This window comes from Lolium perenne, chromosome 6, assembly GCF_019359855.2.
Source record: "Lolium perenne isolate Kyuss_39 chromosome 6, Kyuss_2.0, whole genome shotgun sequence".
Classification (NCBI taxonomy): Eukaryota; Viridiplantae; Streptophyta; class Magnoliopsida; order Poales; family Poaceae; genus Lolium; species Lolium perenne.
Window position 1 is genome coordinate 185,333,337 of NC_067249.2, and position 144,179 is coordinate 185,477,515.

Sequence of the window (144,179 nt, forward strand, 5' to 3'; positions counted from 1 at the left end):
ACTTATCGAAGATACTACGATACACCCCCTATACTTGTGGGTCATCACTGACGTTTGACCCTGAATCCATCGAGCCAGCTACCTCCAAGGCAGGGGAAGAGCCAAGTCCTAACACAGTCCATGGTCCACTCCAGCGTCTCAAGGCTTTGCTCTCCTCCTCAGTTGAGACCCTGGTTGAGAATCCAGAAGAAGTCAAGGGCATCCTCGAAGATATCCAGCCCCATCTCCCTGTGACACTGCAAGTGAAGCTTTGGCCAGCTGTGACGCTGTCGGTCTTCAAGTCAAGGGTGCAGTCAGCTCGTCAAAGAATCAATCTTCGCCACGCCCAGCTTCCATTGAGGGCCGACATTGCAGACAAGTGTCAACGGCTCAACGAGAAAAAGGCTGCTTTAGACGCCAAAACTGACACTTCTGCCAATAATGCCGAGCTCGAGACCCTGCGTAAGGAACTGGAGAACCTTGAAGAGAGGGTCAGAGTGACCAAGCAGCTTATTCAAGACAAGGAAGCCCTTATTGCCCGCTCTCAAGAGGAAGCAAAGGGTCTCACAGCCGATCTGAAGACCGATCTGGCTGAAATCCGTGCCCTGAGCAGTCAGTTGGTGACAGGCAAAGATGAGGACGACGAGGCTGAGATCGCCGAGGTGGATCGTATCCGTGCCGACGCTCTTCACGCCCTCAACGCGTTTCTTCAGTAGAGCCTTTCTGTGTAAAATGTCAAATGTTTTGCTGAACTTGTACTTCTAAAGTCGATGACTATGCATCGGCTTTTTATTCTGAAGTCGATGTCGCATAATTTTTTTTAATTTTTTTTTACTGGCCGATTTTTCTATCGGCCCCTCGCATTTCACTGCCCACGTATCGCCCATGTTCCTTTGATTATGTGCCCCCCCGAGCCGAATCTGTCAGGTTACTGCAGATATCGGCTCTGCAGTTATCCAAAGAACTAGCCCTGAACATCGGCTCTGCAGACATGACCAATGCCGATCTCTTTGAGCTCACAAGCCGATGTAAACCCGTACCCTAGCTTTCCGTCACCTGTTGGATCGACGCTGAACACAAGCAAAACGTATGGCAAGGATAATATGGGCCGATTGCTGGAATCGGCCCCCATCTTGATTGCATCGCTCAAAAGAGGTTTACATCTTGTTCGTGCTTCACTATGACTACGTGACATGCTTGAGACAAGATCATTACTTTTCATTTTTTGGGGCCGATCACAAGGATCGGCCTTCCCATGTACGTTCATAGACTTTGTTCTTGTTACACGGTCTGGCCAGTGGATAAGACCAGCCTCACCACGTTTTTTGACACGTCGATGTACTCGCAGTCGTCCAAAGTGATGCCTGAGAGTGGCTCTTGGCCTTCCGTCTCCCAAACGTTCATGCCAGCCGTTGAAATCTCGGCTGTATCGTCTGCATGGACGACTTCTACTTCATCTCCATCCCACTGTATTAAGCATTGGTGCATCGTAGATGGAATGCAACAGTTGGCGTGGATCCAATCTCTCCCTAGCAGGACAGCGTAAGTGCTCTTGCTGTCGACAATGAAGAACGTCGTAGGGATGGTTTTCCTCCCTACGGTCAGATCCACATTCAGAACACCTTGTGCATCAGATGCTTGGCCGTTGAAATCGCTCAGTGTCACATTGGTCTTGATCAGATCCGAGCTAGAGCGTCCCAACCGACGTAGCATGGAGTATGGCATGATGTTGACTGCCGCTCCGGTGTCCACCAGCATCCTATTGACAGGCTGCCCATTGATATAACCTCGTAAGTACAGGGCCTTCAGGTGTCTGTAACTTCTTTCACGTGGCTTCTCAAAGATAACCGGCCGTGGGCCGCAGTCAAGTTGTGCCACAGGTGCTTCGTCTAATCCTGGAGCACAAAACTCCGCTGGAAGGATGAACACCATGTTTGTACTAGCCGATGTCTCATCATCGGCTTTCCTTTGCTTGGGGCGCCACTCCATCTTTTGTGGTCGACCCTCTTCGTCTAGGGTTCGTTGAATTTTCGCGGCCAGATCGGGCCGCGCCTTCCTTAGCGTGTGCAGGTATAACCTTTTGGCTTCCTCCAAGCCACGCAGTCGCTGAACCCTACGCTTTTGGGAACGGCTGAGTCCGTCAGGGCACCACCTTGGCCGGTGGTACTTGTCCTCTTCTTCTTCATAGTCATCTTCCAACTCCTCGAGGTCTTCTTCCCGAGAGGACTCAGTTCGCTTGTTCCTAGATGGGAGAGGCCCAAGACGTTTGAACACTGACACGTCTGTTGCACCCTTCTTCTTCTGTCTACATTCTGGGCAGTTGCCGATTGTAGGCAATCGGCTCATTCCTGAATCCCAGCAGTGTTTGAAGAAAGGACAGTCCCAGTGCTTGTCCACGTCGTCTTGTTCTCTTGACCTTTCCTTGGCACGGCGCTCGTATCTCTCCTCATCGCGATCATGCCAACGATGTCTCCTGGCGTCCCTGCTAGCTAGACGATCCCTTTCATCGTCGCTGTTGTACCGCCGGCGTTGGTCGTACTAACTCACGTATTTGTTGAGGAGATGATCAGAGAGAGGTCGTTGATATCGCACAATCTTCACTTCTCCCTCTGTGATGTAGCGTTTGCCATCGTGCCGGAGCCGATCGCGTGGAGCGGCTTCCTCTTTGTCCTTGCTACGAGAGCGGCTGCCCTCGTCTTTGTCCTTACCAGAGTGGTGCCCAGGCTCAACCATGTTAATGCTCAACGAGAAACCTGGCTGGCACCCTTCGGGGTAAGCGTACTCCACCGTGTTAACGGCGGGGAAGGGGTGTGTGTCGACTTTCATGGCGTACTGGTTGAAAATTAGACGTCCTTGTTCTATCGCCATATCCTTGATAGGTGATGCGAGACCCACCACCGCCAACTCAACTGCTTCTTTTTCAGTCAAACGAGCCGAATAACATCGGTTCCTTACGGTCCTGAAGCGTTGGATGTACTCTGACACTGTTTCCCCGCGCTTCTGTCGTACTTGGGCTAGATCGGCAATGCCAGCCTCGGAAGCTTCTAAGTGATACTGCATGTGGAATTGCTCCTCCAACTGCTTCCAAGTCCGGATCGAATCTGGTGGCAGTGATGTGTACCACCCAAAAGCCGATCCTGTGAGGGACTGTGCAAAGAACCTCACGCGTAGTGCATCTGCAGCTGAGATCGTGCCCAGCTGCGCCAAATATCGGCTTATATGCTCGATAGAGCTGGAGCCATCCGACCCACTAAACTTGGAGAATTCAGGGAGCCGATACTTGGGTGGCAGTGGGATCAAATCGTAGTCGTTGGGGTACGGCTTGGAATAGCCGATTGCCCTCCTTTTCGGCACCATGCCGAATTGGTCTCTCAAGATCGTGCTGATCTGATCCGCGGTGCTAGCTGCAGGAGTGGAGCTCTGAAGATTCGCTGGCGTGGCATATTTAGCCAGCCACGCTTGCTTCTCAAGATCTGAGCTAGCTGCAGGAGTTGGGCTCTGGACGTTCGTCGGAGTGGCATACTTAGCTAGCCACGTCTGCTTCTCAAGATCTGATCCAGAGGCTCCTCCTGCTGTTCCGGAAGTCCCTGCTGTTGCAGCCTGGTTCGTGAGTGCCCAGTTACTGCTGTCTGGCACGTATGTGCACGTGTATCCGTGAGGGTCTCCTTAGGCGCCTCATACAAGAACTGGTAATTGCTAGGATCGCCACCGATCTTGTAGACGACGAATGCCGGTGTACTCGGCACCTCTGGTGCTGCCAGCGCGAACGGCAGCGGTGGTTGGCTCTGGAGTGGTAGCTCTCCTTGGTGAGTCCCTAGAGCAGGTCCTGACGGAGAGTACTGATGCCTCAAAATTTCATGGAGCACCCGAAGGGCGACACGCTCCAAAGTGTTCACCAGGCTCTCAGAATGGCGGTGTAGCGAATGAGCTACCATGAAATTGATCTCCTGGCGCAAGGACCTGGTGCGTTCTTCTGAAGGGGTGGACAGGTCCACTCCATCGAGCGCGCCTTCAGGTGTGAACCCTCTCCACCTGATGCCGTGCGAGCGGGTCCTGTGGAAAGAGCCGATGAGGTCGGCTTCGAGGATAGCTTTGACGTCGTCATACTTCTTCTTGAGCTCCTCGGGCAGATCCTCGTACGTGACTGGAGTACCTTCCGCCATCTCAGACGTAGATGGCGATGCAGTTGATGTCGAAGACGGTCCCACCGGGCGTGCCAGAATGTGTTGGCGTCCGAAACCCACCGGCGAGCTACAGCTAGCAACACGAAGAGCCGGGAACAACCTTAGGGCTGCGGCTGGCCCTGGTCCCTCCGAGCGACGGCCCGCAAAGCTCCTGGTACACACGTCCCGATGCTGGTGCAAGGGCGTACCACCTGATCTATACCTGATCAGGAAGGTGATGGATTTGCTTCGCTTAGTTTCCTGCATGGCATACACGTAAACATTAAATACGAGCCTCGATCGGCTCTCAGGTTGTCCTGTGAATCGGCTCAAGGAGCCGATCCACCCATGGTTCGTATGAGGTCTACGATCACATGGTGGTCCTGCTTGATCAATATGTAGCTAAAACGACCTACGATGATTTAGGGTTTTCACCACATAATCGGAACATCCTACTCGTGATTGAGCCTGGCAGCTACGCACTGTGATAATAAACCGACCGTAGACAAGGCCTAAAAACCAACATTAAGTTGATCCCCAGAACATCTTGTCTAGGGTTAGCAAACTACACCCTACGTACCACTGGATCATTCAACCCGTTTGTAAGGCCTAACTATGCAGATATTAAACTAATCCTTGAAGAATCAAGGAGCAATCATAACGGATCGGATCTACTAAACAATGATCAAGCAAGGTGCCGCCCTTACACCTAAGAAAGGCGTAAGGACGGCTAGACGTCTAAGGGTTGCATGGACGGAAGCATGTAGCACGGTAGAACAATGCTAACCCTAACACATCTATGATAACTACGTTGCTCGCCATCAAAAAGGGCTTCAGTACGAGCAACGCATGAACAACGAATAAACGTATACTGCCTAGATCGCAAGATGCGATCTAGGCAGCATGATGCTTACCCGGAAGAAACCCTCGAAACAAGGGGTCGGCGATGCGCCAAGATTGGTTTGTGATGAACGTGATTGTTGTCTTTCTTGATAACCCTAGATACATATTTATAGTCCGTAGACTTTCTCAAGTGGGAATAATCCCAACCGTGCACGAGCCAAACTCCAACTAACCGACACGTATCCTACTATATTTACAGATACAAGGGCAAACTAGCCCAAACTTCGTGTACAAGGCCGGTTCACGTATTCTTCCATGTATATTTCTTCAAGCCCAATCTTGATCGCGGCCCACCTCTGACTCGGTCAAATTCTGGTGATAACACCAACGTAGCAGATTTTGCATTTGTGGAGGTAGATCCTCTTCCTGCGCAGGCTCGACGAGAGGCCCATTCGGCACATATGTAATTGCTACCTCACTCATTGGCGCCTCCTCAAGGCCTAACACTGCACGAAGAGTCATACCGATCTGGGCCGCTTGTTCTCTGGCATCCGTTACAGTCATTCCCTGTGCTGCCGCAGCTGCTATGATTGTGGGGTCCATTGGTTTAGCATCTGGACCAGCGGCTTTCACTATGAGCGGGAGGATCGATTGTTTACTTTGTTCCCCGAGCTGGGCAACTCGTTTCCCGCTTTCTTTACTTTCTAATTCTTTCTCGGCCTCCTCCAAGGCCTTCTTCTCCTGCTTCTCCGCCAAGTCTTTCTTCTTCTTGAACATGAGTGCTTGCCTGCGATGTTCACGTGCATAGTCGTCAGGCAGATTCTTCGCGGCTTGGGACGGTGTGCTCAAAAATGACTTAGCCCACTTCTTTTCCTTGTCAGAAAATACTGGCTTGGGCTCAGGCTCTCTTTTCGCCTTCGTATCCGCCTTTCATTTCTCATACTGATCAGCCGCGGCCGCATCAGTTTCCTCGGCACTACGTTCCCAAGGCCTTGTGGGGAGAGGCTTCAGTGATGGCTCCGGTACCTTTGTGGTCTTAGGTACATAAGGGTCCGGGTTAATAGTCCAGGACTGCTTCTGCTTCTTCGCCGGAGGTGGATTGGGGGGCGGCGTCTGATCACCCGCCGGACGAGGAATGGGGGGCGGCGGCTGATCACCCGCCGGAGGTTGTGGACTGGGGGCGGTATCGGCTGACGTGAAGGAGGTGTAGGTGAACCACCACCAGCACCACCACCGCCGCCACCACCACCGGAGGGGGGTGGACTTGTTGGCCTTGGCGCCTCGCCTGGAAACTTGATAAACTTCTTTTTCCATTGAATGAACTGGCGCTTGACACCTCCAAGTCTTCTCTTCCCTTCGGGTGTAGCATAGTCAATCTCCAGGTCCTCAAACCCTAGGACTATGTCCTCCACCGTGACATGAGCATAGCCATCTTGAATGGGGTTGTTGTGGTGGAGTGCTCCAGGTAAACATGGTAAAGCACTGCCGATGGCTACCTTCATGGACATGTTCCCAATTGGATAATGCAGATGACATTCTTTCATCTCCTTTACATCGTCCACGGGGTAGCGAGGAGGCTCTGGTGCAGTAATATCAATCGCCGGTGCATTAGCAGTAGCCGGCGGGGCCTCCGTGGAAGCCACGCTGCTTCTCCGCTGCTGGCTTCCGAGATCCGCTGGATGATCTTCATGCGTCCCAGCTGCCGATCTTTCTTGTACTAGTATATTCAAGGTTTTCTTCATCTCATCGAATTTCGATACCAACCGCGCCACAACATCTGCATCCCGATCCATATTTCTCTTACGGCTTCTGTAACCGTACGGGTTATCGTCCTGGGAGAACCCTACTTTCCACGGAATGGCCCCCATGCCTCGTACACGTCCTCCGTGTTCAGGATTCCTGACGGCTTTTGTCAGCGCGTCGTTCTCTCTGTTGAACTTGATCTTCCCCTGTTGAGCATCCCTCATTGCGTCAATAAGGGCTTGGGTGGGTTTAAACGCTTTGTTTCGGTGAACACACGCCCCTGTCTCCGGGTTTAGCGTTCCCCCATGCCCGTACCACCAGCTTTTAGCCCTTGGGTCTGATCCCTCTGTACCTAGAGGGATTCCTCACGCCCTCAGGTCGTTCTCCATCTTCTCCCACTTAGGCTCCGAAAGGCGATACCCTCCTGGCCCCATAATATGATTGTACTCCTTCTTAGCCGCATTTTCCTTATTTTTTTGATATTTCAATGAACTGCTCCGATTTCTGTTGCCTCACAAATTCTGGTCAATTATCTTTCAGTTTCTCATATTGTCCTTTGAAATCCGGAGTCTTGTTCTTGTTGACATAGTCACGGGCTAGATTTTGTTTGAATTTCCGGAATGCGTCGGCCATCTTATGAAGAGAGAATTGTTTGACTAGCCTCCTCCTCTCCTTGTTTTCCGGAATCTCATTACCGAATTCATCGAATTTGTTGTATTCCGGAGGTAGAACGAAATGTTCCATAAGCTTTTTCCAGCAATCTTTTTTTGTTCTCTTGTCGACAAAACTGAAACCAAGACGTGCCTTCTTTGGCTCATTCCACTCCTGGACGGTGATCGGGACATTATCTCTAACAACGGCTTCGCATTGGTTGATAAACTTGGTGGAGTTCTTTTGGGGCTCCAGCGGCTTGCCGGTTGCACTACTGACAACCTCGATGGTATATGTTTCTCCTTGTTTCAGCATCTTGGTTGCGCCATGCTTTGATGACGTACTCGATTGTATCGACGATCCGGCCGAGGGCTAAAATAAGAAAGAGAGTCGCGCGCGTTAGTACACATATTTATTCAAATCAGTAAGTTTGTATCACCAGAGGCTCAATGTATATATATACCTCGCCAGAGGTGGTTGCTACTTGCAATTGAAGATCGTCGTTTATCGACGGTTGACCTCCATCGACAATGTTCGTTCCTTCGTCATCACCTCGCTGACGACCTTCATCTTCACCGTTAAGGTTCAGATAAGAAGAGATATCCTCTTCTTAATCTTGTTCGGTCGGCACATAAAGAACATCGCCGTTTATGAGGCCCATTATATGTTCTTCAGCTTCCAGATCATAGTTGGCCATAATCGGGTCAGCTCTATCGTCTGCCATATGTTAGTCCTGAAAACATGTAGTAAAAACTAATTAATTAAGTAAAGAAGGGGGCGGTGGCGGTGGCGAAAGGGTGGTGGCAAAAGGGGAGTCCGACTACGACTTGGCCAGCATTATCACATCTCTTCTACATATAAAGAGAGAGGGCGACGAGGGAGGCGAGAGGGGGGACGCCTATTAGATGTGTATATGCGGACGATCGACCTCGCCTCGCAGTGACCGCGTGACCGAGAGACCGCCGCTCACCTCTGCCAATAGACTGGGTGATCGGCGCGACCGTTCCGCGCCGGTATATATAGAAACACCCCAACACCGGGGGTCGAAGGTGGAGCAGGAGGACGCAGAGCGAGGGTACTACGTAGGAGGGGGCGAGGAAGGGGTGGGAGAGGGTGTCGCGGAAGAGCGCGAGACGGGGCGGCAGAAGACGGCGTCATGGAGAGGGAGGCGGACGAGGAAGTTGTTGAGCGCGTCGGCGGTGGCGAAAGGGTGGTGGCGGTGGCGAAAGGGCGGTGGCGAGTATAGCACATACAAGGAAAGTATAGCACAAATCAATACAAGTAAATGCAACATGTAATCTGTTGCATGATGGCATGGCAAGATGATATGTGTAAGGCAAAATTAAGTGGGGTGCTCTAATGTCACATGTGAAATGATAAGCACCCCCACATACAACTTAATTCAATTTGGAAGTTTTATTTTGGACAATTCAGAGATGATGCCAATGATGCATGATGATGCAAGATTTGAATTCCTCTCACTTTTCTGATGAAGATAGATATAAAATTAGTTGAATTTGGAATTATAGAATAGGAGTTATGAATTATGCCATATTAATCAATTTAATTTCAGATTTTAAATATGTCCAAATTTTAATTATTCAAAACCCAAAACAAAGTTTATATTTGGAAAGTTCATAATTTGCCGATCGATCAATTAGGAAAAAAGAAGAAGAAAAAAAACGGTCGGGGCGCACCCAGCCGCCTCTCTCCTCTCTCTCTGTAACCGCGCGTGCGGCCACGGCGGCGCCTCTCTCCTCTCTCCACGGCGGCGAGCAGCGGCGGTCTCGCGGGGAAAATGGCGGCGCCGGCGCCGGCGCGCGGCGGCAGATCGAGGCGCGCAGCGAGCAGAGAGAGGCCGGCCGCGGCGCAGCGACGACGGGCGGAGACGCGGCGGGCGACGATCCGAGGGCGTCGGCGGCAGAGGCTCGGCGAGGGCGTCGTCGAGGGCGTCAGGCGCGGCGGTGACTGCGGGCGCGGCGGCAGCACCTCTGTAGATCGGCGGAGAAGACGAGTGGGGCGCGGCTCTGCACCCACGCGACTTATAGCCCCACCTTTAGTCGCGGTTGGTGTGGCCAACCGCGACTAAAGTACCCTTTAGTCGCGGTTGGTGTCACCAATCGCGACTAACCCCCCGACGGTATAAATACCGCGCGCCGCGGACGGCGGTTCAGTCTCGTCTTCTCCGTCGATCTCGCGCGCGCCCCTGCTCGCCTGCTCGCCGACGCCGTCGGGCTGCCCCCGCCCTCTCGCACGTCGCCGCCCTTGCCCGCCGCCATCGACGACCGCCGCCGCCACCCTCGAGCGACCTCGCTGCCCCCGGCGCCCTCGTCGTTGTCTCTCCGCACGCCGCGAACGCCTCTCCGGCTGCCTCAATCTCCGCGCCGCCGCACACCACGCGCGAGGGCGCCCGCCGCCATCGACGACCGCCGCCGCCCTCGAAGCGACCGCCCGTACGCGCGCCACGAACGCCTCCGCCGGCGCCCGCCCGTACGCGCGCCGCGAACGCCCCGCCGCCTCAATCTCCGCGCCGCGCACCACGCGCGCGCGCGCGCAGTACACGGCCACCACGCGCGCGCGCCGGCCGCCTCGAACCGCCGCTGCCCACCGCCGCGGGAGAGAGAGGGCGGGGCGCGCCAGTACACACGGCGCCCCTGCCTCGATCTCTCTCTCATTTTTTTTGTTTTTTTTTGTTTTTGTTAATTAAAATTGTAAACTAAAATTTGACTTAAAAAAGATTATGTAAAAAAACTAAAATTTGACTTAAACGAATTAACTTGTTGTTAATTAAAATTGTAAACTAATTAAAATTTGACTAAAAAACTAAAATTTGACTAAAGTGGGTGAACCAAATAAAATACATCGACATCTTATCGGAGGGAGTATAATTAAGGCAATGAATCGATTTAACACATAGTATGCCATGTTTGATGAACCAACAAAAACGAATTAACTTGTTGTTTCATCACAATATGTAAAGTTTTGTGAATTGGTACATGTTAGAGGAGACGGGCAATCCCATGACACGAAAGAAGTCTGGTGGGTTGCAGCATGCATATGCTGACGACGGACTAGTCGGCCAATCCCACCACGGCACAGCCACAGTGTACACACACAGACAGGGATGGGGTAATGGCGGGGACAGGACAACACACGGCACCGCCACTGCCCTTTCGCCACCGCCGCCCTTTCGCCACCGCCCTTTCGCCACCGACCCCGCGTGTATACGGAGGGGGCGGCGAGGCCCTCGCCTCCCCCTTCGTATACGCGCGGGTTTTTTTTTGTTTTTTTACGAAAGAGAGGATCGGCACCGCCACCGCCCTTTCGCCACCGCCACACCGGTCTTTCGGTCACGCGGTCACTGCGAGGCGAGGTCGATCGTCCGCATATACACATCTAATACGCGTCCCCCCTCTCGCCTCCCTCGTCGCGCTCTCTCTTTATATGTAGAAGAGATGTCGATAATGCTGGCATATACACAATTAATTAGTTTTTACTACATGTTTTCAGGAGGGACACATATGGCGGACGATAGAGCCGACCCGATTGGGGATAACTATAATGCGGAAGCCGAGGCACATATTTTCGGCATCATAAACGGCGACATTCTTTATGTGCCGCCGCCCCAAGAAGATGAACAAGACAATATCTCTTCTTATCTGAACCTTGGCGGTGAAGATGAAGGTCGTCAGCGAGGTGATGACGAAGGAACGGGCACTGTTGATGGAGGTGAACCGTCGATAAATACCTCCGGCGATGTTGATAAGCAATTAGCAATCACCACCTCCGGCGAGGTATATATATACATTGAGCCTCAGCTGGTGATACAAATTTACCGATTTCAATAAATATGTGTATTAACTCGACTCTGTTTCTTATTTTAGCCCTTGGCCAGCGGATCATCGAAAAAATCGGTGAAGACAAAGCGTGGCAAAACCAAGACGCTGAAACAAGGAGTGATATATACCATTGATGTTATCAGTCCAAAAGGCAAGCCGCTGGAGCCTGAAGAGGCGTACACCAAATTCATCAACCAATGCGGAGTCGTTGTTAGAGACAGCGTCCCGATCACCGTCCAGGAATGGCATGAGCCAGTGAAGGCACGTGTTGGTTCCAGTTTCGTCAGCAAGAGAAAGAAAAAGGAATGCTGGAGAACGCTTATGGAGCATTTCGTTCTACCTCCGGAATACCGCAAAAAAGATGAATTCGGTAACGACGATCCGGAGGTACGTAAGAGGAGGAGGCTGGTCAAAGAGTTCGTTCTTCAGAAGATGGCCACAACATTTCGCACATACAAGAAAAATTTAGCGGCTCAATATGTCGAGAAGGGGAAGACTCCGGATTTCACCGGACAGTATGAGAAGATTAAAGATGATTGGCCCGAATTTGTGAGGCAAAAGAAATCCGGGGAGTTCAAGGCCATATCGGATAAAAGTAAGGAAAATGCGGCTAAGAAGCAGTACAATCATATTATGGGGCCAGGAGGATACCGCCTTTCTGAGCCTAAGTGGCAGAAGATGGAGGATGACCTGAGGGCGTGAGGAATCCCTCTAGGTACGGAGGGATGGGACCCTAGGGCCAAAAGCTGGTGGTACGGGCATGGGGGAACGCTAGACCCGGTGACAGGGGAGTGTACCCACCGAGACACAAAGTTTAAACCCACCCAAGCCCTTATTGACGCAATGAGGGATGCTCAAGCGGGGAAGATCAAGTTCAACAGAGAGAATGACCAGCTGACAAGAGCCCTCGGGAATCCTGAACATGGAGGACGTGTACGAGGCAAAGGCGTCATTTCGTGGGAAGAAGGGTTTTCCCAGGAAGATGACCCCTACAGTTACAGAAGCCGTAAGAGAAAGGCAGATCGGCAAAAAGATGAGCTGGCGCGGTTGGCATCGGAATTCAGTGAGATGAGGAAAACCGTGGATGTACTAGTAAAAGAAAGAGATGCAGCTCGGACGCAGCATGAAGATCATCCACCGGATCTCGGGAAGCCAGCAGCGGAGAAGCAGCGTGGCTTCCACGGAGGCCCCACCGGCTGGTGCACATGCACCGACGATCGAAATTACTGCACCGGAGCCTCCGGTGATCGAAATTACTGCACCGGAGCCTCCTCGCTACCCCGTGGACGATGTAAAGGAGATGAAAGAATGTCATCTGTATTATCCAAGGAACATGTCCATGAAGGTAGCCATCGGCAGTGCTTTACCATGTGAACCTAGAGCACTCCACCACAACAACACCATTCAAGATGGCTATGCTCGTGTCACGGTGGAGGACATAGTACAAGGGTTTGAGGACCTGGAGATTGACATTGCTACACCTGAAGGGGAGAGAAGACTTGGAGATGTCAAGCGCCAGTTCATTCTATGGCAAAAGAAGTTTATCAAGTTTCCAGGCGAGGCGCCAAGGCCAACAAGTCCACCCCCCTACGGTGGTGGTGGCGGTGGCGGTGGTGGTGGTGGTGGTGCTTCACCTACACCTCCTTCACGTCAGCCGACGCCGCCCCCCAATTCACCTCCGACGGGTAAGCAGCCGCCGCCCCCCAGTCCGTCCCGGGCGGGTAAGCAGACGCCGCCCCCCAATCCACCTCCGGTGAAGAAGCAGAAGCAGTCCTGGACTATTAAGCCGGACACTTATGTACCTAAGACCACAAAGGTACCGGAGCCATCACTGAAGCCTCTCCCCACGAGGCCTTGGGAACGTAGTGCCGAGGAAGTCGACGCGGCCGCGGCTGCTCACCATGAGAAATGGAGGGCGGAATGCAAGGAGAGAAGAGAGCCCGAGCCCAAGCCAGTATATTCTGACAAGGAAAAGAAGTGGGCTAAGTCATTTTTGAGCACACCGTCCCAAGCCGCGAAGAATATGCCTAACGACTATGCACGTGAACTTCGTAGGCAGGCACTCATGTTGAAGGAGAAGAAAGAGCTGGCGGAGAAGCAGGAGAAGAAAGCCTTGGAGGAGGACGAGAAAGAATTAGCAAGTAAAAATGCGGGAAACGAGCAGTTGCCCAGCTCGGGGAACAAAGTAAACAATCAATCGCCCCGCTCATAGTGAAAGCCGCCGGTCCGGATGCTGAACTAATGGACCCCACAATCATAGTAGCTGCGGCAGAACAGGGAATGACCGTAACGGGTGCCAGAGAACAAGCGACCCTGATCGGTATGACTCTTCGTGAACTGTTAGGCCTTGATGAGGCGCCAGTGAAGGAGGTAGTAATTACATATGTGCCGAATGGGTCTCTCGTCGAGCCTGCGCAGGAAGAGGATCTACCTCCACAAATGACAAGTCTGCTGAAATGGTACAAGGGTTACATAAAAAATAAAAACGCCAAAGAATATATTTATGCGGAAGTTAGACATGAGCATCACTTCAAACATTACTATGTAACAATTCATCTGAGTGAATTGTTCCAGCTTTTCAATCTGCGCGAGCTCGACAAATCTATCATCAGTTGCTACGTTCTGTAAGTGATTTATTTCTACCCCATCTCGTTCATATTGCCTGCACTATATATATGTCCTAACTATATTGTTGTGTACGCTATTATATATGCAGAATGAAGATTAAGGAATGCGAAGTAAGGAACATCCATGATGTTGGGTTCATTGACCCACACATCGTTAATGGATATGTGTTAGAGCATCACCCCGCCGACGTGGAGGAAGACCTGTGGCGGTTTCTTAAAAAGCAGGAACTCAAAAGTGATATTCTATTTCCTTACCATTTTGGGTGAGTGTTTCTGTCTTGAGCACATTCTCTTTTGTTTGCTCCATGCATGGTATGTGGCCGGCTAATCGATGAGTTATGCATGACTGTGCATGTATCGTGTCCGCAGGTTCCACTGGATTCTGCTAGTAATTAAATTTGACACCTCCACATGTCTCGTCCACGACTCTCTGAATCTGGAAGCAAAGCTTTGGGGCGACATTAGAAGAATGCTGCAGAAGTAATTATTTTCATTCATTTGCGCTCTATATCGATCGGCCTATTTCGTTCATTTCCTAATATCAAGTAACTAATAACTCTCTTGTTCATTTAATTTTCTTTGCCTCGTAGGGTTTGGAGACGGTTCACAGATGAAACGGTCGGTGAATTCAAAAAAGAGCTACAATTCATGCGGTCAGTGGCTGCGACTGGGGATATTCAGCCACCGGGGACCAATCTATGTGGATACTATGTTTGTGAGATGATCCAGAGATACACCTCTGAGCGGGTTCCGTGTGATAACAATGAGAAGAGGAATAACCTCCGGAAGATGCTTAGTCCAAAAGCTCGCTTTCGACCACTTCAAGAGGAACTAGCTGGATGGTTCACGAGGGAAGTCATCGATCCTAAATGAGAACACTATGTAGAGGACGTAGAACTTCATATGCATTAAATTATGTATGGAAACTTGTTCAAAATTGTATATGGTCATCCGATGATATTGAATATATATTGTATGTTCCTCTTGAATTCTTTTTTGTTCTAATTTCAAATTTGTTTGAAATTGTACATTCATATGCATGTATGTAGTACCGTAGAATATGTGAAACTCCTTCAGAACTAAAATAAAACACAAAAGAAATAAAACAATACAAATTAAAAAAAAACCAGGTTTAGGGAGGGGGGGCTAAAACCCTAAACCTGCGGCGGTCTTTAGTCGCGGTTGGCCAGAAGAACCGCGACTAAAGGTCCTCCGCCCCGACGGCCGCCTGGCGCCCACGTGGACGGGCCTTTAGTCACGGTTCGTAAGCAACCGCGACTAAAGGGGGGGCTTTAGTCGCGCTTATTTAATCCCGGTTGCGCAACCGGTATTAATGGAGGTTGCGAACCGCGACTAATGGAACTTTTTTCACCAGTGCTTCTTTTGAGGAACCAGCGCTTGTTTCAAGTAGAGATCTAACTCGTTGGTTGTCTGGCTTCTTTTAGACCTCATGTATTAACCCACTCTGCAAGTGGGTCGTCCTCATCGCCCACCTCTTCAGAAGGACTATCCCTTTATCTTTTTGAGTTTTGTGAGTGAATAGAAACATCTTGTTCCGAACAAGGTGGTGGTGGCGTCAAATGGAGAGGAGAGCGATTAGGGTTTGCTAGGCGCCTTGCTTTGTGGGGATCAAAAGGAGGAGGGTGTCGTGGTAGAAGTGGTTTAGCACGCAGGCAACGCAAGTGTCGGAGGGACACGCTCCTCGCGTGTAGGTGGAGTGGAGGTGCAAGAAAAAAAAAGAAAAAAAAGATGAGAGGGTATAGCTACCACCGAAGAGATTAAATGGTCCACCAAAAACTTTGTTGGTTCCAGGAAGGCAAATTCTACAGCCGGACGTCCACCAGGAATTGGTAACTGCAAAGAGATTAAGAAAAGATAGACATGGCACCAAAAGGGAGAGGGATGCAAGAAAAAGGGTCAAGGTTTACAAACATTTCCAAAGCATATTTAAAACCTGATTTCAATTTAAAAATAGTCTGTCCAAAATATTTCAACTATTTTTTGTTTTCGGTTTTGTTAAATAAGAAGAGAGCGAGGAGGGTTTCTATAAACCATATGAGAGGGAAAAGAAAAATATTTTTTGTTTAAATACTTTTTTGTTTGTTTGGCAAAAATATTGTCGGGGATGACCCCCGGTAGGCCAAGACTATGGCAAATAGGCCATGGTGGAAGATTACGAGGAGGATGAGAAGGGGAAGTGGGGAGGAGAAGGAGAAGAAGGGAGGAGAAGGGGAAAGGTGGAAGTGGAGGAGAAGGATGAGGAGGAGGAGAAAAGAGAGAGGGAGATAGGCGTCGCCTAAATTGAAATTTCAGACTAAACATTCTGTGGCACATGGGCATAGCGCCACAGAAAAAAATCAAATTTTTTATTTTTGCAGGAAAAATCTTGACTTTGCCATAACTTTTTACTCTTTTGAAATTTGCCTATTTTTCTCCCGGTCATTTTAATATATTGTGTTTTTTTCGAGTTCGTATGCAACCAGAAATCCAATTTGAAGATTTCATCACCTTTTTTTTGCAATAACATCGAAATTCATGTTTTACAATTTTCCCTACAAATATACCACTTAGTAGGATTTTTTTTGGAAGTTTTTATATTTTTTTGTGATTTTTTGAAAACTAAAAAGTCGATCCACGGGGGTGGGTTGAGTGAACGGTTGGAAAATCTTCTATGGCGCATGGAGCTACATGCGCCATATAAATGCTATTTTATGTGGCACATTTTGCCACATGCGTCACAGAAAGACAACATTTTTGCGGCGCATGGAGCTCCATGCGCCACATAAATACTCAAAATTGCTCAACCCAATAATTAACTGCGGGCCTCACCAGATTTTGGTGGCGCATGGCGAGTTGGTGGGTCATAGACATGTCAAATTCTGTGGCGCATGGAGCGCCACAGAAATGCAATAATTTAGTGGCGCACATGCCTGTGTGCACCACATAATTTCTTTTAGTGGCGCATGGTTATTTGGTGCTCCACAAAGAGGCACTCCACCTATAGCTAGTTTCCTACTAGTGATTGGTGGCCATTGATCTCATAGCTGCATGGTGGAGCTCAATCTTCCACTAGTTTGCTAAACACTGGAAACCACTGCAACACGTTGATGTCATTGTGTGATCCCGCTATGTCAAAGAAAGAATGCCAAATTCACATGTGATAACCAGCCACAACTTCAAGCACCAGACTGCAATATCCATGACACCCTTTGTATATACCTTGCCAAGCAAACTGTCAGTTTTTTCATGACCAGTGCATGCAATCAATGCTTCCAAGTATCCCAGGGAATCCTGTCGCAGCATTTTGTACCATGATCCTTGTAGTCTCTTTTTCAGTTGGCCCTCTCAAGCAGTATTTGTCAAACTTTTCCACCACAGCTCGGCAAACCTTGTACATGCATGCACTCAACGGTAGTAGACTCACTCATGCGATGGTAGGGCGGTGCACTTCTGAATCGACGAGAACCCGGCAATGACGACAGTGTCGTTCTTCAGCTTGAAGTAGGGGTCAAACTCTCGAACGCCATGAAGGATATTCATGACAAACCCTTGCTCATCCTATACCGGCGCCGAAAATTTTCGGCATGTGTTACGTCATCTGGGAAGTAGTCGTTGTGCAGCATGGTATGCCCCTCCATCCTCTGCCGGAATTTCGACTTCTTTCTTCTCAGCCTTGAACCTCGGCGGAGCGGCCTCTTCCGCTTTTCCGCCTCGGCGTCAAGCATGTTCTGGGAGGGATGCGATGATCAGCAAAAGCTCCCGAATCTCGCCGCCGAAGGCTTGCTCGTCCTCCAACAGTCGGACAATCATCTCATCATTGCTATCCATGTCTGAAGCAAAATTAATGGTTAAAATTCGGCCGTGGCAGAGGAAGCAACGAAAAGCGACCTATTGCTCCTACCTGACAAGGCGTTGAACACCTTATGTGCGCGGAGGTGGGGCGGATTTGACGGCGCGTTATGGGACGCGTTAGCAAAGTGGCGGTGGCGAAAAGGCCGGCGAGAGAGCCAGCCACCACGATGATGCCCGACTCAAACGAGAGGGGTGAGAGGCGCGGGAGGGAAGGTGCGACGAGAAATAAAAAGACGCGAACCAACCGTTGTGGAAGTGGTCGCCGACAGGTGGGAGCTCGCCTCGCTTTTCGTTTTGTTCGGTGTGCCAGGAGCGTCCCATGTGGATCGGGGACGGGCTCGGGGCACCGAATACCGTATTAGGCCGCGCCGGACGGAAGGAGCCTTTGAGGCGCGTGGCCGGGAAAGAAAAATTGTCGGACGCACCCGAAATACCACTGGTGGAAAAAGGGCCTTTGGTCGCGGTTGGCAACTGCCATTAGTCGCGGTTGCGCAACCGCGACCAAAGTAGCGCGACTAAAGGCCCCCCCCTTTAGTCGCGGTTCCTTACGAACCGCGACTAAAGGCCCGTCCACGTGGGCCGCAGGCGAGCGCCAGGGCGGAGGACCTTTAGTCGCGGTTCTTCTGGCCAACCGCGACTAAAGGCCTCCGCAGGGTTTAGGGTTTAGCCCCCCTCCCCCTAAATCTGGTTTCTTTTTAATTTGTATTGTTTTATTTCTTTTGGGTTTTAATTTTGAAGGAGTTTCACATATTCTACGGTACTACATACATGCATATGAATGTACAATTTCAAACAAATTTGAAATTAGAACCAAAAAGAATTCAAGAGGAATATACAATATATATTCAATATCGGATGACCATATACAATATATATTCAATATCGGATGACCATATACAATTTTGAACAAGTTTCCATCCATAATTTAGTGCATATAAAGATCTACGTCATCGTAATGGTGTTCTCCTCTAGGATCGATGACTTCCCTCGCCAACCATCCAGCTAGTTCCTCTTGAAGTGGTCGGAAGCGAGCTTCTGGACTAAGCGTCTTCCGGAGGTTATTCCTCATGATGTTGTTCTCACACTTCTGGTCCCGCTCATTACAGTATCTCCGGATCCTCTCACAAACATAGTATCCACATAGATTGGTCCCCGGTGGCTGAATATCCCCAGTCGTCCGCACTGCCATTTTAAAATGTAGCTCTTTTTTGAATTCACCGACCTTGGTATCTACGAACAGTCTCCAAACCCTACGAGGCAAAGAAAATTAAATGAACAAGAGAGTTATTAATTAGTTACTTGATATTAGGAAATGATGAACGAAATAGGCCGATCGATATAGAGCGCAAATGAATGAAAATAATTACTTTTGCATCATTTTTCTCATGTCGGCCCAAAGCGCCGGATCCATATTCGAGAGAGTCGTGGACGAGAACCGAGGAGGTGTGAAATTGAATTACCATAAGAATCCAGTGGAACCTGCGGACACGATACATGCACGATCATGCATAACTCATCGATTAGCCACATACCATGCATGGAGTAAACAAAAGAGAATGTGCTCAAGACAAACACTCACCCAAAATGGTAAGGAAATAGAATATCACTTTTGAGTTTCTGTTTTCTAATAAACCGCCACAGGTCATCCTCCACGTCGGCGGGGTGGTGTTCTAACACATATGAATTAACGATTTGTGGGTCAATGAACCCAACATCATGGATGTTCCTTATTCGCATTTCCCGCTTCTTCATTCTGCATAATAGCGTACACAACAAGATAGTTAGGACAATATATATATATATATATATATATATATATATATATATATATATATATATATATATATATATATAGTGCAGGCAATCAACGAGAGGGGGTAGAAAATAATAAATCACAGACAGACCGTAGCCACTGATGAGAGATGTGTCGAGGGCGCGCAGATTGAACAGTGGAACAATTCACTCAGATGAATTTGTACATAGTAATGTTTGAAGTGATGCTCATATCTAACTTCCGCATAAATATAGTCTTTGGCGTTTTTAAGTTTTATGTAACCCTTGTACCAATTTAGCAGACCTTTCATTTGTCGAGGTAGATCCCCTTCCTGCGCAGGCTCGACGAGGGGGCCATTCTTCACATATGTAAATACTACGTCCTTCATTGGCGCCTCATCAAGGCCTAACAGTGCACGAAGAGTGATACCTAAGTCGGCCGCTTGTTCTCTGGCACTCGTTACAGTCAATCCATGTGCTGCCGCAGCTGCTATGATATCGGGGGCATCCGGACCGGCGGCTTGCACTATGAGCGGGGCGATCGATTGTTTACTTTGTTCCCCGAGCTGGGCAACTTCTTTCCCCCTTTCTAATTTTTTCTCGGCCTCCTCCAAGGCTTTCTTCTCCGCCAACTCTTGGTTCCTCTTGAACGTGAGTGCTTGCCTACGAAGTTCACGTAAATAGTCGTCAGGCAGATTCTTCGCGGCTTGGGACGGTGTGTTCAAAAATGACTTAGCCCAGCTCTTTTCCTTGTCAGAAAATACTTGCTTGGGCTCGGGCTCTCTTTTCTTCTTGCAGTCCGCCTTCCATTTCTCATATTCAGCAGCCGCGTGTGCGTCGACTTCCTCGGCACTACGTTCCCAAGGCCTTGTGGGGAGAGGCTTCAGTGATGGCTCTGGTATCTTTGTGGTTCTAGGTACATAAGGGTCCGGGTTAATAACCCAGGACTGCTTCTGCTTCTTCGCCGGAGGTGGATTGGGGGGCGGTGTCTGATCACCCGCCGGACGAGGACTGGGGGGCGGCGTCTGCTTACCCGCCGGAGGTGAATTGGGGGGCGGCGTCGGCTGACGTGAAGGAGGTGTAGGTGAAGCACCACCACCACCACCGCCACCGCCACCGTCACCGCCACCGCCACCGCCACCGCCACCGCCACCACCACCACCGTAGGGGGGTGGACTTGTTGGCGCCTCGCCTGGAAACTTGATAAATTTCTTCTGCCATAGAATGAACTGGCGCTTGACATCTCCAAGTCTTTTCACCCCTTCAGGTGTAGCAATGTCAATGTCCAGGTCCTCAAACCCTTGGACTATCTCCTCCACCGTGACACGAGCATAGCCATCTTGAATGGGGTTGTTGTGGTGGAGTGCTCCAGGTGGTAAAGCACTGCCGATGGCTACCTTCATGGACATGTTCCCGATAGGATAATATAGATGACATGCTTTCATCTCCTTTATATCGTCCACGGGGTAGCGAGGAGGCTCCGGTGCAGTAATTTCGACCACCAGAGGCTCCGGTGCAGTAATTTCGATCGTCGGTGCACCAGCCGGTGAGGCCTCCGTGGAAGCCACGCTGCTTCTTCTCCGCTGCTGGCTTCCGAGATCCATTGGATGATCTTCATGCTGCGCCCGAGCTGCATCTCTTTCGGCTACTAGTACACTCACGGTTTTCTTCATCACATCCATTTCCGTTACCAACTTCGCCACAACATCTGCATCCCGATCCATCTTTCTCTTACGGCTTCTGTAACCGTACGGGTCATCGTTCTGGGGGAACCCTACTTTCCACGGAATGGGCCCCATGCCTCGTACACGTCCTCCGTGTTCAGGATTCCCGAGGGCTTTTGTCAGGGCGTCGTTCTCTCTGTTGAACTTGATCCTCCCCTCTTGAGCATCCCTCATTGCCTCAATAAGCTTTTGGGTGGGTTTAATTATTTTGCCCTGATAAACACACTCCCCTGTCTCCGGGTTCAGCGATCCTCCATGCCCATACCACCAGCTTTTGGCCCTTGGGTCCCATCCCTCCGTACCTGGACGGATTCCTCGCGCCCTCAGCTCGTTCTCCATCTTCTCCCACTTAGGCTGCCAAAAGCGATACCCTCCTGGCCCCATAATATGATTGTACTCCTTCTTGGCCGCATTCTCCTTATTTTTTTCGATATTTCAAGGAACTGCTCCGATTTCTTTTGCTTCACAAATTCTGGCCAATCATGTTGCAGTTTCTCATATTGTCCTTTGAAATCCGGAGTCTTGCCCTGCTTGACAAAGTCATGGGCTAGATTTTGCTTGTATTTCCGGAATGCGTTGGACATCTTAGAAAGAGCGAACTGTTTGACTAGCTTGCACCTCTCCTTGTTTTCCTGAATCTTGTTACCCTTCTCATCGTATTTGCGATATTCCGGAGGTAGAACGAAATGTTCCATAAGCTTGTTGAAGCAATCTTTTTTTGTTCTCTTATCGACAAAAGTGAAACCAAGACGTGCCTTCTTTGGCTCATTCCACTCCTGGACGGTGATCGAGACGTTGTCTCTAACAACGGCTCCGCATTGGCTGATAAACTTGGTGGCGTTCTTGCTGGGCTCCAGCGGCCTGCCGGTTTCTTCATCGACAACCTCGATGGTGCATGTTTCGTTTGGTTTCATCGTCTTGGTTGCGCCACGCTTTGACGACGTACTCGATTTTTTCGACGATCCGGCCGAGGGCTAAAATAAGAAAGAGAGTCGCGCGCGTTAGTACACACATATTTATTCAAATCAGTTAGTTTGTATCACCAGACACTCAATATGTATATATATACCTCGGCGCCGGAGGTGGTTGCTACTTCCAATTGAAGATCGTCGTTTATCGACGTTTCTTCGGCATCATCTTGCTGATGGCGCCCTTCATCTTCACCCTCAAGGTTCAGATAAGAAGAGATATCATCTTCTTCTTGTCCGGTCGGCACATATAGAATATCGCCTTTTATGATGCCGAACATATGGTCTTCAGCGTCCGGATCATAGTTGTCCAGAATCGGGTCAGCTCTATCGTCCGCCATATGTCAGTCCTGAAAACATGTATTCAAAACAAATTAATTGTGTATATGCATTATCACATCTCTTCTACATATAAACAGAGAGGGCGACGAGCGGGAGGCGAGAGGGGGGACGCGTGTTATATGCGGACGATCGACCTCGCAATGACCGCGTGACCGAGAGACCGGTGGCGGTGGCGAACCGGTGGCGAAAGGGCGCGGCGGTGGCGGTGCCGACGACACATAACCCTCGCCGCCCCCTCTCGATCCCAAAAAAAACACCGCGCGTATACGGAGGGGGCGACGAGCGCTGCCGGCCTCCTCCGTATACGCGCGGTGGTAGCTGGTCACCGCGGCAGCGCGTTCCCATGCCGAGGTGGGCGCCGTCGGTGGGGAAGGAGGACGTACGGGGAAGAAAAGTCGACGAGCACGGGATTTTTCATAAATTTGACTTAGTTAAAATTTAGTTCTTTTTTGAGACAAAAATTTTAAGTCAATTTTTAGTTTTTTTAAAGTCAAATTTTAGTTTTTTTTACACAATTTTTTTTAAGTCAAATTTGTAGTTCTTTTTGAGACAAAATTTTAAGTCTCAATTATTTTTTTTTTTAAGTCAAATTGTAGTTCTTCTTTTACACAAACTTTAAACTCAAATTTTACACTATTTTTAAGTTGCAATATACTTAAAACTATTTTTCATTTAAAGTTACAATATTTTTAAGTTGAATAAAAATTTGAAGTTACAAATTACTTAAAACTATTTTTCATTTAAGTTACAATTTGTAAGTTACAAATTTTGAAGTTTTAATTTTTAAGTACTTTTTTTGTTAAGTACTTAGTTACAAATTAAAAAAAAACAAAAAAAACAAAAAAAAGTGGGACGGCTAGGCGCCCCTGGCCCTTTCTCTCTCTCCTCACTCGTTCTCTCTGTTCTCTGCAGGACACGGCCAGCGGCGCGGCGAGGGCGCGCGGTAGCGGCGGCGCGGCAGCGGCGGCGGCGATCTGAGACGGCGGCGCGCGCGAGTCCTTACGTCTGCTGTCGTCGTCGGGCGGCGGAGATACGTGGCGGCGGCGCGGCACCGGCCCGACGGCCAGCGCGCGCGCGGCGGCGACGACGAGGAGCGCGCGGTGGTTGGCGGCGCGGCGCGGCGCGGCGAGAGAGAAGATCGGCGAGCGGCGACGGCCGAGTGCGGCGACACGGCGGGCGACGGTCGGGCAGCCCGGCGCGGCGAGAGAGAAGATCGAGCGCGCGGCGATGGGCGACGAGCGGGCGAGGAAGAAGAAGTGTTGCGCCCGCGGGCGGCGCGGGTATTTAAAGGGAGGCGATTTAGTCGCGGTTGGTGTGGCCAACCGCGACTAAAGGGTAACCTTTAGTCGCGGTTGGCCACACCAACCGCGACTAAATCCCTTTTTTAGCCCGTTTTTGCGGTTCCCGCGGAAATGAGCTTTAGTCGCGGTTGGCCAGGCCAACCGCGACTAAAGGCCTATTTCGAAATTTTTCCTATTTGTAAATGTTATAAATACAAAATAATATATCAACAAATTTAGAAAAATAAAACTAATTCATTTCTAAATGTGAAAAATACAAATAATATATCAACAAATTTAGAAAAATAAAACTAATTCATTTCTAAATGTGAAAAATACAAAATAATATATCAACAAATTTAGAAAAATAAAACTAATTCATTTCTAAATGTGAAAAATACAAATAATATATCAAAAAAATTAGAAAAATAAAACTAATTCATTTAAAAATCTTAAAAATACAAATAATATATCAAAAAATTCAGAAAAATAAAACTAATTCATTTCTAAATGTGAAAAATACAAATAATATATCAAAAAATTCAGAAAAATAAAACTAATTCATTTAAAAATCTTAAAAATACAAATAATATATCAAAAAATTCAGAAAAATAAAACTAATTCATTTATTAGATGATATATCAAAAAAAAAAAGCTTACCCAGATTAGATGACCAGCTAGCTCTGGATTCCTCTTCTTCCCGCCATTTCTTCACTGTCTTCCCTCCTCTTTCTTCCCGCCTCTTTCTTCCCGCCAATTTCTTCCCGCCTCTTTCTTCCCGCCTCTTTCTTCCCGCCACTTTCTTCCCGCCTCCTGTCTTCCCGCTCCCATTTTTCCCGCCATTTCTCACTACATATATGTTGCCCGGCTTGGCCAGCATTATCACATCTCTACAATCTCTCATCACTCTCTCATGGCTTCCACCGCACCCACTCTAACCTACCAGCAGGTGGAGGAGCTTTGCGCCTCGAACTACCCTTGCCCACCGGGCTACCGCGTCCTCGCCGGGCCGGGAGCCTAGCGCCGGCGGCGTGCCGGTCCCTCCCGTCCCTCGTGTACCTGCGCCGGGCGGCCATCACGAACCACTACTACCTCGACCTCACGCCGGAGCAGCGGATGAATCCCCGCTGGCATCCCGATAACCAGCATACTTGGGACGCCTTCTTAATCAATCGGCGTGAGAGGGCGCTCGCCAGGTATGAGGAGGACGGTCTGCCTCCTGGAAACTTCCACGAGGCCAGCCGTCGGCTATGGTGGTACGGCCGGACTCTGCAGAGCGTCATGGACTACATCACGGCCGGCGATATCCCCCGCCTGCGCTACCCTCAGTTCGAGCCACGAGCGCCGCCCGACGACAAACGACAAGAATGACAGCAGCGACGCCGGCAACTTAGAAGGCGACGACTACCAGTACAACGGCGGCGGCTATGAAGACTACGAGTATGCATATTATACGCCTAGGCAGGAGTATGACTAAATCACTCCAAATTTCATGTATGCAGGAGTATGACTTAGTCACTCCAAATTTCCTGTATGCAGGAGTATGACTTAGTCACTCCAAATTTCATGTATGCAGGAGTATGACTTAGTCACTCCAAATTTCCTGTATGCAGGAGTATGACTGAATCACTCCAAATTTCATGTATCATCAGTGCTATCTCGAGTCAATTGAATCATTCGAAAATGGACACCAAACACATCACGGGTAATATAATTCACATGATTCATTCAACAAAGTTTGGTACAATAAATTATTACACATCATTTCTTCCCTTGTGTCCCTGCTTGCTTACGATTGTGCCGTATCCATGGAGCATCCTCATCATTTAACTTAATGCTTGGGTCGGTATTCACTTTGAAGGGCGGAATTTCAGCAAACATATTATAATCTTCTGACATGTCTGTCTTGTCCTCCACTCCCACGATGTTTCTTTTCCCTGAAAGAGCAATGTGGCGCTTTGGATCATCGCATGATGTACTGATCGTTTTCTTATCTTTCCGTTTCCTCGGTTTGCTACTCATGTCCTTCACATAGAAAACCTGAGCGACATCTTTCGCTAGGACGAATGGTTCGTCAAGGTAACCAAGATTGTTGAAATCCACCATTGTCATTCCGTATTGCTGGTCCACCTTTATCCCACCTCCTGTTAGCTTGAACCATTTGCACCGGAACAAAGGGACCCTAAAGGAGGGTCCATAGTCAAGTTCCCATATCTCCTCTATGTAACCATAATATGTGACCTTTTGCCCATTCTCGGTTGCTGCATCAAAGCGGACACCACTGTTTTGGTTGGTGCTCTTTTTATCTTGGGCGATCGTGTAAAATGTATTCCCATTTATCTCGTACCCTTGGAAAGTCGTTATAGTCGAAGATGGTGTCTTGGCCAACATGTACAGCTGATCTACAACATGATCGTCACTCATTAAATGTTTTCTCAACCAACTGCCGAAAGTCTCCATGTGGGCCTTCCTAATCCAGGATTCAGGCTTCCCAGGGTTGTCCGAGCATAAAATATTCTTGTGTTTCTCAAAGTACGGAGCCACCAAGCTGGAATTGGTCGAATCGTGTGGTGTGCTTCAGTCAGAGAATGGCCGTCCATACATATCGTTGATTTCCTTCCGATCGTGCCTTTTCCACTTAGTCTCCCCTCGTGCCGCGATTGAGGAAGACCAATCGGCTTAAGGTCAGGAACAAAGTCAACACAAAACTCAATTACCTCCTCATTTCCATAGCCCTTGGCGATGCTTCCTTCTGGCCTAGCACGGTTATGAACATATTTCTTTAATATTCCCATGAACCTCTCGAAGGGGAACATATTGTGTAGAAATACAGGACCGAGAATGGAAATCTCATCGACTAGGTGAACCAGGAGGTGCGTCATAATATTGAAGAAGGATGGCGGGAACACCAACTCGAAACTGACAAGACATTGGATCACATCGTTCTGTAACCGTGGTAGAACTTCTGGATTGATTACCTTCTGAGAGATTGCATTGAGGAATGCACATAACTTCACAATGGCTACTCGAACATTTTCCGGCAGGAGACCCTCAAAGCAATCGGAAGCAATTGCGTCATAATCACGTGGCAGTCGTGAGACTTCAGGTTTTGGAACTTTTTCTCCGCCATGTTTATTATTCCCTTTATATTGGACGAGAATCCTGACGGGACCTTCATACTGCTCAAACATTCAAAAAAGATGACCTTCTCTTCTTTGGTCAGAGCGTAGCTGGCACGACCTTGAAACCGTTCCGGATGCCGGTCATCAGGGTCTTTCAAACTTTGCTGGTCCTACCGTGCTTCCTTTGTATCATTTGACTTCCCATACACGCCCAAGAAGCTTAGGATGTTCACGCAAATATTCTTCGTAACGTGCATCACGTCGATTGCAGAGCGGACTTCTAGGACTTTCCAATATTCTAGCTCCCAGAATATAGATTTCTTCTTCCACATGGCTACGTGCCCGTCAGCTCCCTTCGGAACTGATTGTCCGCCAGGACCCTTTCCAAAGATGACTTTCAAATCCTTGACCATATCAAATACCTCAGCACCAGTGTGTTCCGCAGGCTTCGGCCGGTGATCTACCTTGCCGTTGTAATGCTTGCCTTTCTTTCTTACTGGATGACCTTTCGGAAGAAATCGACGATGCCCAAGGTACACGTTCTTCTTACAATTTGGCAAATGTACACTTTCAGTCTCATGTAAGCAGTGCGTGCATGCATTGTATCCCTTATTTGACAGTCCCGAAAGGTTACTAAGAGCAGGCCAATCGTTGATGGTTACGAAAAGCAACGCTCGTAGGTCAAATTCCTCTTCTTTGTGCTCATCCCACACACGGACACCAGGTCTGCCCCACAGCTGTAAAAGTTCATCAACTAATGGCCTTAGGTACACATCGATGTCGTTGCCGGGTTGCTTCGGACCTTGGATGAGCACTGGCATCATAATGAACTTCCGCTTCATGCACAACCAAGGAGGAAGGTTGTAGATGCATAGAGTCACGGGCCGTGTACTATGGCTGGAGCTCTGCTCGCCAAAAGGATTCATGCCATCCGTACTTAGACCAAATCTTATGTTCCTTGCGTCAGCTGCAAAATCTTTGAACTCTCTCGTCGATCTTTCTCCATTGCGTTCCATCTGCGGGGTGTCTCAACTCCCCGTCCGACTTACGGTCCTCTTTGTGCCATCGCAACAACTTGGCATGCTCTTTGTTCCCGAACAGACGTTTCAACCGTGGTATTATAGGAGCATACCACATCACCTTGGCGGGAACCCTCTTCACTGGGTTTCTGGCCCTCAACATCGTCACCAGGGTCATCGCCTCTGATCTTATAACGCAATGCGGTGCATACCGGACATTCATTCAAATTCTCGTATTCACCGCGGTAGAGGATGCGATCGTTGATGCATGCATGTATCTTCGTAACCTCTAAACCTAGAGGGCAGACAACCTTCTTTGCTTCGTACGTAGTGGCGGGCAACTCGTTATTCTTTGGAAACATATTCTTCAACATTTTCAGCAAGTTTTCAAATGCCGAGTCAGCTACACCTGCCTGTGCCTTCCATTTCAGCAAATCCAGTGTGCAGCCCAGCTTTTTCAGACCATCATCGCATCCGAGTACAGCGCCTTCCTGTGATCCTCTAACATGCGATCCAAATTCTCCCTCTCTTTTTCAGTTTCGCAGCGTCTCCGTGCATCAGCAATGGTCCGACCAAGATCATCAACGGGATCATCACGTGCCTCTTCTTCACCTTCCCCTTCACCTTCCCCTTCACCTTCAGCATCCTCCATAAAAGTATCACCGAAATGAGCAAGATAGCTTTCATCGATGAAATCATCCCCTTCTTCATCTTCTTCCATTATAACCCCTCTTTCTCCATGCTTGGTCCAACAATTATAGCTTGGCATGAAACCGTGCCGAAGCAGGTGCATGTGAACATCTCTTGAGGAAGAGTAACCCTTCTGATTCTTACAGTTAACACATGGGCAGATAACAAAACCCCCCTGCTTGTTCGCATTAGCCACTACGAGGAAATCTTTCAAACCCGTACTGAACTCACCGGAGAGTCGGTTACCGTACATCCATTGTCGATTCATCTGCATTATTATAATATAAAATATATAATTAACCATCATGCATTTGTTAAACTAACTAGCTACAAACAATATAAATTAAACAATGAACTACACACACATGCATATTTTATCAACGACACATCAAAGGTTCAAGTTGCTAACCGCGATCGAGGAGGAAAAAATAAATGAGAAAGCTCAAGTGTGGCTCCAACACTTCATATCATGTTTGTTTCATGCTCTTGGGGCATTTCATCAAACACCTTATGTGCATAAGAGGAACCAAAAGCAAACCTAACACCCACTTGTGAAGTTTGTGAAGAGAATGGCTCCAAATGGCTAAGTGTTGGCTGCTGGATGGGTATATATAGGGGGGGGGGGGCTTTAGTCCCGGTTGGCCTGGCCAACCGTGACTAAAGGCCTTCGGGCACCTTTTGTCGCGGTTGGCCTGGCCAACCGCGACTAAATCCCCCCACGTGCACCGGCTGGCCACCGAGCGCCCTGGGCCCAGGCCTTTGGTCGCGGTTCGCCTCCCGAACCGCGACTAAAGGTCCCATTAGTCGCGGTTCCTACAGCTTCGCGACTTATGGGGCTCACCGGAAGCCTGTTTTTCTACCAGTGTACCTTTGGGGAGGCAGTGGATATGCTCTAGTGCAACCTTCTTCCAAGCTATGCATCCCATTCAGCGTAATATGTTGATCTAACCGAGAATGTCCCTATCTTCGTCGGGCTCTACGAATATCATCCATCTCAAAAGAGGTCTGATGTATAGATATAATTCTTTGAACATCGACATGCCAAAAGGTTTGATTTATGTGATCAACATCCCATTGATTTGTCACGGGATCAATTAGATCACAAACCCTTGATATAATATTTTGACCTCTTCTAGTAAAAAAATTCCTCGATGCACTATTTGGTATCATTCGTGTTCCCAAATCTCAATGGCATTTCCATTGCCCACATGCCTGAAGTGTCCCAACTTCAAAATTTTAATTCCAGCGAAAATACTTTGTCATAGAAATGAATTCCCGTTCTTTAGTTCTGCATTTAATAAATCACCTAATGGATAGTATCTTGCTCTGAGCACCCTAGCACATAAAGATTCCGGTAATATGGACTTCTCAAAAGGAAAAAAACAAATACAGCCCAGTTTGATGGCAGGGCCAGAAGCAACGACAGCCCATGAGATGCTCAAAACCTTCCCTTCCTTCCATCTTCGACCATCCCTCCGAGGTCCGAGGTCTTCAATGCGCCCATGCCCAACCACTCGCTCTCCCTCCTCCCTTCCCCATCACGTCTGCCCATCTCTAGCCTGGGTTAACCCAGAGATTCCCATCTCAGCAGAGAATTTTAGACAAATAGGTGTTTGTTAGCCTAGGTCAACTCATCTCAGCCTAGTCCAGTTGGGAAGCTCAAATCGAGCTTCACAACTCAGCCTGGCCGAGCTCAATCTGCAAAAAGTCCCACTCGCCCGACTCAGACACCCCCCAGACCCTCACCCGGTCAAACTCCACCCCCTCATTCTCTCCTTTCGTTTTTCTTTTCTCCCGTGAGTCCTGTCGCCTCCCCCCGCAGCCTGCGCGAGCTGAAGCCGTGTGGACGCCGGAGAGCTCCACACCGGCCGCCCAGAAGCACACCGGCACGCTCCTGCGCCGCCAGGTCCGATGAGGTACCGCCAGGGTCGACCACCGCCGCCAGGGCCTCCTTGCGTCGCCCAGACCCGACGACGGCGCGCCAGGGCCGACCACCGCCGCCAGAGTCGCCGCTATGCCGCCATGACGTCGGAGTCGGCCACCGCCCCACAGCCGTCGGCCCTTCTTCCTCCCGCGCCGGACAGAGGCAGCAGGCCCCGCCACCGACGCCCCTAGCCCCTGCGCGGGTCGCCGCCTCTCCCTGGACACTTGCTGTCGACTCGACGGCCAGGACCCGGACCTTCTCGACGCGGCCGACCGCCACCGCCATGCAGTAGCTCCAATGGACGGTGCTCCTCCCCAGCTCGCCACCGGCAGAAGCTCCAATGGAACGGACCCGATTGATTTTCTCTTTTTTTTTGTTTGAGGGTCTTTTTGTTTAAAAGCAGGACGATTTTGTAAAACAGCTGTGAAACATGCTCACCTCAGCACAAATGGTACCAAACAACATCTCATATGAGCACAGCTCAACACATACACGGGTGCCAAACATGTGATGTTTCTCAACTCAACTTGGATGAGATTACCATGTATGGGTAGAGAGAGATATTCTGAGTTGCCCCAGTCTACCAAACACACCCTAATATTCGGCTGGCACCCATCTTTGAACAACAATCCGGTCTCTTCGATCTCCCACCGATCCTGCCGCTCTTATAAGTCCAGCCCGCGCCGCCGCGCGCCCCTCCCCTCCTCCCCCGAGCGGACTGAGAGGAAGGAAGGCGGGCGGGCTGGTGGAGAGAGCGGGAGAGTGAGACGAAGCTCCATGGCGAAGATTTACGTGCAGGCGGTGCCACCGGCGGATCTGAACAAGAACACGGAGTGGTTCATGTACCCGGGCGTATGGACGACCTACATCCGCATCCTCTGCTTCTCCTGGCTCCTCGCCCTTTCCGTATTCGGTTGCACCGCAGGCATGCATGGACCGTCGTCAACCTCTTCTACTTCGCGGTAACTACGTCTCCCCCGGCCCTGTTCTGTTCCACCTCCTTTCGTTATTACCGTTCGTACTTCGTATGCCAGTATAACTATATAGGCGGAGAGGGAGAGTGAAACGAAGCTCCATGGCGAAGCTTTACGTGCAGGCGGTGCCTTGATGGCACGGGTCTGTTCAACTGAACAGGAGGTTGCGACGGACGCCTCGTCTAGCTGTGGCTTGTGAGGCACCATTAATGTGGCTTGTGCTCCCTCTCAGCTCGGTGAGGCACACTAGTGGAAAACTGGGCAATAGGCCCGGTCCATTTGGGCCTTTAGACCCGGTTCCTGAACCGGGACCAACTAGGCGGGACTAAAGGGGGTACCCTTTAGTCTCGGTTCAAAGATAAACCGGGCCTAAAGGCCTCAACACGTGGTGCGACCAGGGAGCTCGCGCTGGAAGGGCTTTGGTCCCGGTTCGTGGTACGAACCGGGCCTATGTTTCTCTGCCGCGGCAGAGAATTGCTATTTCTCTGCCGCGGCACGATTTGGGCTGTACCAGCGTTTCTCTGCGCGCAGAAAGCGATCTGTTTCCCTTGCCGTGGCAGAGTTTCAGCAATGCATATATATATCATTCAAGAAACCACAAAAAATCGTCATGAATATATATAGACATCGTCAACAGTACACGACATAGTCAACACAGTACACGTAATGCATGCATATTTACAATACAACTTTTCCTGAACGAATATCCTCCGCCGTCACGATCTTCCGATAGTGCTCTCCACCTGGGGTAAGGACCTCGGTAATAAAGAATCCCGCGATTTCCTCTTGAATTGCTTTTATTTGATCCGCTGTTATGAGAGTGTCCCGCAGGCGTGTCATCTATATTTAAAAAAGGAGATCAATATATGAATGGAACTCAATACAATAGATGGTACTAATTAAGATTAATTGTGAAAATTTGTTATCGTACACGAGTGTGGTGTATTTGGGCATCCCCACCCTTGGGACAGGACATGTCACGCATGAAGGTGCAGACGTAGTATCCACATAAGTTATTCCCTTTTTCCTGCCTCATACACTTTACGAAAAAATAGTTCGATCAAACTAATAATCAAGCATCGTATTGAAAGTAAATATCATATATAAAGTTTCACGGACATAGCTATATATAAAGTACTACTTACAGGGTAATCTCTAAATGTAAGCTCCGGTTTCCATTCACCCGGAACAGTATTGATGAACCGTTTCCAAGCCCTGCCCGGCAAAAAATAATGAGTAAATGAGTAATTGATTAGTTGATGATATCTTCGAATTAGAGCGAGATGAAGATGCCAATACGAAATTGATTGAAACTACCTCTGGAGGATGGCAGCCATGTCCGCCCATTCCGCATATTACGTACGTTTCGAGTCCATGACGTTTACGACTCCAAGGTGAAGATCAATGATTAGGAGAATAAAATGGAAACTGCACAAGCATAGCTCAATGATTACGAGAATAAAGTGGAAGGTGCACAAGCATAATGTATGTTATATATAACACTCACTTGAAGTTGTAGGGAAAGAATATATCCTCTTTGTCTGCTTGCTTCTCTAAAAACATTACGATGTTGTCCTCTGTGTCCTTGGCGAAGTCTCGAACCGTAACTTCATGAACTGTGTTTGGGTCTATGAACCCCAGCGGTAGGAGCTTGCCTCTTTTGTATTCCAGCTTCTTCATTCTGCATAATTAAATGTATAGCGTACACAAAGAATATAATGAGGATAATTGTTAGTGCAAATGAATGAGCTACAAACTTAATTACACAAATAAATCACTTACGAGCAGTAGCAACCGATGACAGCTTTGTCGAGGGCGCCTTGATTGAATAATCAAACAGTTCTTCTAACTCAATGTTTATCTCGTCTTCCCCCGGAAGTAATGCTCATCTCTAAGATACACCGTGATGTAGGTTTCACATCTTCGACGAGGCTTTCAGGTACCAGTCATGCAACCTTCGCATCTGAGTCCCTAGACGCGCGAGCTCGCCGAGTTTGACGAGATCGGATCCGTATCTATACTTGTTTACCACTTGAGCCGTTGGATAGTAATCTTCGTACTCAACCGATGCTCCCTGAGCTCTAGCCGCCCGTTCGATCATCGATGCCGTCTCTGGATCATGATATGGCTCCACGATGAAGTGGGGTGCGGCACTGAATGTCCTGCTGTCCAAGCTGGGCGACCTTTTTTGCTTCTTTCATCGCTCTAGAGGACTGTCCAAGAGAGCGGTCATAATCAGCTCTCAGCTCAGGTCTCTTCATTCTCGTCTCGGCAAAGTGCTTCACTGTCTGCGGTGGAATAAACATCTTCTTCGGCGCAGTTGCAAGAAACGCCTTTTGCTCTTCAGTCTGCTCATGTGGCAACAACTCTGGAGTCTGTTCCCTCATTGGAGTTGATGATCTCTTCGGAGCTGTAGGAGGTGCCGCGGACCGCTTCCTCTTTTGCTTAGGTGGAAGCGGCGGAGTCTCTTGACGAGGAGGAGGAGGCGGCGGAGTATTTTCACGCGGAGGAGACTGGTCATGGATAGGGGAATCATCATCGCGCGAGAGGAGAATCATCACGCGGAGGAGGCTGCACGGGTGGCGGAGGAGGCGGAGGTGGCCTGCTTGTTGGCTTCTCACCTGGAAACACAATGTTCTCCTTCCGCCATTGCACGGTGGTTCTACGGGCTTCTCCCAGTTCTTTGATTTCCCCATCTTCACCTGCAGGGTGCTCAAGCACCAACCCCTCATACTCTCTCAACACTTCATCCACCATCACAACAGCAAAGTCGTCTTGGACCGGACGGCAATGGTAAGACCTTGTAGGTAAGAGGATGCCGACCGCCGCCTTGAAGGATAGGTTGAAAACTTTAACATGCAGCTCACAAGGACGGCTCTCAGTGAGATCATCCACGGGGGTAGCGAGGAGGCTCGACCACCTGGTCATCATCATCATCATTATCCACCTGCGAGAGGAAGCCACGCTGCTTTTCCGGTGTGGTTGAGATTGCAGCGGGGCGATGGCATTGAGCGGTCAGGATCTACACTCTGCCCCGAGCCATCTGAGATGTAAGTACTTGGGTTACCATGGTTAATTGGGCTTGCATGGTGCTCATACCCTCCTCTAAGTTAGCCAGGCGGTCTGTTTCCCTTGCCTTCCTCCTCTCATGGCTTTTATCAGGAAATCTCTTCCTTTCCGCAGGAAAGCCATACTTCCACGGAACGGAGCCTGCTGTGCCTCGTGTTCGTCCGCCGTGTTCTTTGTTCCCAAGGGCGCGTGTCAGCTCATCGTTCTCTCTTTCGGGCTGGAACAACCCCGCCTCCACGTCCCTATGTGCCTTTTCCAGGGCATCAATGGGAACCTTCAGATGAGCTTTCTTATAGATGCACTTCCTCGTTTACGGATCCAACGTTCCCCCAATCCCGTAGAACCACTCCTTGCACCGTTCGATCCAACCGTGTGTCCCTAATCTGATCCCTTTACTGGTCAGTTCCGCCTCAGCTGCCTGCCACTTAGGACGGTTAGCCCTGTATCCACCTGGACCCAGAATTTGGTGATATAGCTTCAACGCAGCATTTGCCTTATTTATTTCCGACCTTCTCTTAAATTCTTCTGACTCCGTGCTGTACTTCACGAATTCGTCCCAGTGATTTTTTACCTTCTCACTGTCCGGAGTCTTCTTTAACTTGATAAGGCGGCGCAATCTTTTCTTGTGGCTCTTGAATAGTTCGGCCATCTTCTTCTTGACAAACTCGCGGAGGGCCTGCTCCATCTTGGCCTTCTCAGAGTCACCCTGATACGTCTCCGACGTATCGATAATTTCTTATGTTCCATGCCACATTATTGATGTTCTCTACATGTTTTATGCACACTTTATGTCATATTCGTGCATTTTCTGGAACTAACCTATTAACAAGATGCCGAAGTGCCGATTCTTTGTTTCTGCTGTTTTTGGTTTCAGAAATCCTAGTAAGGAAATATTCTCGGAATTGGACGAAATCAAAGCCCAGGGGCCTATTTTCTCACGAAGCTTCCGTAAGTCCGAAGGAGAGACGAAGAGGGGCCACGGAGGGCCACACCCTAGGGCGGCGCGGCCCCCCTTGGCCGCGCGGCCCTGTGGTGTGGGGCCCCGTGCCGCCTCTTGACCTGCCCTTTCGCCTATAAAAAGTCTCCGTGACGAAAACCCCGCATCTGAGAACCACGATACGGAAAACCTTCCAGAGACGCCGCCGCCGCCGATCCCATCTCGGGGGATCCAGGAGATCGCCTCCGGCACCCTGCCGGAGAGGGGAATCATCTCCCGGAGGACTCTACGCCGCCATGGTCGCCTCCGGTGTGATGTGTGAGTAGTCTACCCCTGGACTATGGGTCCATAGCAGTAGCTAGATGGTTGTCTTCTCCCCATTGTGCTATCAATGTCGGATCTTGTGAGCTGCCTAACATGATCAAGTTCATCTATCTGTAATTCTATATGTTGCGTTTGTTGGGATCCGATGAATAGAGAATACTTGTTATGTTGATTATCAAAGCTATGCTTATGTGTTGTTTATGATCTTGCATGCTCTCCGTTATTAGTAGATGCTCTGGCCAAGTTGATGCTAGTAACTCCAAGAGGGAGTATTTATGCTCGATAGTGGGTTCATGCCTCTGTGAAAGTGGAGGAGTGACGAGAACCACTAAAGTTATGGATGTGCTGTTGCCACTAGGGATAAAACATTAGTTCTATGTTCAATGATGTAGTCACTAGTTACATTACGCGCAATACTTAATGCAATTGTCTCATTGTTAGCAACTTAATACCGGAGGGTTCGGATGATAACCTGAAGGTGGACTTTTTAGGCATAGATGCAGTTGGATGACGGTCTATGTACTTTGTCGTAATGCCCAATTAAATCTCACTATACTCATCATGATATGTATGTGCATGGTCATGCTCTCTTTATTTGTCAATTGCCCAACTGTAATTTGTTCACCCAACATGCTGTTCGTCTTATGGGAGAGACACCTCTAGTGAACTGTGGACCCCGGTCCAATTCTCTTTCTTGAAATACAATCTCTTGCCAATACTTTGTTCTACTGTTTTTACGCAAACAATCATCTTCCACACAATACGGTTAATCCTTTGTTACAGCAAGCCGGTGAGATTGACAACCTCACTGTTTCGTTGGGGCAAAGTACTTTGGTTGTGTTGTGCAGGTTCCACGTTGGCGCCGGAATCTCTGGTGTTGCGCCGCACTACATCCCGCCGCCATCAACCTTCAACGTGCTTCTTGGCTCCTCCTGGTTCGATAAACCTTGGTTTCTTTCTGAGGGAAAACTTGCTGCTATGCGCATCATACCTTCCTCTTGGGGTTGCCCAACGAACGTGTGAAATACACGCCATCAAGCATATTTTCTGGCGCCGTTGCCGGGGAGATCAAGACACGCTGCAAGGGGAGTCTCCACTTCTCAATCTCATTACTTTGTTTTTGTCTTGCTTAGTTTTATTTACTACTTTGTTTGCTGCACTAAATCAAAATACAAAAAAATTAGTTGCTAGTTTTACTTTACTTGCTATCTTGTTTGCTATATCAAAAACACAAAAAAATTAGTTTACTTGCATTTACTTTATCTAGTTTGCTTTATTTACTGTTGCTAAAATGGCCAACGCTGAAAACACTAAGTTGTGTGACTTCACAACCACAAATAATAATGATTTCTTATGCACACCTATTGCTCCACCTGCTACTACAGCAGAATTCTTTGAAATTAAACCTGCTTTACTGAATCTTGTTATGCGAGAGCAATTTTCTGGTGTTAGTTCTGATGATGCTGCTGCCCATCTTAATAATTTTGTTGAACTATGTGAAATGCAAAAATATAAAGATGTAGATGGTGATATTATTAAACTAAAATTGTTCCCTTTCTCATTAAGAGGAAGAGCTAAAGATTGGTTGCTATCTCTGCCTAAGAATAGTATCGATTCATGGACTAAATGTAAGGATGCTTTTATTGGTAGATATTATCCCCCTGCTAAAATTATATCTTTGAGGAGTAGCATAATGAATTTTAAACAATTAGATACTGAACATGTTGCTCAAGCTTGGGAAAGAATGAAATCTCTGGTTAAAAATTGCCCAACCCATGGACTGACTACTTGGATGATCATCCAAACCTTCTATGCAGGACTAAATTTTTCTTCACGGAATTTATTGGATTCAGCTGCTGGAGGTACCTTTATGTCCATTACTCTTGGTGAAGCAACAAAACTTCTTGATAATATGATGATCAACTACTCTGAATGGCACACGGAAAGAGCTCCACAAGGTAAGAAGGTAAATTCTGTCGAAGAAACCTCTTCCTTGAGTGATAAGATCGATGCTATTATGTCTATGCTTGTGAATGATAGGACTAATATTGATCCTAATAATGTTCCATTAGCTTCATTGGTTGCACAAGAAGAACATGTTGATGTAAACTTCATTAAAAATAATAATTTCAACAACAATGCTTACCGGAACAATTCTAGTAACAACTATAGGCCATATCCTTATAATAATGGCAACGGCTATGGTAATCCTTATGGGAATTCTTACAACAATAATAGGAGTTCACCCCCTGGACTTGAAGCCATGCTTAAGGAATTTATTAGTACACAAACTGCTTTTAACAAATCTGTTGAAGAAAAGCTTGGGAAAATTGATATACTTGCTTCTAAAGTCGATAGTCTTGCTGCTGATGTTGATCTTTTGAAATCGAAAGTTATGACTAATGAGAATCATCATAATAAAATTATTACTACAGCAAATGCCATTCAAGTTAGAATTAATGAGAATATAAGATTAATGGCTGAACTGCGTGCTAGGTGGGATAGAGAAGAAAATGAAAAACTAGCTAAAGAGAAGAATATAGCTAAAGTTTGGACTATTACCACCACTAGTAATGCTAATGCTACACATGTTGCTGCACCTCCTACTCATACTAATAAAAGAATTGGTGTTAGCAATGTTTCCACTTCGAATGCAAAGCGCGAAAAACTGCCTGAAACTGCTAAAAGCTGAAACTGCACTGTGATAAAGCTGCTGAAATTTTTTCCAACATTGGGGATGATGATCCCATTGCTTTAGATTATAATGGTTTGAATTTTGATGATTGCCACATCTCTGAAGTTATAAAGTTCTTGCAAAAACTTGCTAAAAGTCCTAATGCTAGTGCTATAAATTTGGCTTTCACACATCATATTACAAATGCTCTCATAAAAGCTAGAGAAGAGAAACTAGAGCGTGAAGCCTCTATTTCTAAAAAGTTAGAGGATGGTTGGGAGCCCATCATTAAGATGAAGATTAAAGATTTTGATTGTAATGCTTTATGTGATCTTGGTGCAAGTATCTCTGTTATGCCTAAGAAAATTTATAATATGCTTGACTTGCCACCGCTGAAAAATTGTTATTTGGATGTTAATCTTGCTGATCATTCTACAAAGAAACCTTTGGGTAAAGTTGATAATGTTCGCATTACCATTAACAATAACCTGGTTCCCGTTGATTTTGTTGTCTTGGATATTGAATACAATGCATCTTGCCCCATTATATTGGGAAGACCTTTTCTTCGAACTGTTGGTGCTATCATTGATATGAAGGAAGGTAATATAAAATATCAATTTCCTCTCAAGAAAGGTATGGAACACTTCCCTAGAAAGAGAATGAAGGTACCTTTTGATTCTATTATGAGAACAAATTATGATGTTGACACTTCATCTCTTGATAATACTTGATACACACTTTCTGCGCCTAGCTGAAAGGCGTTAAAGAAAAGCGCTTATGGGAGACAACCCATGTTTTTACCTACAGTACTTTGTTTTTATTTTGTGTCTTGGAAGTTGTTTACTACTGTAGCAACCTCTCCTTATCTTAGTTTTGAGTTTTGTTGTGCCAAGTTAAGCCGTTGATAGAAAAGTAAGTACTAGATTTGGATTACTGCACAGTTCCAGATTTCTTTGCTGTCACGAATCTGGGTCCACCTCCCTGTAGGTAACTCAGAAAATTAAGCCAATTTACGTGCATGATCCTCAGATATGTACGCAACTTTCATTCAATTTGAGCATTTTCATTTGAGCAAGTCTGGTGCCATTTTAAAATTCGTCAATAAGAACTGTTCTGTTTTGACAGATTCTGCCTTTTATTTCGCATTGCCTCTTTCGCTATGTTGGACGAATTTCTTTGATCCACTAATGTCCAGTAGCATTATGCAATGTCCAGAAGTGTTAAGAATGATTGTGTCACCTCTGAATATGTCAATTTATAATGTGCACTAACCCTCTAATGAGTTGTTTCGAGTTTGGTGTGGAGGAAGTTTTCAAGGATCAAGAGAGGAGTATGATGCAACATGATCAAGGAGAGTGAAAGCTCTAAGCTTGGGGATGCACCCGGTGGTTCACCCCTGCATATATCAAGAAGACTCAAGCGTCTAAGCTTGGGGATGCCCAAGGCATCCCCTTCTTCATCGACAACATTATCAGGTTCCTCCCCTGAAACTATATTTTTATTCCATCACATCTTATGTGCTTTTTCTTGGAGCGTCGGTTTGTTTTTGTTTTTTGTTTTGTTTGAATAAAATGGATCCTAGCATTCACTTTATGGGAGAGATACACGCTCCGCTGTAGCATATGGACAAGTATGTCCTTGGTTTCTACTCATAGTATTCATGGCGAAGTTTCTCCTTCGTTAAATTGTTATATGGTTGGAATTGGAAAATGATACATGTAGTAATTGCTATAAATGTCTTGGGTAATGTGATACTTGGCAATTGTTGTGCTCATGATTAAGCTCTTGCATCATATGCTTTGCACCCATTAATGAAGAAATATATAGAGCATGCTAAAATTTGGTTTGCATATTTGGTTTCTCTAAGGTCTAGATAATTTCTAGTATTGAGTTTGAACAACAAGGAAGACGGTGTAGAGTCTTATAATGTTTTCAATATGTCTTTTATGTGAGTTTTGCTGCACCGGTTCATCCTTGTGTTTGTTTCAAACAACCTTGCTAGCCTAAACCTTGTATCGAGAGGGAATACTTCTCATGCATCCAAAATACTTGAGCCAACCACTATGCCATTTGTGTCCACCATACCTACCTACTACATGGTATTTTCCGCCATTCCAAAGTAAATTGCTTGAGTGCTACCTTTAAAACTCCATCATTCACCTTTGCAATATATAGCTCATGGGACAAATAGCTTTAAACTATTGTGGTATTGAATATGTAATTATGCACTTTATCTCTTATTAAGTTGCTTGTTGTGCGATAACCATGTTTCTTTGGGGACGCCATCAACTACTCTTTGTTGAATTTCATGTGAGTTGCTATGCATGTTCGTCTTGTCTGAAGTAAGAGAGATCTACCACCATAGGGTTAAGCATGCATATGTTAGAGAAGAACATTGGGCCGCTAACTAAAGCCATGTTCCATGGTGGAAGTTTCAGTTTTGGACAACAATCCTCAAATCTCAAATGAGAAAATTATTAATTGTTGTTATATGCTTATGCATAAAAGAGGAGTCCATTATCTGTTGTCTATGTTGTCCCGGTATGGATGTCTAAGTTGAAGAATAATCAATAGCGAGAAATCCAATGCGAGCTTTCTCCTTAGACCTTTGTACAGGTGGCATAGAGGTACCCCTTTGTGACACTTGGTAAAAACAATGCATTGTGATGATCCGGTAGTCCAAGCTAATTAGGACAAGGTGCGGGCACTATTAGTATACTATGCATGAGGCTTGCAACTTGTAAGATATAATTTACATGATACATATGCTTTATTACTACCGTTGACAAAATTGTTTCATGTTTTCAAAATCAAAGCTCTAGCACAAATATAGCAATCGATGCTTTTCCTCTATGGAGGACCATTCTTTTACTTTCAATGTTGAGTCAGTTCACCTATTTCTCTCCACCTCAAGAAGCAAACACTTGTGTGAACTATGCATTGATTCCTACATACTTGCTTATTGCACTTATTATATTACTCTATGTTGACAATATCCATGAGATATACATGTTACAAGTTGAAAGCAACCGCTGAAACTTAATCTTCTTTTGTGTTGCTTCAATGCCTTTACTTTGAATTATTGCTTTATGAGTTAACTCTTATGCAAGACTTATTGATGCTTGTCTTGAAGTGCTATTCATGAAAAGTCTTTGCTATATGATTCACTTGTTTACTCATGTCATATACATTGTTTTGATCGCTGCATTCACTACATATGCTTTACAAATAGTATGATCAAGATTATGATGGCATGTCACTCCAGAAATTATCTCGTGTTATCGTTTTACCTGCTCGGACGAGCAGAACTAAGCTTGGGGATGCTGATACATCTCCGACGTATCGAAAATTTCTTATGTTCCATGCCACATTATTGATGTTATCTACATGTTTTAAGCACACTTTATGTCATATTCGTGCATTTTCTGGAACTAACCTATTAACAAGATGCCGAAGTGCCGATTCTTTGTTTTCTCATTGTTTTTGGTTTCAGAAATCCTAGTAAGGAAATATTCTCGGAATTGGACGAAATCAAAGCCCGGGGGCCTATTTTCTCACGAAGCTTCCAGTCCGAAGGAGAGACGAAGAGGGGCCACGGAGGGGCCACACCCTAGGGCGGCGCGGCCCCCTTGGCCGCGCGGCCCTGTGGTGTGGGGCCCCGTGCCGCCTCTTGACCTGCCCTTTCGCCTATAAAAAGTCTCCGTGACGAAAACCCCAGTCCCGAGAACCACGATACGGAAAACCTTCCAGAGACGCCGCCGACGCCGATCCCATCTCGGGGGATCCAGGAGATCGCCTCCGGCACCCTGCCGGAGAGGGGAATCATCTCCCGGAGGACTCTACGCCGCCATGGTCGCCTCCGGTGTGATGTGTGAGTAGTCTACCCCTGGACTATGGGTCCATAGCAGTAGCTAGATGGTTGTCTTCTCCCCATTGTGCTATCAATGTCGGATCTTGTGAGCTGCCTAACATGATCAAGATCATCTATCTGTAATTCTATATGTTGCATTTGTTGGGATCCGATGAATAGAGAATACTTGTTATGTTGATTATCAAAGCTATGCTTATGTGTTGTTTATGATCTTGCATGCTCTCCGTTATTAGTAGATGCTCTGGCCAAGTTGATGCTAGTAACTCCAAGAGGGAGTATTTATGCTCGATAGTGGGTTCATGCCTCTCGTGAATCGAGGAGTGACAAGAACCACTAAGGTTATGGATGTGCTGTTGCCACTAGGGATAAAACATTAGTGCTATGTTCAAGGATGTAGTCACTAGTTACATTACGCGCAATACTTAATGCAATTGTCTGTTGTTAGCAACTTAATACTGGAGGGGGTTCGGATGATAACCTGAAGGTGGACTTTTTAGGCATAGATGCAGTTGGATGACGGTCTATGTACTTTGTCGTAATGCCCAATTAAATCTCACTATACTCATCATGATATGTATGTGCATGGTCATGCTCTCTTTATTTGTCAATTGCCCAACTGTAATTTGTTCACCCAACATGCTGTTCGTCTTATGGGAGAGACACCTCTAGTGAACTGTGGACCCCGGTCCAATTCTCTTTCTTGAAATACAATCTCTTGCAATCTTTGTTCTCTTGTTTCTGCAAACAATCATCTTCCACACAATACGGTTAATCCTTTGTTACAGCAAGCCGGTGAGATTGACAACCTCACTGTTTCGTTGGGGCAAAGTACTTTGGTTGTGTTGTGCAGGTTCCACGTTGGCGCCGGAATCTCTGGTGTTGCGCCGCACTACATCCCGCCGCCATCAACCTTCAACGTGCTTCTTGGCTCCTCCTGGTTCGATAAACCTTGGTTTCTTTCTGAGGGAAAACTTGCTGCTGTGCGCATCATACCTTCCTCTTGGGGTTGCCCAACGAACGTGTGAAATACACGCCATCACACCCCCCTCTTCGGGTACTATGTTGAAATGTGCCATGAGCTTGTTCATAATGCTGTTTTTGGCTACATCATCGATATAAAGACCTTGAGCTTCTTCCTCTGCAGACAGCACTAGTCCCTTCGGCTTGTGCCATTCTCGAACGGTGATCGGGACGTGGTCCCTAACAAGCACTCCGCATTGAGCTATAAATGCCTTTGCACCTTTCTCTGGAGCAATCGGTTTACCATCCTTCTCGATGTGGGTGATGTCGTGCCTAACACCGTCATCCAACTTTTTGGCCGGGCCTCGCTTCCTCGACTTTACAGAAGAAGTGCTCGATCCGGAGGGCTAAAAAAGAAATAGTTCATAGTCAGTACAATTTCATTAGTTAATGCATCTAGTCGATCAACAGCGGCTTAATTAATTTATATACCTCGGTGATAACTACAGTTCGGGAGCCATTATGATGATCTTGTTCCTCACCGGCGCCACTAGGATCTTCTTCCTCAATATCCTCCGCTCCCTCACCGGAGTCATTCAAATAAGTTGCGGTGACATCGTCACCGCCATCATCTGGAATAACGTCGTCGTCGCGATCATCCAGAGTATCGTTTGCTATGAGTTCCTCCATGAAATTTTCTTGAATTTCATCTCTCTCCATGCTTTCTACAACGACCTGCAAGCTATACATAGGAACCATCATATGATCAAATTAAGGATAATGCGAAAACTGAAAATGGAGTTACATATGTGTAGTTCTTAACTAAGGATCGATAATATAGTGCTGAAAGCAGAATCTGCGATTACATGCATACATAGATCGGGTTCATGTTTATTTAACCCTAATACATATCAATCACTACTACAACCACTCAACCGCGCAGACCGGGTCCTAGAGGCGCCGACTGGTCCTGAGCCGCCGGGTGTGCCCCCAAAGCCACGGAACAACAACGGGAGCATAGCTAACATGAGATCCCCGCATAACGCTCCATCCGGTCCTATACATGTTGTCTAACGCGTACATGTAACGGCGAACGTGCTGGTCCTCCGCTTCAATGCGCTGAGCTACCTCCTCCGGCGGGGCCGGCTCCCTCTGAAACGACCGTGGCCCATAAGACCTCCACCAAAGAATATCCGGGTCGACAACGGGACCCGGATTCCGCACCAAGGTGCGCGACCCGGAAGCTAAGACCTCCCAGTGCCACCCGGCGGAGCCGGTCCCGGAGCTCCCCCATCTGCTCCATCTCCTCGGTGAGAGTCAGACCACGGCCCGCCGGCTGTCGCTGTCGCGGCATCGTAGCTACGAAAACAAATCATATATATATGTACCAACGTTAACATAAATTAAAAAATAACTTTACTACTTTTATGTTAGTGGGCGTCGGCACTATTTAGTCGGCGCCGGCACTACTCTATTTAGTCAGCGCCGGTACTACCGTTTGAGGGGCGCCGGCACTACCGTTTGAGGGGCGCCGGCACTACCGTTGAGGGGCGCCGGCACTACCGTTTGAGGGCGTCGGCACTACCGTTTGAGGGGTGCCGGCACTACCGTTTGAGGGGCGCCGGCACTACCGTTTGAGAGCGCCGGCACTACCGTTTGAGGGGCGCCGGCACTACCGTTTGAGGATCGAGCGCCGGCACTACCGTTTGAGAGCGCCGGCACTACCATTTGAGAGCGCCGGCACTACCCGTTTGAGGGGCGCCGACTATACTAATTAACTATACTCTATATACTAACAATATATACTAACAACTATACTAATTAACAACTATACTAACAAATCATATATAAATTTCACTATTTTCTATATAACATTTTTTTCGAATTAACTATACTAACAATATACTAACAACTATATACTAACAACTATACTAATTAATTAACAACTATACTAACAAATTTGATACATCTAATATATATCTAATATGTCAAATTTGATAAGAAACAAAAAAAAAAAAAGGGGGTGTGGCCGGGGGGCCGGGCTCACCTTTGCCGGCCGGCGGAGAGGAGGCGGGCGGCTCGAGGAGGAGGCGGCCGAGGAGGAGGCGCGGTGGCGGGGGCGTAAGCGCGGTGGCGGCCGGCGGAGAGGAGGCGGGCGGCGCGGCGTGGAAGCGGCGACGGCGGCGCACGGCGAACGGCGGCTCGGGCGCGTGGCGCGCGAGCGAACGGAGCGGCGCGCGCGGGTGGTCGGCGGCGGCGGCGCACGCGCGTGGAGCGGCGGTGCACGGCGGCGAACGGCGGCGGCGCGGCACGGCGGCAACTGGCGGCGTCGTTGCCTTCGTCTCCGCGGGATTGATCTCCGCGGAGACGAAGGGGCGACAGATTATAGTGCCCCCCTTTGGACCCGGTGCGTTTTACAAACCGGGCCCAAAGACCCCTTTGGACCCGGTTTGTAAAACAAACCGGGACTAAAGGTCTTTTTGTTGCGTTTCGCTGCGCGCGCAAAAAAGGCCTTTAGTCCCGGTTTGTAATACAAACCGGGTCCAAAGGCCAATTTTTTTAAAAAATTTCATTCCCGCCTTATTTCAAATGAAAAAAAGCCACCGCACCGCCACCGCCTGGCCACCACCGTCACCGCCGTGTAGTGGCCACTGTCGCCACCGCCACCGCCTGCCCACCACAGCCACCGCCGTGTACTGGCCACCGTCGGCACCGCCGTGTACTGCCCACCACCGCCACCGCCACCGCCTGGCCACCACCGTCACCGCCATGTACGGGCCACCGCCGTGTACTGCCCACCACCACCACCGCCACCGCCACACGTGTCCCTGCCCCGTGCCACGTGTCGCCGCCGCTTCCACGTGCCTCGCCCCGCCGCCACCGCCATGTACGGGCCACCGCCGTGTACTGCCCACCACCGCCACCGCCGTGTATCGGCCACCGCCGGCACCGCCGTGTCACGCCCACCACCGCCACCGCCACCGCACAGCCAGCACCGTCACCGCCATGTACGGGCCACCGCCGTGTACTGCCCACCACCGCCACCGCCACACGTGTCCCTTCCCGTGCCACGTGTCGCCGCCGCTTCCACGTGCCTCGCCCCGCCGCCACCGCCGTGCGGCGTGTAGATCCCGCTTCCACGTGCCACGCCGCCGCTTCCCGCGCCACTGTCGCCGCCGCTTCCACGTGCCACGCCCCGCCGCTTCCCCGCGCCACCTGTCGCCAAACTTGCCGCGTCGCTGTGCTATAAAGCGCCGCGTGCTCGCGGAACCACACGTCGCCGTCGCCTCCGTTCATTCGTCGCCGGGATGCCGCCGCGCCGTCGCGGCTCGTCCGGTTTCCGTGGCGTCCGGCGCGGCCGAACGGTAGGTTCTACGCCGAGATGCGTGCCGGTGGCTTCCGGCTCACCCTCGGCACGTACAACACCCCGGAGCTGGCGGCGCGCGCTACGACGCGGCCGCATGGCGATTTCGGCGGCCACGGTGCGACATGAACTTCCCGGACGTCGAATCGCTAGAGGAGGCGGAGTTCCTCGCGCGACGCCGTGCCTCGTCGGACGACGAGGACCGTCGCCGCCACCGCCAGGTGCAGCGCGGATCGCAATCGCCGAGCACGACGAGGAGTTGATGCGCCGATGGAGGGCGCGGTTCCCCAACGACGTCGACAACACCGCCGCGTTCTTCGCTGACCTCCGGCACAACGCAGGTCCAACAGGCGCCATCGTCGGGCCGTCGCCGTGTTCGAGCTCGATAACCCGAATACAACTTGGGCCGACAACGACCCTCGGTGGGACGACATTTGGACCGAGACAACCTCCGACGACGAGTAGATCGACTAGACTAGTTGTTTATCTATTTTATTGTATTTTCAATAAAGTCGTTGTGGCGACGCCGATGATGAGAAAAGTTTCCCGCCGGATTACATGTGGAATTAAAGTACAGAACTCAACTGAAAATTAATTAAGATACATGGCCAGATAGTACTCGTGCCTAGCCCTATAGTACTCGTGCCTAGCTCAACTGAAAATTAATTAAGATACATGGCCAGATTCGACTGTTCGAGTCATTCAGTCATACTCGTGCCTAGCCCTATAGTACTCGCCACTGTAGTCGTCGTAGTCGCCGTCATCATCGTCGCTGGCATCGGGGTCGCGGTAGTCAAACCTCGGCGGGAGAGCACGCGTGGGCTGGGACTGAGGGTAGCGCAGGCGGGGGCCACGGTGGGCCATGACGCCCTGGAGAGTTCGGTCGCGCCACCACAGCCGACGGCCGGCCTCGTTGAAGTTCGAAGGAGGCGGGCCGCCCTCCTCGTGCCTGGTGAGCGCCCTCTCACGCCGATTGATGAAGAAGCTCTCCCAAGTCGGGCTGTAGTCGGGATGCCACTGGGGATTCCTCCGCTGCTCTGGCGTGAGCTCGAAGTAGTAGTGGTTCGTGATGGCCATCTCGCGCGCCACACCTAGAGGGACAGGAGGGACCGGTACCCCTCCGACGCTCAGCAACCAGCCGGTAGGGACGCGGTAGCCCGGCGGGCAGGGGTAGTTCGACGCGCAAAGCGCCTCCGCCTCCCGGAGGGTTAGAGATACGATGGAAGCCATGTGACCTGGTGATGAGGTTTGCAGATATGAGTCTAGATGTAATATGTAAATGGAGGCCAAGCCAACATATATATAGTGAAAAAATGGCGGGAGGACGGAGGCGGGAAGCAGTGGAAAGCGCGGGAAGAAAAATAGGCGGGAACGCAGTGGTGCCAAAAACTGTCGGTGGGATAAGGACGTGTGGGTAACCTTTAGTCCCGGCTGGTGGGTACAACCGGGACTAAAGATCCTTTTTTGTGTCATCTAACAAAACTGTCGGTGGGATAAGGACGTGTGGGAAACTTTTAGTCCCGGCTGGTGGGTACAACCGGGACTAAAGATGTCGGCAGGATAAGAACGCATGGGTGGACGCACTGCTCGATAAGATAAAGCATGTAGCGCACGACGCCCTGTCGAAGGAACAAGACAAAGTAGAAGAGGTGCCGTGCCTATAAAAGGAGCATCGATACGCCTTGCCAAGCCCCTGAACGACTACATCTCATCTAACAGTGTTGGGGAAAGGGTTGGGAAATCTCCCGTGGCGCATCTCCACTTTTAATATCTTACATACAGTTACATGATTACACAAAAATAAATGGGAAATTGATTGCCATGTTGAGATACTCATTTGTGCCATGAACATTCTTCAATTAACTTGATGATGGAGCATCTTCATCATTTAATTAATCTTCTTCGGCCGTAACCATGGAGCATCTTCATCATTTAACTTGATGCTTGGATCAATGTTCACTCTGAAGGGTGGAATTTCATCAAACTGATTATAATCTTCTGACATGTCTGTCTTGTCCTCCACTCCCACGATGTTTCTTTTTCCAGAAAGAACTATGTGGCGCTTTGGCTCATCGTTTGATGTATTTGTTTCCTTATGTTTCCTTTTTCTTGGTTTGGTAGACATATCCTTCACATAGAAAACCTGGGCCACATCCTTGGCTAGGACGAATGGTTCGTCTCTATACCCAAGATTGTTGAGATCCACTGTTGTCATTCCATACAACTTGTCTACCTGAACCCCGCCTCCTGTTTTGTTGACCCATTTGCACCTAAACAAAGGGACCTTAAAAGAAGGTCCATACTCAAGTTCCCATATATCCTCTATGTAACCATAATATGTGTCATTTGGGCCTTCATTCATTATTGCATCAAAGCGGACACCACTGTTTTGGTTGGTGCTCTTTTTATCTTGGGCGATCGTGTAAAATGTATTCCCATTTATCTCGTACCCTTGGAAAGTCACTACAGTCGAAGATGGTGTCTGGGCCAGCAAGTACAACTGATCTTCAATATCTTTGTTATTCAGGAGATGTTTTTGCAACCAACCGCCGAAAGTCGACATGTGTTCACGTCTAATCCAATCGTTCGATCGCCCCGGGTTACGGGAGCGTAGAAAGTTCTTGTGGTCACCGATATATGGAGCCACCAAGGTGGAACTTTGTAGGACTGTGTAGTGTGCTTGAGTCAAAGAAATCCCATCCCTACATATCATTGATTTCCTTCCTAGCGTGCCTTTTCCACTTAGTCTCCCTTCATGCCGCGATTCAGGAACACCAATCGGCTTAAGGTCAGGAATAAAGTCAACACGTAATTCAATGACCTCCTCTCATTCCATAGCCCTTGGAGATGCTTCCTTACGGCCTAGCACGGTTATGAACATATTTCTTCAAGACTCCCATGAACCTCTCGAAGGGGAACATATTGTGTAGAAACACAGGACCGAGAATGGAAATCTCATCGACCAGGTGAACGAGGAGATGTGTCATAATATTGAAGAACGATGGTGGGAACACCAGCTCAAAACTAACGAGACATTGGACCACATCATTCTGCAACCTCGGTAGAATTTCTGGATTTATTACCTTCTGAGAAATTGCATTGAGGAATGCACATAGCTTCACAATGGGAGGTCGAACATTTTCCGGTAGAAGCCCCCTCAATGCAATCGGAAGCAAGCTGTGTCATTATCACGTGACGGTCATGAGACTTCAAGTTCTGGAATGTTTTCTTCTCCATATTTATTATTCCCTTTATATTGGAGGAGAAGCCAGACGGGACCTTGATACTGCTAAGACATTCAAAAAATATTTCCTTCTCTGCTTTTGTAAGAGCGTAGCTGGATAAATGACGTCCTTTAACTCTCTCATGCAGCTTTTTGGGGTCTTTCCAACGTTGCTGGTCCTCCCGTGCTTCGGTGTATCTTTTGTCTTCCCGTACACACCCGTAAAGCCTAGCAGGTTCACGCAAAGATTCTTCGTCACGTGCATCACATCGATTGAAGAGCGGACCTCTAAGACTTCCCAATAGGGTAGATCCCAAAATATAGATTTCTTCTTCCACATGGGCGCGTGTCCGGCATCGTCATTCGGAACAGACCGTCCGCCAGGACCCTTTCCAAATATTACATCTAGATCCTTGACCATACCAAATATATCAACACCATCACGATGGGGAGGCTTCCTCCGGTGATCAGCCTCACCGTTGTAATGCTTGCCTTTCTTTCTTACGGGATGGGTAAGCCTAAGAAATCGACGATGCCCCGGTACACGACCTTCCTCGACCTTTTTCCAAATAATCACCTTCGAGCTCATGTAAACAAGTGTGTGCATGCATTGTATCCCTTGTTTGACTGTCCTGAAATGTTACCAAGAGCAGGCCAGTCATTGATGGTTACGAAAAGCATCGCTCTTAGGTCAAATTCCTCCTGCTTGTGCTCGTCCCACACACGTACACCTGCTAGGGACCACAGCTGTAGAAGTTCTTCGACTAATGGCTTCGGTACACATCAATGTCGTTCCCGGGTTGCTTCGGGCCTTGTATGAGCACCGGCATCATAATGAACTTCCGCTTCATGCACAACCAAGGAGGAAGGTTATATATACAAAGAGTCACGGGCCAGGTGCTATGGCTGCAGCTCTCTGCTCTCCAAAAGGATTCATGCCATCTCTTTGAGACCAAACCGTAAGTTCCTTGCATCCTGTGCAAAGTTTGGGAACTCTCTATCGATTTTTCTCCATTGGGAGCCATCGGCAGTGGTGCCTCAACATCACGTCTTTCTTACGGTCTTCTTTGTGCCATCGCAACAACCTAGCATGCTCTTTATTTCTGAACAAGCGTTTCAGCCGTGGTATTATAGGAGCATACCACATAACCTTGGCAGGAACCCTCTTCCTGGGGCGCTCGCCCTCAACATCACCAGGGTCATCTCGTCTGATCTTATACCGCAATGCAGTGCACACCGGACATGCATCCAAATTCTCGTACTCATCGCGGTAGAGGATGCAGTCATTAATGCATGCATGTATCTTTTGCACATCTAATCCTAGAGGGCAGACAATCTTCTTCGCTTCGTACGTACTGGCGGGCAATTCGTTACCCCTTGGAAGCTTCCTCTTAATTATTGTCAGCAACTTTCCAAATCCTGAGTCAGTGACACCGTTCTCTGCCTTCCATTGCAACAATTCCAGTGTGCTGCCTAGCTTTTTATGGCCATCTTCGCAAGTTGGGTATAACAATTTGTTGTGATCTTCTATCATCTTGTCGAAGGCCAACCTTTCCTTTTCAGTTTCACATTCTCTCCTTGCATCAGCAATGGCCCGACCAAGATCATCATCAGCAGGCTCATCTGGTGCCTCTTGATCTTCTACTTCATTGTCTTCATTGCCTTCTGCAGTATCATCGTATTCAGGGAAATTGGGATAACCGTCATCATCCTCTTCCTCTTCGTCATTGTCTTCCATCATAACCCCTCTTTCTCCGTGCTTGGTCCAACAATAGTAACTGGGCATGAAACCGGATCGCAGAAGGTGGCTGTGAATGAGACTCGAGCGAGCGTAATTTACGGTATTCTTGCAGTCCACACATGGACAATACATGAAGCCACCATGTTTGTTTGCCTCCGCCACGGCCATAAAATTATCCAGGCCCGCAGTGAACTCGTCAAACCGTCGGTCAATGTACATCCATTGCCGATTCATCTGCATGATATAATTAAGCTGATCAAAACCATTACAGAACATCACGATGTATATATACACATGCATTTTATCAATTGCAGATGAAAAGGATAAAGTTGTTAACCTCGATGAAGAAGAAAAAAGCAAGTTAAGTGTGGCTTGATTTGTGTAAACTCAAGTGGCAAATCCTCTTAAGCATTTCATCAAACACCTCTTGTGCATGTGAAGAAGAGAGGAGAGCAATACACCCTCTTGTGAAGATAGTGAAAAAATGGCTAAGTGTGGCTCACACTTGGGCAAGGGCAAGGTTATATAGCCAGAGGGGGGCCTTTGGACCCGGTTTGTCATACAAACCGGGACTAAAGGGTTCCCCAGGCTGACACGGCCTGCCGCGCCCTGCGGGTGGACCCTTTGGTCCCGGTTTGTATGACAAACCGGGTCCAAAGGCCGCTACAGGACAGGCGCCAGCGGGTGGGGTCGTCCTGGGCAGAAACGAACCGGGTCCAATGGGGGCATTGGACCCGGTTTGGTTCAGCAGTGGGTCATTTGCTTGGGTCCAAAGGCCTCTTCTCCACTAGTGGCACCATCTTTTCTTCCAAAATTGAGTAAACTAATTGACATGGGCATCAACATAAGGAGCAATTTAGGTGCATATAAGTGATCAATACCTGAATCCCTTATGCGATAACACCAATGTAGGTTTGCTTGGTAGGCTATGCCAGTTTCAGGGCGCTTACGTCAGAGCGAGTGTCTAGTAAAAACTAGTAGAAAAGTGTCTGCTTTTTGTGATGGATATGTCCACCAGCGAAATGCCGATGCTTATGCTTGATACCTTTACCAGCTACTTGTTTAAATGACATGGGCGGTACCATTCGCTAATGGTTGCATGATGTTATCAACTACTCTTCTGATGAGTATCCTGCTCGAGTATCAGTCATTCATGCCAATTCCACACCGTTGAAAGTTGGGAGTCCATTGACTTTATTAGGGTTATTGACAAGAGATATCAGTCTGCGATCTGGCTCAAAGTGGTTTGGTTTGTAAGTGCGGAAATGACCTCTAAAATTTGCACTACCTAAAGCTCTAAAGCCTAATTACCATAATTTTCTGGCTCAGTGATAGTGCCATTTCTCTATCTGCTATGTTAGCTTGTATATTTGTTCAATTTGTGAGCACACACATGGTGATGATATAAGAAATGAGTTTTAGTTTAGTTTTTTCCTGGCATGGTAATTTTCTATATACAAGTTTATCCAGACAATGTCGCAAATTTGATCGTACTACATACCACTTTTGACTGACTTTTCCCTTTTATTAGTGGTGGTTTGTTTGCTTGACTTTTCCGTTCACAAACTTACCACCCTAATAATTTCTTACTGCATCTTATGTTTCAGACTACAATCTACATACCACTTTTTCCATTGGAAGAAGGGAACACCTTTTGCTGATGACCAGGGAATGTACAATACATTGATTTGGTGGGAATAAATGGATAGTGGTCAACAGCTTACTCATAACAGGAAGTTTCCCATGGTGGTTCCTGTAGTGCTGTAAGTATTTTTCTTTTATAATTTTGTGTTCTAAATAAGTAATTGATTTCAAACTTCTGAAATATCAAACTGCATAGCATTTAAGCCTATCATTTCTTAGTACTTTGGAAATCCGGAAAGCTAGTAAATTGTCTTTATGGAATCTTTAATCCTCCAGATGTGCCATTTCATTTGGTCCTTTTGCTCCTATTAGCTTCTCATAGACATATTTATTAAAGAAATCTCTGACTGGAAAATACATGGTCATGTAGAGAATAGTACAGCCCTGACAGATAACATATCTGGCATCCTTCTCTAGATATGACATGACATAGACATACGCATGTGGGAACTCTGAGCATTTTTCTGGTCAAGTAAATTTGCTTTCTTAGTTAATCACGATGCTATGCACATGAATGAGCATAACTTTTGGGCCATAAAACTTCAAATAGAATGATATGTTTGGTTCATAGTACGAAATCACCCTGGAATTTTTGCGGTCTTATGATCAAGCGACCCTTACCTCATTCTTGTTGAAATAGAAGATTTAGGTTTATTCTTGTCTATCTTATCTATATGAAGAACATAAATCCTTGTGTACACTGACTGGTATTTTTTGCTTGCCTCATGTTCGGTGTGTACCCATCACCAATTTTCTAGAGTGCTTATGATATCTGCAAGGCCAGCACTGTGCGTCTGTGCCCCGTGTTCGCATAATGTGGTTGTTGGCTCATCCTTGACCTCGAGCTTGGCACGCTTGTACCTTCTCATGCTCTGTCTCATACTTTTCGCGAAAACGCTAAAGCCTTGCGTTTCGATGCATTGATAGAAAAAGGAGTTTATATGTACAAGTCCAAAGGAAGATCAACACTGTCCCATACAACTCGACCCAAAGACCTAATCTAGGGGAGTAGGGGAGGATCAACTGTGCTTCTGCCCACTGTAGCGCCTCGGCTCTGATAATATCGAACAGGGAGGTCACTGAAGGACACGCATTGTAAAAGACCGCAACGTTCCGGTGCTCTGTCTCATACTTACCTGTGAAGCATACAAGTCCACCCGTCCACCGCCAGGTGAATGGCATCCTTGCACCTGTTGGTCGGTCCCTAGTATACAACAACAACCCGTACGACAGCTGGCTCATAACATTCGCTTCCTGCACCAGCATGATCGACAAGAACCACAGTGCGAGTACCCTGGGTTGCGAGCATGCGCGTAGTAGCTAACATGCTTCACAGAGCCTCAATGATAAGCATCCTTAAAACAATTTTTTATGCAGGGATCCTCAAAACAACTTGTATGTGTTGTTAGCACTAGGATGTTTTTCTGAATTTCTAGATGGTTGACACAAGATCACGCATATTCCCTCTCCCCACCAGGTGTTTTGTATTAACTTTTTTAAAAGTATAAATACAGTAGGAGAACAAAGAAAACAAATTGAGAAATTACAAGATATCAAGCCAATCCTACATCCGTTTCTTTAAACTAGGTTTAACCCTATGCCTAATAACTCCAACAGAAGTTTTGAACATATTATAACAAGTATCAAGATCCCTCTGTTCATTGTCAAATATAATTTTGTTCCTTTGATTCCAAATGCTCCAACATACAGCAAGCATGGCCACTTTAGAGAAAATTGTTTAAGATCTGTTCTTGACTTCAAGCAACATGTCTATGAATTGTAGATCCGTATTCCATTCTTCACCAATTCTCTACCAAAAGTTCTGACTGAAATCGTATGAGAAGGATGGGTGTAACATGTTATAATTGGGATGCACAATAAACGAAGAACGAAAAGTAAAACACTGCAGGGGACACGAGATTTTAACGTGGAAAACCCTTGCAACACACAAGGGAAAAACCACGGGCTCCAGCCAGCAAAACTTCACTATTTCGGTGGTGTTTACAAACGCCGTGGGTGTACAATGATGCGACAAAACCCTAGCGGCGTCTTACATGGAATATATATAGACTGTGGCACCGGGCCTCGCTCCGCTCGTCAGAAGTTAGCCTCTTCTTAGAATTTGGATCACAATATAACAAACTCCACCTTGAGACAAATTCCTTGTAGCATGAACTTCAACAATCACCTGAATCAACAAAGAAAACACTTGCTGGCGCCAATAGCCACTTGGGCTAAATAGTTATACCAACCAAGCTTGAGCAAAGCTCAAACTTGGACACAGGGACAGGTTTAGTCATCATATCAGCAGGATTATCATGAGTACTAATCTTGCATACCTTCACTTTACCTTTTGCAACCACATCTCTAATTGTGTGGTACTTAATATCAATGTGCTTTGTCCACTCATGGAACATCTGATCTTTAGTAAGATAAATAGCACTTTGACTGTCACTGAACAACTTAATGCAAGAATTATCTCCACAAAGCTCAGCATATAAACCTTTCAGCCAAACAGCCTCTTTACCTGCCTCAGCAATAGCCATATACTCAGCCTAAGTAGTAGGTTGTGCAACAGCATCCTGCAAAGTAGCCTTCCAGCTAACAGCACATCCACCAACAGTAAACACATAACCTGTGAGGGACCTTCTCTTATCCAAATCGCCAGCATAATCTGAATCCACATATCCGGCGAGCCCCTCACCAATCCTGCCAAATCTCAAGCAAGCTTTTGATGTGCCTCGAAGGTACCTGAAAATCCACTGAACAACTTTCCAATGTTCTTTACCAGGATTAGCCATGTATCGACTGACCAAACTCATAGCATATGACAGATCAGGACGTGAACAAACCATGGCATACATCAAGGAACCAACAACACTAGAATAGGGAACTCGAGACATGTACTCAATGTCATCTTCAGAACTAGGACATTGCAAAGCTGACAACTTGAAATGAGAAGCAATAGGAGTAGTAACTGACTTTGCATCATGCATATTAAAACGATGAAGAACTTTCTCAATGTACTTTTCCTGACTAAGAAACAACAAACTAGACTTTATGTCCCTTTTAATTTCCATGCCTAGTATTTTCTTAGCAGGACCAAGATCCTTCATCTCAAACTCACTACTTAATTGATTCTTTAAAATAGTGATCTCTTTCATGCTCTTGGCAGCAATCAACATATCATCAACATATAGCAGGAAATAAATAGGTGATCCATTAACAAACTTGATATACACACAACTATCATACTGAGATCTCTCAAAACCATGTGTAAGCATAAATGAATCAAACCTTTTATACCACTGTCGTGGCGACTGTTTCAGACCATAAAGGGACCTCTTTAATTTGCAAACAAGATCCTCATTACCAGGCACAACATAACCTTCAGGTTGGTCCATATATATCTCCTCCTCCAACTCACCATGCAGAAAAGCAGTCTTTACATCTAGCTGCTCAAGCTCAAGATCATGCATAGCAACAATACCAAAGAAAGCACGAATAGAACTATGCTTCACAACCGGGGAGAAAACATCATTATAATCAACACCTGGAATTTGACTGAAACCTTTTGCTACTAACCTTGCCTTAAACCGTGGAGGCTCATTAGGAGACAAACCTTCCTTTCTTTTAAATATCCACTTGCAGCGGACAGCCTTCTTTTGTTTAGGCAAGTGCACAACATCCCATGTGCCATTGTTCTCAAGCGATTGCATCTCTTCTTGCATCGCATCTACCCACTTCTCTTTATCAACCGAAGCAATGGCTTCAGTATATGTAGCTGGTTCAATATCATGCTCCACCTGTTCAGCACAACTCAAAGCATAATCAACAATATCACATTCTTGAATTAATCGGGTAGGAGGTGCAATATTTCTCTTAGGGCGGTCAGCAGCAATAGACCGTCCTTGTCGCTGAACAATAGGTGGTGAAGGTGGAACATCATTATCATCATTGTTGGTTTCAGGAACCACATTTTCATTCTCCTTTGAGTGCTCCACCTGCACGCCAATTCTGTGCTGCTCATCATCAGAAACATCAGGAGAATCAATAGCATCAGAAATATCAGTAGACGGACTATCATTAAACATAACCGCCTCATTAAAAACGACATTCCTGCTCAACACAATTTTCTTAGTTTCAGGATTCCATAATCTATATGCCTTAACTCCTGAACCATAACCAAGGAAGATGCACTTAACAGCCCTTGGCTCCAACTTTCCATTATCTACATGAGCGTAAGCAGTGCAACCAAAATCTCTCAAATCTGAATAATCAGCAGGCGAACCAGACCATACCTCAATTGGAGTTTTCTTATCAAGTGGAACAGAAGGTGACCTGTTGATGAGATAACATGCGGTGGAGGCTGCTTCAGCCCAAAAACTTCTATGCATCTTTGCATTAGACAACATGCAGCGAGCCCTCAAAATAATGGTCCTGTTGTGGTGACCCGGCATACCACTGCATGGTGTAGTATGCAAGTCTGATATAACACCAATGAAACATCGTTCCACTAGTATTATATCGCTCAGAGTGGTACAACAGAAACATATGCGGGTCCAAGGTATGTCTATAGAATTTACAACATCAACTCTGTTACATAAGATCATCACAGCCTCCTACTTTACAATGAGGTAAAACTGCAAATAAACTCCAGAAGAACGACTCGTAGTCTAATCTTATCACGAACTCTATTTGTAGAGTATTTAACTAGCTATAGAGGCTAAGAATAGATTTTAGCTAATTAGGAGCTAGGTTTAGGAAGCTAGTTCCCTTCTATGTCTGAACTAGGTTTTCTCCTTGATGGATGTGGTATCTGACTCCTCTGACAGGGTCTTGTCTCTTGAAGTAGCTGTTGACTCCTCGGCCTTCGAGTTGCACTGTGGATCCTCCTTCGATGCCTCCATATCTAAGCAGGGGATTTAAGAGTGGGATGAGTACGAGCGTACTCAACAAGTTCATTATAGGAAAGAGGTGTTTAATGCACTAGCTACAGCATTAGACCAGAAAGTCTAATACCAATGCAGGTTTTCATAACCATTTCTTCAAAAGGTTGCTTTTATTCAGAAGAACTATGTCCGTCAGCCTTCACCGGTTTACTAGAACTTCATGGAGCTCCTTTCCGGCAGCGTTCGCAGTTCCATATCCCGGAACAGGGAGTGACAGGTCACGGTTCTTTACACTCTGCAGAGGTGTGTTGCTTTACCCATAAGAGATCTTAACCTTGGTGCCAACCGAGTCTAGTTCTCGTCCACACTTCCTTTGGTGTGAGGCCCGGTATAAGGTCATAGCCAATCATATTCCTCCGCTACCTCGCACACCCACCCGTTGTTGCAAACCCCGACCCTGGGTCCTCGTCGGTCCACTTACACCATTTAAGGACGGACCCCGACCACGACAACGATGCAGGATCGAACCAAACTCCTTCGCCGGTAGCTGCAACCCATCATAGACCACATTACCGTGGGGAATTAGAGTGGGATCCCCACCCTCAAGTTGTTCCGCAAGCCGCAACCGCTACGGTATGCACAAAGATAACCGTGGGGACTTAGAATGGGTTCCCCACCCACAAGTTGCTCCGCAAGATACAACTGCTACGGTAAGCGCATCCGTTGATGTACAAGAGGTGGAAATACGATTGACTAGTCCGTCCCATTTCAGATCTTATGGTTAACACGGTTATTACGGCACAAGAATCACTGGCGACATTTGTTGTTAAATCCTAGATGGATATAAACCCTTGCAATGGAACCTCCACCATATCAACACAATCCATGGTTCCATTGCCCACCACATAGTCATATTCATAGTTATGAAAATAGTGGTTTTGGTTTTTATGCAATAGTGATAATCATAGTACTTTGCAAGTAATTTGATAAAAGTACTCAAATGACATGAGCAAGTGATGAACTTGCCTTTCTTGACTGCAAGATTATGCAGACAAGGCCTTCGATACGTAGTAACTCCAAATTCTGAAATAGCATCATCGTCCGGTAAGGACGATGTTTAAAAGATTGGCAAGGATGCAGTAATGCATAAGTATGAGATGCAATCGTTCTAAGCGTGACCTAACCCCGATGATTTAGGATCAGTAAGTTGTAATGATTGGTTTAGGGTGTGTTGCACTTTTAGAGTGATTCACATACAAGGTTCTTATTCAGGTGTGATTTACTTGGTATTATAAACAGGTAGATAATAAAGCATAATAATCAATTGAGCACACAAAGAATGATAATTGGCATAATGTTAAGAAGTAAAGAACAGTGGTCAGTTTTGGTACTTTATGGCATGGTTAATGATTAATTATCATATACTTTAAAAGAATAACTTTTGAAGAACATGTAATTTGATAAAGAACAAGTATGGTAATTAGGTTTGTGGGTTGCTATAATTTATTCTGGTTCCAAGTAGTTTCTGGAGTAAGTATAAGATGGATCACAACATAGTTGGATTCATCAGCAACTAGGGCTTGTAAGGTTGAGATAAGCCTAGGCATCCTAAGCAATTCATTATACATGGTTGTTGTCAAGGTGGGTTTATCTTGCTAGTGATAGCTGGCTAGGTTTATAGGTCCTTATAAGCAGGGTTGATGATGATTTCCTTATTTTCTTCAAAAGAATAACTTTTGAAGAACATACTTCTTAAATAATAAGAAGTATATCAATTAGGGTTGAAGTGGTCTAGGTTTTACTGTTGGTTCTATTAAGTAAAGAATAATTGGCTCCTAAATGGGGTGGTTCATAATTATGAAGTATTTGTAGGGTTCAGTGGACTATGGTTATGTAATGATAAATATTGGGCCTAGATGCTATTGGGGTTCATCACAATGGTGTGATGCTAAGCATGGATGAATAAGGATGATGGTTTTGACAATAGAAGCTAGGGTTTAAACTTGGTTGATCCTACTTGATCAACTAGGTTTAGTGATATGCATACATGGAATACTAAATTGCTAGTGATAGGGTTCTACATTTTATGTGGACATAGGTATGTCTTTTAGTTGCTAATGATGGCTCTATGATTTGAAATAAAGTACCATGATCACATGTTCTAACCTTGGTTTTAGGTTAGAAGCAAATTAGGGTTCACATGTAATAATGGAACTAGGGTTCCCACTGGAGTTAGGGTTTTAGGGTTTCTCATGAAATGATAGGTTTCTAGTTTTCTCCCTTATGGAACTAGGATTCCTAATTACCCTAAAATTCTTGAATTAATAACTTGTTTGCAAAGTTAAAGTTATTAATAATTTTTTAAATAAAATTATATTGGATTTGGCATTTTTTCTATTTTAGAACAATTAATAATTAGGACAATTAGGGTTTAAATTCCTCCTATTAAGGATTTAATAATTTATAAGCAAAGGAAATTAGTTTTAATATTTTTCTGATTTTATTACTGGTTTTTATTAATTTTAGAAGTTTTTCTTAATTATTGAATCTTAATTGAATTTGGAATTAAAATTAAAGGCATATTTAACAAGTATTAAATAATTGAATTTTTATTAAAAATAAAAATTTCATATTATATTTTTATTGGATTGAGTTTTCTTTTCTAAGAATTTTAATATCTCATTTATATTTTTCTGATTTAAATTGGATTTTTTAAATTTATTTGAAGTTGCAGTAATTTACTGAAATTAAATTTAAATGGAACAGATTAAATGTACCAGTGGAGTTCTACCCGTGTGACTGACTGGTGGACCAGGGATCCACGCTGGCTGCCACGCTGGCGTGGACCAAGTCAAAATCGGGAGCATGGCGGGGAAGCTCTCTGCCGGCGGGACTCGGCGACGGCGCCGCCATTCCCGGGCATACGCGGATGGACTACTCATATCAATCGAACCAGAACGTTACGGTGAGCATTTTGGTACCCGCGCCGCCCGCTGATGACCACCGGAGCATGGCCGGCGATGAAGTGTTGCGGCGGCGGAGACGGTCCTATGGTGCTAGTATGCGATGGAGCACTATAAGAGGAGCCAAGATGCTCTGGAGAGTCAGTGACTCACCGTGAACACGCCGGGCTTGACGGCGAGGCAAGAGGAGGTCGCAATCGCCGAGATTGCTCGATGCCGGCGTCGGGGAAGACGGCCAGGCACGGTCGATTAAGGACGTTTCAACTCGATTCTTGTGCACGGTGACCAAGTCGAGGATGGTGAGGATGATGGTGGCCACGGCGGGGCTTGGGGAGGTTCCTACTGGCGGCGTTGAAGATGGCCGTGAAGGAGATATGTCCTAGAGGCAATAATAAAGTGGTTATTATTTATATCTTTATGTTTATGATAAATGTTTATATATCATGCTATAATTGTATTAACCGAAACATTAGTACATGTGTGATATGTAGACAACAAGAAGTCCCTAGTATGCCTCTTAAACTAGCTTGTTGATTAATGGATGATTAGTTTCATAATCATGAACATTGGATGTTATTAATAACAAGGTTATATCATTATATGAATGATGTAATGGACACACCCAATTAAGCGTAGCATAAGATCTCGTCATTAAGTTATTTGCTATAAGCTTTTGATACATAGTTACCTAGTCCTTATGACCATGAGATCATGTAAATCACTTATACCGGAAAGGTACTTTGATTACACCAAACACCACTGCGTAAATGGGTGGCTATAAAGGTGGGATTAAGTATCCGGAAAGTATGAGTTGAGGCATATGGATCAACAGTGGGATTTGTCCATCCCGATGACGGATAGATATACTCTGGGCCCTCTCGGTGGAATGTCGTCTAATGTCTTGCAAGCATATGAAAGAGTTCATAAGAGACCACATACCATGGTACGAGTAAAGAGTACTTGTCAGGAGACGAGGTTGAACAAGGTATAGAGTGATACCGAAGATCAAACCTCGGACAAGTAAAATATCGCGAGACAAAGGGAATTGGTAATGTATGTGAATGGTTCATTCGATCACTAAAGTCATCGTTGAATATGTGGGAGCCATTATGGATCTCCAGATCCCGCTATTGGTTATTGGTCGGAGTGAGTACTCAACCATGTCCGCATAGTTCTCGAACCGTAGGGTGACACACTTAAAGTTGGATGTTGAAATGGTAGCACTTGAATTATGGAATGGAGTTCGAATATTTGTTCGGAGTCCTGGATGAGATCTCGGACATCACGAGGAGTTCCGGAATGGTCCGGAGAATAAGATTCATATATAGGATGTCATTTTATGTGAAATAAAATGTCGCGGAAGGTTCTATGGAAGGTTCTAGAAGGTTCTAGAAAAGTCCGGAAGAAACCACCAAGGAAGGTGGAGTCCACATGGGACTCCACCACCATGGCCGGCCAGCCCTAGATGGGGTGGAGTCCCAAGTGGACTCCACCATAGGGGGCCGGCCACCCCCCACATGGGAGGTGGGAATCCCACCTTTGGGTGGGAGTCCTAGTTGGGCTAGGTTTCCCCCTCCTATGGAAGGTTTTGGTTTCGGGTCTTATTCGAAGACTTGGACACCAACACTTGGGATCCACCTATATAATGAGGGGCCAAGGGAGGGGGCCGGCCACCCCAAGACCATAAGCTGGCCGCCCCTTGAGTGGCCGGCCACCCCCTCCCAAACCCTAGCTTTGCTCCTCCACTCCATATTGCCCGCGTAGCTTAGCGAAGCTCCGCCGGACTTCTACACCGCCACCGACACCACGCCGTCGTGCTGTCGGATTCAAGAGGAGCTACTACTTCCGCTGCCCGCTGGAACGGGGAGGTGGACGTCGTCTTCATCAACAACCGAACGTGTGACCGAGTACGGAGGTGCTGCCCGTTCGTGGCGCCGGAACCGATCGTGATCAAGATCTTCTACGCGCTTTTGCAAGCGGCAAGTGATCGTCTACCGCAGCAACAAGAGCCTCATCTTGTAGGCTTTGGAATCTCTTCAAGGGTGAGACTCGATACCCCTCGTTGCTACCGTCTTCTAGATTGCATCTTGGCTTGGATTGCGTGTTCGCGGTAGGAAAATTTTTGTTTTCTATGCAACGTTATCCTACAGTGGTATCAGAGCCGTGTCTATGCATAGATGGTTGCACGAGTAGAACACAATGGTTTGTGGGCGTTGATGCTCTTGTTATCTTTAGTTTGAGTACTTTGCATCTTTATGGCATAGTGGGATGAAGCGGCCCGGACTAACTTTACATGACCGCGTTCATGAGACTTGTTCCTCGTTCGACATGCAACTTGTATTGCATAAGAGGCTTTGCGGGTGTCTGTCTCTCCTACTATAGTGAAGATTCGATTTACTCTTCTATTGACAACATTAGTATCACCGTTGTGGTTCATGTTCGTAGGTAGATTAGATCTCTCTCGAAAACCCTAAACCACGTAAAATATGCAAACCAAATTAGAGACGTCTAACTTGTTTTTGCAGGGTTTGGTGATGTGATATGGCCATGATATGATGATGAAAATGTATGAGATGATCATTATTGTATTGTGGCAACCGGCAGGAGCCTTATGGTTGTCTTTAATTTTCATGTTGAGTAGTATTTCAAAGTAGTTGTAATAGTTGCTACATGAGGTGAACAACCATGAAGACGGCGCCATGAACCTTGACGCTACGCCGACAATGATGGAGATCATGCCCGTTGATGATGGAGATCATGTCCGTGCTTTGGAGATGAAGATCAAAGGCGCAAAGACAAAAGGGCCATATCATATCACATATGAACTGCATGTGATGTTAATCCTTTTATGCATCTTATTTTGCTTAGATCGCGACGGTAGCATTATAAGATGATCCCTCACATTAATATCAAGATAATAAAGTGTTCTTCCCTCGTATGCACCGTTGCATTGTTCGACGTTTTGAAGCATCTCGTGATGATCGGGTGTGATAAACTTGACATACAACGGGTGTAAGCCATGTTGCACACGCGGAATACTTGGGTTTGCTTGACGAGCCTAGCATGTATAGACATGGCCTCGGGACAACGGAAACCGAAAGGTTGAACACGAGTCATATGGATGATATGATCAACATGTTGATGTTCACCATTGAAGCTACATCATCTCACGTGATGATCGGTTATTGGTGTAGTGGATTTGGATCGTGTACCACTTAACAACTATGAGGGATGTTGTAATTAAGTGGGAGTTCATTAGTAATTAGATTAAAACATGAACTAATTATCATAAACATAGTCTGAGTAGTATTTTGAATTAATTTTGTAGTATTGGCATCCGTTTTCTACCATGTGCTAGTCTTGTTATTGAGATAGAAATACTGTTAAAATCTGATAAGAAACTTTACGGATTGGTACCGTATTGTTAATGAATCAAGAAATGATTAAGTCCTATTGCAAACTTTTAGTAAACCTCACATTGTTGATTCAAATAGCTATGGTTTCAATTAGTACCTAAAGTTATCTTGTCTCCGTGAAACTTGAAGTTCAAATCTGTTTGAAAAGTAAGGAGCTGAAAATTTAGTTTTCAGAAATAATCAAGGTACGAGATATATGTGATATCTAAGACCTTATTGCAAGATGATAGAATATAAATTTGGTGAGACTACATAAACTCATAAGTTTTATGGGAATGTATGAAGGTTGAAGACGCAAGACGTCCCAATCCTCCAACTATTGGGGCACTAACGATATTCGCATATCCATGAAGTGATTGTCCTTAGTATGCACCGTTGCTAAGACTCGTCGTTTCGAAGCATCACGTGATGATCGGGTGTTATAGATTCTACGTGTGCTTCCAACGGGTGCAAGCCAGATTTGCATATGCGAATACTAAGGTTTAAACTTTATGAGCCTAGCATGTACAGACATGGTCTCAGAAAGTTATCATGAATTGATGGATAAAATTATGAGTGAAATTGTTCATCGTATTACAAATTTACTAATAGTGAAATCTGAAACACTTGTCATATGATGATCAACTTCAAAGTAAGAACCTCAAGGTTATTGGTATTTGACCAACAAACCTAGAAGTTATTGATGTTGAAATGTTTTTCTGAATAATGAGGAAAGCTAAAAGAGAAACTGCAAAAGATATTTTGGCAAAAGAAAAGAAAAGACTAGAAAGTCTAGCTCAGGTGTATATAAATGATATACATGTTATGGTTGTATTCCTAGTTAAGTCACATAATGAAATTCTTGGGTATTAGTACCATATTGGTTGGTATGAAGTGTCATACAAAACAACGCAATACAAGAATACAATGGCCTAAGTGACTGACAAGGAATATGATAGAAATGCACGTCTGGAACAAAATAAAGTGTTATTATGTTCGTCGTTGGCATTCTATCTAGCCCTTAGAATTTATAATAAAGAACTTAATAATTGTTATTTTGCTCTAGTCAAATGAAAACAATGAGTTGTTCAAATTATGACATTACTCCATGTACGATGGATAAGTTATTATAAATCTTAATGGTGAAACACACATACATAACACTGACGCTAAAAATGCCATAAGGCAAATGATTTGAATTCCACTTATTTGTGGAACCGCAATTTAGGTCATGTTAGAAAAGATCGCATGAAGGAACTCCATGCAAATGGATTTTTGGAGTCATTCGATTTGTTGAATCGCTTGGCACTTGCAAAATCTTTTCTAAAAGGTAATGACTGAAATACCGTTCATAGGCCGAAGAGTTGAACGGGCAACTAACTTAGTGAAAACATACATAATGATATATGTGGTTCACTGGGCATAGTTGTGTGCGGAAGATTCTTCTACTTCATGAAAACTTTCAAACAATGAATTGAGTATATATGTGGATATATTCAATAAGGAAAAGTTTGAAACATTTGAATAGGATTCAAATAAATTTCAGCATGAAGTAGAAATCATCGTAATAGAAAAATCAAATATCTATGATTGGATCATGGTGGAAATATTTGAATTACGAGTTTTAGCGAACATCTAAGAGAGTTATGAAATTGTTCTACAACTCACATTTCTTGGAGTATCATAATGATGATATAGTATCCGAGATATGTATCCAAACCTTGTTGGATTAATGATGTGATAAAATATTATGACGCCATTATATTTTTGTGGATTATGCTTTAGTGACTACCGCTTTTACACTAAATAGAGCATCATCATGATCCGTTGAAATGACACCATACAAGTTATGGTATGGGTATAAACCCTAATAGTCTTTTCTTTAAATTTTGGTCTAAGAGTTTACAACCAAAATCGGATAAATGTCTTTGTTGGTTATCCCAGAGATTTAATTGGGAATTCTTCCCACAAGACAAAGACAAAAGTGTTTGTCAATGTTTCTTATTTCCGAGAAATTGTTTCTAATGAAGTATTTGAGTGGGAGGACAATATAATTTGATAAGGTTTATGAACCTAAGCATAATGATCAGAGTAGCGCAAAGATCGAATTTGTTTCGGAAGCGGCCACGACGATCATGGCTCCCATGACTACAAAGTGTTTTAGCCATGGAGATCGAAGTACATATTGAACCTTGTAGGTATGGTTTACTTTGTGATCAAATAAATGATTTATGAACAAAGGATTGATTTTGAACAATGATAAACCAACTACAAACAAAGAAGTTATGATGGGCCCTGACTCCGTTAAAATGGCTATACGCCATGAAATCCAAGATAGATGAATACTTTATGAAAGTAAATGGATCTATGAAATTGATAGACTTGGATGAAATATCCTTGAAGAAAGCTTGACTTGTCGAAAAATTGTTTACGACAAAATTCAAAGAGTTGAATACGATAAGATTAGATCTTCCGTAGCAATGCTTATAGTCTATGTGGATTATTCTAGTAATCACTACATATTTCTTTTATGAGATATGCTAGTAGGATGGCAAAATACACTACTTAACAGAAGTATGTATACAAGATACAACCAAGAGTTTTGCTGGTCCGTGGAATACTAGATAGCTATACAAGCTTCAATTGGATGAAGTAAGTATCACGGAGTTAGAATCTTCACCAGATGAAATAGTCAAAGAGTTTTTTGATTTCATCAGAAACGATGAAGAGGCTTGCATTTGCAAGAAATTAAGTGGGAGCGCTAAGACATATTTATAATACTTTATGTAGGTGACATATAGTTGGTTATAAATGATGTAATTATATACTTGATTAAAAGGTTTCATTGAGAAATTAATTTCAATGAAAGGATATGGACTGAAACATATCTAGTGTCAAGATCTATGAAGATAGATTGAAACACATAATAAGTTTAAGTCAAAGTACATAGAATGGATATTGAAGTAGTTCAATATAGAAATATTAAGAAAATGTTCTTGTCATGTGAAGGATTAACAAGACTTGAGTGTGTCTGACACTCGATGAGTAAAAACACATGAGTGATTTTAGATCACGAATAATATGTACACAATCAGATATCATGTGCTATAAAGTGTTATGAGCATATACCAGAATGATTCATATGATGATCATTGGACAACAGTAAGAATATCCTTGAGTACTTTAGAAGAACTAAGGATATATATATATATTTGTATGAAGAAATGACAAACAAATCGCTGTAAGGTGTTACACCGATATTGGTTTTGTCACATATAAAATATAATTTCAATCTCAAATTAGACTAAGTATTGTTTAAAAGGTAGCACAATGAGCTAGAAGTAGTTTATGCTAGATTTAGAAGAGTTCTAAATATTGTGACGGATTCTACAAAAGAAGGCAGAGTATGTCATTGTTTTGACAATGACAAAGGATGTTAAGTCAAGAGGTTCTTTGAGAACTTGGTGTAGTTCCGGAGTCAGTAACTTTGAAGCTATATTGTGTGTGACAATGTTAGTGACATATTTCAGACCGCGGAATTAAGGTTCCACCAGAAGACCAAACATATTAAATGCCGACTCATTTGGAAATGAGTGACGCGTTGAGACGCAAATGAATTACAAAATACATACGGTTACGAGCATGTCGATCCGTTGACTAAAACCTCTCCCGTGAGCAAAACATGATAAAGCACCGTAAGGCCAAGGTGTTATATCTTTACAAATGTAAACTAGATTATTGACTCTAGTGCAAGTGGGAGACTGAAGGAGATATGTCCTAGAGGCAATAATAAAGTGGTTATTATTTATATCTTTATGTTTATGATAAATGTTTATATATCATGCTATAATTGTATTAACCGAAACATTAGTACATGTGTGATATGTAGACAACAAGAAGTCCCTAGTATGCCTCTTAAACTAGCTTGTTGATTAATGGATGATTAGTTTCATAATCATGAACATTGGATGTTATTAATAACAAGGTTATATCATTATATGAATGATGTAATGGACACACCCAATTAAGCGTAGCATAAGATCTCGTCATTAAGTTATTTGCTATAAGCTTTTGATACATAGTTACCTAGTCCTTATGACCATGAGATCATGTAAATCACTTATACCGGAAGGTACTTTGATTACACCAAACACCACTGCGTAATGGGTGGCTATAAAGGTGGGATTAAGTATCCGGAAAGTATGAGTTGAGGCATATGGATCAACGGTGGGATTTGTCCATCCCGATGACGGATAGATATACTGGGCCCTCTCGGTGGAATGTCGTCTAATGTCTTGCAAGCATATGAAAGAGTTCATAAGAGACCACATACCATGGTACGAGTAAAGAGTACTTGTCAGGAGACGAGGTTGAACAAGGTATAGAGTGATACCGAAGATCAAACCTCGGACAAGTAAAATATCGCGAGACAAAGGGAATTGGTAATGTATGTGAATGGTTCATTCGATCACTAAAGTCATCGTTGAATATGTGGGAGCCATTATGGATCTCCAGATCCCGCTATTGGTTATTGGTCGGAGTGAGTACTCAACCATGTCCGCATAGTTCTCGAACCGTAGGGTGACACACTTAAAGTTGGATGTTGAAATGGTAGCACTTGAATTATGGAATGGAGTTCGAATATTTGTTCGGAGTCCTGGATGAGATCTCGGACATCTCGAGGCGTTCCGGAATGGTCCGGAGAATCAGATTCATATATAGGATGTCATTTTATGTGAAATAAAATGTCGCGGAAGGTTCTATGGAAGGTTCTAGAAGGTTCTAGAAAAGTCCGGAAGAAACCACCAAGGAAGGTGGAGTCCACATGGGACTCCACCACCATGGCCGGCCAGCCCTAGATGGGGTGGAGTCCCAAGTGGACTCCACCATAGGGGGCCGGCCACCCCCCACATGGGAGGTGGGAATCCCACCTTTGGGTGGGAGTCCTAGTTGGGCTAGGTTTCCCCCCTCCTATGGAAGGTTTTGGTTTCGGGTCTTATTCGAAGACTTGGACACCAACACTTGGGATCCACCTATATAATGAGGGGCCAAGGGAGGGGGCCGGCCACCCCAAGACCATAAGCTGGCCGCCCCCCTTGAGTGGCCGGCCACCCCCTCCCAAACCCTAGCTTTGCTCCTCCACTCCATATTGCCCGCGTAGCTTAGCGAAGCTCCGCCGGACTTCTACACCGCCACCGACACCACGCCGTCGTGCTGTCGGATTCAAGAGGAGCTACTACTTCCGCTGCCCGCTGGAACGGGGAGGTGGACGTCGTCTTCATCAACAACCGAACGTGTGACCGAGTACGGAGGTGCTGCCCGTTCGTGGCGCCGGAACCGATCGTGATCAAGATCTTCTACGCGCTTTTGCAAGCGGCAAGTGATCGTCTACCGCAGCAACAAGAGCCTCATCTTGTAGGCTTTGGAATCTCTTCAAGGGTGAGACTCGATACCCCCTCGTTGCTACCGTCTTCTAGATTGCATCTTGGCTTGGATTGCGTGTTCGCGGTAGGAAAATTTTTGTTTTCTATGCAACGTTATCCTACAGGCCGGGCTAGCTAGGGTTTCGGCCTAGAGAGAAAATTGAGCAGAGAGAGGGGATTCTAGGGTTAGGGTTCGTCTGGCGGTGGCGCATTGAGCTTTATAGACGCCAGGGAGCGGCGGCGAGGATCTTGGCGTGGCCAGACGGCGTCGAGTCGACAGCGAGCAGCTTGAAGTGATGGACGAAGACGATGGTCTCCACCTGTGCGAAAACAAGACGAAGGGGTATTGGGCTGTGCTGGCTCCGGCTGCTGGGTTGGGCTTGGCTGCTGTTGGGCTGTAATGGTGGGCTGCTCCACGGACTGCACAGCCAGGTAAGTCTCTCCTTTTCTTTTATTTGTTTTCTTTTTCTGTTTTCTATTTTATTTACTGAATTCTGTTTTTAATTCAATTCTGAATGTTTTTCTATTTTGCAGGTATTTGATAATTTGAATTTCATTAGGACTAAATAAAGGATCATTGTAACACTGAATTGTTTTTGAATGAGCACTTAATATATGTGAACCTTTATTGCAAATTTTAATTAAGCATGATTTATGCTCCCATTTTAATTTCCATTTATCTTGTGAATCAATTCTGTTTGGAAATTTGGAGTTGATTCTTTCAACTTAAAGTATTTCAGAGGTTGTATTAGGACTTGACTTTCATTTGGGGAATTGGTTACTTGCACATGATTTTATGTGAGCTCAAATGTATTAGGGTTATATAGTTTCTATCATAACCCCCCTTATTAAGGTTAATACTATCATTATATTTGAAAGTATCTAAGTAGGTATTGTTTCCTTCAAGGTTTATCTTGTTACAAAGATAATTGTTTGATCACTACACATATGGTTTAATTATAGGACTTAGCATTAGGTGGCTCTTATGTTTTATAATTGAAGCATAGGATTTAATTCATGAACCATTAGAGTTCAAATGCTATTTACCTAATGACACATGGGTTGGATCTCAAATATGGTTTAGGTTTTATAATTGTAATTACCCAAATGATGCACCAACTAAGGTTTAGATATAACTCTAGGTGGTAGAAATGAGATGACACATTAGAGTATTGGCTAGGGTTTAATCTCCCCTAACCATGATAAGATGGTTACTTGCTTCATATCTTATGTGCTTCTCTAATTACCAAGGATTTGAGAATTGGTTTTATCTTCTGCCAATTAATTTCTATTATTATCCTCAATTATTGTTAAGGTACTAAAGTAGTTATATTTCTTTTTATAGTTAACTTTGGTTATAATGATGAATGGTTTCTCACCATATAAAGTATGGAGTTCTACTCTAAAGTTTTCTTAGGTCCTTTAATTGAGGAATAAATGGAATATAGATGTGCTAGAGTTCTACTTATGATCACCAAGTGATTCACAAGTTGGGATTGAGATATGAGTCTAGATTTGCTTACTAGTGACCCCCCTATGATTTCATGTGGTGAATAAGATCTACTAGTCATATAAGTGTTAGCATTTGGATTATTCTCCTCTTTCTCCAAAGCATGGTCATGGATTAAGCATGATCCACTTGTTCTTAATATCTCTACCTCAAGTTCTTAGGGTTTATGATCATCTCTCAATTTATAATGTTCAAGGTTTGGCTTCCTAAGGTATCTCTTATTGAATAGGTTTCTCACTCCCATGATCAAGCATTGTCTTGATCAACTAGGGTATAATATCTCTCTTATAGTTTCTTGGGTGGACATGGCTATGGTTGTCTCAATAGCTTATATCCCAGGAGAATGCCTGAGATATTCAGTTAGGGTTCTACTTAATCAATGATGATATAATCATCTAGTATATGGATAGTTCTCTCCCTCATATTCAATTGTTGCCTCAACTACTTAAGTGTAACACCATAGCTTGGGGCTGTAGGATAACGTTGCATAGAAAACAAAAATTTTCCTACCGCGAACACGCAATCCAAGCCAAGATGCAATCTAGAAGACGGTAGCAACGAGGGGGTATCGAGTCTCACCCTTGAAGAGATTCCAAAGCCTACAAGATGAGGCTCTTGTTGCTGCGGTAGACGATCACTTGCCGCTTGCAAAAGCGCGTAGAAGATCTTGATCACGATCGGTTCCGGCGCCACGAACGGGCAGCACCTCCGTACTCGGTCACACGTTCGGTTGTTGATGAAGACGACGTCCACCTCCCCGTTCCAGCGGGCAGCGGAAGTAGTAGCTCCTCTTGAATCCGACAGCACGACGGCGTGGTGTCGGTGGCGGTGTAGAAGTCCGGCGGAGCTTCGCTAAGCTACGCGGGCAATATGAAGTGGAGGAGCAAAGCTAGGGTTTGGGAGGGGGTGGCCGGCCACTCAAGGGGGGCGGCGGCCAAGCTATGGTCTTGGGGGTGGTCGGCCCCCTCCCTTGGCCCCTCATTATATAGGTGGATCCCAAGTGTTGGTGTCCAAGTCTTCGAATAAGACCCGAAACCAAAACCTTCCATAGGAGGGGGCAAACCTAGCCCAACTAGGACTCCCACCCAAAAGTGGGATTCCCACCTCCCATGTGGGGGGTGGCCGGCCCCCTATGGTGGAGTCCACTTGGGACTCCACCCCCACTAGGGCTGGCCGGCCATGGAGGTGGAGTCCCTTGTGGACTCCACCTTCCTTGGTGGTTTCTTCCGGACTTTTCTAGAACCTTCTAGAACCTTCCATAGAACCTTCCGCGACATTTTATTTCACATAAAATGACATCCTATATATGAATCTTATTCTCCGGACCATTCCGGAACTCCTCGTGATGTCCGGGATCTCATCCGGGACTCCGAACAAATATTCGAACTCCATTCCATAATTCAAGTGCTACCATTTCAACATCCAACTTTAAGTGTGTCACCCTACGGTTCGAGAACTATGCGGACATGGTTGAGTACTCACTCCGACCAATAACCAATAGCGGGATCTGGAGATCCATAATGGCTCCCACATATTCAACGATGACTTTAGTGATCGAATGAACCATACACATATATTACCAATTCCCTTTGTCTCGCGATATTTTACTTGTCCGAGGTTTGATCTTCGGTATCACTCTATACCTTGTTCAACCTCGTCTCCTGACAAGTACTCTTTACTCGTACCGTGGTATGTGGTCTCTTATGAACTCATTCATATGCTTGCAAGACATTAGACGACATTCCACCGAGAGGGCCCAGTATATCTATCCGTCATCGGGATGGACAAATCCCACCGTTGATCCATATGCCTCAACTCATACTTTCCGGATACTTAATCCCACCTTTATAGCCACCCATTTACGCAGTGGTGTTTGGTGTAATCAAAGTACCTTTCCGGTATAAGTGATTTACATGATCTCATGGTCATAAGGACTAGGTAACTATGTATCGAAAGCTTATAGCAAATAACTTAATGACGAGATCTTATGCTACGCTTAATTGGGTGCGTCCATTATATCATTCACACAATGACATAACCTTGTTATTAATAACATCCAATGTTCATGATTATGAAACTAATCATCCATTAATCAACAAGCTAGTTTAAGAGGCATACTAGGGACTTCTTGTTTGTCTACATATCACACATGTACTAATGTTTCGGTTAATACAATTCTAGCATGATATATAAACATTTATCATAAACATAAAGATATAAATAATAACCACTTTATTATTGCCTCTAGGGCATATCTCCTTCGCCTCCCACTTGCACTAGAGTCAATAATCTAGATTACATTGTAATATACCTAACACCCATGGCATTCTCGGTGTTGGTCATGCTTTGCCCTAGGGAGAGCTTTAGTCAACGGATCTGCTACATTCAGATCAGTGTGTACTTTGCAAATCTTTACTTCTCCATCTTCGATGTACTCGCGAATCGAGTGGTAACGCAGCTTGATATGCTTCAGCCTCTTGTGTGACCTTGGCTCTTGTGCATTGGCGATGGCACCCATGTTATCACAAGTAAATGATTAATGGGTCCAATGCACTAGGAACCACACCGAGCTCTACAATGAACCTCTTCATCCATACCGCTTCGATGAAGCTTCAAGCCGCTTATGTACTCTGATTCTGTTGAAGACTTCGCCACCGTGCACCGCTTCGAGCTTGCCCAGCTTATCGCAGCACCATTCAATATAAACACGTACCCAGATTGTGACTTAGAGTCATCAGATCGGTGTTCCAACTTGCATCGGTGTAACCGTTTACAACGAGCTCTTGGTCACCTCCATAACAAAGAAACATATCCTTAGTTCTTTTCAAGTACTTCAGGATATTCTTGACCGCTGTCCAGTGTTCCATTCCTGGATCACTTTGATATCTGCTAGTCAAACTAACAGCATGTGCTATATCCGGTCTAGTACATAGCATGGCATACATAATAGAGCCTACTCGTCAAGCATAGGGGATGTTACTCATCCTTTCTCTTTCTTGCCGTAGCCGGTCCTTGAGTTTTACTCAATACCTTGCACAGTAACATCGGTAAGAACCCTTTCTTACTTTCGTCCATTCTAAACTTCTTTAGAATCTTGTCCAGATATGTACTCTGTGATAGCCCTATTAGGCGTCTTGATCTATCTCTATAAATCTTGATACCTAATATATATGATGCTTCACCAAGGTCTTTCATTGAAAAACTATTATTCAAATATCCCTTAACAACTGCTTAATAGTTCTATATCATTCCCGATCAATAATATGTCATCTACATATAATATCGGGAATGCTACGTAGCTCCCACTCACTTTCTTGTAAATACAGGCCTCTCCATGACACTTTGTATAAACCCGAAGTCTTTGATCACCTTATCAAAGCGTCGGTTCCAACTTCTTGATGCTTGCTTCAGTCCATAGATTGAACGCTGAAGTTTGCATACTTTGTCAGCATTTTTAGGATCGACAAAACCTTTGGGTTGTACCATATACAACTCTTCCTCAATGTCTCCATTAAGGAACGCCGTTTTGACATCCATCGCCAAATCTCATAATCGAAAAATGCAGCTATTGCTAACAAAATCCTCACAGATTTTAGCTTCGCTACAGGTGAGAAAGTCTCATCGTAGTCAACTCCTTGAATTTGTCGGAAACCCTTTGCGACAAGTCGAGCTTTATAGACAGAAATATTACCATCAGCATCTGTTTTTTCTCTTGAAAATCCATTTATTCTCGACAGCCTTTCGGCTATCAGGTAAGTCTACCAAAGTCCATACTTTGTTATCATACATGGATCCCATTTCGGATTTCATGGCTTCTTGCCATTTGTTGGAATCTGGGCTCATCATCGCTTCTTCATACGTCGCAGGTCCTCATCATTGTTATCTACAATCATGACATTTAGACAAGGATCATACCAATCAGGAGTGGCACGTTCCCTTGTCGATCTGCGAGGTTCGATAGTTTCCTCGTTCGAAGTTTCATGATCATTATCATTAGCTTCCTCTGTTGTCGGTGTAGGCGGTACAGGTACAACTTCCGATCGCGCTACTCTGATCAACGAGTATAGATTCATCAATCTCATCGAAGTTCTACTTTTCTTCCAGTCACTTCTTTAGTGAGAAATTCTTTCTCAAGAAAGGTTCCGTTCTTAGCAACAAAGATTTTGCCTTCGGATCTGTGATAGAAAGTATACCCTATAGTTTCCTTAGGGTAACCTATGAAGACGCATTTCTCCGCTTTGGGTTCTAGCTTGTCCGGTTGTAACTTCTTTACATAGGCTTCGCAACCCCAAACTTTCAGAACGACAGCTTAGGTTTCTTATTAAACCACAATTCATACGGTGTCGTTTCTACGGATTTTGATGGTGCTCTATTTAAAGTGAATGCGGCTGTCTCTAATGCATAACTCCAAAATGATAACGGCAAATCAGTAAGAGACATCATACTACGAACCATATCTAAGAGAGTTCGATTACGACGTTCGACACACCGTTTCGTTGAGGTGTTCCGGCGGTGTCAATTGTGAAAGTATTCCGCATTTCTTTAAATGCATGCCAAACTCATAACTCAGATATTCACCTCCACGATCAGATCGTAGAAATTTGATCTTCTTGTTACGTTGATTTTTTACTTCACTTTGAAATTCCTTAAACTTCTCGAAAGTTTCGGATTTATGTTTCATGAAATAGATATACCCATATCTACTCAGATCATCTGTGAAGGTTAGAACATAACGATAACCACCGCGCGATGCTACGCTCATTGGTCCACATACATCGGTATGTATGATTTCCAATAAGTCAGTAGCTCGCTCCATCATACCAGAAAATGGAGTCTTTGTCATTTTTCCCATTAGACATGCTTCGCATCTATCAAGTGACTCAAAGTCAAGTGATTCAAGTAATCCATCAGAATGGAGTTTCTTCATGGGTTTCACTCCAATATGACCAAGACGACAGTACACATATAAGTAGAATTATCATTAAGTTTAATTCGCTTAGCATCAATGTTATGTATGTGCGTATCACTACTATCGAGATCTAACAGAAATAAGCCATTCTTTTGTGGTGCTCGACCATAAAAGATATTATTCATAAAAATAGAACAACCATTATTCTCAGACTTGAATGAATAACCGTCTTGCATTAAACAAGATCCAGATATAATGTTCATGCTCAACGCAGGTACATAATAGCAATTATTTAGGCTTAAAACTAATCCCGAAGGTAGATGTAGAGGAAGTGTGCCGACTGCGATCACATTGACCTTGGATCCGTTTCCAACGCGCATCGTCACTTCATCTTTCAGCAGTTGTCGTTTATTCTTTAGTTCCTGTTTCGAGTTACAAATATGAGCAACCGAACCAGTATCAAATACCCTGTACTAGAACGAGAACCAGTGAAATGAACATCTATAACATGTATATCAAATATACCTTCTTTCTTCTTCTTGACAAGGCCGCTCTTCAGATCAGCCAGATACTTGGAGCAAGTACGCTTCTGTCCCTTCTCCTTGCAAGAATAGCACTCAGCATCGTGCTTAGGGCCGTTCATAGCTTACAAAGGAGGCGTGGCAGCTTTCTCGCCACCCTTCTTGAATTTGCCCATAGACTTGCCCTGTTTCTTGAAACTGGTGGTCTTGTTGACCATCAACACTTGGTGCTCTTTCTTGATCTCAATCTCAGCAGCTTTTAGCATGCCAAAAAGTTCAGGTAACTCCTTGTTCATGTTCTGCATATTGTAGTTCATCACAAAGTTCTTGTAACTTGGTGGCGTGATTGAAGGACACGATTAATCCCGATCTGTTAGGAATCACTATTCCCAAGTAACTGAGTTTCTTCGCATGCCCGGTCATGGCGAGCATGTGCTCACTAACGGAGCTGCCTTCTTCCATCATACAGCTGAAGAAATGTTTCGATGCTTCATAGCATTCCACGGCCGCATGAGTCTCGAATATAGCTTTCAGCTCATTCATCAACTCATGAGGATCATGGTGCTCAAAACGTTTTTGAAGATCGGATTCCGCATCGCACAGATGGCACACCGAACTTGAGAGTACCGAGTTTTCCGAGTCGCGTAAACAGCTTTTACTTCATCGGATTCATCTTCTGCAGGAGGGTCACCTAGCGGTGCATCAAGCACAAATTGCAGATTTCCGCCGAGAGGAAGATCCTCACATGACGGAACCGATCGGTGAAGTTGCTACCGTTGCTCTTAAGTTTCTCTTTCTCTAGGAACTGATTAAAATTGATTGGGGACGCCATCTCTACAACATATATTTGCAATAGTTTAGACTAAGTTTATGACAAATTGAGTTCAAATTTTAATTCAACATAATTAAAAACCTAAGTGAACTCCCACTCAAAACAATATCCCTCGCATTGTCTTAGTGATCACACGAACCAAATCCACCGCACCTAAACCCGATCATCACGAGAAAAGGTGTGATTTCAATGGCGAACACTCAAAGTGTTCATCATATCAACCATATGATTCATGCTCTACCTTTCGGTATCACGTGTTCCGAGACCATGTCCGTACATGCTAGGCTCGTCAAGGCCACCTTAGTATCCGCATGTGCAAAACTGTCTTGCACCCGTCATATGTACTTATTGAATCTATCACACCCGATCATCACGAGGTGCTTCAAACGACAAGACTTGGCAACGGTGCTACTAAGGATGAACACTTTATTATCTTGAGATTTTAGTGAGGGATCATCTTATAATGCTACCGTCGCGATCTAAGCAAAATAAGATGCATAAAAAGGATTAACATCACATGCAGTTCATATGTGATATGATATGGCCCTTTTGTTCTTGCGCCTTTGATCTTCATCTCCAAAGCACGGATATGATCTCCATCATCTTCGGGCATGATCTCCATCATCGTCGGCGTAGCGTCAAGGTCAATGGCGCCGTCTTCATGATTGTCCTCCATGTAGCAACTATTACAACTACTTTGAAATACTACTCAACATGAAATTTAAAGACAACCATAAGGCTCCTGCCGGTTGCCACAATACAATAATGATCATCTCATACATATTCATCATCACATTATGGCCATATCACATCACCAAACCCTGCAAAAACAAGTTAGACGTCTCTAATTTGGTTTGCATATTTTACGTGGTTTAGGGTTTTCGAGAGAGATCTAATCTACCTACGAACATGAACCACAACGTTGATACTAATGTTTTCAATAGAAGAGTAAATTGAATCTTTACTATAGTAGGAGAGACAGACACCCGCAAAGCCTCTTATGCAATACAAGTTGCATGTCGAACGAGGAACAAGTCTCATGAACGCGGTCATGTAAAGTTAGTCCGAGCCGCTTCATCCCACTATGCCATAAAGATGCAAAGTACTCAAACTAAAGATAACAAGAGCATCAACGCCCACAAACCATTGTGTTCTACTCGTGCAACCATCTATGCATAGACACGGCTCTGATACCACTGTAGGATAACGTTGCATAGAAAACAAAAATTTTCCTACCGCGAACACGCAATCCAAGCCAAGATGCAATCTAGAAGACGGTAGCAACGAGGGGGTATCGAGTCTCACCCTTGAAGAGATTCCAAAGCCTACAAGATGAGGCTCTTGTTGCTGCGGTAGACGATCACTTGCCGCTTGCAAAAGCGCGTAGAAGATCTTGATCACGATCGGTTCCGGCGCCACGAACGGGCAGCACCTCCGTACTCGGTCACACGTTCGGTTGTTGATGAAGACGACGTCCACCTCCCCGTTCCAGCGGGCAGCGGAAGTAGTAGCTCCTCTTGAATCCGACAGCACGACGGCGTGGTGTCGGTGGCGGTGTAGAAGTCCGGCGGAGCTTCGCTAAGCTACGCGGGCAATATGAAGTGGAGGAGCAAAGCTAGGGTTTGGGAGGGGGTGGCCGGCCACTCAAGGGGGGCGGCGGCCAAGCTATGGTCTTGGGGGTGGTCGGCCCCCTCCCTTGGCCCCTCATTATATAGGTGGATCCCAAGTGTTGGTGTCCAAGTCTTCGAATAAGACCCGAAACCAAAACCTTCCATAGGAGGGGGCAAACCTAGCCCAACTAGGACTCCCACCCAAAAGTGGGATTCCCACCTCCCATGTGGGGGGTGGCCGGCCCCCTATGGTGGAGTCCACTTGGGACTCCACCCCCACTAGGGCTGGCCGGCCATGGAGGTGGAGTCCCTTGTGGACTCCACCTTCCTTGGTGGTTTCTTCCGGACTTTTCTAGAACCTTCTAGAACCTTCCATAGAACCTTCCGCGACATTTTATTTCACATAAAATGACATCCTATATATGAATCTTATTCTCCGGACCATTCCGGAACTCCTCGTGATGTCCGGGATCTCATCCGGGACTCCGAACAAATATTCGAACTCCATTCCATAATTCAAGTGCTACCATTTCAACATCCAACTTTAAGTGTGTCACCCTACGGTTCGAGAACTATGCGGACATGGTTGAGTACTCACTCCGACCAATAACCAATAGCGGGATCTGGAGATCCATAATGGCTCCCACATATTCAACGATGACTTTAGTGATCGAATGAACCATACACATATATTACCAATTCCCTTTGTCTCGCGATATTTTACTTGTCCGAGGTTTGATCTTCGGTATCACTCTATACCTTGTTCAACCTCGTCTCCTGACAAGTACTCTTTACTCGTACCGTGGTATGTGGTCTCTTATGAACTCATTCATATGCTTGCAAGACATTAGACGACATTCCACCGAGAGGGCCCAGAGTATATCTATCCGTCATCGGGATGGACAAATCCCACTGTTGATCCATATGCCTCAACTCATACTTTCCGGATACTTAATCCCACCTTTATAGCCACCCATTTACGCAGTGGTGTTTGGTGTAATCAAAGTACCTTTCCGGTATAAGTGATTTACATGATCTCATGGTCATAAGGACTAGGTAACTATGTATCGAAAGCTTATAGCAAATAACTTAATGACGAGATCTTATGCTACGCTTAATTGGGTGCGTCCATTATATCATTCACACAATGACATAACCTTGTTATTAATAACATCCAATGTTCATGATTATGAAACTAATCATCCATTAATCAACAAGCTAGTTTAAGAGGCATACTAGGGACTTCTTGTTTGTCTACATATCACACATGTACTAATGTTTCGGTTAATACAATTCTAGCATGATATATAAACATTTATCATAAACATAAAGATATAAATAATAACCACTTTATTATTGCCTCTAGGGCATATCTCCTTCAGGGGCTTTCTTATAAAGGAATGGTTTATTCTAGAGTTCATGGTGTACTTAATATTTCCTTAGGTATCTAGTCTAAAACTCCATTTGGCTATCTTGATTGAATTAATCTCCTCCTTACTTTATCAATTCAAGGATATGGTGTTATTCCATGTGATATTAGGTTATCTCACCACTCCAAGATGAAATGGTTAATCTCCTAATACTTTAGTTCAAAGGTTGTCCTTTATTCTTAATTAGGTAAAGCTAGGATTGATATGAATGCTCTCTCTCATTTAGGAAGGTCTTTCACTAACCTAAGGTTAGGCTCCATAGAGGTTGATGTGATCATCAATGTCTATGTTAAATATAAATGGTTTATCTCTCTAGGAATTGTCTTGGATAATATCCTAGGGTTTCTCTTGAAGATAATGTTTTGAATACTTGGATGTATATCCAAGGTTTAGCTCAAAGCTTGTCATGGCTTCTCTAAGAATTAACATAGAACTCTCACCACTCTAGGTTTGTATAATGATATGTAGTAGAGAAGAATATATATTTCTTAGATGGAACTCCTTGTCTTGCTTCCAAGATTAAAGTAGTTGATCCTTGATTAATAAGTTTTTGTGTTGATTTTAATTCCATTTGATCTAATCCCCTAGATCAAATTATCTCTACCCAAAACAAAGTTTTAGCAAAGTCACATTGAGGTTTATAGAACTTGACTTGATGATCTACTTCAATTCCATCAAGGTCAAGTGAAACTTCAGTTACTGTGACTGTTTTACTTTAAAGCGCGAAAATTCCCCGGATTTTTTATGCATGAATGCAATGCACACATCTATTTACTCTATTTTTGTAACCCCAATACCTGGGATATTACAGTCTCTACCCCTTAAACTAAACTTCGTCCTCGAAGTTTGAACTCTCTCACGTTTCGGAGTGTGGATCTGACTTATGCAGACTACGATTTTTCTCGAACTCCGTATTTATCTTACTGGATATAATTGAATATATCCCTTGTCCAGATTATTCCTGGAATCCATTAGTGTTTGTCTCTGAATCATGGTTCTTACTTTGATTCATTGATTTCTTCCAACTCTATAAGCTTGTTTCCTATCTCTTTGAGGATTCAATGATTAGGACTTCTTCTTGTCCTGACGGTCTTAATTGAGGACTAATTGGATAACATTCTCCTATTTGATAAAATAGGTCTTCGTTTTCCCTTACTACCAAAACTGCAATAATGGTACTAAGTAAGGTACTTAACATGGAATGGTCGTGATGGTTTATTTTCCTAAGAATTAATTAGACTCATTTAGTCCATCCAATCATGGTTTATAGTTGATACCTATAACTATTTTGGGTTATTTAGGTTCCATGAAAGGAATCATTCTATTAGTCTATGGTTCTGGTATGATCAATCTCCTTCGGTCTTTGGCCTTCTTGAGTTGTATTTGGTCTATGGTATTTTCTTCGTCCAACTTCTTTACGCTTGACTTACTTGAGCTTTCAAACTGCTGAGTGAATATTACTCACTTGCTCAAGTTATAGTCCACTTCTTACTTCCTCGAGGTATAAACCTCGGCTTCTGGCCTGACATCCTTCTGAAAGTAGTGTTCGATAATCTTATGAAAATAAGATCGAACTTCCTCTCAGTTCAGACCTTCTGCTTCTATCAAGCTTCAAGTAGTGAGTCATTATACATCCAACTCGATCTTTACTCTACCCCTTAGAGTTTTCTTATGGTCTTCAACTCCTTTTCTTCCAATCATAGGACTTATGGTTAGTATTATTGGTCTAGGTTCTAGCTTATGGTTTGTATTCTTCTAGGTCTTGTGAGGAATATATGTGGTGTATCCACTCAATTGTGGACATCCAATGTGAATCCTTCGTCTAAATGATTATAGGTCCGTGTTATTTGGCTAACAAAGTTTTTATTTGTTCACAATTTCTTGGTACAAATAATCCAATGGTGGACTACTTGATACCAGTTGTGGCTATTTGTTATCTAAAAAATGGATTCTATTATAGATTCTGATCAACTGAACGAGACATCTTCTGCTTTATCTCGCAGTATTGATCCTATACCAATTGTGGTATTCGGATATCAACTATAGTCTTCTTATATCTGCTATGGTTTCATAGGTCATCTTCCTTTCTTCAGGGTTTATTTTGCAAGAAAACCACTAGCTGACACTATGAATATAGTATACTAAGTGATTTCCCATGCATTCCCTCTTCCATAATGACTATGGTTCTACTTCTACTACTCCCTAGTCATCATATTTCTCACCTTCATGCTTCTTATGTACTAAAGTACTCCTCTGTTGAGGCAAAGCATGAGTTTTGGTGGATACTTCCTTCAGAGTTTTGTGGTTGCTTCCCACAACTTTGTTTCCTTTCTCTGGTGAACCTTCATCTTGTCTTCAGAATCTTTAGAATTCGTCACTTCCTCACACGAATACCATTACCCCTTAGATCTATAGCATCAAGTAAAGACTTGATATTGCAACATGCATTTGCATATCAATGTCACACTTCATGTATGGATCTAGTCAAACAATGAAAATCCAATAAAATCCAAGAAGATTCAGCTTTGTGCTTATAATACACATCATCATAAGCCTGAATATACTAGTTGAGTAAGACATCTCTAAACATTAGGCTCTGATGTGTAGTATATAACACCACATAATACAGGTTTATATCGTGATACTTAGCACGAATATAGGGAACTCTACTATTTGTCTCAACATTTACCATAATTGCACATTTGCAATGAGATAATCTTGAAACAAAGTGGTCTAGGATAGCTAAGGTTAACCTAATTTTCTTTGGAAGGACTACTTAACTTCCATTTTTGTTGAGGACTATCTCACATGATATGTCTAGGTTCTAGCCTGGCTACTCTAAACACATAACTCTTCGAATATAGCTCCTATACTTCCAAGTGCTTCTATCATAAGACTATGGTCAAGATGTGCTTGGCACACTTCCCATTGTTTTGGGAACACAATTCTTGCACTGTTGTTGAACAACTGGCTTCTTATTTACTTCTCCTAAATATTTATGAGGCTCTAGTACATCACATAATGATTCTCAGGTGAATCATATATGATTTCAGTCTCTACCATGTAAGTAGGCATATTTTATTCCTATCTCTCTTCCTTACCTCCCATAATTGACTTATCAAGGTCTATACTACCTCAGATGACTCCTAGTTATCACTTACTATCAATTGTTTCACATGACTAGATAATTTTACTTACTCATTACTTAACTTGGTCTACATCTTCTATTAAGATATCTTAATTATCTTCATCACTTGATATAACTTCTAGTGCAGGTCTGAGTAATTCTTGTTTAACTATAACCTGTGTTGGTACATGATGGCGTGTAACTCACACATTCGTTGGGAACCCCAAGAGGAAGGTATGATGCGCACAGCAGCAAGTTTTCCCTCAGAAAGAAACCAAGGTTTATCGAACCAGGAGGAGCCAAGAAGCACGTTGAAGGTTGATGGCGGCGGGATGTAGTGCGGCACAACACCAGGGATTCCGGCGCCAACGTGGAACCTGCACAACACAACCAAAGTACTTTGCCCCAACGAAATAGTGAGGTTGTCAATCTCACCGGCTTGCTGTAACAAAGGATTAACCGTATTGTGTGGAAGATGATTGTTTGCAGAAAACAGTAGAACAAGTATTGCAGTAGATTGTATTTCAGTATAGAGAATTGGACCGGGGTCCACAGTTCACTAGAGGTGTCTCTCCCATAAAATAAATAGCATGTTGGGTGAACAAATTACAGTTGGGCAATTGACAAATAAAGAGGGCATGACCATGCACATACATATCATGATGAGTATAGTGAGATTTAATTGGGCATTACGACAAAGTACATAGACCGCCATCCAACTGCATCTATGCCTAAAAAGTCCACCTTCAGGTTATCATCCGAACCCCCTCCAGTATTAAGTTGCAAAGCAACAGACAATTGCATTAAGTATGGTGCGTAATGTAATCAACAACTACATCCTTAGACATAGCATCAATGTTTTATCCCTAGTGGCAACAAGCACAACACAACCTTAGAACTTTCTCACATCGTCCTGTGTCAATGCAGGCATGAACCCACTATCGAGCATAAATACTCCCTCTTGGAGTTACAAGCATCTACTTGGCCAGAGCATCTACTAGTAACGGAGAGCATGCAAGATCATAAACAACACATAGATATAACTTTGATAATCAACATAACAAGTATTCTCTATTCATCGGATCCCAACAAACGCAACATATAGAATTACAGATAGATGATCTTGATCATGTTAGGCAGCTCACAAGATCCGACAATGATAGCACAATGGGGAGAAGACAACCATCTAGCTACTGCTATGGACCCATAGTCCAGGGGTAGACTACTCACACATCACTCCGGAGGCGACCATGGCGGCGTAGAGTCCTCCGGGAGATGATTCCCCTCTCCGGCAGGGTGCCGGAGGCGATCTCCTAGATCCCCCGAGATGGGATAGGCGGCGGCGGCGTCTCTGGAAGGTTTTCCGTATCGTGGCTCTCGCATCGGGGGTTTCGCGACGGAGGCTTTAAGTAGGCGGAAGGGCAGGTCAGGAGGCGGCACGAGGGCCCCACACCACAGGGCCGCGCGGCCAAGGGGGGGGCCACGCCGCCCTAGGGTCTGGGCACCTCGTGGCCCCACTTCGTCTCCTCTTCGGACTTCTGGAAGCTTCGTGGCAAAATAGGACCCTGGGCGTTGATTTCGTCCAATTCCGAGAATATTTCGTTACTAGGATTTCTGAAACCAAAAATAGCAGAAACAAGAATCGGCACTTCGGCATCTTGTTAATAGGTTAGTTCCGTAAAATGCACGAATATGACATAAAGTGTGCATAAAACATGTAGATAACATCAATAATGTGGCATGGAACATAAGAAATTATCGATACGTCGGAGACGTATCAGCATCCCCAAGCTTAGTTCTGCTCGTCCCGAGCAGGTAAAACGATAACACAGATAATTTCTGGAGTGACATGCCATCATAACCTTGATCATACTATTTGTAAAGCATATGTAGTGAATGCAGCGATCAAAACAATGTATATGACATGAGTAAACAAGTGAATCATAAAGCAAAGACTTTTCATGAATAGCACTTCAAGACAAGCATCAATAAGTCTTGCATAAGAGTTAACTCATAAAGCAATAATTCAAAGTAAAAGCATTGAAGCAACACAAAGGAAGATTAAGTTTCAGCGGTTGCTTTCAACTCATAACATGTATATCTCATGGATATTGTCAACATAGAGTAATATAATAAGTGCAATAAGCAAATATGTAGGAATCAATGCACAGTTCACACAAGTGTTTGCTTCTTGAGGTGGAGAGAAATAGGTGAACTGACTCAACATTGAAAGTAAAAGAATGGTCCTCCATAGAGGAAAAGCATCGATTGCTATATTTGTGCTAGAGCTTTGATTTTGAAAACATGAAACAATTTTGTCAACGGTAGTAGTAAAGCATATGTATCATGTAAATTATATCTTATAAGTTGCAAGCCTCATGCATAGTGTACTAATAGTGCCCGCACCTTGTCCTAATTAGCTTGGACTACCGGATCATCACAATGCACATGTTTTAACCAAGTGTCACAAAGGGGTACCTCTATGCCGCCTGTACAAAGGTCTAAGGAGAAAGCTCGCATTGGATTTCTCGCTATTGATTATTCTCAACTTAGACATCCATACCGGGACAACATAGACAACAGATAATGGACTCCTCTTTTATGCATAAGCATGTGACAACAATTAATAATTTTCTCATATGAGATTGAGGATATTTGTCCAAAACTGAAACTTCCACCATGGATCATGGCTTTAGTTAGCGGCTCAATGTTCTTCTCTAACAATATGCATGCTTAACCATAAGGTGGTAGATCTCTCTTACTTCAGACAAGATGAACATGCATAGCAACTCACATGAAATTCAACAAAGAGTAGTTGATGGCGTCCCCAGTGAACATGGTTATCGCACAACAAGCAACTTAATAAGAGATAAAGTGCATAATTACATATTCAATACCACAATAGTTTTTAAGCTATTTGTCCCATGAGCTATATATTGCAAAGGTGAATGATGGAATTTTAAAGGTAGCACTCAAGCAATTTACTTTGGAATGGCGGAAAATACCATGTAGTAGGTAGGTATGGTGGACACAAATGGCATAGTGGTTGGCTCAAGTATTTGGATGCATGAGAAGTATTCTCTCTCGATACAAGGTTTAGGCTAGCAAGGCTTATTTGAAACAAACACAAGGATGAACCGGTGCAGCAAAACTCACATAAAAGACATATTGAAAACATTATAAGACTCTACACCATCTTCCTTGTTGTTCAAACTCAATACTAGAAATTATCTAGACCTTAGAGAAACCAAATATGCAAACCAAATTTTAGCATGCTCTATGTATTTCTTCATTAATGGGTGCAAAGCATATGATGCAAGAGCTTACACATGAGCACAACAATTGCCAAGTATCACATTACCCAAGACATTCATAGCAATTACTACATGTATCATTTTCCAATTCCAACCATATAACAATTTAACGAAGAAGAAACTTCGCCATGAATACTATGAGTAGAAACTAAGGACATACTTGTCCATATGCCACAGCGGAGCGTGTATCTCTCCCATAAAGTGAATGCTAGGATCCATTTTATTCAAACAAAACAAAAAACAAAAACAAACCGACGCTCCAAGCAAAGCACATAAGATGTGATGGAATAAAAATATAGTTTCAGGGGAGGAACCTGATAATGTTGTCGATGAAGAAGGGGATGCCTTGGGCATCCCCAAGCTTAGACGCTTGAGTCTTCTTGATATATGCAGGGGTGAACCACCGGGGCATCCCCAAGCTTAGAGCTTTCACTCTCCTTGATCATGTTGCATCATACTCCTCCCTTGATCCTTGAAAACTTCCTCCACACCAAACTTAGAACAACTCGTTAGAGGGTTAGTGACAATAAAAATTAACATATTCAGAGGTGACACAATCATTCTTAACACTTCTGGACATTGCATAAAGCTACTGGACATTAATGGATCAAAGAAATTCATCCAACATAGCAAAAGAGGCAATGTGAAATAAAAGGCAGAATCTGTCAAAACAGAACAGTTCGTATTGACGAATTTTATTAGGCCACCAGACTTGCTCAAATGAAAATGCTCAAATTGAATGAAAGTTGCGTACATATCTGAGGATCATGCACGTAAATTGGCTTAATTTTCTGAGCTACCTACAGGGAGGTAGACCCAGATTCGTGACAGCAAAGAAATCTGGAACTGCGCAGTAATCCAAATCTAGTACTTACTTTTCTATCAAAGACTTTACTTGGCACAACAAAACACTAAACTAAGATAAGGAGAGGTTGCTACAGTAGTAAACAACTTCCAAGACACAAAATAAATAAAAAAGTACTGTAGGTAAAAACATGGGTTGTCTCCCATAAGAGCTTTTCTTTAACGCCTTTCAGCTAGGCGCAGAAAGTGTGTATCAAGTATTATCGAGAGACGAAGTGTCAACATCATAATTTGTTCTAATAATAGAATCAAAAGGTAACTTCATTCTCTTTCTAGGGAAGTGTTCCATACCTTTCTTGAGAGGAAATTGATATTTTATATTACCTTCCTTCATATCAATGATAGCACCAACAGTTCGAAGAAAAGGTCTTCCCAATATAATGGGACAAGATGCATTGCATTCAATATCCAAGACAACAAAATCAACGGGGACAAGGTTATTGTTAACGGTTCCCCAAAGGTTTCTTTGTAGAATGATCAGCAAGATTAACATCCAAATAACAATTTTTCAGCGGTGGCAAGTCAAGCATATTATAAATTTTCTTAGGCATAACGGAAATACTTGCACCAAGATCACATAAAGCATTACAATCAAAATCTTTAACCTTCATCTTAATGATGGGCTCCCAACCATCCTCTAGCTTTCTAGGAATAGAGGCTTCGCGCTCTAGTTTCTCTTCTCTAGCTTTTATGAGAGCATTTGTAATATGTTGCGTGAAAGCCAAATTTATAGCACTAGCATTAGGACTTTTAGCAAGTTTTTGCAAGAACTTTATAACTTCAGAGATGTGGCAATCATCAAAATTCAAACCATTATAATCTAAAGCAATGGGATCATCATCCCCAATGTTGGAAAAAATTTCAGCAGTTTTATCACAGGCAGTTTCAGTAGCTTTAGCGCTTTCAGCAGTTTCTCGCGCTTTGCATTAGAAGTGGAAACATTGCTAACACCAATTCTTTTATTATTATTAGTAGGAGGTGCAGCAACATGTGTAGCATTAGCATTACTAGTGGTGGTAATAGTCCAAACTTTAGCTACATTCTTCTCTTTAGCTAGTTTTTCATTTTCTTCTCTATCCCACCTAGCACGCAGTTCAGCCATTAATCTTATATTCTCATTAATTCTAACTTGGATGGCATTTGCTGTAGTAGTAATTTTGTCATCTAAATTCTCAGGTTTAGCAGCCATTTTATTAATTAAAGAAGATTGCGATGCAGACATGTATGAGATTCGGTTTTCAGCATTAGCAAGTTTAGTTTGCAACCCCGAGATCTCCCTATTCAGATTTTCAAGTTGATTCCCTATATTCTTCAACAAGGTAGATTGCTCATTCATGGTTTTAGTAAACAATTTATTTTGCTCATATTGTGATTGCATAAAGCTCTTGGTGGATCTTTCAATTTCTAGCATCTTTTCTTCATTAGGTGAAACATATCTACCATAAGAGTTACCATTAGCAGGGTATGGCCTAGAATCATTGTGATTGTTATTTTTAATGAAATTCACATCAACATATTCTTTTTGAGCTACCAATGACGCTAACGGAACATTATTAGGATTAACATTAGGCCTACCATTCACAAGCATAGACATAATAGCATCAATCTTATCACTCAAGGAAGAGGTTTCTTCGACAGAATTTACCTTCTTACCTTGTGGAGCTTTTTCCGTGTGCCATTCAGAGTAGTTGATCATCATATTATCAAGAAGCTTTGTTGCTTCACCAAGAGTGATGGACATAAAGGTACCTCCAGCAGCTGAATCCAATAAATTCCGCGAAGAAAAATTCAGTCCTGCATAGAAGGTTTGGATGATCATCCAAGTAGTCAGTCCATGGGTTGGGCAATTTTTAACCAGAGATTTCATTCTTTCCCAAGCTTGAGCAACATGTTCAGTATCCAATTGTTTAAAATTCATTATGCTACTCCTCAAAGATATAATTTTAGCAGGGGGATAATATCTACCAATAAAGGCATCCTTGCATTTAGTCCATGAATCAATACTATTCTTAGGCAGAGATAGCAACCAATCTTTAGCTCTTCCTCTTAATGAGAAAGGGAACAATTTTAATTTTATAATGTCACCATCTACATCTTTATACTTTTGCATTTCACATAGTTCAACAAAATTATTAAGATGGGCAGCAGATCATCGTAACTAACACCAGAAAATTGCTCTCGCATAACAAGATTCAAGAAAGGTGTTTAATTTCAAAGAATTCTGCTGTAGTAGCAGGTGGAGCAATAGGTGTGCATAAGAAATCATTATTATTTGTGGTTGTGAAGTCACACAACTTAGTATTTTCAGGGTTGGCCATTTTAGCAACAGTAAATAAAGCAAACTAGATAAAGTAAATGCAAGTAACTAATTTTTTTGTGTTTTTGATATAGCAAACAAGATAGCAAATAAAGTAAAACTAGCAACTAATTTTTTTGTATTTTGATTTAGTGCAGCAAACAAAGTAGTAAATAAAACTAAGCAAGACGAAAACAAAGTAAAGAGATTGAGAAGTGGAGACTCCCCTTGCAGCGTGTCTTGATCTCACCCAAGAACGGCGCCGAGAAAAAGAGCTTGATGGCGTGTAACTCACACGTTCATTGGGAACCCCAAGAGGAAGGTATGATGCGCACAGCAGCAAGTTTTCCCTCAGAAAGAAACCAAGGTTTATCGAACCAGGAGGAGCCAAGAAGCACGTTGAAGGTTGATGGCGGCGGGATGTAGTGCGGCGCAACACCAGGGATTCCGGCGCCAACGTGGAACCTGCACAACACAACCAAAGTACTTTGCCCCAACGAAACATTGAGGTTGTCAATCTCACCGGCTTGCTGTAACAAAGGATTAACCGTATTGTGTGGAAGATGATTGTTTGCAGAAAACAGTAGAACAAGTATTGCAGTAGATTGTATTTCAGTATAGAGAATTGGACCGGGGTCCACAGTTCACTAGAGGTGTCTCTCACATAAAATAAACAGCATGTTGGGTGAACAAATTACAGTTGGGCAATTGACAAATAAAGAGGGCATGACCATGCACATACATATCATGATGAGTATAGTGAGATTTAATTGGGCATTACGACAAAGTACATAGACCGCCATCCAACTGCATCTATACCTAAAAAGTCCACCTTCAGGTTATCATCCGAACCCCCTCCAGTATTAAGTTGCAAAGCAACAGACAATTGCATTAAGTATGGTGCGTAATGTAATCAACAACTACATCCTTAGACATAGCATCAATGTTTTATCCCTAGTGGCAACAGCACAACACAACCTTAGAACTTTCTGTCACTGTCCCAGGTGTCAATGCAGGCATGAACCCACTATCGAGCATAAATACTCCCTCTTGGAGTTACAAGCATCTACTTGGCCAGAGCATCTACTAGTAACGGAGAGCATGCAAGATCATAAACAACACATAGATATAACTTTGATAATCAACATAACAAGTATTCTCTATTCATCGGATCCCAACAAACGCAACATATAGAATTACAGATAGATGATCTTGATCATGTTAGGCAGCTCACAAGATCCAACAATGATAGCACAATGGGGAGAAGACAATTAGCTACTGCTATGGACCCATAGTCCAGGGGTAGACTACTCACACATCACTCCGGAGGCGACCATGGCGGCGTAGAGTCCTCCGGGAGATGATTCCCCTCTCCGGCAGGGTGCCGGAGGCGATCTCCTGGATCCCCCGAGATGGGATCGGCGGCGGCGGCGTCTCTCCGGAAGGTTTTCCGTATCGTGGCTCTCGCATCGGGGGTTTCGCGACGGAGGCTTTAAGTAGGCGGAAGGGCAGGTCAGGAGGCGGCACGAGGGCCCCACACCACAGGGCCGCGCGGCCAAGGGGGGGGCCGCGCCGCCCTAGGGTCTGGGCACCTCGTGGCCCCACTTCGTCTCCTCTTCGGACTTCTGGAAGCTTCGTGGCAAAATAGGACCCTGGGCGTTGATTTCGTCCAATTCCGAGAATATTTCGTTACTAGGATTTCTGAAACCAAAAACAGTAGAAAACAAAGAATCGGCACTTCGGCATCTTGTTAATAGGTTAGTTCCAGAAAATGCACGAATATGACATAAAGTGTGCATAAAACATGTAGATAACATCAATAATGTGGCATGGAACATAAGAAATTATCGATACGTCGGAGACGTATCAGTACACATCTTCCAATAGGATATTTTCCTTATGGTTGTATCCTCTCTTTGGACTACCATGTATTGTATACCAACTGTGATCTACTCATCTATTGTTTTAAGGACTTATTGATATACTACCTACTTGGGATTAGCTGACTAATTTTCTTTTATCTTGGTAAGTTAGGTAGGAAATGTTGACTCAAGTGTGTCAGGATTATTCTCAAGTGAATATCCATCTCAAGTCATAAGAAGTATTTGGTTTACCTAGGACAACTTCCTATAGACACTACCAATCCTATAGGTCTCCTTTAAAGGGTTTTAATCCTAAGGTCAAAGCATTTGCTCTGATACCAACTGTGGTGACCCGGCATACCACTGCATGGTGTAGTATGCAAGTCTGATATAACACCAATGAAACAACGTTCCACTAGTATTACTAGTTGAATGCCCGTGCTTCGCCACGGCTTAACAAATTTATCTAATTGGTAAAATTCATATGTATGGGACTAAAAGACATAATTGTAAAATGCAAAATTTATGCTACGTCAAAAATTCATTATTATTATTATCTCAATGCACATCTTTATATGGTGGCTCATTGAAAATGAAAACGCGGGCCTGTTATAGCCCAGGCATGTTATAGCCCGATAGTTCATATGTCTAGCTATGTTATAGTCTGATAGTTCATATGTCTAGCTGTAACGGGTAGTTCATATAGTAGATGAAAACGACATTTCATTTGACAGATGAAAATGGCCCGACAATACATATGAAAACACGGGCCTCTTAGATCCACAGCGAATGAGCGCTTAGTTAGACACTTACGAAACAAAAATAAATCATTGGAATAAAATATATAGCTAATATATAGCTAAGCGTTCACCGATTAATGCAGGGCACTTGGTCTAGTCGCTAATTAGCGATGTTGAATAGTTGCGATCTCCAAAACGCAAGTAAAAAAATCAGATAGCGCCCAACAATTGTATTTGCGTCCGGCGTCGATGATTAAAGGTTGTAACTATCGATAGAGTAGAATTCTAATCATGTCGCCCGTCTTTAATTAAGCGTCCTATTGTGGAAGCTCTTATAGCCCCAGAGAAAGCACCAATATGGTGGATGGGCTCCATGTAGCTGGTTTTTCAGAAAAAAGATAGAATTCAACATTTTGAAGTTGTAACAAATTCTAAAAAAAAATCTTAGATATACATAATGATGATTTCTACATGAGTGCAAAATACAAATGTGAAATATTAAGTATCCCGGGTGGTGTAAAAAATGAAAAATTTCTAGATGTGTGTCATGAACACTGTAAAATTCGAAAAATTCCTAGATCGTTTTGTCATTTCCCATTGAGATTTGGCAGAACCATAGAATACATAATCATCAACATACAGAATTTCTCTTCAGATTTTTTTTGAAACTTTTAAAATGTTGTTTTCAAAAAAATCATAAACGGGCTCCACGGAGGCCGTCCACTCTATGCATTTTTCGCACACATCATTTGTTGCCACGGCGAAAATGAAAACGCGGGCCTAGTTGAATGCTCCTGTCACTACGGCCCATCAAGTGACATTTTTACCACACACATGTAAATATTATATTATGTAAATGATTGATAGCTACATAGTATTATAAAAACAGTGAGATTCAACTTTCAAGGAAGTGTATTTTGATAAAAAAAAAGATATAACTGGACGTCATAGGCATAATTACTTATCTTTTTTTTTAGAATAATTACTAACTCTTATTAACTAAGATATATTCACTAACGTGAATTTGAAATTTTAATAGCCTACAATGTAAAATTGTTGATTGTGTAAAACTCAATTGTTTTCGGAAAAGTTCAGATATTCCTTCAACCCGGTGATGTTTCAGTTCCTTTTGATTGCATTGGCTTGCGATCGTACGAGGAATTCTAAAGAATGACAAATAGAAAAAGGGACAACATTTGAACAATGAGATAAATTATCAAAATAGTTTCTGCATTTCGAAGATACATTCAGACAACTAACTTTGTAAATAAAATAAGGGTATATAAATTAACTTCAAACTAAGTTACACCGATTAAAAAATCAGATTTCAAATCGTCGACTTGAACTTCTTTTTTTTTCCTTTTTCTGAACCAATCACATGAGAGAGAATAATATAACATTATTTTGTAAGATCCATTATTTTGAACTCTAATTTCTCTAATTCCTTTCACGAAGAATTATGAACTCTATTACATATCGCATAACTGAAACATCAATTATATGAGCTGAACGTACTCAGTGGCTCTATCCGGAGCGGCGATTTGGCTCCCGGGAGCATTTGCTCCCGGTTTTTTCAAAAAATCAGAACAAATCGAAAACTTATCAAAAAAATCCGCAAAAAATCATGCATGTACCTGACCATGGCACGCACCACCGTGTAAAATTTCGTTGCAAAATGTCATCCTATGCGCCCTGGGAAAAAATGACAAATTTGTCAGAAATGAGATCCAAAAATTTGAATCTCAGATCTGGAAATTTGTCATTTTTTCCCAGGACGCATACGATGACATTTCGCAGCGAAATTTCACAAGGTGGTGCGTACCATGGTCAGGTACGTGCATGATTTTTTTCGAAATTTTTTGAAAAGTTTTGAAAAAGAAAATTTGCTCCCCAAAAATCCGGGAGCAAATGCTCCCGGGAGCCAAGACGAATTTCCGGGCTCTATCCATCTATATGAAAGCAAGTTGCAATCTCCAAGGAAAAGGCGGAATTCCTGTAGTGTGCATTATGTCTTTGCCACAATGGATGCGCCCTTCGTTACTTAGAGAATATGCTTTGGAGCAAGGAGTTGTAATTGGTGGGAATCGAGAGGATCTTGCTGGATGGAATAAGTCAGGTTGTAAATAGATAGCTAGGCACACTTTAACAACATAGAAGATGATCTGAAAACAGATGTAGTCATATTGAGACTTTGTGGTTCTACTCTGATACTTACACCGTTCTGCAAAATTGATATTCAAGGTTCTCCTTCTCACATCTTTGCAAACTAAATTATTTTAGACAACACGAGGAGCGCCAGAAGTAAACAAATAAGTATCTTCTTTGAGACAATCAGCAAGCTTCATATTTTAGACAGAGATGCAGTAGCTTGACCACCAAGTACGCACACATATAAAAGTATATTTTGCCCATCAAGACAGTTCTTGACTAAGACTTGATGCAAAACGTAAGTGTGTGTTTTCGAGTACCAGGAATTCAAGAAAAAGTAACCCTCCTCGTAGTGGCGTTCTGTTCACTTCAAACCTGTTAAGTAAGAAGTTTGCCAAAGGTAATGCATTTACGCATTACTCTGCCTCCAGTTTAGCTTTACCTCTTAACAGGAATCAAGTCAATTAGTTGCCTTCTTTGTATCTACTAATTTGCATAAACAATATGATATTGTGAACATGAATTCTTTTCTTATGTTTCTCAACTGAGAATAGGGCCTGTCATTTTGATAGATGAGTGCAGAGGTCAAAGTCAAAATTGCAAGAAAGGTAAGTACACTGCTATTCCCGGGGAAATAATACCACCATTCTATTGCCGACAGAATAATATCACCATTCATATGAAATTACACCACTATTCTAGTGACGACACCTTGGACCATTTGCCCATCAAGGTGCTAGATGACTTCACTATTACACAATAAGAGCATGAATGCAAGGGGATAGACAGAGATATCTGAACCAGGCCATCCACTGGAAAAACTTCAACCCTGGCACCATGGTGTGACAGTAACTTCATACCTTGCAAGAGATACTTAAAATGTGTGTTTGGGCTATACAGTAGGAAATGCGTGTTCTACATCACCAGTATTCTTTATCTGTTAAGAAGACTCAATATTATTCGGGTTGAAAAGTATATGAGTCTGCTGAATTTCTGTGATAAACAGTACACTATCCATAAAATACATGAATTAGTTTGAAGAACTTATACTATACGCACTAAGGATCCCATGAAGCTTTTTTTGGTTCAGCAATTTTCCCTGAAGAAAGTTGTGAATACCAATCCAACAAATTAAAGCATGAAAGTGCAGTTCTCACATGGAATTTTAACGACAAGTAGAAAATTGGTTCCAGAATTGCAGAAACCAATGCTTGGAAATCATCAAAGAATTTCAACAGAAAAGATAGACCAATAAACTGCCCAAACTACTACAACACTTACAATATTCAAATGCATGAATTATCTCCTATGTTGGTTGGCAACATGAAGTGGAAGGATATTTATTTTTAAGCTACTCCAGTTAAAGGTGTGGTATAAATTGTCTTGAGTTTGTCCCTTAGAAACCTCCTACTCAATAAAAGTGTTAACCTGTTTAATTCCCATTTTATAGCATGGATAAATCAGACAAACTACTGTAGTAAAATTAATCCACCATTTGACTACATTTTTACTTTTCCATATGTTAATGTCAATGAAAGAAACTAAAGTTGCAAGTGGCAAGCAATGCAGGTAATATAAAAAAGCAAAGTAGTAATAACTGATTCGTCCTATATTAGCATGATTAGACGTTCCTAAAAATGATGCACAACATGGTAAAAGAACCATTTACACCATTAGTAAGAGAAAAAACTACTTCAGTGAGATTCTAAAATAAATAACTACAGATCATGCTAACTCAAAAAAAAAAAGTGTTTTTCATGACATTTGTGAGACTTGTGTATAACAAAACATCATAGAATGCTTGGTCAGTCCTAGGGTTTGGGTTTTCATAATTAGAAGTAGGACAAGTCCTTGCTGTTTCAAAGCTCCCAAAAGAAATATACCATTCCTCGATTTTTCAACTATATCATAATTCTAATTTACTTAGAAAATACATCTGACGTACTCCTACTTAGAAAAGTAACTAAGACTTATTGACAATTCACTTTCAACGAAAAACAGGTTGCTACTTTATACGGTACCTGATACCATTGTCAACTTCTTAGCATGCTCGTGGGATTTCAATCTGACATTAGAGGGCAGAGAGTATAAGTATTAGGAAATCCATCTCATAATTAGCAACTCAAACTTTTTAAGTAGATAAAATGACCTTGTGCAATTCAGAAAACACAAGCACTACATTGAGAAACCTGAACATGCCGTGGTAAGAAGAAATTCGTGCGCTGGTGCCGATGCCACGAGTGTCCGGTTGGCCCGACTTGTGGCTGCCTTGTATGTTCTTTCGCCTATAGTACAACGCCTGTCGTCGGCCTCCAATCCAACGCTCCGACGTGGTCTAGCTTCTCCACCTAACTCCGGTCAATTTCTTCCGCCTCGGAGATGAGATGAGGTGAGGCTGGTGAGGTGGGGATGGGGCGCCATGGGAGAGATGGAATGGGCCTTGGTGGTTAGTGGGAGGAGGACGAACGGAGGGAGGGGTCGTACCTACGCCGCCGCGTCGAGAGGACTGGGGAGACACCTTGATCCGGACCGTCGCGAGGTCGTCAGCGCCAAGCTTCGGGAGGCGGTGGAGGGCGAACCCCTCGAAGAGCACGCGAGAGCAGGAGGTCTCTGCTGGCGCTGGCCTTCATCGCGGAGAGCGCGCGACGCCACAACCCGCTCCAGGCTCAGCCTGTTTAGGGCCCTTCCCTCCAGATCTCGCCATAGACTGGGGCGGAGGCCCTCCAGATATCGCGGTCAGCTAGAGCAGGGTGGACTGTGCAGTGGATGCGGAGGAGGGTGGGTTCCTGTTCCTTGCGAGGTCTTGGACTTGGCCGAGTTTGGCGCTTGCGTGGTTGAGAATAATAGGGAGCATGAGAAACAAATTTTACGGTTTGAGTGGAGGAAGTGCCGCGCGCAGTTTTTTTTAAAGATTGCGTTGAGATAAATCATCTTGGTAGGATAAAGATGTGAGGGTATTATTGTCCATCCTGAAAATGTGACACCAGGCATTCACCAGTTTGCTCTTAATAGTAGAGATATCGCTCAGAGTGGTACAACAGAAACATATGCGGGTCCAAGGTATGTCTATAGAATTTACAACATCGACTCTGTTACATAAGATCATCACAGCCTCCTACTTTACAATGAGGTAAAACTGCAAATAAACTCCCGAAGAATGACTCGTAGTCTAATCTTATCACGAACTCTATTTGTAGAGTATTTAACTAGCTATAGAGGCTAAGAATATATTTTAGCTAATTAGGAGCTAGGTTTAGGAAGCTAGTTCCCTTCTATGTCTGAACTAGGTTTTCTCCTTGATGGATGTGGTATCTGACTCCTCTGATAGGGTCTTATCTCTTGAAGTAGCTGTTGACTCCTCGGCCTTCGAGTTGCACTGTGGATCCTCCTTCGATGCCTCCATATCTAAGCAGGGGATTTAAGAGTGGGATGAGTACGAGCGTACTCAACAAGTTCATTATAGGAAAGAGGTGTTTAATGCACTAGCTACAGCATTAGACCAGAAAGTCTAATACCAATGCAGGTTTTCATAACCATTTCTTCAAAAGGTTGCTTTTATTCAGAAGAACTATGTCCGTCAGCCTTCACCGGTTTACTAGAACTTCATGGAGCTCCTTTCCAAGCGTTCGCAGCCCATATCCCGGAACAGGGAGTGACAGGTCACGGTTCTTTACACTCTGCAGAGGTGTGTTGCTTTACCCATAAGAGATCTTAACCTTGGTGCCAACCGAGTCTAGTTCTCGTCCACACTTCCTTTGGTGTGAGGCCCGGTATAAGGTCATAGCCAATCATATTCCTCCGCTACCTCGCACACCCACCCGTTGTTGCAAACCCCGAGCCTGGGTCCTCATCGGTCCACTTACACCATTTAAGGACGGACCCCGACCACGACAACAGTCTGGGATCGAACCAAACTCCTTCGCCGGTAGCTGCAACCCATCATAGACCACATTACCGTGGGGAATTAGAGTGGGATCCCCACCCTCAAGTTGTTCCGCAAGCCGCAACCGCTACGGTATGCACAGCATAACCGTGGGGACTTAGAATGGGTTCCCCACCCACAAGTTGCTCCGCAAGATACAACTGCTACGGTAAGCGCATCCGTTGATGTACAAGAGGTGGAAATACGATTGACTAGTCCGTCCCATTTCAGATCTTATGGTTAACACGGTTATTACGGCACAAGAATCATCAAGACATTTGTTGTTAAATCCTAGATGGATATAAACCCTTGCAATGGAACCTCCACCATATCAACACAATCCATGGTTCCATTGCCCACCACATAGTCATATTCATAGTTATGAAAATAGTGGTTTTGGTTTTTATGCAATAGTGATAATCATAGTACTTTGCAAGTAATTTGATAAAAGTACTCAAATGACATGAGCAAGTGATGAACTTGCCTTTCTTGACTGCAAGATTATGCAGACAAGGCCTTCGATACGTAGTAACTCCAAATTCTGAAATAGCATCATCGTCCGGTAAGGACGATGTTTAAAAGATTGGCAAGGATGCAGTAATGCATAAGTATGAGATGCAATCGTTCTAAGCGTGACCTAACCCCGATGATTTAGGATCAGTAAGTTGTAATGATTGGTTTAGGGTGTGTTGCACTTTTAGAGTGATTCACATACAAGGTTCTTATTCAGGTGTGATTTACTTGGTATTATAAACAGGTAGATAATAAAGCATAATAATCAATTGAGCACACAAAGAATGATAATTGGCATAATGTTAACAAGTAAAGAACAGTGGTCAGTTTTGGTACTTTATGGCATGGTTAATGATTAATTATCATATACTTTAAAAGAATAACTTTTGAAGAACATGTAATTTGATAAAGAACAAGTATGGTAATTAGGTTTGTGGATTGCTATAATTTATTCTGGTTCCAAGTAGTTTCTGGAGTAAGTATAAGATGGATCACAACATAGTTGGATTCATCAGCAACTAGGGCTTGTAAGGTTGAGATAAGCCTAGGCATCCTAAGCAATTCATTATACATGGTTGTTGTCAAGGTGGGTTTATCTTGCTAGTGATAGCTGGCTAGGTTTATAGGTCCTTATAAGCAGGGTTGATGATGATTTCCTTATTTTCTTCAAAAGAATAACTTTTGAAGAACATACTTCTTAAATAATAAGAAGTATATCAATTAGGGTTGAAGTGGTCTAGGTTTTACTGTTGGTTCTATTAAGTAAAGAATAATTGGCTCCTAAATGGGGTGGTTCATAATTATGAAGTATTTGTAGGGTTCAGTGGACTATGGTTATGTAATGATAAATATTGGGCCTAGATGCTATTGGGGTTCATCACAATGGTGTGATGCTAAGCATGGATGAATAAGGATGATGGTTTTGACAATAGAAGCTAGGGTTTAAACTTGGTTGATCCTACTTGATCAACTAGGTTTAGTGATATGCATACATGGAATACTAAATTGCTAGTGATAGGGTTCTACATTTTATGTGGACATAGGTATGTCTTTTAGTTGCTAATGATGGCTCTATGATTTGAAATAAAGTACCATGATCACATGTTCTAACCTTGGTTTTAGGTTAGAAGCAAATTAGGGTTCACATGTAATAATGGAACTAGGGTTCCCACTGGAGTTAGGGTTTTAGGGTTTCTCATGAAATGATAGGTTTCTAGTTTTCTCCCTTATGGAACTAGGATTCCTAATTACCCTAAAATTCTTGAATTAATAACTTGTTTGCAAAGTTAAAGTTATTAATAATTTTTTAAATAAAATTATATTGGATTTGGCATTTTTTCTATTTTAGAACAATTAATAATTAGGACAATTAGGGTTTAAATTCCTCCTATTAAGGATTTAATAATTTATAAGCAAAGGAAATTAGTTTTAATATTTTTCTGATTTTATTACTGGTTTTTATTAATTTTAGAAGTTTTTCTTAATTATTGAATCTTAATTGAATTTGGAATTAAAATTAAAGGCATATTTAACAAGTATTAAATAATTGAATTTTTATTAAAAATAAAAATTTCATATTATATTTTTATTGGATAGAGTTTTCTTTTCTAAGAATTTTAATATCTCATTTATATTTTTCTGATTTAAATTGGATTTTTTAAATTTATTTGAAGTTGCAGTAATTTACTGAAATTAAATTTAAATGGAACAGATTAAATGTACCAGTGGAGTTCTACCCGTGTGACTGACTGGTGGACCAGGGATCCACGCTGGCTGCCACGCTGGCGTGGACCAAGTCAAAATCGGGAGCATGGCGGGGAAGCTCTCTGCCGGCGGGACTCGGCGACAAAGCCGCCGTTCCCGGGCATACGCGGATGGACTACTCATATCAATCGAACCAGAACGTTACGGTGAGCATTTTGGTACCCGCGCCGCCCGCTGATGACCACCGGAGCATGGCCGGCGATGAAGTGCTGCGGCGGCGGAGACGGTCCTATGGTGCTAGTATGCGATGGAGCACTATAAGAGGAGCCAAGATGCTCTGGAGAGTCAGTGACTCACCGTGAACACGCCGGGCTTGACGGCGAGGCAAGAGGAGGTCGCAATCGCCGAGATTGCTCGATGCCGGCGTCGGGGAAGACGGCCAGGCACGGTCGATTAAGGACGTTTCAACTCGATTCCTTGTGCACGGTGATCAAGTCGAGGATGGTGAGGATGATGGTGGCCACGGCGGGGCTTGGGGAGGTTCCTACCGGCGGCGTTGAAGATGGCCGGGCTAGCTAGGGTTTCGGCCTAGAGAGAAAATTGAGCAGAGAGAGGGGATTCTAGGGTTAGGGTTCGTCTGGCGGTGGCACATTCAGCTTTATAGACGCCAGGGAGCGGCGGCGAGGATCTTGGCGTGGCCAGACGGCGTCGAGTCGACAGCGAGCAGCTTGCAGTGATGGACGAAGACGATGGTCTCCACCTGTGCGAAAACAAGACGAAGGGGTATTGGGCTGTGCTGGCTCCGGCTGCTGGGTTGGGCTTGGCTGCTGTTGGGCTGTAATGGTGGGCTGCTCCACGGACTGCACAGCCAGGTAAGTCTCTCCTTTTCTTTTATTTGTTTTCTTTTTCTATTTTCTATTTCATTTACTGAATTCTATTTTTAATTCAATTCTGAATGTTTTTCTATTTTGCAGGTATTTGATAATTTGAATTTCATTAGGACTAAATAAAGGATCATTGTAACACTGAATTGTTTTTGAATGAGCACTTAATATATGTGAACCTTTATTGCAAATTTTAATTAAGCATGATTTATGCTCCCATTTTAATTTCCATTTATCTTGTGAATCAATTCTGTTTGGAAATTTGGAGTTGATTCTTTCAACTTAAAGTATTTCAGAGGTTGTATTAGGACTTGACTTTCATTTGGGGAATTGGTTACTTGCACATGATTTTATGTGAGCTCAAATGTATTAGGGTTATTGTTATCACCAGAATTTGACCGAGTTAGAGGATGGCCATGATCAAGGTGGGCTTAAAGATATGTACGTGGAAGAAATGCGTGAATCGGCCTTGTGTACCCAGTTTGGGCTAGTTTGCCCTTATATCTGTAATTTATTAGATCGTATCTTAAGTTAGGAGTTAGAGTTTTACCCGTGCACGGTTAGGTGCACGCCTTAATTAGAAAGTCCCCTAGACTATAAATATGTATCTAGGGTTTATGGAATAAACAACAACTCACGTTCAACCCAAAACAAACCAATCTCGGCGCATCGCCAACTCCTTCTTCTCGAGGGTTTCTATCAGGTAAGCGACATGCTGCCTAGATCGCATCTTGCGATCTAGGCAGCACAAGCTCCACGTTGTTCATGCGTTGCTCGTACTGAAGCATTTTTGATGGCGAGCAACGTAGTTATCATAGATGTGTTAGGGTTAGCATTGTTCTTCGTTTAAGCATGCTTACGTAGTGCAACCCTTGCATGTCTAGCCGCCCTCACACCTATCTTAGGTGTGGGGGCGGCACCCCGCTTGATCATTATTTAGTAGATCTGATCCGTTACGATTGCTCCTTGTTCTACAAGGATTAGTTTAATATCTGCAATAGTTAGGCCTTACAAAGGGGGGGAGGATCCAGCGGCACGTAGGGTGTCGTTCGCAAGTCCTAAACAGGATGTTCCGAGGATCAACTTCATGTTGGTTTTTAGGCCTTATTTAGGATCGGCTTACGATCACCGTGCGTGGCCGCGAGGCCCAACCTGGAGTAGGATGATCCGATTATGCGGTGAAAACCCTAAATCGTCGTAGATCTCATTAGCTTTATCTTGATCAAGCAGGACCACCATATATTCGTGCACCCCGTACGAATCATGGGTGGATCGGCTCCTTGAGCCGATTCACAGGATAACCTGAGAGCCGATCGAGGCTCGTATTTAATGTTTACGTGTATGCCATGCAGGAAACTAAGCGAGGCATCTCCATCACCTTCCTGACCAGGTATAGGTCAGGTGGCACGCCCTTGCACTTCGCATCGGACGTGTGACCAGAAGAGCATTGCGGGCCGTCGCTCGGAGGGGTCTCAGCCAGCCGCAGCTCTAGGCTCTTCCCGGCTCTACCTGTGTTGACCGTCGCTGCCCGCCGGTGGGTTTTGGCAGTCAACACATTCTGGCACGCCCGGTGGGACATCGAGCAAAGGAAAGCCGATAACGAGACATCGGCCGGTACGAACACGATGCTCGTCCTCCCGACGGAGCCTAGTGCTCCAGGATTACACGAGGGATATTACGAAACCTTCATGGAGCGCTTCGATCCAGCGAGTCGGCCAAGATTATCCTCACTACACGGTCTGCTTGGTTTCAACGGTGATTTAACGAACGGCGGCCACGTCGGCTACACGAATCCCAACGGAGCCGAGGTACGAGTATAGCGCATTGGCATAATACAAAGCCGATATCTGCAGTCACCTGTCAGATTCGGCTCGGGGGAGGCATATGGTTAGCAGACAGACACATGGGTAAGAAAATGTCAGGAGCCGATGGAAAATCGGCCAGTAAAAAAAAATTTGTAGCAAGTACAGAAAGATCCAGTCCAGTGAAACATCATCTGTCTCTGAAGGCCCTACTGAAGAAACACACCGAGGGCGAGAACGGCGTCGATACGGACGCGATCCGCCTCAGCGATCTCAGCCTTGTCATCCTCGTCCTTACCCGTCACTAGCTGATTGCTCAGGGTACGGATTTCAGCCAGATCGGTCTTCAGATCGGCTGTGAGGCCTTTTGCTTCGTCTTGATAACGGGCAACAAGGGCTTCCTTGTCCTGGATGAGCTGTTTGGTCACCCTTACCCTCTCTTCAAGATCCTCCAGCTCCTTGCGCAGGGTCTCGAGTTCGGCGCGAGTGGCAGAAGTATCCGTCTTGGCGTCCAGAGCAGCCTTCTTCTCATTGAGCCGTCGACACTTTTCGGCAATATCGGCTCTCAGCGGAAGTTGGGAGTGGCGAAGAGTAATCCTTTGGCGAGCCGATTGCACCCTTGACTTAAAGACCGGCAGGGTAACAGCGGGCCAGAGCTTCACTTGCAGGGTCATAGGAAGATGAAGCTGGATATCCTCGAGAATGCCTTTGGCTTCCTCGGAATCTTCAATCAGAGTCTCAGTTGGGGCAGAAAGCAAGTCTTTGAGACGCTGGAGTGGACCACGGACCGTACTAGGGATCGGCTCCCCACTTGCCTTGGAAGAAGTTGGTTCGATGGATTTGGGGTCGAACGTAAGCAAGCTCGAGAGATCACAACCCTGGTAGGGCAAACAAAGTGAGTTTAGCAGGCAATGGTGGAATTGATGGAGCCAAGGAGGAGAGACATACCTCTCCCAAGGAAGGGGGAACAGCCGATGCAGTGACGATCGGCTTTTCTGTGGACTGAGATGGGTCAACCATTTGGGCAGCCGCCACCGCCGAGGTGGCCAGGTCCAGAGTGGCGGACGGCATCTGTATCTCCTCAACGTCTCCGCTAGAAGTTTCTTCGGCCTGCAAGAGGAAGTGATTAGCCGATCCATACGTAACGACGGGAAAGCATGAAGTATGATCAAGAAGATGATTACATTTGAAACCTCCTGGCTTGATGAAGAGGCTCGTGGGTTCTTGCGAGCCCTTTTGACGCAGCGGCGCTTTGTGCGTGACCCCGATCTGCTCGGGGCTTGGGGGGCAGGAGGTTCAGTGATCGACCTTTTCTTGAAAGCCGGCGCTGGTGAAGCCGTCTGGCTTTGGGTGGTGGACCTCTCGGAATTACCCGAGCTTGAGTCCCCTTGACTGGTTTCCTCGGCCCCGCTGGAGGTTCCTTCAGTGGAGGGCTGTAGGAAAGAACACGAGCGTATTTTAAACAAATGTTTGAAAGCGGACAAGTGTCTGCAGGGTCTGAACCAACTTACACGCAAGCTTTCTTGAGCCGGAGCTTTACGCTTCAGGGTTTTTCTGGCAGCCACCTTCCTCACCGCCGTCCTCGCCTGAGTCGAGGCTCGGGGGGCAACCGGCCCCGAAGATGCTTTACTCTTGGGAGCCGATTTCGGTGAAATCGGCTGACCCTGCATTATGACTTTCTTCAGGGGTGGCGAGCTCTGGCAGAAGAGAACCACTGGTGCAGGAGGGAGGAATACGAAAGGGGAACCGTCAGCTTGTGTGGGAGCCGGACCATCTTGTTGCTGCCAGGAGAAAGAGTTAGGTCACAGACAATCACCATAAGGCGGATACAGGAAATGCTTAAGTAATGATACCTGGTCTGCAGGGATGTCATACTCGGCGTCAAGCTCTCTCAGCAGCGGTCCTAGAGCCCTCCTGAAGACGTGGGTCTTCCACATAGACCACCAAGTTTCAAAACCATCGGTAGTGAAGGAGAAGCGGAGGTCGTGAGGAATTGGGATGGCCAAAGCATCAAAGAAGGTATAACACCTTTGGGCAAGAAGGATGTCGTGCAGGTCAGCTCTACTGCCGATGGTGTAAGAAGAAGTGTGGAGGCACCTGTCCGAGACCAAGCTGTCGGGCTGCCACTACCGGTTGGTAGCACTCATAACCGGGCTTTGTGATCCGGTTCGAGGTACTCATGCCAACAGGGAGGAAGCAAGGACGAATCATGATGGAGTACAAATGCCGTGTGTCAAGGCCATCGGCAAGGTCATCCAATCGGAAAGAGACTCGGGTTTTCAAAGTTTGCCGATTCAAGATAAGGATTGAACAGGGGTTGTCCAAACCTTGGAAGAAAATCTTAAACCACCCCCGTCGCTTCCTTGGGGATCAGCCTGCTGCCCGGGAGACCATATAGGGATTGGCCGTAGCTGGTGCATCGAATTTCCTTTCCATTCACATCCGGAAAGGTGCAGGTGGTCAGTGATGGGAAGTCTGGAATTTGGTTTTGGAAGTATAGTTGGGCCCACAACTGAATGAACCACCAGGGGCCGCCAGTTTTGACTGTTTTTCGAGAGAACAGTTTGACAGACATCAGTTGAAGGGATCGATAAATCTCTCCAAGAAATAGTTTGCCTAGGCCGAGTTGGGTGCCTTTAGCAAGTTCATAGGCCAGGGAGAGGTAATCCTTGGTGGGAGCGAGTGATGGGCCGCAGAATATGAAGTGCTCCAGCCAGAAATTCAGAAAGGCTGTGTGCTCCCTCTCTGTCACGGGGCCTTTGTTTTTCATGTAACGATTGAGGTAGGCACCCCAGCTGGTACACTCTTTTTTAGAGGAGAGAGTGAAAGGGACTTTTGGCAGTTTGAATGCAGAAGGGCTGGGGGATGCAATGTCTAGCCCTGTGATCATGGCCACATCCAGCAGGGTTGGTGTCATAGGGCCATGACCAAACATAAAGCAGTTCAGTGCATCAGACCAGAAGTAGCCGATGGTTTTCAGGATGTTCTCATTCTTCTCAAGAGGAGACAATGATAATGACAGGGCATCGGCTATCCCTATGGTTTCCCAAGTGGCATAGTGGGATTTTGATACTCTATTGTACCATGCCACCCAACCTTCAGGAGGATTAGGCCAGGCTCGTAGGCAGTCGGCCCAGGAAGTTAGATCTAGGTTTTGGCTCACAAAGGGGATTCTGTTAGCTTCGCACGAAATTAACAGGGCAGGACTCTCGGAAGAACGAGGACCGAGGCACATCGAATTTGCGAGAGAAGGGTGTGGCAGAAGGATATCTGAAGCCTAAATTAGTAGCGGAGCGAAACATTAATTCAGGTGTTTGCCATTAATCTCATGTCGAGTCGAACGGCGAGAGGAGGTTGAGGATTACCTTCAGTCCGGAAGCCGTGGTATCGGTGTTGGATGATTCCGCCATGGGATGCGTTGAAGGAGCTGGGGGCGGCGTGGTCGAGATCTGTGTAGGTGGTTGTGGGTTGGAATTGCTCAGGCGGCGATTTGGGGATCTGAGTTTGCCTTTTCAGATGGAGGTCGCAGGTTACCGTTTGGAAGGGCGGCTAGGTCGACGTTCCTCGTGTTTTTATAATGGAGACCGATGCGGTGCCATCGGCTCTTTTTGGAGATTGTGTGACTTTGACCATCGGCAAAACAATTGATTGGAGAATACTTCTTCGTTAACAGAGGAGGGTTTGTTACAATGAAGAGCCGATTGCTCAAAGGGGAACAGAAGAAGAGCCGATTACTCGCATCTTACTGATGCTATGTCACTAGTCCTCGCTGCCCTCGTCGTCAGCATCGTAGCTGTCACCGGCGCTGCTTCCGGAGAATTCCTCGTCACCGCTGCTCTAGCCCTCGACTGGAGCATTCTTCCTCTGCATCGTCATCATCATCCTCACTATCTGCCCAAAGTCGGAGGCGCTTCGCCGGCGGGTGTCCAGTGGAGGAGGAGGAGTCATCCTCCTCCTTTTCTTCCTCCGTATCTTCATCTTCCTCTTCCTTATCATAGGAAGTATGATTCCTCCAGGAGGAGAGGTCATCCTCGTTTTTGCTCTCCAGTTCCCCTTCAACGAGGAGGTGGAGATCGCCCTCCTCATCGGTTAGGGGCATGTCGCCGTCCGACATAAGATCGAAGTCCCACTCGAGCTCCGACATTGGCTCGCTTGGGGAAGAAGATTGGAAAGAAAGGTCGATGGTCAGATCAGAGTATGAAGAGGGCTAATCGATCGGCACGATTGAATAATTGGAAGCTTGGCGGAAATTTAACGCCATTACAGTTTCCAAGGAAGTGATGCAGAGCTATCGAGTTTTCCAGAGGAGCTGAGAAGACAGGGCATAATGATGACGGATGCTGCAACGACTCTGCTCTGCCATGACATGACCCGACAAAGGAAAGCATAATGATTTTGGAAATGTTATTTCCAAAACCAGGGGGGCATGTGTTATCACCAGAATTTGACCGAGTTAGAGGATGGCCATGATCAAGGTGGGCTTAAAGATATGTACGTGGAAGAAATGCGTGAATCGGCCTTGTGTACCCAGTTTGGGCTAGTTTGCCCTTATATCTGTAATTTATTAGATCGTATCTTAAGTTAGGAGTTAGAGTTTTACCCGTGCACGGTTAGGTGCACGCCTTAATTATAAAGTCCCCTAGACTATAAATATGTATCTAGGGTTTATGGAATAAACAACAACTCACGTTCAACCCAAAACAAACCAATCTCGGCGCATCGCCAACTCCTTCTTCTCGAGGGTTTCTATCAGGTAAGCGACATGCTGCCTAGATCGCATCTTGCGATCTAGGCAGCACAAGCTCCACGTTGTTCATGCGTTGCTCGTACTGAAGCGTTTTTGATGGCGAGCAACGTAGTTATCATAGATGTGTTAGGGTTAGCATTGTTCTTCGTTTAAGCATGCTTACGTAGTGCAACCCTTGCATGTCTAGCCGCCCTCACACCTATCTTAGGTGTGGGGGCGGCACCCCGCTTGATCATTATTTAGTAGATCTGATCCGTTACGATTGCTCCTTGTTCTACAAGGATTAGTTTAATATCTGCAATAGTTAGGCCTTACAAAGGGGGGGGAGGATCCAGCGGCACGTAGGGTGTCGTTCGCAAGTCCTAAACAGGATGTTCCGAGGATCAACTTCATGTTGGTTTTTAGGCCTTATTTAGGATCGGCTTACGATCACCGTGCGTGGCCGCGAGGCCCAACCTGGAGTAGGATGATCCGATTATGCGGTGAAAACCCTAAATCGTCGTAGATCTCATTAGCTTTATCTTGATCAAGCAGGACCACCATATATTCGTGCACCCCGTACGAATCATGGGTGGATCGGCTCCTTGAGCCGATTCACAGGATAACCTGAGAGCCGATCGAGGCTCGTATTTAATGTTTACGTGTATGCCATGCAGGAAACTAAGCGAGGCATCTCCATCACCTTCCTGACCAGGTATAGGTCAGGTGGCACGCCCTTGCACTTCGCATCGGACGTGTGACCAGAAGAGCATTGCGGGCCGTCGCTCGGAGGGGTCTCAGCCAGCCGCAGCTCTAGGCTCTTCCCGGCTCTACCTGTGTTGACCGTCGCTGCCCGCCGGTGGGTTTTGGCAGTCAACAGTTATATAGTTTCTATCATAACCCCCCTTATTAAGGTTAATACTATCATTATATTTGAAAGTATCTAAGTAGGTATTGTTTCCTTCAAGGTTTATCTTGTTACAAAGATAATTGTTTGATCACTACACATATGGTTTAATTATAGGACTTAGCATTAGGTGGCTCTTATGTTTTATAATTGAAGCATAGGATTTAATTCATGAACCATTAGAGTTCAAATGCTATTTACCTAATGACACATGGGTTGGATCTCAAATATGGTTTAGGTTTTATAATTGTAATTACCCAAATGATGCACCAACTAAGGTTTAGATATAACTCTAGGTGGTAGAAATGAGATGACACATTAGAGTATTGGCTAGGGTTTAATCTCCCCTAACCATGATAAGATGGTTACTTGCTTCATATCTTATGTGCTTCTCTAATTACCAAGGATTTGAGAATTGGTTTTATCTTCTGCCAATTAATTTCTATTATTATCCTCAATTATTGTTAAGGTACTAAAGTAGTTATATTTCTTTTTATAGTTAACTTTGGTTATAATGATGAATGGTTTCTCACCATATAAAGTATGGAGTTCTACTCTAAAGTTTTCTTAGGTCCTTTAATTGAGGAATAAATGGAATATAGATGTGCTAGAGTTCTACTTATGATCACCAAGTGATTCACAAGTTGGGATTGAGATATGAGTCTAGATTTGCTTACTAGTGACCCCCCTATGATTTCATGTGGTGAATAAGATCTACTAGTCATATAAGTGTTAGCATTTGGATTATTCTCCTCTTTCTCCAAAGCATGGTCATGGATTAAGCATGATCCACTTGTTCTTAATATCTCTACCTCAAGTTCTTAGGGTTTATGATCATCTCTCAATTTATAATGTTCAAGGTTTGGCTTCCTAAGGTATCTCTTATTGAATAGGTTTCTCACTCCCATGATCAAGCATTGTCTTGATCAACTAGGGTATAATATCTCTCTTATAGTTTCTTGGGTGGACATGGCTATGGTTGTCTCAATAGCTTATATCCCAGGAGAATGCCTGAGATATTCAGTTAGGGTTCTACTTAATCAATGATGATATAATCATCTAGTATATGGATAGTTCTCTCCCTCATATTCAATTGTTGCCTCAGCTACTTAAGTGTAACACCATAGCTTGGGGCTTTCTTATAAAGGAATGGTTTATTCTAGAGTTCATGGTGTACTTAATATTTCCTTAGGTATCTAGTCTAAAACTCCATTTGGCTATCTTGATTGAATTAATCTCCTCCTTACTTTATCAATTCAAGGATATGGTGTTATTCCATGTGATATTAGGTTATCTCACCACTCCAAGATGAAATGGTTAATCTCCTAATACTTTAGTTCAAAGGTTGTCCTTTATTCTTAATTAGGTAAAGCTAGGATTGATATGAATGCTCTCTCTCATTTAGGAAGGTCTTTAATACTAACCTAAGGTTAGGCTCCATAGAGGTTGATGTGATCATCAATATCTATGTTAAATATAAATGGTTTATCTCTCTAGGAATTGTCTTGGATAATATCCTAGGGTTTCTCTTGAAGATAATGTTTTGAATACTTGGATGTATATCCAAGGTTTAGCTCAAAGCTTGTCATGGCTTCTCTAAGAATTAACATAGAACTCTCACCACTCTAGGTTTGTATAATGATATGTAGTAGAGAAGAATATATATTTCTTAGTTGGAACTCCTTGTCTTGCTTCCAAGATTAAAGTAGTTGATCCTTGATTAATAAGTTTTTGTGTTGATTTTAATTCCATTTGATCTAATCCCCTAGATCAAATTATCTCTACCCAAAACAAAGTTTTAGCAAAGTCACATTGAGGTTTATAGAACTTGACTTGATGATCTACTTCAATTCCATCAAGGTCAAGTGAAACTTCGCCATCATGGACTGTTTTACTTTAAAGCGCGAAAATTCCCCGGATTTTCTATGCATGAATGCAATGCACACATCTATTTACTCTATTTTTGTAACCCCAATACCTGGGATATTACACCTGTTCATGCGTTCAACCACGCCATTCTGTTGAGGGGTGTACGGAATGGTATGATGTCTTACCATCCCATCATTGCTGCAAAACTCATCAAATTCATTTGAACAAAATTCCATACCATTGTCAGTACGGAGTATCTTAACCTTCTTTTCTGTTTGGGTTTCTACCATAACTTTGCACTTCTTAAAAGCATTAAAAACATCAGATTTATGTTTCAAGAAATATGGCCACACTTTCCTTGAGTAATCATCAATAATAGTAAGCATGTAATTAGCACCACCAATAGAAGTTCTACGGGATGGACCCCAAACATCAGCGTGTATATAATCTAAAATGCCTTTTTTGTATGAACGGAAACATTAAATTTTACTCTTTTATGCTTACCAAAGATGCAGTGCTCACAGAACTCAAGCTTACCTAAATCGCAGCCATCAATTAGCTCTCTCTTTGCCAATTCTGCCATGGCAAGCTCACTCATATGTCCAAGACGCTTATGCCAAAGGTTAGTCTTACTAGATTCATCGTAACTAACAAAGAGTAAAGAATACTGTGCAAAGTGCTACCTCTAAGGACATATAATTTCGCAGAATTCATATCACCAATCGTAATAATGAGAGAACCTGATGATACCTTCAAAAGTTTGTTCCCACCTTTGTACTTGTACCCGTCACAATCAAGGGTACTCAAAGAGATCAAATTCCTCACCATGGAGGGTATGTGTTTCACTCCTGTCAACGTGCGTGTCATCCCATCATGGGTCTTGATCTGAACAGAACCAATGCCAACAATGCTGCACTGGTTGTCATTCCCCACACGCACAAAATCTCCACTCTGCACAGACTCATAAGAACTGAACCAATCTTTGTTACAGCAAATATGAAACGAACATGCAGTATCAAGAATCCATTCATCATCATGTGAAACACATGCAGCCAAGACAGCTAAGCAATCTCCATCAGAACTATCACTACCATCATTACCAGCAACAACAGCAGCCTCACCCTTACCGGTGACAACGGCAGCCTTACCATTACCATCATTATTTTTCGGTTGGTAAGTTCCGTTCCTTTTCTCCTTGTTCTGCAGCTTCCAACAATCATCAATATTGTGGTTAGATTTCTTACAATACCTGCAGAACTTGTCACGTCCTTTGGACTATGAGCGACCTCTGTCGCCCTTGCTCTTATCTCTGTTGTTGTGGTAGTAGTTATCTCGCTGCTCAGGCCTGCCACGGACCTCTAATGCCTCCGCCTTGGAGGACGAACTTTCAGCCCGCACCATAGATTTCATTTTCTCCTTTTGTTGGAGAGCATCATAAACTTACGCGAGAGTTAGTTTGTCGCGGCTCAATAATATGGTGTCACGAAAATTACTGAAAGAATTAGGCAGCGAGCATAAAAGAAGAAGACCTAAATCCCCATCCTCATACTTAACTTCTATAGACTGCAAATCAGAAACAATCTCTTTCCAGGAAGATAGGTGATTCATTACCGAACCTCCCTCTTGCAACTTATGCGAGAACATCTTCATCTTTACGTGCAATCTGCCCGTGAGATCCTTGGACAAACATATCTCCTCTAGTTTGACCCATAACTCGGCGGTGGTTTTCTCCTGCAGCACTTCCTGCAGAATATTATTGGACAGATGGAGTTGAATCAACGATAAAGCCTTACAGTCTTTCCGCTTCTCCGCATCGGTCCAGGTATCCTTCGCTTTCTCGCCGAAAGCATCGATCGCTTCATCCAGATCTGAAGATTGGGCGAGAATCGCCCTCATCTTCACTTGCCACAAAGCAAATCTCGTGGTGTAGTCCAGCTGCGGTAGATCGAACTTCAGTGACGACATCTCGTAAACCCTAGATCCAAAGAACACAGGCTCTGATACCAGTTGTTATAATCGAGATGCACAATAAACGAAGAACGAAAAGTAAAACACTGCAGGGGACACGAGATTTTAACGTGGAAAACCCTTGCAACACACAAGGGAAAAATCACGGGCGCCAGCCAGCAAAACTTCACTATTTCGGTGGTGTTTACAAACGCCGTGGGTGTACAATGATGCGACAAAACCCTAGCGGCGGCTTACATGGAATATATATAGACTGTGGCACCGGACCTCGCTCCGCTCGTCAGAAGTTAGCCTCTTCTTGGAATTTGGATCACAATATAACATAACATGGTTTCATTAGCAGCTTCATCACATAAAACACACTTTGTTGATTCAACATAGACTTGTCTGCTCATAAGATCTCTGGTATTTCATCTGTCCTTAATCATCAGCCAGAAAAAAAAAACTTCTGTTTAGGCGGGCATGGAGACTTCCAAATCCATCTAAATGGAGCTGTTGCTTCAGGAGCCCTGGTCAAGGCTAAATAAACTTTCTTAGTTGAATATTTAGCATTATTCCATGGGAAGGACCATACACCATTGCCCACAGGATCAGAGATATTTCGTAGCATGGCTTTTAATAGCTCACATTGCTCAAATGCAATCATAGACAGTGGATGGTGAGACATGATATATATCTGGTCATCTGGTTGGCTTTTGGCATTCCTGACAGTGATTATTTTATTTTTAGCAAAAGAGTGAAGCTCTAGGAACTGTTGCTGCAATATATCGGATCTCCCTGCCATTTATCATGTCATAATAGAAAACTGTTCATTACATGTACTCTCTCTGTCCCATGAAACATGTCGGAGGTTTGTGAAAACTTAGATGTATCTAGATGCTATTTAGTGTCTAGATACATCCAAATATAGACAAATATCAGACAAGTTTTATGGGATGGAGGGAGTATGTTGTTCAACTGTTGTAGATCGTTCATTACATATCATCTTAGATGTTTCAAAAGTTCTTTCCATTTATGCTCTCCTCACTTCTGAATATCTGCATCCCTAATTTTGGAAAATAAGTTGCCAGCTTGGCTCTGAAAATAGTTAAATCATTTGTCCTGCCATCTTCAAGGAAACTTTGACCTCTACGTGGGTTGTTGCTTTGATTTATGAACTCTTCTTGATTATGTTTTCACATCTTACTGGGCCTTCTGCAGTAATGTGTTGCTGTTCTTTTTTTTCTTTATAAACAATCTGAAGTAGACGCATTGACAAAACTGCTTTATTTGAAGCATTGACATCAATCAGTAGTTGTCTATCTAAAAATATGCATTATGGTTAACAGAATGATGTACAGATAAACCTCCAATATTGCCAATTTGAGTGGTTTTTTGTTTTTTGTTGTTACAGCACATAAATATCTGAATCTTCCTGAAACAATATCTACAGTTGAATGCCATACCTACTCTCCATAAATAAATGTGATTAGGATAGTCCAATGCTACAGTTGTCTTGCCAGATATTTTTTGTCTTCTGTATACCGCCTATGGTTAATGATGTTCTTTACGATCTGGTGCTGGTGCTGGTGGAGCACCTGTGGTTGTGGTTAATGATGTTCTTACATCTTATATTTGTTAATGTTTACATTCCCCCCTATATATCTTTATTTCTCTTACATCTTATATTTGTTAATGTTTACATTTCCCCCTATATATTACCCTTGCAGTGCTGGTGGCGTATATGTTACTGACTGCACATGTGTTCTTTCTATTTCCTTCAGATATTTCATCGCTTTGCACACCACGAACTACCAACATCCTATGCTCTTTCTGAATACTCTTGCAGTTACGGTGCTGGTGGTTGCCAAACTACCGAATATGCATAAGGTCCGGATTTTTGGAATAAATGCTGGAAACTAGGCAGGCATTCTTTAGCAATTACATATGCTCCTTCCAGAATGGTGCCGATGTATTGACCTTTCCTACTTAATAGGGCTGATCAGAGTGCCAGTGACTGGTGTCAATAGCTATTAGCAGATCGGCTGTATTCATTGCATAAAGAGATGCTCACCTGATGTACACGAATTATATAGACGCTTAATGCTGATATATGCTCTGATACAAGGATCTGCCAGTTTTGATACGTGTGCTGTGAACATTCCCTTGGCTTTTATAATTGGTAGGTATCTCAGTGCTGACTGTGTGTCAGTAGTCTGTACGCAGACGTTGACGAACAGTGTGGCAAAAATGTTACAAGGAGGTGTTGATGCAGTGTCTACATCATTACTACCAACAGTTGTGCTGGATGTATATGCACATGCCAGAGAGATCCGAAATGTGTAACACGAGACTTTGATCTGTTCGGTGAAAGAATCCTTGGGCCCTTGTTAACCTGTCGAGTTGGCGCCTTTTGTTTTGGTAAAGTTAAGGTAGTACTTCAATCGACTGCGAAGTGAGAACCTATACTGTTAAACATCTGATTATACTGGGTAACTGGATTCGACCGTCACCGATATCGCAACTGAACTTACCAGTAGCTTGCTTCAGTGCGGGATGGACAAGAGAGCGACCTCGCGGTCGAAAAAGAGAAAGAGAGTGTGCCGAGGACCTGGCAACAGTGACATCCACTGCCGAAAACCCCAGCCAGGAAATTACCAATATTCCATCCTTTGTGCCGTGCGACATCTGAATCATTCCCCACGCGACGACGGCCGTCCCGCGTCAGCCAAAATTCACGCATTGCATTTGCACCGACGAGTCAACGAGCAGCACAGTGTGGATGGGACAAGGTAGCTGCCGCCGTTCGTACACCAGTTTTCCGGCGGACAGCCTCGCCACTCGCCGGACGCCGGTCATCTGCGGTACACCACTGTCAACTTTTTCCCCGGCGACGTTCGCCTGACCAAGGCCAATGGAATGGCTTTACCGCGGTGGGCCGGGAGGCACGTGGAGATCGCGATGGCAATAGCGGATGTGGATGAACAGCTGCTAGCTCTTCGCCCGGACGCGAACGGATATAAAGTGCTCGGACTGTCCATGCAGACCTATTTCTGATCTAAATTTAGGCTGTGAATGCATCTGTGCGGATACAACGCGGACGGATTGAGTGTCTGTGTCCTTCAAACTCGAGCCCGCTTGGCGGTGGGCGCGAGACCTAAATCGCTGCCATCCCCGCGTGGCTGCATCGCTAACCACCTAGGTGCCTACTCGATGCGACGCTTTCAATGGGCACGCTTCGGCTTCAGTGATAGGGCTGGCATGCGGTGGCCGGGCTTTTGCGATGGCACACGCCTAGAAAGTTGCGCACGCATTCCGTCCCTTTTTAAGGACGTCGGCTTTTGCCCCACCATTGCCACCAGCTAGCCAAGATCTCCTCCACCGCCAACCATGGCCATGGTGGAAGTCAAAGCATTACAAGCGTGTTCGTCACCGTCGACGTGGCCCGCACCCTATACCGCGGGTGCACGCCATGCGCCCCTAGGTGAGGAGGAGGAGGAGGAGGAGGAGCCACGCATCTGCGTGTTCGTCACCGTCGACGTGGCCCAGGCCCTATACCGCGGTTGCACCCCATGCGCCCCTGGGTGGACTGACGTCCACCTCCTTGGTAGCCGGCGCCTTAGACACCGGAGGGTTGCCGCCGGTGCCACGAAAGGGACAGGAACGGTGGCAAGAGATTGCTTGGCGCTGGGCCCTTCTACCGCTAGAAATCCTCGTGGACCAGGCATTCGGCTTTGACTCAGTGATATGGGACTCACCGACGCGGAATGAATCCTGGTGCATCAGAGGGACACATACGCGAAACGTTACGAGACCCAAGACATGCGACATGCGATTGGATCTCAGCATCCTGCCTCCTGCCGGCACCACCGTTGATTGCCTCGTCTCTGTGGCCTTTGGTCCATGGAGGCGCGGTGGATCTCGGCCCTCGTTGGTGGGAGGACTACGTCCCCTATTTTGAGGGCTTCGTTCTTCGTTTTTAGGGTCAAGGTTTGTAGGGGCGGTGCTCAGGTGGTGGTGGCGGCGTCTCATTCAATAAGGGCTGCCCGGCTTCAACCCCATCTCGGTGGCAACATTGAGAGGCTTGTGGGAGTGGTGTGGTCTTCAAGGATTTCGTCTGGCTGTGGGGATCTTCGGATCGTCAAGGAGCTTCATCGACAGTTCTTCCTTGTTCTTCGTCTCTGGGACGGATGTGGTCTTTTTGACCCGTTCGGTGACTTCCCGCCCACAACCAACAACGTCAGACCGACTCAGGAAGGAGCGGCAGCGGCGACGCTCCGTCGACATGGTCTGGAGGTTGAAGATGAAGGGCTTCTCAAGGATCTCGCTATAATTTTCGTGTTTTTGGGGTGCTTTGTACTGTTCGTTGTTTCTTTTAATGCCAAAGTCATATACGCAAAAAAAAGTGATATGGGACTCGTTCGCCCACCTCAAATGGGATCTGAGGCACCGAGCGAGGTTCCTAGGTGACAACGAGTACAACTATGCCGCTCCGCTCGCGTTAGTGAAGGAGGAGAAGGAGGACGTCGATGACGAGGAGGAGGAGGAGGAGGAGGAGCGGGACGGCACCGCCCACTACCTCGGCTACCTGGCGTACCTCGAGGAGAAGGCCAAGGAGGAGGGCAAGGTGGATGAGCTCCCCCTCATGCACGAAGGCGTGGATGAGGACGACACGATGAGACTGGCCATGAAGGCCTCGTAGGAGTAGCCTCCACCGCCACAAGCGCTGACATAGGCCTCCCCAATGGGTCTGCCGAATAAGGTACCCGAGGATATTTAGAGGCCTACGACCCGAAGCTTTCAAGGCCCAGAAGCCCAATAGCTGTCGATATGGAAGATAGAGCTAGATTAGGAATAAAGAGTCATGTAATTGTACGGGAAGGACTTCGATCTTCTCCCGGAGTTTGTAACTTGTACGACACGAAAGGCCTCGGCTCCACCTCTTATATAAAGATGTGGTATGATTATACATTGGAGATTTTGCTTGATTCTACGATTCAAACAAATCTCGGTGGCTACTGACATAGGCATCTCCAATGGGCCTGCCAAATAAGGTACCCGAGGATATTTGGAGGCCTACGACCCGAAACTTTCAAGGCCCAGAAGCCCAATAACTATCCATATGGAAGATAGAGCTAGATAAGGAATAAAGAGTCGTGTAATTGTACGGGAAGGACTTCGATAGTCTCCCGGAGTTTGTAACTTGTACGACATGAAAGGCCTCGCCTCCACCTCTTATATAAAGGGGAGCCGAGGGAGAAAGAAACGAACGAATCCATTGTCAACATAACCCTAGTTTTACATAGTCGAGCACCTTTTTCGGCTGAGCCTTTGAAATCTACTTGCCCTCTACTTTGTAAGAAAAGCCAAGTCTATAATTTGTAGGCATTGACAAGTTAATCCCTTGTCAAGCGCCGCCTCACTATGCCTCCCAACCTCTCAGTGGAGGAGGCCATGAGGTTGGCCATGGAGGCCTCGACCATGGCGCCGCCGCAGCCGTGGTCACTGTGGCATGTGCCACCTCTCTCTCTCCTACCGCATACCACCACCAACGTTGTACCAACTTCCTTCCTAGGCGCCCCACGCGTAGCGGCGGCCTCCTCCCACACAAACACCGCCAGGCACCGGTGCCTCAGCAGCTTCAGCACGGCCCATGGCATGTGGAACCTTCGGTCTTCATCAACCTCATCGACAATGACGAGAAGTAGCCAGACATGGCAGGCTTCCTCGGCTAGGGTTATTTTCTAGTCTTTTTAATTTATTTGTGGCACTATGTAAACTGGTTCTATTATAATTGAAAATATATGTTGAGCAAAAAAAATATGTTGGACTACTAGGCTACCCGACCCAAACGAATATAACAGCCAAAGATATTAATTTGGTGTCTGCAATCCAGCCAAAAAAGACAATTATCGTTCTCGGTTTGTGTCGGGCAGCTGGAGATGTCCAGGTTCATGAAAATCAGAACATGTTTGTATGTGAAGTTGCACGAATAATGTTCTTCTCCTTAAATAAAACGTGTGCCTTGCTGGCCCCACTTTGCACAGTTCTTTTCGGTAAATGCAAATGTGACACCGGAACACATGGAAGTTGTTACTACGTAGAGTTTTTTTTTTTTTGGAGAAACACGGCACTTTATTGATCACATGACATCAATACAAAGAGTCTTCTGGATATACTCCGGTGCTAAACTAGAAATAAAACCCTTACTAGATACATCACAGGTCCTAGCAAGAATGTGTGCCGCTTCATTGAGGAGCGATTAACATGTCGAAACGTATCAGAGGTGAAACTCGCTACTAACCCTTTAATGTCTAACACCACTGAACCAACAGAAGATTGATCAGGATAGGCTTACGAGATCCGCTGAATCAATGAGAGACAATCGGAAGCAAAGATAACCCTGACGTAACCCCTTTCCATGGTGATCTCCATTGCACGCCGAAGTTCCAAAGCCTCGACCAACCCTGGATGTGTAAAACCCACCAATGGTTCACTAGCTGCAGCAAGGAAGGTTCCACAGCTATCACGCAGAACTGCCCCCATAGCCATACCTCGGCGCTCAGGAAAAAGGGCTGCATCAACATTCACAAGCACCTCCCCAGGCGGCGGTGGAGTCCATTTCTGAGCCTTACTGGATTCACGCCTAGTACCCGGTTTAGGTTTGTAGCAGTGCTGCACAATCATCTGAATGTAAGCTATGATCTTCACACTCGTGTTCTGAGGGTGGAGTTCAGAATTGTTATTCCTTGCATCATTCCTGGCATCCCACACATGCCAGCACCCCACAGGTAGAGTAGTCGCATCCATCTCCGTCGCCTTTGACAGATAGTCAAACAGCCAAAATTTTGGTGACATAAAATCATGGCATGCGAGCTGGACTCCGAAGGACAATCTCACCAGACGCCGAACTTCCTTTGCGAACTGGCAGTAGAGGTGAACGTGTGCTACATCCTCGACCCGCCCACAGAAAATGCATAGGTCACTGGCAGGGACATGTCTCCGACAGAGTTGGACACCCTTCGGCAGGCAATCATGAGCAAGTCTCCAGAGGTGAATTTTCATCTTCCCCGTCGCGTTGATCTTCTAGATCATTTTCCACTGTCTCTCCTCGTTCACCGCCGCGGACGACATACCACCACAACGCTTGCTTCGAGATAGAAAGAACTTATTCGATCTGACCATATTGTATGCTGGCCGCACTGAATAGATGTCATTCCTTGTGTGAGGCCAACGTACAAAGTCTTCTCCCCCATGCTTTCTAATCTGAACTTGCATGATCAAGTCTGCCATCTCCTTGTTGAAGAAGGCATACGCCGTTTCTGGAATCCACTTGCACATCTGGTCATCCATCAAGCAACGAACAATAGCTTCATTAGGGATAGGTTTAAGAGGTTTTAGCATATAAGGTGGACGCTCTGGGATCCAATGATCAGACGTAATTTTCACAGAACGTCCATCGCCAATACCCCACTGGACACCATTGAGAGAAGAATCTCTCTGCTAAATTACATGCTTCTCCACGTGTATGAAGATGATCTTGGTTTTGTCACATGCCAGAAATCTGTATCAGGAAAGTACCGGCCCTTGAGTACTCTAGCGCATAGAGATGTTGGCTCCGTAAGCAGCCTCCATCCTTGACGACCAAGCATGGCTTGGTTGAACAACATTAGGTCCCGAAATCCCATACCACCTAGGCTTTTAGGTGTAGACAACCAATTCCACGATCTCCAACGCAGCTTCTTCTTCCCATCTTCCACTCCCACCATTGATTGGCAATGGAGGATTTCATCTTATCACAGGTTGAGACCGGGATTTTGAAGCAACTCATCACATAAGTGGGTATAGCCTGGATCACTGCCTTCAGAAAAGTTTATTTTCCCGCTCTTGACATAGACCGATCCATCACCCCATTTATCCTTTTCCAGATCATAACATAGAGGAAATTGAAGGTGGCAGCAGGGGAGCGCCCAACAGAGGTAGGCATGCCAAGATAGAAATCGTTGAGGATTTCACTCTGAACACCTAGCGCTTCATTCACTATATTCTTGATCACATCACTGCAGTGATTACCAAAGAAAATTGATGACTTGTCTAGGTTTATTTTCTGACCAGAACCGTCACAGAATAACTTTAGTGTATTCTTCAAGGCATCCACTATCCTACTATCGCTCCGGGCAAAGGAAATGATGTCATCCGCAAACAGTAAATGTGGGATAGGGGGCCGAGTCTACCATTCTTGATTCCATAAAGATCACCACGGTCCTCCTTTTGTTGCAGTAAACATGACAGACCTTCAAAACATAAGAGAAATAAGTAGGGGCTGATGGGATCCCCTTGTCGGATGCCCCTGGATGGCACCATGGGGTCAGTGAGTTCTCCATTGACACGGACAACGTATCGAACACACATAACACATCGCATCACCGACTGTATCCAGGAAGGGGCAAAACCAAGCTTACTCAGACACCCATTAAGATAATCCCATTCGACCCTGTCATATGCCTTCATCATGTCAATCTTAAAAGCAAAGAAAGGCCGCTTGTTATCTTGTTGTATAATGGTGTGTAAGCATTCAAAGGCAATAAGAGCGTTGTCAGTAATGAGTCTGCCAGGCATAAAAGCACTTTGATTTTCAGAGATGGTCATTGGCAGAATTACTTTCAACCTGTTAGCCAGAACTTTGGCGGCAATCTTGTAAATCACATTACATAAGCTGATAGGGCGAAAATTCTTCAAATCATTTGGTTTAACCACTTTCGGAATCAGGACGATGACGGAGTGATAAGGGGGATCCCAGCAGATCCTCTTATGTTGATGCCCGATCTTTCACAGCGAGAACCCGGGTAGATAAATCCTCCCAACAACGCGATGAACGCAGCCTGGAGAAGAGGGAACGAATCCAGCAAGCAACGGATCGATGAACGATACGCCTCAAACCTGAGCTAGACAATCCTTGATGAACATAAGAACCTTCGCAGCGGATATAATAGATAAACGGCAGCGCCGTACCCCCGGAGGGATGATACACGTGAACACACGCAATGGGGAAAACCCTAAACTTTAGTCTAAACTTAGCTATCCTAAACCCTAGCTGCCCCACCTCCTTATATGAGGGGGAAGTGGCCGGCCAGCCTTGCTAGGCTGGGGCGCCCCACTATGGGCCTCACCTGGTATGGTTTGGACAGGCCCAAAACCAAACACAACACTAATTTAACCCTAACTGGCCCACCACATGACCTGGCTACATTATTTCCTAACATAGAATGAATGACACAACCTTAGACTTAATTATTACATGGCGTAGGTCGTCCTAGCGTGTCACTCTTGAATCCTCGATGGCGTACCACCTAGCTTGGTGGAGTCCTGAAATTGGCCTCCACATAGGCCTCCATGCCCATATCACGGAGTCACAGAAACCCACTGGCACCTCCCCTACAGAAATAAACACCATGATAGCATTACAGATCTCCTCCTTAAAGAATTCCCAATGGGTTTGGTAAAACAACGCTGGAAAACCATCAGGCCCCGGCGCTTTTGTAGGACCCATTTGGAAGAGGGCATCTCCAATCTCCTCATCAGTATATGCCTTACATACATCATCATTCATTGCAGAGGTCACTTTTGAGGGAATTGCATCAAGAACTGCATCCACAGAAGCACAAGTTTCAGAGGAATAGAGGTTCCATAAAAGTTCTGAACCACACTCTTGATTTCACTTTGTACTTCACACTTAGATCCATCAGCATGACATAGCGCATCAATTCTATTCGTTTTCTGTCTCGCTGAAGCCCTAGCATGGAAGAAGGAGGCATTCCGATCTCCCTCTCGGAGCCATTCAACTCAAGATCGCTGCCGTGCCATGATCTCTTCTCTTTCAAACAGCTCACACAACTCGGTTTGTAATACCTTTTCCTCTTGCACACTTTGATCGGACAACTGATGTTCGCGTATATCCTGAAGCTTGCCTTCTAGTTGCGAAATTTTCTTCCGAACCGATCCAAAGGTGGCTCGGCTCCAGTCCTTGAGCGACGCGGCAACATGATTCAGATTTGACCACGTCGGATGCAAGGACCTCGAACCATCACTTCCCTCATTCCATGCTTTCTCAAGAACGTCACGGTGGTCTAGTGCTCGAAGCCACACAGCTTCGAACTGAAAACCCCGCTGGATTGGCTGATCCATGGTAAACCGTGTATTCCCCAACAACGAGATGAGAATAGCATAATGGTTTGATGAAGTAGTAATAAGATTTTCCACTTAAGCAGTTTTCAAACATGCCAGAAAAACCACCGTTTGCGACAGCCCGATCAAGCCGAACTTTCACATTAGTATCACAGCCTTGTCGGTTGCTCCACGTAAATTTCGGGCCTTCAAAACCCAAGTCCATGAGCTTTTAATCTTGCAAGCAGTCCTGGAATGCACTGATCTGAGCTTCTGTCCTATCACGAGGCCCTAGATGCTCATCTTGACACAGAACCTTGTTAAAGTCCCCACAGCCTAACCAGGGACCATCCCATTGTGCTCGCATGAAGCGGAGAAAATCCTAGAATTCAGACCGAAGTTCTTGGCGAGGTTCTCCATACACAAAGTTTGCACGCCATTTTATTCCATTCTCCGGTGTAATATGAACATCAATGCACCGGCTATTACATGGTTTGACAGAAACGGAAATAGACGACAACCAAAAAAGGGCCAAGCCACCACTTAGGCCAACACTGCTAACAGCATAGCAGCCAGAGTACCCTAATGACCACATGAAGCTTCGTACTCTGGTGTCCCTCATCTTCGTCTCAGACAGAAAAAGGAAGGAGGGTCGATGAGCTCGCAGCAACCATCAGAGCTCGCCAACTGTCGCGTCCGACCCGAGTCCGCGACAGTTCCATCATTATATACTCATTGCGTAGGGAGGGGCTGCTCAATAGCTCCCGCCTGATCCGCCGATCCAACAGTATCATTCTTCCTCTTCTTGTTTGAGTCGGTACTCACATTATATTGTCCTCAGTGTGCTCTTCCTCAATGACATGATCATCTACAGCCTGATGAACCACCACCGCTAGTGGATTCACCACTTCTGCCGTCAGCATGGAAGGAGCTCTCGGGCGATAGACTTGTTGATTCTTCCGCTTCTGCCCCCCCGTGAGCATCTTCCCATCTTGAACTAGGTCTTTACCCTTGGCTTGACTCTTGTCTGCCTTGGTTTGTTTTGCGCGAGCATGTGTTTTCACATTCTTTGTCGGTGACAAAACCTCGACAAAATCTTTATTCATTTGTGACTTACTTGCAGCCCCGCTCGTGTTGCGTAACTGGCTAGGTCCCTCCTGCACCGGGGTGGACGAACGGCCTTGTCCCGCAGATACCGATCCACTAGACGACCTTGCCCCTTGATTCTTCTTCTTCTTCTTCTTCTTCTTCTTCTTCTTCTTCTTCTTCTTCTTCTTCTTCTTCTTCTTCTTCTTCTTATCAGGTGCGCATAGTCTATCAGCAGAGTAAGGCAGTTTCCCCTCAGCATCCCTCTCCCATGGATCATTACATTCAGTCGAGGTGTGCCCAAGAATACCACAGGAGGTAATGTGGCAGATCTTCGTACTGGAGGCTGAACCAATCCGTCGTCTGACAGCACTGAGAGAAGACAGTGACTCCCCGCCTAAGCGTTTTGTCAACGTCCACCTCAACCCGGACACGCATGTAGCTTCCCCAGCATCTTCCATCTGCAGCACAGTCCACCACAGGAACACATCCATCACTAGAAAAAGAGCTACCAATTGCTTTCCCCCACTTCTGATGCATGTAACCGAATGGGGGGTTGACTATTCTGACCCACAACCGCAGCTTGTTGAAGGTCATCTCTTGCGGTTTAAGATCAGCGTCAAAACCCTGCAAAAGAACAGCACGCTTACCTACAACCCATGGAGAGCCGTCTAGCACGCGATCCATGTCCGCCTTGGTGCCAAACTCCGCCACAAAGATATTAACACCGGTCGGATTCAGCAGTAGCCCACGCGGGTTCCCCCACGCAGGCCGCAGAGCCGCCGCAATCGTGCTGATATGAAGAGTCGATGGGGACAACACCTTGCCGATGAGCGCCCACTTGGAGTGGACAGAGATGTCGTCGGTGCCATCGTCCAGCACAACCGCCTCGGTATCTGCCTATGTGAGGAGTAGGCGCCCCATCATATCCGATACATGATCATCGGACCCGGCCGCCCCCGCGTTTGAGGGAGAAGCCGGTTTCTCAGTATCCGAGGGTTCCCCGGCCTCCACCAGGGGAGTCGCGGCCCCTGCCTTGCCGCCTCCGCTCGCCGCTGTCGTGCCTTTCATCGTCAGCCTCAACAGATCCCACACAGACCAAGGGTGGGCGGTAATCCAGGAGAACCCCTTGATCGCCCCGAGTCTGCGTGGATCACTGGAGAGACTTCCTAGGCAGAAACGGGAGAGCAAAAAGAGGCTTAAAGGAGAGATCGCGCGTACAAACGCGACTCAGATGTGAATTCCAGTGCTAGTTCTAGGCTATCGCCATGCGATCGCCAAACCCTAGCCACAGAAAAAACGGAGCAACCTCGATGTTGAGTTATTCTCGTCGGCCCTTACTACGTAGAGTTAGGCCTAAAACAAAGTTCACGTGTGGCATGCTTGTGGCCACTTCACACACTTGTACGGTCGAGAAGGTCATTTCCCATTGTTGTCTTAAGGTCGGTGTTCAATAGATGATGTAACGCTGTTGTTAGAGCAACTCTAGAAGATATGCAATGGCGGTTTGATTCTAAAAAGTGTCCATAATAGATAGATTAATCGGTGAATCCATTAAGGGCACGTGTCCACGAACGTTTCCGTTCGATGGTGGCCGTTACCATGCGTGTCCCTATAGAGTAAAGTGCCCATGTGTGATTGCATGTAAGGATATTTCCACAATCCAAAATTTTAAAATAAATTATCTCTTAATCGTTAATCCAATTGACGACTCATCTTCAATACTAGGATCGTATTGATGAGGAATTCAAAACGAGATCCCTTCTTAATATTTTTTGACAGCATTTTTTTGCTACGTCAGTTACCAGGTTATAATACCATTGTTACGTTACTAGTTAACAATTACCAGATACTTACACGTGTTTTCTTGGATAGAAACGATCTACATATTCAGAGACTGGGTATTTGATCAACTCTACTGTTTATTCAAAATCTTTGTAACTTTAAACATGGTAACAAACTCTGCCTAATTTGATGACTAAGTGACTGTAATCTCAAGAAAAAAATGTTTGTCAAAATGCACGTGGTTGTCATATTAAATTTGTGCCCACGAAACTTGCCTTGCTCGGAAGCTCATAAGCATTGAGTATACACAAAACTGAGATCTTGTGGTCTAAATTTGCAATATGAGCTGCTCGTGTTTCGTACACATAAAACAAAGAAAATTTGGCGTAATGGTTATGAGCTTTCGAGCCTAATGCCCTCCGCTCGAGGTCCATTCCGTCCATCCCCTCCACCCTATTCCTACCCTTTTGAGATTTATCCTCCTAGGCAACATTGGTGAAGACACTCACAAGTCTCAGCGTCAGAAATTTTGCCATTTTACAAGCTTGCTGGAAAGACATTGAGAGAAGTTTTGACATTTGCCAACAAGCTTGGTTTTGCTCTGGTCAATGCCCGGCTGGTTTCTGGGACAAAAAGGCCCTCGTCAACACCATGACCGATTGTGTCATCCTCCACAATATGAGCATCAAAGATGAGAGGGGCTTGGACTTTGAGCATGGCAATGTCAGCACTCATGTTAAACCATGATGTCATGTTAAACCATGAAGCAACCTGCACCATATCCAAGCTATCCTTGAGGTGTACCAGTGGATCAAAGACCGGACTTGATATGATCAACTTCTCCAAGATCTCATTGAGCATCGGCGGTAACTATTTAGGAGATTTTTTTTTGAAACAATCACCGGGAGGAGACGATCCCACCTAAATATTTTACTTCAAATAGCAACACAAGAGATCACGAAAGCCGTGAAGAGAGGTAGTCATGCGAGAGACATGTGTGTTCCTTTTGAACTATGGCTTTGCATCTGTTTGTCCACAAGGTGAGGTCTTAAATACATTTTTAAAGAGTGACATAAATAGATTGGTTCAAGTTTCTAAAAACCCGATATATCTTCCATAGGGTCCTAAGAGCTATGCAGGGCAAACTAAAGTTTGGTGGACCTACGGGTGTCACGCACATGAGACCTAGCTTGTGTTGGCGTTAAGGAATCGTCAACTGGGACCTAGCTTGTGCAACTCCAGTGAGTGGTAGCACCGGAGGTGCGTGATATTGGCCGAGGCAGCAATAAGCATCGGAGATTGCATACGAGACACATCAAGAGATGGGAAGAGAGAGAGGAGAGAATGAGAGAGTGAGTGAGATAGGCCATTTGGGGTTTAAACCTGGTCCGGTTGTGCTAATGGAATTTCCAAAAAGGCCCACTAAAGGCCTTTGCTGAGCGAACCCTTGTAACAACATAGGACAAATATATAGTTGCCAAGTGTAAGCACAATATGTTGAACAAACTATTTTTGTAAATGTTTTCATTGGAACTTATCATATTTATTAATAGTATTTTCCCAAACCTAATATACCAATAATAATATTCTTAATTGCGTACCTAAAAATGACCACTAGAAATTTAGGACCAAAAAATAAAACACTTGTAGTTCAAATTTAAATTGCTCTAAAAAATCTGGCAAATTTAAACATGTGAAAGTAGCTAGAAAATTCAAAAAAAAATAGAATTATCCATCTAATGTGGTATAATTTGTGTGAAAATTGGAGAGGAGACATGTTGCCCCATATTATTTACACTTGCATCACACAAAAAAAATTGCACTTGGAAAATGGAAAAAGTAAGACATTGTTATAACTACTCTTGGGAAATTGTTGGCATGGTTTGTTCCAAGAGGGGCACATTATCATGAACTATACCATGGAAATGTTCATGACTTGGTCATTTAGCGTGAAAGCCATCAGTGTTCGTACATGTTAGGCCATTTTATGAAGGAATCTTCTGAAAAGTTTTCAAAACTAAAATTTGTCATTTATGTTGGCAACTAGTAAACATAAAAGGCCTACATGCCAAAAGATTGCACTTTTTTTTACATTTGCTTTGATTTTTTTCCAAAATCTAGTCAAAATGGTCGGCACATCTACACATAGGAAGGGCCTAAATCTTTCAACACCCTATGTGGATATTACATAGCATTTTAATTGGCTACCCTAAAAAAAATTTAGGAACAAACCGTAAAAAACTTGTAGTTTAAATTGAAATTAATTTTGGTAAAGTGAAAATTCATTTGAACATGCGAAGTAGTTATAAAGTTAGAAAATAATATGGTCTACTTTCTGTGAAAATTTTAGAGGCGTCATTTTGCACTTTATTATTTTCACTCGCTTCACAAAAAACTATTTGGATGTTAGAAAAATATTGTTTAGAAAATTAGAAAATCCTTTTGGAAATAGTGTTTTGGAATGTCAAGATGAACCTCACTCTCAAATATGGGCACATTGTCATGAACCATGTCATGGGAACGGACATGAATTTGGTCATTTGGCTTGAAATTTATGAATTGTCAAATACAAGTTAATTTATTAATTTATCATTTTCTATCAATTAGTATGCATAAAGGGACTCCATGCACGAATGTTACATTTTTTTTGTATTTTCTTTTATTTTTCAAAACGGGTTAAAATGGTTGGCACATCTATTCATACCAAGGACCTGAATATTCAGCACACTGCATGGCTATTTCAGAAAATCCTACTTTTGGATACCTTAAAATGACTTTGGGAATGTTTAGGTCCAAACTATAACACAATTGTAGTTCAAATTTGAACTACTTTCGATAAAATAATAGAAATTCATTCAAATGTGTGAAAGTAGCAAGAAAGCTAGACAATTCAAAATATTGGGGTACTGTCCATGTAGTAAGGTCTACTTTGTGCAAAAATGGGACATGTGGTGTTTTGCTTGATGGCCTACAAAAACACAAGATCATTCGTGCATGTTTTCGTGGAAGTATTATTTCCGATTTTTATATCGTGTCCCAACGAGAAGCGTAGGAGGATGTTTATCTGCGGTGTTTCTATCGCACCCAAGTTATCACAAGTCTTAGGTAAATTGACTGCAAGGATTGAAATGGAAAATGGTGAATATGAATAATGGAATTTGAAGTGTGGAAAGTGCAATAAAGTAAAGTGCATAAAAGTAAACAACTATTAAGAAGTAAACGGTTTTCTGCTGATGGAAAGGTAGGCGCGGGGGGATTAAGTTCATTGTGATAGTGAATGTGCATGGTGGAACAAATATGATAAGTGAGTATGACTCTTCTTATTTATATCTGGAAAGGCAAGAAACCAAAAAGAGAAAAAGACTTCTCTTGGTAGATTTCATCTTTCTCCAATGATCCTTCTGTCTGTTATCAAAGCCATGATCAACGCATCTATTAAGGTGGTTAAACCAGATCAAAGCTTTAAGGTTGGTGGTTCCTTGTGATTCCTCGAGTATTGCTAGATCCTCTTTGATATCGACTATCACTCAGGGTCGCCGATTCACTAGCAAACAAGTTCATGTCTATGAGTTCTTGAGATCATGTTACCTGGACCCTTAATTAAATTAGACAACATTATGTGCACATAGACATTCATTATCATATATAATCATCTTAATCATAAATTCACAAATAGATAGAATAAAATTGGCACAACACATCTCACCAATCCCCTACATCTCCCACGTCATTGGGATCTACACACACATGGGAGGATGATAGCACAATGATATCATATCAATATAAATATAGTTCATATCGATATTACGGAAGCAAGCCAGAATAATTGACGATCAAATCAATACAAACCGGAAATAGAGGTTTCGATTTCTAATATTGCAAGTATGAATCTCTCTCTCTCAGTACAGGTGGGATGTGATGGATGAGGTGAGGATCTTGATCGGCTTGATCTTCGTGGGAGTTGATGCTGGTCTTCTCTCTCTTCAGATCAGATCTCTTCTGTTCTGGGGCGAATGGTGGCTGCTGCATTTTGTTTCTTCTATGTTGCCCTTCACGAAAGAGGCTTGCCTTGATATGGGGAAGGCAGCGGCGCATAGTACGGGAGGGTGGTACGGTCGGCCCCACCCGTACGGGTGCCCACTAAACTCTCCGTTGAACCTAGATGGAATTGGCCTCTAAAGGAAATCTCCTTATTTTGTTGCAATCAACTCATAAATATCCTTGGATCCTCCATAAATAATAGTTTCCTGAAATACATAATTCAAAACAAGGTTTCCTCTGGGTTGCGATATTAACATTAGTTGAAACACAAAATTCAATGAAAACCCAATGAAATCAAGTGATAGATGGTGAAGAATCTGCAATAAAAAGTATCGAAATTTGGAGCTATCATACACCCTCTTTTTGGCACTTGCTTAAAATGACCACATGTTTCCACTTATAAATGAAAAACATTTTGTTGTAACAAGGAAATGCTTTTGGAAATATCGTTTGGCATGTCTTTCTATGCCAAATATGGGCTCACTTCCCCCAAAGCCATTAATTTGATACAAGATTGATCATTTTGTGGAGGTATTTTTCCAAAAGTCTCCATAATTCAAGTTTATCATTTTTCCCTAGCCGGTAAGTAGTACACAAAAAGGACTTCATGCTAAAGTATTACATTTTGTTTAGTTTTTCTTGTATTTTTTATTTTTTTAAAATGGGGTTGAAAGGGTCAATACTAGGAAAACCCTTATAGGTAGGAATGTATTATGTGGTGCACCTAAAAGTGTGTGCTCCACAAAAATATTTCTGTGGCGCACGCTCCACATAATTTTTTAACTTCTGTGGCGCATCATACAGTGGTGCGTCACAAAATTCTTGCTTTCTGTGGCGCATGTAGCCAGATGCGCTACAGAAACTTTGTGGGGCCCACGTGGGATCCGGTACATCACATGGGTGAAGGCAATTATGTGGCGCATGTGCCAACATGCGTCACAGAAAGATGGACTTATGTGGCGCACATTCGCATATGTGCCAGAATTCCGTGTGGGGGTCCAGACTTGACTGTAGCAGGCCACATTTCTATGGCACAAATGTTAATATGCGCCACATAAGTTCATCTTTCTGTGGCGCATGTAGGCATATGCGCCACAGAATGTGTACGGTTTTTTTGCTCTCCACGTACCCCACCCCAGGATCGCACTTATTAGGTTTGTAAAATACAAAAGAAATAGATAGAAAATTCAAAAAAAATAAAATCCTTCGAGGTGCCCATGTATTATGTCATCTAGTTTTAATGAAAATTAACAAACATAAAATTCTACTTTTTTGCAAAATTGCGTTGTGTATCGATAAAACTGGATTTTTGAGTTTACCCGGTTAGCCAATTTTTAGAATCACCAAATTCCAAAAGATTTAAAAGTTACAGCAAAGTCAAGATTTTTTCCTACAAAAATAAAAAATTTGATTTTTTTTGTGGCACACCATATGCACATGCGCCACAGAATTCTTAGCCTAAAATTTGAATTTCGGCGGCGCCCTTATCCTCCTCCTTCTCTCCTCCACTTCTCCTCCTTCTCCTTCCTTCTCCTTCCTTCTCCTCCCTTCTCCTCCTTGTCCTCCCTTCTTCTCCCTCCTCCTCCTCCTCCGGCGACCACCACCTCCTCCTCCACCTTCGGCGACCACCACCTCCTCGGAGACCACCACCACTGTCACCTCCTCCTCCTCCACCACCACCACCTTCTCGGAGACCACCACCACTGTCACCTCCTCCTCCACCACCACCACCTCCTCCTCCGGCCGGCCTCCTCGGCCTCCTCCTCATCACCCTCCACCCACCAAACCCACCCAACTACCCACCTCCGGCAACCTCCGGAATATTTAAAAAAAAAATTTGGCAAAAATCTGGCGGCCCCAGATGCCTACCTGGTGCGCCACATCAGTTTTAAAAAATTCGGTGGCACATATAGATATGCGCCACGGAACATGCACCACTGAAAGTAAAAAATGTGCGCCACATATGAGGGTTTTCCTCGTACTGGGTTACACATCTATCCATAGCAAGGACATAAATCTTTCAATAGCTATTGCATTGAAGGTTAATTGGGTAGCTTACAATGAGATTTGAGATTTTTTAAGGACCAAACTATTACTCGAATGTTGTTTAAGTTTGATTTACTTTTAAAAAATTGGTAAAAAAAATCACTTAGGCATGTGAAAGTTGCTAGACAATTAGAACATTCAAAATATTTATAAATTTTCAATCCAATACGGTCTAATTTGTATGAAACTTTTAGAGGTGCCATTTTTCACCATATTATTTGCACTTGCTTCAAAAGCCCCTTTTTGACACTTAGAAAATGAAAAATATTGTTTCCTAAGAGAAAAAATAGAAACTCATTTTGGTAAGATTTGTGGCATGCAAGTTTTGCACCTTTGACACACATATGTCCACATTATCATGAGTTGTGCCATCGGATGGCTATGTCTTGGTCAACTAGCTTGAATGTCATGTATATATATTTTTATTGCGAAAATTATGCCGATCTATTAATAATCATCAATAGCAGTATAAACAGACCAAAAAGTAATAAAAATTACAAGCATGTCTTTGGACCACCTAGCGACGACTACACACACCGACGGGAGCCGAAGGCGCGCCGCCGTCCTCGCCCCTCCATCACCGGAGCCAGGAAAATCTTGTCGTAGTAGAGCTTGTTGTAGTAGATAAACGGGAAGTCGTTGTGCTAAGGCTCCAAAGGACCAGCGCACCAGAGCAGCAACCGCGTTGCCAAAGATGACAACCGTAGATCGGAAAAGACTGACCTGAAACCACATAAACGAACACGAAAACCGACCGGATCCCATGAGATCGGCCGGACACACGACTCCACGCGTCCTCCATCGATGCAAGACACAACGCCGGAGCGGGGATAGGGCGGGGAGGACCTTATTCTGACATCAGGATATAGCCATCGCCTCACCATCCCAAAGAAGACACTGAAAACAACATAACAAAGAACGAAAAACCCTCCGCGGGCGAGAGGCCGTGGTCCGCTACACCTCCAATGCCCCAAGGCCACCGGAGGCGAAGCGGACCAGCAACGTCGCCGGCGAGGGAACGGAACCCTAGATGGGGTTTTCCTTGCTGGTTCCCTATCCCCTCCTCTGAGTCCTGTACGTACCGGTTGAATGTCATGTATATATGGTCATACATGATCGACCATTTTGTGAATAAATTATTTGAAACTTATTAGAATACAAATTTAACATTTTTTCGGCAACTAGTACAGATAAAAGGACTCCATGCCAAAGCAAGTTCAAAATGATCACCAAATCTATTCATGGAAAAGATCTGAATTATCGAATTCTATGTGGCTATTGCATAGAATCCTACTTGAGTACCTTAAATTGATTTTTGGGAATATTTAGGAAAAAATATAACACACTTGTAATTCCTTTTTGAATTAGTTTCGAGAATTTGACCAAAGTCTACAAATCTAGAAAGTTCAAAATATTTGGGAACTGTGCATCCAATATAGTCTACTTTTAGTAAAAATTGGAGATGTGCAATGTTGCTCCATATTATTTGTACTTCCTTAAAAAGCATTAGTTCCCTTAGAAAATGGACAAAAAAATTGTAACAAAAAGTGAGAAACGCATTTTGGCAATATTGTTTGGGATAGCAACATGCACATTTGTGCCAAATATAGGCACAGTTCATGAACTATGCAATGGATAATGGGAAGATGATCTTGCTGAGGAAAAAGTAAAATATTAGCCTTTTTTTGTTAGGCTACACTTAGCAAAGATTATGTGTTGTTTCCTTTCCATCAACAATGCCATGCGTGGACACGTTCCCACCACCATTGTCACGTGTTGTTCTTTGCTAAGAGTTCTTTTTTATCTATGCCGAGTGTTTTTCCATTATTTTGTCGAGAATCGTGTCTTTGCTGAGTGTATTTTACACAACTCCTTGCTAGAGTGCCCGATAAAAGAAACTCAGCAAAGGGATAGACACTCCCACCATTGTCAGTTGTTTGTCGATAGGATCAGGCAAAAGTCCTAAACCTATCTTCAGTTAACTCACAAATACAAACATAATCTATATTTTGGTGGCGTTTTTATAGTTATATTTAAAAAAATAAAGAGGACCCATCGACATGAAAAGTGATGGCTAGGGTTTATACAACCAGGAAGAAGAGATAAGGGAGGCCGATCTCCAACTCTTGGCATGTGAAAACCAAAGTTGACAGTTAAATAAAGAGAGATAGCGCCTTGCATTTGTGGGAGGAAGAACAATGACACACGATATCACCAAAGATGTCCCTTGGAATATCAACATCAACTAGGATAAGCATATGACAAGAAGCGGTAAGTTACATATCTCAGTCGTTCAATGCAAGATGGACGGCAAAGCTTGATCAAGGAGAGCAAACCAGTACACACCGCAATAAAGAAGTGAAGTGTCTATCACGACTTTAGAGTTAGATTCGTCATGTGGCTTCCCTACCTGCCCTAGGCGGTTATCTTTTTTTCGATAAAGGAAATATATTAATATCAAAAGATACCAATTACACCTAGCCTCTACAACAACGCACCACCATAATTGCACTACGGATGCACACAGCCAAAAAACGAAAATAAAACTAAGAAACAAAAGTCCCGCTACAGTATCTCGGGCCTAACAACAGCAATACATCCACCGCCAAGACAACACCTGAAAAACAGACTCTCCAAAAACGATGCCTCAAAGAAGGGAACAGTGCTCTAACACCGTCGTCGCCCGATCAAAGATCTTAGGTTTTCACCCTGAAGATAGTCCCCGCTCTCAAAACAATGTCTCCAACAAGGTCATTGTCAGGAACAACCAGTTAAGGCCAGACCTTGGGTTTTCACCCTGAAAGGTAGGACTCTGAACTTCACATGTGCTGTCACCCCCACTTTCATACCGCTGTTGTGAAGCCCGGAACACCAAGCAAGTCCCTCAACAGTGCGGAGACTTGAACCTCCCTTAGCTAGTCTTCCCCTCCGGCCTTCATGAAATTCTCTTCTTCCGACTTTCATCATGGATCCATAGCCACTTGATGGCAACACAGAAAAATAGCTTCGCGCCGCTCCCTCCAGAACCAATCGGTCGGAATAAAAGCATGGGTGCGCACGACCGAGTACCACCGATCCAGCAAACTCCAGGCAAAAGCACTGTTACATTCGCCGGCGGAGCCTTTCGGAACTCAACACTCTAGCCAGATCACGAGTCCAGGCCTCCGGTAGGTCCTCCTCTTCACTCAAGAGAGGCCCTAGGACCGCCGCCTTTATTCAGGTCGGACCCCCACGTCGGCGACCATCCTGGGCTGGCCACTCCAACCCTCCACCGGCGACGCCATCGCCGGCTTCCAAGCCCCTCCATCTTACCGCCGGAACACGGTGATAGATCAATAGATCCACCACCACCAACTGCAGGTCGATCCTCTCCGGCGAAGAAGAGGGTCACCTCCACCGTCGAACCCAAGGCTGCTGCCCCGGGTGTCCTCGTACCACGGGAGAAGCCCAAGATCATCACCCCTCACCGGCGAGAGGCGGAGGGAAAGGCGCCCGCCTCCACCAGCCACCACCGCCAGCATGCTGCCGATGGGAGGCGGGGAGGCCGCAGCCCACAGAAGGATCGACCCCGGGAGGGCCACCGCCGCCCCTACATCCTCATCCGGCCGCCGCCGCCCCGGGAGGCGGAAGGGCCGCCGCCGCGTGAGAGGCTCCATTGGCCGTCGTTCCCGACGCGCCACGAGGGGAGGCCCCCGCCGCCGCCACGCGCCGAGATCTTTGCCCCGGCGGCGCTGCCGGCGAAGGCGGCAGGAGGGTTGGGAGGAGGGTGCAGTGTAGGCTAGGGTTGGAGCGTCAATACAGGGTCGGGGGTTGAGGGGAACACGTACCTCCAGGAGGAGATTGGACCGGCGACGGCGAAAAAAGCAAAATATTCTTATATTTACTTAGTTGGAGGAGAGAGAAGAGAAATCTTATATTTACCTAGACGGTTATCGACTGGCAGGAAAAATACGAAGGCAACCAACTATATTTATGTGGTGCCAAATGGTTATAATTTCCATCAAGTTTAGGGGCAGTACTAGTCAACTAGGAGGAGGCTGGACGCTAAGCAACCTAGGAAGCCTTAAATGAGGGTTTATCGTTAGGTCAATAGGAAAACAATAGGGTTATCAAATTAAGCCACTATAAGTTAATGTAACCATATTCGTCTGAGGCTGGTCCCTGATTGTTGTTGGTGCAAACGTTGTCACTGAAATAGTTCAATACCATTCTCAGAGCACCACCAGATGGTCACATAAGAAGCACGGTCGAAAATGGAGAAGGTTACTATTTGGCAAGAAGCAGCAACATATGATATGATACTATGATCTATGGCTTGAGAAGGGAGAGGGAGGAACAATAAGTACATAACTATTTGGCAAGAAGGCGCCAACATAAGATACTGTGACTAGAGAAAGGACAGAGAAAAATAAAGAACATGATGATTTTGCAAGAACTAGATTTGTAGTAGATCATTACAAAGCATAGTTATCTAGGCTCCTTGCTCTAGATCATTAGAGAAATGATAAAACAATAGAGCAACTACAAAAATATGGTGATCATTTGAGGGTTTTAATTTTGTGTGCCCATTGCTAAATAACCTGTATTTGTAGTAGTGCAGAAACGAACTATGGCAACCTGAAGCATGGGTCGATGGCCCGCTAGAACTGTAGGGCATGGTTGCACTTGCACACATACCCAAACATACCATACCATATCTTATCTTCCTTAATGAGTAGTCCTAGCAGCACATTGAATTTGAAACTGGTGTTTATTTGTATAAGGTTGGCCGAATGCAACTAGGTGAAGGAATAGTATACGGCGGGATCCCATCCCCAGGAGAATGTTTTTGTGGGCTCAAAAGAATGGAAGAACGTCTTTTTTATGGTGAAAACGGTACTCCGACCATTCGATAGAGATAAACAAAGGGAGCTCACTTCTTGTACACACTTGACATGAGAGGTCAGGTACTCTCGCCAGGATGCAAGGGGCGTGGCAATATGATGTGAGGAGTGGCTGAGTGTACCTACTGGTTTAGAAAAAATGGCATGGTTCGTACAAATGAGCACGATGGCCTAACATATGATAATAGTTTCATGGAGAGAGAGAAAGAGGTGCTTGTCATACATACATATTCCCTCTTTCGCCATTGCGCTCCTTTTCTGCTCCTCGCACTAGCTAGTGCTTTTCATGGCTGGAAGATTCTTGGTTTCCGGATGATGGCGAGAGACGACATCTCAGACTCTCGGAGCTAGCCTGCCTGCTACAAGAAAAGAGCACACAAGAAGGGGGAATAGATATGTCTGACGTACAGGTATGCAGGAAAAGAAACATATATTACATGCTGTTCTAAAATGCCCTGGGTGTTGATCGCAATCACTGTGTAATGAAAAACGAGTGCATTTCGGCTTCACAAAAACCCTCTAATCTAGCTAGAGTTCTATGCTAGAAGAGTCTGGCCAATCAACTTGATGTTTGGACTCGAACCATGCGGTAAAAACAAAGGATCATCACTGCAGATTCTTCATGAATAAAGAGCATGATGAACAACTCATTTGTCACTATAATCAGAAATATGATTCAATTGCTTAAGATAAATAGAAAGCTTTATATCACTAGTTCATCACTCCTTACTTAATCTGTGTTAGCCCCCAAGTCGATCACCACACACATGAACAAACAGGAAGAAATTAAGAAGGAACACCAAGAACAGTAGGAAAACCAAACCCCAATTGAAGAGAGATAAAACGCCATATGTAACACTAATCACCACCACCGCTTATTAACTCCTTGTCTCTATCTCGATCTATCATCTTCACATGCTGACAACCGCGCGTGCATGAGCCATGCATGAATGTTAAAGGCGGCGCCACGCGCGTAGCTGGCACCAACCTACCAAGAACCACCGCCACCGCCGCCGTCATTGCTGCTGCCATTTCCGATCATGCCATTATTCCAGAACCCGAGGGTTTCATGACCGCCGCCGCCACCACCACCTTCCTGTTCCTTGCTGTGCTCATACTGATCCCCGCCACCGCCGCTTGCACCTCTTCCAGCAGCGCTCACCTCCGGCTTCAAGTCTTCGAAGGGGAACAGCAACCTGCCTGCTGCGCTCTCCTGCGTCCCCTGCAACCCAGCGCCATAACCCCCACCGCCGCCACCACCTCCTCCCGTGTCCAGCGAAAATCCGAGCATGTTCTGAACCTGCTGTTGGTGTTGCTGCTGTTGCTGGTGGTGTTGCTGCTGCTGATGCTGCTGGTGTTGCTGATGCGGCGGTGGCATGCGGAACTCGCCAAGCGCGAACCCCGCAGCAGCGTACTCCGGAGGCATCCCTAGCTGCACCTGCGGCAGCGGAACGTAGCAGCCTGTGCTCCTCAGCAGCTCCATCGCCGAGAACGCGCCCATGCCCCTGCCGCCCGTGCCGTTGGCCGCCATGGCACCCGCTGGGTTGCAGACGTTGCTGCTCTCCAGGCTAGGGAACGCGGCGTACTCCGACGGGTGCAGGACGCGGCCGTGGTGGTGCGGGAACGCCAGGTTCAGGTCGTGCGCGCCCTCATGCATCAGCTTCGGATTCTTGGCCGCCATCCCGACGGGGATCGTCCCGGAAGCCGCCGCGGAGGTGGAGACGGCAGCAGCCGCCGCGGACGACACGACCGCTGAGGACGACCGCTTGTTCTTCCGTGAGCCGCCGCCGACCGGGACGTTCCGGAGGGAGCCTCCCTCGGTCCAGTAGCGCCGGCACGTCTTGCAGAAGTAGCGCGGCTGCTGGAGGCTGTAGTTGTTGTAGTAGCAGAACTTGGTGTTGGTGGAGTTGCACCTCGGGCAGTTGATTGCTTTCTCCTTCTGCGGCCGCGCCTTCCGCTCCGTGGATCCCGCACCGGCTGACGCCGCGCCCGCTGCTGCCGCCGGCGGATTAGGACCGGCGGCTCTCTGGGCTTCAGCACCAGTTGCCGGCGCTGGTGGTGGATTCTGATTCGCATTAGGATTTTGGTTTGCAGTCATGATCATCTCCTCCATGGGCTTCACGAGCCCTAGACCCTGGTGATTGACACAAGTTGCACTTCATTAGATTCGCACAAAGCCAAAATGAAACGAATGTTAAGATAGAAAGAGCTAAGAAATCAAGAATATGCTGTGTGTGTATATGGCAGGACGGATGGGGGAGTGTGAGAGCCTAAGGTGTGAGGATTCTTATGGTGCAACAAAGAACCAAGCAAATGGATACAAAGCGAGATTAAAGGGAGGGGAAAAGGAGAATGGAAAAGGTGAAAAAAAGCTAGGGAAAAGATGAGAGAGAAACATACCACCACACAAAACACAACTTTGTTTGTAGGGTTGTGCTTGTGGCTTGGCAGTACTGCCGTGCTGCATGCTACATCATCCAAGACATGGCTACTCTTTTGATGCAAGGTGCTGGGGAAGAGGGAGGGGGAAAAGCTAAGAGAAAAGAGAGATGAAAAGGATGAGAGGAAAGGATAAGAAAGAAAGTGAGGAACAAAGGAGAAAAAGAAAAGGGGTCCGTGCGCCTGTGTGCTCCTTTCGAGGATTAAAAGCGGAAGCAGGGGAGAATTAAAGGCCGCAAGGCCCTGAGGTCGAAGCCAACGGAGAAGACAACACAGAGACAGAAAGAGAGACGGCCATATATATGCATAGATCTACACCAGGAACAAAAGGTTCACCATGGCAGTTCCCAAGATCGTCATATCCCATCAAGGAAAGCTAGCGCAAAGATCAAGAGCACGCTAAAGAAGAAAGCATCGACAAAGAACGCAGCATCAAGATCTGCAGGAGCAGAAGCCAAGTAGCCATGCCGGGGAGGGGAAGATCTTGCATGCATACACGGCCCTAGATGCATGCCGATGTTGAAGCAGTTCCGAGTTTGAGAGCCTCATCTATGAAGACCGATAATCTTACCTGGTGCCACTGGGCTGCATCCATCCAAGGATCGATCCCAATTGCTGCTCGCCAACGAAAATTCTCGCCTGCTGCGCTATGAACAAGATGAGGAATTGGGATAGACGACAGAAGCCGAGCGAGAGGAGGGTGAGGAGCTGCTAGATGTCTCGTCTCGAGCACACGGAAGGGAGAGGAAGGAATGTCTTGTGGATGACCGCAGTGGAATCGCTCCCCCTTCTCTCTCCTCCATATGTCATGAGATAGTGGGATTCTTTTTCTCAGTATTTTTTATTTCTCCAGAGAGAGCAGGAAGGAGGAGGAAGACGGAGGGAAATTGCTGCGCTAGCTTGGTATGGCTAATTGGCTAGCATGTTTATTTTTGCCTTCTGCTGGTCGCCAAGTTTTGTCCGCGTAGGCTTCCAAAGTCTGTTTTGTGTTGTTGCGAGTTTTGGGTCGTCCGCAGGGGACTTTGGGGAGAAACTAGTCAACCCAAGGGCAGCTGCGCAGACCCTGATCAGAGTGAACCCTGATCAGAGTGATGGTCCATGGGGCCACGCACGTGTTTGCAACCAACCAGGGTGTTTCTAGTGTTTAGCAGTGAGTATGAGCAGCGTCCACACAGATCAGCTTGGAGCCAGCAGTCTGGATCACAACTGGTTCGAGTACGTGTTAAATGCAACCAGATCATCGAACATTATAGTTGACCATGTAAAAATGAGACTAGCCAAGCTTGACGATATACTTCTATTGAAGCCGGATGAGAGATTCTAAAAAACACATGAATGGCATATCATGTTCATTCTAATCCAAAGGGATTTCATATGAACGAATGCTCAATCGATTCCACCACGTAAAAAATATCTTATAAAGAAGTTGGAGAGGATATTAGATTTCCTATAAAATCTAGTAGAACAATTTGTGTACGATACAATCCTACAAATCAACCACCATATGAAATATTTCTAAGGATTTGAATCTTTTAGAATTCGTATGAAAATCGTTTAGAGGCCCTTTGTTTCCTTTTAATTATTTTACTTCCACTATGTACGTCTTACTAGGATATGCTAAAATCGAATAGAGTAATCGAAATAAGGGCGACAAGTTTTCTCTCGATAAAGCATGATTTCATTAAACTTAAATGTGCGCAGCAAATCGAAACAAGCAACACAAGCTTGCATTCGGCTTATTAATGTCCTGGATGCACACAGCCGCAAGGGCAAAGATTGAAAACTTAAAAGGCTAGATAAAAGTTCACACATAATAGTGAGTTGTTTTTGTTTTGAGAAGGCATTGGAACCTCAAAGGTCGTACGCCAAAATTGTCGGTTCTCATTGTGGTGAGTTTTCCGTTTGGTGACTTGGTATCAGGTTCATTTTCGTAAGTTGTGAACATGGATATAGAAATATGTGGATGAAGTACTTCGGAAGACAAAAGAGTGAGCCAAATAAAATATATCTTGATAAGACTAGACAAATATTTTTCGGTAAGCTAAAAATGATGTTCTCATATATATTTACAGAAGAAAAATTAGCCTATAACAATAGTGACCACGGAGTCTTACATGATCACTCTCACTTGAAAGGTGGCTCTTTTTTGGAAGGAAATATAAAATCACATGGAAAGTAAGATAAGGTGGCATTCGTCAGTTCGATCCAATATCTCCTCCGGGATCAGTTTAGTCCCACTACTTTCAAAAACAAGATTGTACTTCTTTACTCAAATAAGGGCACTGCTATACGTGTTCGGCCACGTGAATCGCACCATGGGAGCCAGGATGGCTTGCATGTTACTACAGAAATGCCACGTACGTACGGTGTCTAGTGTTAGTTGGGGAAGTCCCGCATAGGATTAGGCCATCAGGGTGGCTCAGTGGGGTTGGAGAGAAGCGCTTGTCAAAGGGAAGACATTTGCAATGGGACAAAGGATAGATATTAGAGCATCTTCAGTCGTGTTTCCAAAGCGTTCCCCAGAAAAATTTAGGACGTGTCAGACATATTTTCGGCCCCAGTCACGCGCACCAAAGCCTCGATCCGCCCGACGTGGCTTAATACGGTGTCCGGTGCTTCGAGCCCGTCCCCGCTCCACTCCACAGGAGATGCTCCGGGCACGCCGGACAGAGCGAGAAGCGAGACCGGCACCCACCTGTCGGAGACCACATCCAGAACTGTTGGTTCCGCATTTCATTTCTCGTCGCGCCTCCCCTCCCGCGCCTTTTACCCCTCCGCTGCCACTCAATTTGCCAGCCGTCTCGACAACCAATCTCGTCTAAGTCGGACACCGTCGTGACGACTGGCTCCCTCGATGTCCTTTTCGCCGCCGCCGCTTCGCCAACGCATCCTAGAACGCGCCGGTAAATCCGCCCCTCGTCCGCGCACAAAAGGTGTTCGGCGCCTTGTCTGGTGATATCTACGCACGCTTCTATTCCTGTAGACAGTGTTGGGCCTCCAAGAGCAGAGGTTTGTAGAACAGCAGCAAGTTTCCCTTAAGTGAATCAGCCAAGGTTTATCGAACTCAGGGAGGAAGAGGTCAAAGATAACCCTCTCAAGCAACCCTGCAATCACGATACAAGAAGTCACTTGTGTCCCCAACACACCCAATACACTTGTCAGATGTATAGGTGCACTAGTTCGGCGAAGAGATAGTGAAATGCAAGTGATATGGATAAATATGAGTGGTAATAACGGCGCCAGGAAATAGCTTGCCGGCGTGCAGTTGATGGTGGTAATATTGCAGGAAGTAAAGATGCAGTAAAACAGTAAATAAGCGATGTTTGCAGTATTTGGAAACAAGGCCTAGGGATCATACTTTCACTAGTGGACTGATGTCTACGCTCGCTTCTATTCTTGTAGACAGTGTTGGGCCTCCAAGAGCAGAGGTTTGTAGAACAGCAGCAAGTTTTCCCTTAAGTGGATCACCCAAGGTTTATCGAACTCAGGGAGGAAGAGGTCAAAGATATCCCTCTCAAGCAACCCTGCAATCACAATGCAAGAAGTCTCTTGTGTCCCCAACACACCCAATACACTTGTCAGATGTATAGGTGCACTAGTTCGGCGAAGAGATAGTGAGATGCAAATGATATGGATGAATATGAGTAGCAATAGCAATCTGAATGAAATATGGCAGCAAGTAAACATGCAACGGAACAGTAAACAAACGGAGATTCGATGTTTGGGAACAAGGCCTAGGGATCCTACTTTCACTAGTGGACACTCTCAATATTGATCACATAATAAAACCACTCTACACTCTCTTGTTGGATGATGAACACCGCTATTTGTGTAGGGCTACAAGAGCACCTCAATGCCGGAGTTAACAAGCTCCACAACATTCGATATTCATATTTAAATAACCTTAGAGTGCATGATAGATCAACACAATTATACCGAGTACTAACATAGCATGCACACTGTCACCGACAAGCTATGAAAGGGGAATAGATCACATTAATACCATCATAGTAATAGTTAACTTCATAATCTACAAGAGATCACAATCATAGCATATACCAAGTACTTCATGATGCACATACTGCCACAATTACATCATGGAGGAGGAATAGACTACTTTAATAACATCACTAGAGTAGCACATAGATGATATTCAACTAGATCACAAAGAGAGAGAGATGAACCACATAGCTACAGCGGAGCCCTCAGCCCCAGGGGTGAATTACTCCCTCCTCATCATGGAGACAGCGATGGCGGTGAAGATGGCGGTGGAGATGACTCCGGGGGCAATTCCCCGTCCCGGCA

The 144,179-nt window shown here is 44.9% G+C and overlaps 1 protein-coding gene and 1 pseudogene across 2 annotated transcripts; one reads left to right on the forward strand and one right to left on the reverse strand.

The window, feature by feature from the left end:
* Positions 1–31,175: 31,175 nt before the first annotated feature.
* LOC127306704 (uncharacterized) lies at positions 31,176–115,353 on the forward strand (annotated as a pseudogene).
* A 22,766-nt stretch (positions 115,354–138,119) lies between these two features.
* On the reverse strand, positions 138,120–140,839 carry LOC127306703 (dof zinc finger protein 2). 2 transcript variants are annotated; one of them, XM_051337390.2, is made up of 2 exons: positions 140,446–140,839; positions 138,120–139,569 (listed from the first exon to the last, which is right to left on the reverse strand). In XM_051337390.2, exons 1-2 carry the CDS (start codon positions 140,467–140,469, stop codon positions 138,424–138,426), a joined length of 1,170 nt encoding a protein of 389 aa, XP_051193350.1. In that variant the 5' UTR covers positions 140,470–140,839; the 3' UTR covers positions 138,120–138,423. The 2 variants fall into 2 exon arrangements, with proteins under 2 accessions (XP_051193350.1, XP_051193351.1); XM_051337391.2 differs by lacking the exon at positions 140,446–140,839 and adding an exon at positions 139,836–139,967.
* Between the last annotated feature and the right edge of the window lie 3,340 nt (positions 140,840–144,179).

Bases quoted from the DNA above. Each gene is read 5' to 3' on its own strand.
- LOC127306703 (XM_051337390.2), bottom strand. From the start codon at position 140,469: ATGGATGCAGCCCAGTGGCACCAG. The intron at 139,570-140,445 runs GTAAGATTATCG...GTCAATCACCAG, and splicing joins ATGCAGCCCAGTGGCACCAG to GGTCTAGGGCTCGTGAAGCC.